General features: G+C 42.4%; 4 protein-coding genes and 2 long non-coding RNA genes across 19 annotated transcripts; 3 read left to right on the forward strand and 3 right to left on the reverse strand.

Annotated features, from left to right (window-relative positions):
* Positions 1–279: 279 nt before the first annotated feature.
* On the forward strand, positions 280–22,571 carry SUV39H2 (suppressor of variegation 3-9 homolog 2). Of its 4 annotated transcripts, none has more exons than XM_030321309.2 (5): positions 280–418; positions 15,679–16,344; positions 18,712–18,858; positions 20,163–20,292; positions 21,290–22,571. In XM_030321309.2, the coding sequence occupies exons 2-5, from the start codon at positions 15,682–15,684 to the stop codon at positions 21,394–21,396; spliced, it is 1,047 nt and encodes a 348-aa protein (XP_030177169.1). In that variant the 5' UTR covers positions 280–418; positions 15,679–15,681; the 3' UTR covers positions 21,397–22,571. The 4 variants fall into 4 exon arrangements, with proteins under 4 accessions (XP_030177169.1, XP_032449720.1, XP_032449719.1 ...); XM_032593829.1 differs by having other exon boundaries at positions 285–418; positions 15,679–15,810; XM_032593828.1 differs by lacking the exon at positions 280–418 and adding an exon at positions 3,109–3,249.
* A 2,982-nt stretch (positions 22,572–25,553) lies between these two features.
* Positions 25,554–69,676, reverse strand: DCLRE1C (DNA cross-link repair 1C). 11 transcript variants are annotated; one of them, XM_030321204.1, is made up of 14 exons: positions 69,450–69,618; positions 65,498–65,549; positions 59,945–59,951; positions 55,826–55,885; positions 52,996–53,051; positions 52,343–52,444; positions 51,873–51,945; positions 51,550–51,690; positions 47,817–47,918; positions 44,335–44,471; positions 43,755–43,809; positions 39,159–39,247; positions 38,372–38,466; positions 25,554–27,383 (listed from the first exon to the last, which is right to left on the reverse strand). In XM_030321204.1, exons 1-14 carry the CDS (start codon positions 69,556–69,558, stop codon positions 26,467–26,469), a joined length of 1,995 nt encoding a protein of 664 aa, XP_030177064.1. In that variant the 5' UTR covers positions 69,559–69,618; the 3' UTR covers positions 25,554–26,466. The 11 variants fall into 11 exon arrangements, with proteins under 11 accessions (XP_030177064.1, XP_030177062.1, XP_030177063.1 ...); XM_030321202.1 differs by having other exon boundaries at positions 59,867–59,951; XM_030321203.1 differs by lacking the exon at positions 65,498–65,549 and having other exon boundaries at positions 69,450–69,676.
* On the forward strand, positions 32,258–50,327 carry LOC115518006. The gene is made up of 3 exons (XR_003970142.1): positions 32,258–32,270; positions 45,502–45,511; positions 50,233–50,327. It is a non-coding gene; the product is annotated as an uncharacterized LOC115518006 (long non-coding RNA).
* Positions 45,748–46,372, reverse strand: LOC115518007. Its single transcript, XR_003970143.1, has 2 exons — positions 46,257–46,372; positions 45,748–46,006 (listed from the first exon to the last, which is right to left on the reverse strand). It is a non-coding gene; the product is annotated as an uncharacterized LOC115518007 (long non-coding RNA).
* Positions 69,677–80,609: 10,933 nt separating the features above from the next.
* On the forward strand, positions 80,610–84,816 carry MEIG1 (meiosis/spermiogenesis associated 1). The gene is made up of 3 exons (XM_032593714.1): positions 80,610–80,808; positions 81,173–81,339; positions 84,517–84,816. The coding sequence occupies exons 2-3, from the start codon at positions 81,202–81,204 to the stop codon at positions 84,643–84,645; spliced, it is 267 nt and encodes an 88-aa protein (XP_032449605.1). The 5' UTR covers positions 80,610–80,808; positions 81,173–81,201; the 3' UTR covers positions 84,646–84,816.
* A 40,613-nt stretch (positions 84,817–125,429) lies between these two features.
* Positions 125,430–134,971, reverse strand: ACBD7 (acyl-CoA binding domain containing 7). Its single transcript, XM_030321642.1, has 4 exons — positions 134,924–134,971; positions 126,440–126,557; positions 126,235–126,297; positions 125,430–126,154 (listed from the first exon to the last, which is right to left on the reverse strand). Exons 1-4 carry the CDS (start codon positions 134,933–134,935, stop codon positions 126,081–126,083), a joined length of 267 nt encoding a protein of 88 aa, XP_030177502.1. The 5' UTR covers positions 134,936–134,971; the 3' UTR covers positions 125,430–126,080.
* Positions 134,972–144,179: the final 9,208 nt, after the last annotated feature.

Genomic DNA, 144,179 nt, shown 5'->3' on the forward strand with positions numbered 1-144,179 from the left:
ATACAAGCAGTGGTCATGTGAAAGCACGAAAAACCGTGGGAAGGCCTGACGTTGCGCACTCCTCAATTAGGAGTTACCCCGCGCGGTCGAAGGAGGCTGGCAGCTTAACCAGGAGGAGCGCCCGAACCCGAACCCGAACCCGAACCGCGTACGCGCCCCGCCCACCTCCCCCAGCGACTCCCGCAACCTCCTGCGCGTCGGGATGCGACGTGGGGCGCATGCGCGCTCGCCGTGGCTGGGGTCGATCTTCGGTGACGTCAGGACGCCTCGCGGGCACCAGCCCCCAGCCCGGGCCCCCGACTCCCGCGCCGGCCGGGCGGGGGCGGGGCGTCGGGCCAGCTGAGCTATCCCGTCAGACCGCGCCAGTTTGAATGAAAGCTCCCTAAGATGGCGGCGGCCGGGGCCGAGGCGCGAGGAGGTGAGGGCTGGAGAGCGGCGTCCCTCACTATCCCCCGTTCTCCAGGCAAACTCCCGAGGCCCGGGAAGCGGGGCCGGGACCCGCGGACCCGCCAGAGCGCGACGCGGCGAGACGCCGCCTCCCGCCCTGCTGACACCTTGGCCCCCAAAGGCGCGCCGCGGGCTTCACCTATCCCCCGGCCCCTGACCCTTCTCGCGGCACGGCCCGCTCGCTCCCCGCAGTCTTCTGCGCCCCGCTTCCGCGGGGCCCGGCCCGCACGCCCTGCTCCGAGGTCGGCTGTCTCTCGCTCCGCGGACGTCCCGCGGACTCCGTGGCCCGACCCCCGCTGCCCGTTGGGCCCGAGGCCCCTCCCCGCCTGGTCGCCGTGTGGAGGCATTCGGGCGGCCGCCGCGGCTCCTGGTAATCCCTGGGGGAGGAGGGGGGCTCGAGGGCCTGTGGGCACGCGTGTGGTTTACTCCTTTGTGGTGGTTTGGGCGGGACGTTGTGTGTTCCGGCTGGCCTTTTAACTGGGAAGCGGGAAGTACCCGGTGGTGTAAACGTGACCTCGATAGCGGAGGAAAGAAAGAAATTGGGGCTGGAGTATAAACGCTAAGGAAATGAGGGAGCGTGCACCCCAGTTTGGACGCACTGGTAGGGTAAATTTCCTGTCGGAGAATAATATCCCAGTAAGTGGGTATTTGAAGACGTAGCCTCTGGCTTACGGTGATTGTTCTACCCACCGGGAACTTGCGTGTTATTTACGTGGACGCCAGAGAACTAGGTGCTGAGCCGCGCGCGCGCGTGTGTGTGTATGTGTGTGTGTCTGTGTGTGCGTGTGAGTGTGCGCGCGCGCGTGTCTGAAAGACGGGAATTTTCAAGACATTCTAGAATGTAGAGGTGTTTTCCAGCACTCCTCTCCACCTAGATTATCATGTCTTTATCCCCCAACTTTTCTTCCACTAGGGATTAGTGTGAACCTAGTGTGAGGTTTTTGTAGTGGTAATGAAATGTTAAATCTTGCAAATGAATTATTTTCTACATTATTGTAGATAATAGAATTGTTACCAGGGATTTGCGGTTTTTTAGGTTCCAGGGTGTTGTTTGTTTGTTTCTCAAAAATAGCATTTCCGTCGAGAGTTGTCTTGAATCCTCAAGTTACTTAAACTAGATAAAAATGGTAGGAACAACAGACATACACACCTTGGGTCGATATCCAACAGGAACCTCCTTTGCACGTGATCAGCATAGTGAGATTAACTTTACACAAAACACCCCGAAGTTTTTTAAGTGGAAGACTTGTAAGTGGTCATTTGTGTTAAACCACTCTTGTACCCTCAAACCGCCACTCCGCAGCAAGCAATCTCTCCGCCAATCTTGGGGGGTTGGGGGGGAGAAATACCTTTCATTTTCTCGGTCTCGAATTACGAACCTTTTGTAGGAAGCGGGGTGGTGGAAATCCTGCTTCAAGGTTTCTGACAATGAAGCCCCTGTGTGAGTTGGGGAGGGTGAGGGAAGGCTGTGGTGAGAGCAGCTGTGTTCTCTCTTCCTTGGAAATTACCTCAAAACAAAAGGTTATCACAACTACCTTGGAGAGCTACCAAAGAAAGCTTGAGTTTATTGATAGATTTTGTTTGGTTAATTCCGATTTACTCCAACCCTCACATTTTTCCAGTGAGTCTGAAATCCAGAAAGATGGGACTCTCGTGTGGCAGGGGCAGAGCACCCTTGATTGTTTCTAGTGCTTACCGTAACACTAGTCGTAAAACCAAGTTTATTATATATTTCTAAACATCCACTTGTGTTAACGTATTTTACATGCCGTATGGTAGCACACTGTTTACAGAAATTTCGGAGTAAAATCTTCTGCAGCACATTTAGTTACTGGCTTCTGTAAGGTTAATTATGAGTGTGTCTGATTTTCTTTAAGCTTGGTATATGGATTATGTAAATTGAATACACTGTTTTGTAAACCTTGGCTTTAAAAACAACACAGGAAATGAGTATTATGAAAATATATTCCCCATTATTTATTATAACTCTAGGGCTTATTTACCTTGATAATAATACACTACAGCAGAGGCAAAGTAATAAATGGAGTTAAAATTTCATGCAGGTTTCCAGAATGGGGAAAGTAGGACATGTGATGTATGAGTATGTTACTATGGAACTATATTTCAATTAGATTTCAGTTCTTATTGTCCAGCTAAGGTAAAGGGGACTAGTTCTTTTTAACAACTTATAAGGCTGCTTTAAAATCTATTTAAGATATTTTTACTAACAATAAGTTTGTCTTAGGTATCTACATTTTGTTAAACCAGCAATTCTATGTAGAATATAATGGAAAAGTCAAAAACATTATCTCTGTTGTCCTTTGTATCTATATGTAATTTTAGGAAAGCTTACAGACTTGAAACTGTTCGTTCAGGTGGCTTAGTAGAAATGAATTGACATTAGTTAAGCATAGTAGAATAGAGATCCATGAGAAAATCCAAGAAGACCAATTTATCAAAAACAGTTCTTTAATGCTTAACTTTTCTGGAAGACACATAAATGGTTTCTTGTCATATGAATTTTTAGTCCTGTAAAATTGCCAGTTGAAGGGTGGGGATATGGAGGTCTTAAGTTTTTCCTTTTTTTTTTTTTTTTTTTTTTGGTTTTAATTGAGTAGCTATTTCATTAGTAAAGAATTCTATTTTCTTATTGTAGCTTGGTGTGTGCCTTGCCTAGTTTCACTTGATACTCTTCAGGAATTATGTAGAAAAGAAAAACTCACATGTAAATCGATTGGAATCACCAAAAGGAATCTAAACAATTATGAGGTGGAATACTTGTGTGACTACAAGGTAGTAAAGGTAAGGCAAATATCTAGCCCCTTAAAAGAGACCTAATCAGACTTCAATTCAGTATTTCATATTTCTGTAACATAAAAAGACCTTAAAAGTAAGCAAAAGCTCTTCTTAATGTTAAAAATTCTAAGCCATAATAAATTTATATGTCCTATCATCTATATTGCCAAATAACATTGAGAGGATTTTGAAGCATTAAATGTTCTTGCATTAGAATATTTTAAGGTGCTTATATCATTCTACATCCAACTCTTGATTATCTCCGTGTGGATTACCAGAGCAAATGTTTTATCTCATATTGGCTTTTCCTGTCATTCATTTTGTTCCTGAATCATATTTCCCCACTATCACCTGAAATAAACAGAGAAATTCAAACCCAATTTTAGTGCTGTTGAATCTCCTCATGAAGCATCACCATCGTATATGTCCTGTATTGTGTCAAACTCCAGATATTAGTGAGGCTCTGTGGTCTAATAGAATGGCCTGGAGTTCAAAGTCATTTCTAGTCTTCGATTGGTACCTTGTGGCTTCATCAAAGTCATTTCGCTTCTCTGGGCCTCACTTGATTCCTGTTTCTCTCAAATGACAGGGTTGTTTTCTTAAGAACCTTCTTCAATCTAAACCTTACGATATATTTTTGAGTAATTCATTTTTCTCCAGAGTAGCCTGCTCCCTGTGTGGAACTCTTTTTTGGTCGTTTGTCAGTTCTTCCAGACAAATGAATTAGGACTCCTCCTCCTCCATCTTCCATACCCATTCAGTCATTAAATCTAGTTCTTCCTTTGCAACATCCGCCATCTTTTCATGTAACTGCCTTTCCCGCTCAGTGGGATTTTATGATCAAGCATTTCACCTATACTCTTGGCAACCTTCAACCCAAAAACAGCCCAGTCATCTTCCATCTCAGTGTTTAAATGGTGGTCTGAACAATCTCCCCAAGAGTATCCTATAGTCACACATATTGGTGCCAGTAATGTCTGTTTCTAGTCTCACTCCGCTCCGTTCTACTAAAGCCTTTTGTCTGTTGCTTTCTTTTCGTTTTCTTGTCAGCAGTTTTTCCAACTTTTATTACTTTTCTGGACTTCTTACTCTATCCTTCACCTTCATATTCAGCCACAGACCTCTTCTACCTCAGTTAATCTTTCACTTCAGTGAAAAATAGGATCCTGCAAGTATGAATTCTCAACTTAGTTTCACACAAGTTCTCTGTAACTTTGCTGTTACTGTTTTTCCTTTTTTAGTCCTTTCCATCCCCTTTAAAGGACTTTGCTTAATCTGTGATGTTTTTGTTTGTGTGTGTGTGTTTTTCTGCCCCCCTTCCCCCTTATTAAGCTCTTTTTCCACTGACCTCTCTCAATCAGTAAAACCTATTCAGGTCTTCCCCAACCTCTCTTTGACCTCGTGTCCCTACTCACGCATTTCCTGTCTTTGCTTCTACCTCATTTTCCATTAACTTTTAAAAACAGCTTTGTTGAGATGTAATTCACAAAGCATACAATTCATTAATTTGAAGTATACAATTCATAGCTTTTAGCACGCTCTCAGAGTTCTTCTGAAGTTGACTGTGGTGATGGTTACACATTCTCATTATCCTGAAAAGGAACTCCTCTCTGCTCACTCATCATTCCCTAATCCTTCCCAGTCTCCTTACCCCACTAGCCCTAGCCCTAGGCAACCCCTCATCTATTTTCTGTCTCTATAGATTCCCTGTTTGGGCAATTCATGTAAATAGAACATTACAATCTGTATGTGTTTCTTTGTAATTGGTTTCTTTAACTTAGCGTGGTGTTTTCAAGGTGGTGTTTTCAAGGTTCGTCTATGTTGTAGTATGTATCAATACATCATTCCTTTTTATTGCCAAATATTCCACTATAGGACTATCACTTTTAATTTACCTATTGATCACTTAGACATTTTGGTTGTTTTTGTTTGGGGGTTATTATAAATAATGCTGTTATGAACATGCATGTACAGGTTTTTGCGTGGATGTGTTTTCACTTCTCTTGATACATACCTAGGAGTTGAATTGTTGAGTCATATAGTTTCTCTGTGATTAACCATTTGAGGAACTGCCAACCTTTTCCAGAGGGACAGCACCATTTTACATCGAACTAGCAGTGTTACAAGTATTTGAATTTCTCTACCCCTCACCTGCATGTTTTATTATCTGACGCTTTTGATTATTGCTATCCTAGTGGGAATGGAGTAGTACCTCCTTATGGTTTTGATTTGCATTTCTCTGATGGCTAATGATGCTGAACATCTTTTCATCTGGTTTTTAGTCATTTGTATATCTTTGGAGAACTGTCTATTCAGAGCCTTTGCCCATTTTTAAAAATTGGGTTGGCTTTTTTTTTTTTTTTATTATTGAGTCATAATAGTTCTTTATATATGCTAGATAGTCCCTCATGAGATACACAGTTTGTAAATATTTTCTCCTGGGAATTGTCTCTTCACTTCTCATTAACTAATTGCCAATATGAGCACCTCAAATCTTACTCTCCTTCATAGCAACATCTAACACTGTTGACCTTCCTTTCCTTCTTTGAAATTTTCTTGTCCATGGAGAGACTGCCTAGGTTCACACTCTGGCTCTACCATTTATTAGTTGAGTGACTTTTAGCAAATTACTTAGCCTCCCTGTCTTTACATTTCTTCACCTGTAAAATGAGGATAGTTATGGTACCCAACTCATAATGGCGGGGACCACCATAGGGTTAAATGAGTGGATGTAAGTATATCCTTACAACAGAGACTGACCTATGATGTTCATATTGAAGAAACATTTTCTGTCATTGTTGTTCACCTCTGTCTCCACCTATTTTTCTTACTACTCTTCCGGAATCTCCTTGTTGTCTCTTGTCTGTCCTTTCTCGGAAATGTAGATAATCTCCATAGCTGTGTCCTTGGCCCTCTTCTCACCTTGAAGTGGCTCTGTAGATGCCCTCTTTCCCAGTGCTTTCTACTTCTATCTGTTTGATTCATGACTCCCAAATCTTTGTGAGGCATTGACCTCTTTATGGACTTCATTTCAAAGTAGACACTATACAGGTACCCAAATTCAGCATATTTAAACTGTACCAATTTTCCTCCCTCAAATCTGTACCCTGAGCTAGGATTCCCTATCTAGATTAACAAAACCAGAATACTTCCAGTTACCTAACCTTGTAATTTTATACATTTTTAATTCCTCCCTCCTCCCTACCCGCTCGTAGGTCATCAAATTATATCGTCTCTATTTGTCTTTTCTTGTTCATTCTTTTCCTGTTCAACTGTACTTTCACAAAGCTAGTTTCCTAGGGGTCTGTATTGAGATTGAAGGAACTACCGTTATTCTTATACAGGATTCTGAGTGTTGTTAGATTTTGGATAGTTTTTGCGCTTTGGTTTCTCCTTTGTCCTTCTCATCAATTCTTTTGGTTTTTTGTTTAGGAATAAGCAACCTTACTTGCACACTTAGGTCCTCACTATGCCACTTACATCCCTCATTTCTTCTCCTTTCTAGCACAAATTGTTTAATCTATAGGACAGTATTATTTCATCATACCTCTACTTTTTTTTTCTCTGTCTCCCCACTCCTGTTCAGGGCGAGTGAAAGATCTCATGACACTGTCCTTTTATTGTGTGTAACCCTCCATTTAGCTCATCAGAGACACTATTTCACTGCCATATTCCTCAAAGCCATTAACAGTTTTTCTAAAACACAGTTCTGGTTGCTTTAGGTAGGGCCTTGCTTTAGACCTTTTAATGACTTGTCTACCAATCTAAGACGAGACCCTTTGAACTAAGGTCCTTTATTATCTGGCCACCAACTACCTTTCCAGCCTCATCGCTTGTCACATATCATGCTTTCTATCCACACTGCAATACTCCTAAGCTCTTTGATTTAGCTAAGGTTTACTGAGCACCTACTATGAGCTGGGCACTCTTCTAAGCATTGGGAACATAGCTTATATTCCAATTCGTTGAACACATTATGTACCCGTGTGCCCTTTTGCTGTTCTTGTCTTGTTCCCTCTTTAGAATACTATTGTTTCCCTCCTTGACAAAATTCTCTTTGGCCTACAAGGTTCAGCTGAAAGGTTACCACCTATTACTGAGCCTTCCCCCATATCCCTAAAATTAATTGCTTTATATTCAGGACCTAGAAAGCACTGTTCTTGTTATTAGTCTAGAACTTGACATATTTTATAGCTTGGTTTCATACCTTCTGTGCTAAATTGTCAACTATTTAGGGCCAGGACTATGTCTTACTGTAGTCTCTAGTACAAAGTGGGTATTAAGTTAGTGGCTAATGAATTTAACTGGCTTCTGCATTAGTGATTTCTCCACTCTTCACAGTCACCAATAGACTAGACCCTTTTAGCTTCATGCTCAGATTATAGCAGCAGTCTGTTGATTAATAGCTCCTATATCATCTTTCTGTAGTCTCAGTAAATATTTGAGTTTCTTCTGTGTGTGGATACTATATTAGGCACTGGGAAAAATAAAAGATTAATCAGAAACTGTCTCTCATCTTGAACTCACAGCCTACTGGAAAGATTGAGAAGTAAACCATGGCAATATAGCATAATAAGTGCAGGGGGAGGTGCACCTGGGCTAGGCCACAGAAGGCTTCCCAGAAGGGATATCCCACTGAGGCCTGAAAAGACAGGTACGGTAACTCACAGTTTTCGTACACAGAATGGAGTGCTAGAATGTGGGATTGGGAAAGAATGAGATGAGTGAAGAACTTTCAGCATTCTACAGCAATGGGGAGTCATATGAAAGGTTTTAAAAAGAGGGATACAATCAGATACGTAATTCAGAGAACTTTCTGCAGTGAGGAATGTAGGAGGGGAATGACACACACACTTAAACATTCTGAAAAGCTGTTACAGTAGTCTAGGCAAGAAATAGTGGTGCTTAAAGTAGTAATAATGGAGGTGAAGAGAAATAAGTAATTTTTTTTATTCTCATGGTTACAAAATGTACAAGTGTGGTTGAGTGGTCAGAGAGAGGATTGGGTAGGGATCCAGCAGTGTGGGATCACACATATTTCACATATATGAAAACATGGGTTTCTGACTTGTGCTGGTGTAGATAATACTCCTCACCAAGACCCAGGAATATAGGAGGATTAGGATAGGAAGACTAGATTAGGTTGAGAACATTTAAGTGTAAGATGATCAATAGATAGTTGGAAATGTGGCCCCAAGTCAGGAGTGAGAACTGGAAACATAGATCTTGAAGTAATTGGCAAAAAGATGGCATTTGAGGCTCCGGGAATGGGTATGGTTACCCACTAATTAACAGATATTTCTTGTCATCTCTCATGTTGTATGCTTGACACTAGGGATCTCAGCAATGAGTGACACAGAGGTATGATCCCTGGCACATGGAGTTTATCTTTTGGTGAGGGTAGAAAACCCTTAAATAAAATTGTACAGCATGCTTATAGTTGAGGTGAGTCCTAATGTAACGGAAGGGTCTAACTTATAGACAAACTAGGCAGCTGTCCCTGAGGAATGGTGTTTAAACTCAGTGCTAAAGGATGAAAAGATAAATAGGGGAGTCTTGAAGGAGAAGAGAGCCTGACTTCTTTAAGGAACAGAAAGTGTGAGTGGAATGTAGTCAGCAAGAGGGATCAAAAGAAGGCTAGAAGGATGGATAGGACCCAGAAAGCACAGATCCGTGCAGCCCAAGAAAAGAATTTGGACTCTAGGGCCTTAGGGAAACATTGAGTAGTTTTGAGCATGGGAGTGACTTGATGCAGTGGGTGTGTTGAAGATAGCATTCCGGCTGTTGTGCCATGAATGGTTTGAAAGTGGTTCGAGGGTATTACAGTAATTCACACAAAGAAAATGTGTGAAGAGAACAAGGATGGAGGAGTAGTTGGGGCGGGGGGGGTGGGGGGGGTGGGGGGGGAGGGTCTCATGGGAAGAGCTATCAAAGAAACTGATACAAACTGGCAAGAAAGGTAGGAGGAAAACCGGAAGAATGAATCTTGAAGCCTAAGGGAGAGATAATGTCAGCAAAATAGAGAAGAGGCCAGTGGGTCAAAGAAGAACCGAGAAGTACCCACTGGACCGAGCAATGGAAGGGTCATTGATGCCTACAGAGCAGTGTCTGTGCGTGGATAGAAGCCTAAATAGAATGAATTAAAGAATAAATTGGAGATGAGAAAGAGTCAAGCAGTATGGACAACTCTTTAAAGAATTCTAGCTTTGAAGAAAGGGATAAAGTGCTATGTAGGTTTTAAGGGTGTTTATAATTTTGTTTTTTATTAAATCTCAATAGGTAATATATGCATGTGATTTTCAAAACTGAATGTTATAAAAGTTGGATGTTCTTATACTGAAAAGAAATCTTCCACTCTTGTCACCTTAGTCTCCCGTCCCTCAACTAGTAATTTATCACATCTTTTTTGAGATTCCTTACATATTCTAGCATTTGTATCTGAAAGGAGGTTTGGTTTCATTTTGCTTTTTCAAATGCAAAGGGAAGTTTAAAAAAATAAAAACTGCAGGAGGTTTAAATGCTGGTGAGAACAAGTAGAGAGGGAGAGACTGGAGAGGCGAGAGGTAGGGTAACTGATGGAGGAAGTGCATCTCCTCGTATCTGCATCTGCCTTTTCTCTAATGATGTGTCCAGGGGAGGGTGCAAATGAGAGAGTTTCTGTTTTCTCTCTGCATTAGGAACAGGGAGGTGTGTTGCTACTGAAAATAATGGGGGAGGTAGTGGGATAGTGACCTTGAACAAGGTGGAGGAGTTCTGAAGTAGGCAGTTTGGGGAAACGCAATGAATGCTCACTGGAGGAACAACACAACAGATCTGTTACCGTTACGAGTTCATGTCAGGGTCCCATTCAGCAAATAGTAATAATGCCATTTGCTGCCGCATGTTCTTACCACATTATCCTTTCATACAGAAAAAAATATGACAAAACTGAATACTCTTTGTTAACATCCTTAGCTCATCAGTGAAGAATTCACCACCCCCATGCACATTGGTAAGACTTCTCTCTCAGCAAGCATAGGTTAAGAAGGAAATATTACCAAAGCTTTGACTTCATAAAATATCCAGGTAGTTCTATGTCTAACGAACCATCACTACACTGCATGGCACATACTGACAGAATTTTCCACATTGAGCATTAAATTAATATTCCTAAAGGACTGATTCACTTAGAGTGGTGTGTTAAGAGCGGGAATAACATAGAAATCATTTGACTAAAACCCATATTTTGGAGATCAGGAAAACAAAGCTCCAGGAAAGGACTTTTCCAGGGTTGTGTTGCTCAGTTGTGTCCGTCTTCGACCACTAACCCAGGTCTGAGAATTGCTACTTGGTCAGTTACTGGCATGAAAAGCCACTGAGTTTCCATGGAACACTAGTGTTTTCATAATTAGACTCAGGCTATTCTACCACTAACATTGAATATGATGATTTCAAAACTTGCAGAAGAAAGTAGCTAATGGGAGAATAGCTTTTGTTTTTTGTCCTCCAATATATACATTTGAAAAACAACCCAGATTAAATTTAGCAGCTTTTATTCCTTTTAAAGATTCATATGTAGTTACTGTTGTGATTTTTTTTAATTGCATACATGTTGATAGTCCTACTTTTTGTTATACATTCAGAAACATTTAATAGAGCTTAAGATACAGCAAGCAATTGTGCTTGGTTCTGTGGCTACGAAGAAGATTTCATCCCTCATGGTTTCTGGTTAAGATTAGAAATGGAAACACAAGGAGATTGGCAGTGATCAGTTCTTCTTGGGCAAGAGAGGAAGGAAAGACTTCATGGGCAGGGACAGGGGGACATTTGAGCTGACTTCTAAAGATGAGTAGATTTTTCTACACATAAAAAATGAAACCAAAATACGCTCATTATGGAAATGGAAGAGGTCATTGTAATCAGAACTTTGTGAACAAAGCAGAAAGGGGTGAAGAGGACTGGCATGTTCAAGTACTAGCTGCAGTTAGTATGGCTAGAGGGTGGTATGTAAATGGGGTTATAATGGAAGACTGTCAGAGAGATATCAGGGACTCAGTCAAGAATGATCTTCTTTGCTGTAATAGGAAGTGTGAACTTCATTCTTTAGGCAGTGGAGGAGCAATTAAAATTTTTAAGGAAGAAAGTAACAGAATGACTGGTACTGTGGATTTCTTATTTTTGTAAGAAAACTTCAGTAATGATAAATTGGGATGTTGTCAGTCTGGAGGCAGAGAAACCAGTTAGGAGATTAATGTAATAATCCCAGCAAGAATTGAAGACCTTAAGTAACTAGAGCTATGGTAAAGAGATGGACAGGAACAAGTATCTGAAGAAACTTGATGATGGATTGAGAACAATCTAGATTGAGCTCCTAGTTTGCAACTCGTGTGACTGGGTAGATGATAAGATTACCCTTGATGAGGAAAAGAAAAAAATCCATTTTGAAAGAACAGTGGTGGGTTCCATGAAATAGATGGATTTAAGAAGCTGTTGGGCATCCAGTAGGCTATTGGATATATGGAGGTGCAGGAAAAATTTTGGGAGTTATTAGCATGTAATTAAAACTGTCGGAGTGATGAGGTTGCCCAGAGAGCATTTAGAGCAAGGATTCTTAACCTTCAATCTGGAATCCACATATCCTCAATTATCCAAAATATTGCATATGTGACTTTGTTAGGGGAAGGTCCATCGCTTTCTTCAGATTTTCAAAAGGGACAAACGCTTACTTGGTGTGAAAAGGGGCCAAGGACAGAGCCTCAAGTATCTGCACTAAGTGATGGGCGGGGACAATAGTCTCAGCAGAGAAGGCAGAAAAGGAACAATAGTGAAGAGAGAAATGTGGTATCAAAGCCTAAGTCAAGTAACATGAGGGCTTGTAGAGTCTTTGGCTTGGCAATGAGAAGACTGATAAATTGTTCCTAATAAACACGATGGAAACCAAATGTATTTGTATGTAATGAAACTCCCCACAGAAACACCATGTTTTCTAAGAATTGTAAAAACTATTGGCCTACAAAAAAAGTTCAAATGCCTCCATCAAATATTCAAGGCTAAGATTTGTTCTCACCTTGCCATTACAGTTTAATCTCTCACTTCAATATTCTGAACTTTAAAGCTAGCCAAATCCATCTCTTCACTGCTTTCTGAATACTTCATACAGATCTTAGCTCCTAGTTTTTGCTGGTGGTTTTCATCCTGCCTGCCCTGTTCCCTACCCAACAAATCCTATCAGTCTTTCACAGTTTAGTTCTGTTTGCTCTGTGCTCTTTTCTGACTATATTGATTTCCCTCTCTACATTCTAGTGGTAATTATTGTCTTGTTTTGGCATTTAAAATTGTACTGCCTTGCATTGCTACTTACTTGACATATTACTGCCTTCTTTTCCCAGTGAGCTTTTACTCCTAAAGGCTAGCACTACCTTACGTCTCATCATACCCCCTGGTGGCTGAACTTGCACATACTTATTTTAAATACTAAAATACTCGAATGAATTTAACCTAAGCCAAACATAGTGGGGGAAAATGTCTTTAAGAAAAAATTCATATGATGCATTCTAAATTATACAGGAGCGATTTATGTATCATTTTTACAACTGTACTCCATTTCTATGGGTAATCAAGAGTTGATTGCGTGTCAGAATAAGATACTGATACAATATATGAGGCTTAATGAACTTTTGGGCTTTTATTTGGAACTTTAGCATATTGAATTAAATTTGTTAAGCCATACATACTAATTTTTCTGTGTAAAATTTATCAGTTCTTCAAAACAAATATCTTTTTTGGATTGCAAAGTAAAATATACTTACTAAAATAAGTATGAAGTAGAAATAAAATATCACTAATATTTCTCTACTATTTTGCCAAAGGCACTTTTGTTTTATAAACATCTTTACCATCTATAAATTAAGTAAGTATCAATGTGATTAACATGCAAAACTTAATCACTAACAATGCATCTGGCTCATTATTAAACAATACAATATGTTAATTTGGAGCCCACTTCAGTGGCATGGTGTTACTAGTTTTGCTGAATGATAATTGAGCTTAATCATCTGATTTGAAGCCAGTGTTTCTGTTTCTTTCATCATTTGCTGACAACTTCCAGGGTTATCGTAGGAAAAAGTGTAGTAGAAAAAAAAGAGGACCAGAGTTGCATTGCTTTATTCTGGAGTCAGAAAAATTAAAAGCTTTCCTAATTAATAAGGAAAATAGATATACGTTAGCTACTGCCACGTGGATCCCATCATTGTCGAGAGGATATCTGCCAATGTAAATCCTAAATTGTAAAAGTTACCTGGCAGGAGGGAGAAATCTGTGTTACACTTTGCCAGTTCGACTAACACTTAAATATGTGTCTAAGCTTTTCTTTTTTCCCTGAAATCACAATATGTATTTCCATGAAAGTACAGTTTTTGTGCATATCCTCACACTTTAACCACATTTTTTAAACAGGTAAAGCATATTTTGACCATTTTCATAAGAAGGAAAGTTCTTTTAATTCACCAGCATTATTGCTTACCGAGTAGAATGTAATAAAACATTGAAACGACTCAATAGGGAGAAAATTTGCTTACTCACTGGCTAAGCAACTTGCTCCTGCAAAGCTGCCTCAGTGGTCCTCACCCCAGTTTGTGCCTCTGCAACATTTCCTAGGCCATCCAGGTTATTTGGCATTAATAAATTATGGATAGTAAAACAAGGTGGCATATGCACCCTTTTATAGTAAAAACTTTGTTAAAAATTTCAAGGAAGGGGTGCCTGGGTGGCGCAGTCGGTTAAGCGTCCGACTTCAGCCAGGTCACGATCTCGCGGTCCGTGGGTTCGAGCCCCGCGTCAGGCTCTGGGCTGATGGCTCAGAGCCTGGAGCCTGTTTCCAATTCTGTGTCTCCCTCTCTCTCTGCCCCTCCCCCGTTCATGCTCTGTCTCTCTCTGTCCCAAAAATAAATAAACGTTGAAAAAAAAATTTTTTTCAAGGAAAAGCAAATTTAATCCATATCGATGATTTAAAATAACTAAAAACTGGAGAATACAATTTAATCACTTTCATATTTTAGAGTGTGGACATATTCCAGAGGACAAAGAAAAAATTGAAGGACTTTAGAATTTTTTGTTTTATTTTTGAGAGAGAGTGTGAAAGAGCACAGGTGGGGGAAGGGCAGAGGGAGAGAGAATCTTCAGCAGGCTCTGCTTTCAGCTTGTAGCCAGACACGGGGCTCAGTCTCACAACCCTGGGATCATGACCTGAGCCGAAATCAAGAGTCGGATGTTTAACCCACTGAGACACCCAGGTGCCCATCGAAGTTTTTTTTATTATGCACATTTGACTACCTTTTTTAAGAGAAACTTAACATGGCATTCCCCAATTTTAAGGAAAGAAAACAGAGTCAAGTCACTGGGGTAAGAAGGCAAAATTCTAGGTACCATGGTGGCCACAACAGCAGTCTGAGGGATAAATCAAAATATTTGATCTTTGGTGGCTTCAGTGCCTGCTTCCTAATCCATTCATGGGTGAGTCTAAATAAGGTGAGAATTCTCTGGAATCGTGATGTCTAATAAAAACAATGTAAGCTACATATATGTCATTTTAAATTTTTTAGTAACCATATTAAACAAGTAAAATGAAACAAGTGAGATTGCACACCTGGCTGGCTCAGGCAGTAGAGCATGGGACTCTGGATATCAAGATTGTGAGTTTGAGCCCCACATTGGGCATAGATTACTATAAATAAATGAGCAAATAAATAAATCTTTAAAAAATAATATATTTAGTAAAACCAAAATATTTCAATATGTAATCAATATGTGTCATATGTGAAGAAATATTTTACTTTTTTGTGTATGTGTTTGATATTTGTAATTCAGTATGTACTACACACTTAAAGCACATCTCAGTTTGGGCCCACCACATTTCAGGTGCTCGATAGCTACATGCATCTAGGAATAACTATATTGGACGTTATGTCCCTAGAACATCAAAGGGATGTGTGCCCATGATACTGAGAAATAGTGTTTGCCTTCTGTCAGTGTAAAATACTAAAATTACCTACCTCAGGGGATGCTTACATCAGTGCTGGCCAAGTAAAGCGCTAACCTACGTCATAAATTGTTAGTTTGAAGACTCCCTGTTTCTATGGTTAAGATAAAATACTTTTTTTTTTGTTTAACAGTCACTGTTTGGTAAAATATGAGTTTCAGTACTTTTGTCTTCAGGTGCAATTCTTTTACCTGTGCTCAAACATACTGTGCTACAACTAAATTCTGTATATATTTTATGTAATGCAAAGAAAAAATGGTTTTATATTTTTTTATGTTTTGTAGTTCATCTAGAAACCTCTGGCTCTTAATATATTCTGAACTTTATTTAGAATGATAACAGCTGCCTTAACTCTTTAAGATAGTGAATTATTTTAATGGGGACTGTCATCTAATTTCAATTTTCTTTTATATTTTAAGGATATGGAATATTATCTTGTAAAATGGAAAGGATGGCCAGATTCTACAAATACTTGGGAACCTTTGCAAAATCTCAAGTGCCCATTACTCCTCCAGCAGTTTTCTAATGACAAGCATAATTATTTATCTCAGGTAAAGAAAGGCAAAGCAATAAAAGACAATAACAAAGCTTTGAAACCTGCCATTGCCGAGTACATTGTAAAGAAGGCTAAACAGAGGCTAGCTCTGCAGAGATGGCAAGACGAACTCAACAGAAGAAAGAATCATAAAGGAATGATATTTGTTGAAAATACTGTTGACTTAGAGGGCCCACCTTCAGACTTCTACTACATTAATGAATACAAACCAGCTCCTGGAATCAGCTTAGTCAATGAAGCTACCTTTGGTTGTTCGTGTACAGATTGCTTCTTTGAGAAATGTTGTCCTGCTGAAGCTGGAGTTCTTTTGGCTTATAATAAAAACCAACAAATTAAAATCCCACCTGGTACCCCCATTTATGAATGCAACTCGAGGTGTCAGTGTGGACCCGATTGTCCCAATAGGATTGTACAAAAAGGCACCCAGTATTCACTTTGCATCTTTCGAACTAGCAATGGCTGTGGCTGGGGTGTAAAAACCCTTGTGAAGATTAAAAGAATGAGTTTTGTCATGGAATATGTTGGGGAGGTATGTTCAACATATAACAAATAATGTGTGTGGGAGGTTTATGCTTTTTGAAAAGTTAACATTGTACAGCAGTAACAGATATTGGTACATATTTATATTATCGTTTGCAAGTATGTAGAAATTTCTGGCTTGGGAAAAAGGTTTCACGGGCATAGTTAGAAATATAAACTTGTATATGAACAAAAAAATACATATAATTATAAATGAAATAGTCCTGTTTTCAACAAACAGCCATTTATAGTCATTGAAACTGGCATTTGTAAAATATGGCAGCTATTATGACGTAAACGTTCTTTTTTGTTAATTTTTATTTAATGTGTTTTTTTTACCTTACATTCAGGTTAGTTAGCATATAGTGCAACAGTGATTTCAGGAGTAGATTCCTTAATGCCCCTTACCCCTTTAGTCCATCCACCCTCTCGACACCCCTCCAGTAACCCTCTGTTTGTTCTCCATATTTAAGAGTCTCATGTTTTTGTCCCCTGCCCTGTTTGTATATTATTTTTGCTTCCCTTCCTCATGTGAGTGAAGAATGACATAAAAGTTCTAAGAAGAAAATCAGATCTAAACGCATGCTGACTTTGGAACCTTTAGATTGTAATTCATCCATTTGATTAAATATGGTTAACTGTAGTTGGCAGAACTCAATTACTGTATCAACATGAGAAGTACTATAGAGTAGGCATGCTTTCTGAGCAAGTGTTAGAAAATACAATACATAAAACCATTTATTGCATCCATGAAAAAATCCAAATTCTTGGTAGCTCAGCTGGAGACTGTCTCTAAATTACCATTGACTGTGCAAGTTTATGTATTTATTTATTTTTTAACTTTTATTTTTTAGAGAGTGCAAGCGAGGGAGGGAGGGAGAGAGAGAGAGAGAGAGAGAGAGAGAGAGAGAGAGAGAAACCAAACAGGCTCCACGCTCAGAGCAGAGTCCGACGTGGGGCTCGATCCCACAACCCTGAGATTATGACTCCAGCTGAAATCAGGATGCTCAACTGAATGAGCGACACATTCGCCCCCGAGCAAATTTATTTTTATACATATAACGTATATATACAAAAAATAGTATTTACCATGTACCACATACTATTCTAAGCACCTCATGTGCTAACTCATTAATCCTTGAGTAACTCCATTCTTTATCATTGAGGAAACAGGCACAGAAAAATTCATCAAGGTCCCATTGTAGTGAAGAGGAGCCAGGATTCAAAACCAAGGCTCCAAAATGAGTGCACTTTGCTGCTGTACTACACTTCCTCCAACTGAGTGGTATATTAATCTGTGACTAGAAAAATACAAGTGTGACCGCATATCTTGGGCTGTCAAATCTAACATTTTAGAAGTTATGTGGAGGGCGCCTGGGTGGCTCAGTCGGTTAAGCATCTATCTCACTTGGGCTCAGGTCGTAATCTTGCCGTTCGTGGGTTCAAGCCCCTTGTTGGGCTCTGTGCTGATAGCCTGGATCCTGCTTCAGATTCTTTGTCTCCCTCTCTCTGTCTCTCCCTTTCCCCTGCTTGTGCTCTGTCTCTCTCTCAAAAAATGAATAAACATTTTGAAAAATGCAAAAGTGCTATGGAATTAGGCCACATATAATTATCTATTCATCTGGAATTCTGAGATTAAATTGGAGCCCTGTTTTGATCCTTAAATTTTTAGACAATAGCAGATTATTATAAATCACTGTTCAGGATACTAGATCTTGTATGATCAAACTCTTCTCTGTTTTGACTTACTGAATGCAGTAGTTATTTATATCTGGTTGACACCATGAATTGCTTTAGACATTTTTGGTTTCTTAAGCTGAGCATCTGGTAAAGCTGTGTTCTTAGAACTGCAGAGGATGGTTTTGATCCACAGAATTTCATGAAAACAACCTGGTCTGCAAAACTAAACTTTGCATACAATTGACTGCAAATTTAAAGTACCTTCTTTCCTGTATTTGTAACAAATTTCCACCTTGTAACTAACTGCATAGATGAGTTACAGGAAAAATAAGTTTTTAGAGCATTTTTACTGTAAATTTCTTCCTTTACATTCCAGGTAGGTCCTATAGAAAGCTATATCTGGGTAGCTTTTTGAACATGTGAATAAATGAGAATAAACGTAGTGCTGTCTCCCCTTGTTGATTGTGGGCTGTCCTGATTCCTAAGCAGCCATGATTGTCCTGCACTCGTATCTCCCCTTAGCTTCCCATGTCTTTGCTTCTGTGTGTAGAGTAGTTTGTGTGAATGTTTTGATGACACATTGACTTGTTACTTTTTAAACCTCTGGAGGCACTAAAACAATAATAATAGTTTTATGGATGAGTGTTTCTTTAGTTCAACAATAGCTATATAATATACTATAGTTTTTTCTTTTTAGGTAATCACCAGTGAAGAAGCTGAAAGACGGGGGCAGTTATATGACAACAAAGGAATCACATATCTCTTTGATCTGGATTATGAATCTGATGAATTCACAGTGGATGCAGCCCGATATGGAAATGTCTCTCATTTTGTGAATCACAGTGTAAGTGTGATTACACTGTTTTTAATGATTTTCCATAGTTGAGGAATAATTATCTTTAAATGACTTAGCCTTTTAATATTTCCAAAGTATTGTAATACAGAGACCTCTTTGGTTAGATTATTGTATTATTGCCTTATTAGGAAAATCCATTGAGGTGCCTACCAAATACCATGCATTTTGCAAGAGTTTTTACATACGTTCATTTAATCTTTCCAGAACTCTTTAGGTATTATCTTCTTGTAGAAGAGGAATTAAGAGGTAGCAAGGTTAAGAATTACATACAACTGTAGAGGTTTCTTACAGAAGTTAACAGCTGAATTTTAGGATATGCAGCTAAACATAGCTATATTTTCTTAAAATGTAAATATGTTAACATATTTACAGAATTTAAGAATTCATAGAGTATTGAAGTATTGAGGGCCATTTTCCTAAATTACAATTGTAAATTAAAATTCTAAAATACAATTCTAAATTATACTCTAAATACAATAGTATTAGGCTTGTGAGATTGATGTTTCCTCCATCTTATAGATTACAAGGAAAATGTGTCTCCAGAGAGTATTATATACCTGACCATATAAGGAAGTGTAGACTATGCTAAGCTTTTGATGGGTTTTATTCCAAGAAACTAGTTTATGTTGAGTAGTGAAATGTCAGAGACCTTCTGACACCTTGTTAGTTTTCTGATTTAAACTTTTACTTTAATTTTTTTCTTAGTGATAAATTTGAAATACTCTCAAAATAGATGTATTCTATTCAAGGGCACTTAAAACAATGATTTTGGTTTCTTAGCTCTTTCTTCTTGCATAGTCCAGAACTTAATGTAGAAATCTCAAAATATTAAAACCAATCAGAAGTTACAGCAATGAAACCTCCATGCAGTATGAAATTTGAGTTGTATAATGCTAATTTGATTTTTTAAATACAGTTTTTCTCTTTCTTCATGCCTTACTGAACTATGTACAGGTGAAATGATAATGTTATATAAAACTTGCATTATAATTCTCCAGAAAAATTAAAAAGTTGAGATAGATGAAATGGGATTGGTGAAAATGTTAATTGTTGAGCTGCAGGGTAAATGTGGATTTATTATTTTTTCTAGTGTTAATGTATGTCTGAGATTTTCTGTAAATGAAAATAGTATTTTTAAATTTGAATGCCTCAGAGACCTCTAAACAGTAAACAACTTAATTTCCAATGAAACTTAAAAAATAATAGTTTGGGGAATTAAATATTTCATATGGCATGTAGAAGAGCCTGTCCATTACATTTTTACTTAAATGGGTTCTAATGTTCCTTTTTAGTGCGACCCAAATCTTCAGGTGTTTAATGTTTTCATTGATAATCTCGACACCCGTCTTCCCCGAATAGCATTGTTTTCCACAAGAACCATAAATGCTGGAGAAGAGCTCACTTTTGATTATCAAATGAAAGGTACGGTTTTCAAGTAAGGTTTGATTGATTTCAGTTATTTGCATATGAAGACTGTAATCAGAGTAGGAAGAGACCTTAGATCATCTGAACCAAACAATATTAAAGAAGAAAAAAAATGAGGCTATAAGAGTTGGTCTTTTTACTCAAGGTCACAAAGCTACTCTGCCAGAGGTAAAACTAAAATCTGCCTGACCTTGAGCTGAGTAATGCTCTTTTCTCAGCATCATGCTGTCACCTGCTTTTTTTCATAATTTCCATTATCAAAGTTTGTTCTACATCTTTTCTCAATCCTACTTTTATTTTAAAATTGTAAGGCATACATTCCTGAAAATTTACCAAGAGATGTATATTCAGGGCGCCTGGGTGGCTCTTTTAAGTGTCCAGCTTGCTTAGGTCATGATCTCACGGTTTGTGGGTTCAAGCCCCGCTTCGGGCTCTGTGCTGACTGCTCAGAGCCTGGAGCCTGCTTCAGATTCTGTGTCTTCCTCTCTCTCTGCCCTTCCCCCGCTCACACTCTGTCTCTCTCTAAAAAATAAATAAACATTAAAAAATTTAAAGAGATGTATATTCAGAGGATTGAAAATATTTAAATCACATCTGAACTTATTATTCCATTCCTACTTGGATTTGGTTTTTTTTAAAAAACACATCAATTTTATTTGCTTTGTTGGGACCATATGTTTTTTTCTTTACTTTGTTTTTCTAAGTGTTAATTATAGTTTGTTACTATTTGGCCTGACTTTATGGCCCTTAAATAATGTATGAAATTGAATGTGTATCTGATTTTCCCACTAAGTTTCATCATTTCGCAAAGCTGTTCTTGGAAGTATGGCTAATAGCATATGCTTTTGTCTCTTACCAGCTCCACACCATCCTTTCACGATAATTCATAATTTGTCTCTGAACATTCACATTGATTTAAAACTAATAAGAGATTTGAACTTCATTCTGAATGGTCTTAACTTTTTCTTGTGTATTTCTTTTTCTGTGTACTCAGGTTCTGGAGATGTATCTTCAGATTCTGTTGACCACAGCCCAGCCAAAAAGAGGGTCAGAACTGTGTGCAAGTGTGGAGCTGTGACTTGCAGAGGTTACCTCAACTGAATTTTCAGGAAACAGCTGATGATTGTAGTTTGTTTTTTTCTAATGTTAACCTTTAAAAAAAGTATTTGGGACTCTTTTCATATTATCAGGATTATATACTATGTTAATTTACAATTCATGTTTCAAACAATTGGCCAAATGCATTACTGATGCTTCTGAAGAGAACACAGGGTCACAGAGACTAATTTAAAATACACGTATTTAGCGATTAGACACCAAACATGAAAGGAAAACTGACAGATCAGCATATACATACATAAGAAGTCTGTGTGAATAGAGAAATGCCTCCTTCAGTGTTTAAGCGTTAAACTGATAACGTAACCATCACTAAGATCAGATATTCAACCTGCCATACACCTTGAATTTAGAGAAAGAGTTAATTTGGGCAAATACATACAAGTGCTATTTTTGTTATGTTGTCATTCCCGTTAATTACTCACTGTACTTGTATTTAAGAAAAATAGGTGATACGGAATTATACTCTATTTTCTACTTTCATTAAAATACTGGGATCTTAATGATACAGAAATTTAAGGTCTAAAATTCAGTGTAAATAGGTTTAATTACAGCTTGATTTCATATTTTGAAGCAATCCGGACTGTTATGAGGCATGTATGTCTGAATCAGTAATTCTTAAAAGATTTTTAACCTTGTAAAAGAATAATTTCCAAAAAGCTCTAAAATTCTGGAACGGATGGCCATTATGCTGCTTTGAAAGGGTGGGGCACTCGGACCGGGAGGGTTTCTTGGAAGTGGGGAAATGGAGCACTTTCAGGGCCCCTCTTAATAACACAAATTAAGAGATCCATGTTGCATACCTGGTCTAAACAGAAACAGCAAAACAAGATACTCCTGAGTGCATCTGCACCTAACAGTGTTTCATACAATACACGAATATTACATCTTCTGAATTTCGGGCGGTTTTAACATTTCCACCAAATTTAATTATTTTTATATTCCCCGCAAGCTCTTCTTGAAATAATCTATATTTTGAACTGATACTTATTTTTTATACATGAATTTTTTAAATGTGATAAAGTTAAACTTGGCTTGGCCAAAGTGTGTATCTGAATTATGAGAACATTTTTACTTGAACCATGAACACTGAAATGGAATACAGTTGTTTGGTTTTTGTTTCTGTTTTTCTGCATAGTAAAACCTCAGTTGGGAACAACTATGTTTTCATCTCTGTGATTTTGGGATTTGTAATCATGGTGTCCAACATGAAGGTAAATGCAGCAAGTAAATCTAGCTTTCAGTATTCCTAATTAAATTTTACCTAAGCTGATTGCCCCATTGCTTTACTGACCTAAAATAAGTTTGAGTAAAATTGCACTGATGGCAAGAATCCAGCACTTCAAATACCTTCTTAATCCTTAACCTCTTTTTTGGGAGAAGCTACACTTTATTATGCATTATATTGCTACCACATGATTTGCTCTTTCATAATATGGGATAAATTCTTTACATGTTTGGAGTCTCACAGCGTATTAACCAAAATCTGCAGAAGGTGTCACGGAAAAATACATTTCTTAGTGCCGTTTCTTATGTTTTCTTTATGAGGAAATAGTCACATGGTGTCAGTGGTGAGAAAGCATCACAGATTTACAGGTGCTCCCAATGGCCAAGCTTACTTTGAATTCTGATTCTCACAGGTTTAAAAAATGTAACTAATATTCTTCTTAAAAAGTTAATGTTTTACTGTCCAGTTTTTTGATCTTGTCTTTTTGTGGTAAAAAAATGTAAAACAGGACAGCAAAGGGAAGAATGGCTATTTTCACAAAACTTGTTTTGTACTGTCCTTAGTAATAGACATTTAATGGGTCTTTGAGATTTTAGTTACCTGTGTTACCCTTGTTTGATTACAAAGCTGAACTTAAATCAGTAAAATAGAAGCTCTCTACATGAGGCTGTTAGGAGCTTTTAACCATTTTAAGTCAACATTTAGCTTCTTTGGTTTCTCAAGCTGTCAGAATTTGTTCTCTCAATATGAAGCCTATGTTCAATGGCCATGTTTACATGAAGTTTAAACCGTAAGTTAATCTACTCTGCAAGTTGTATTAATACCATTGTTTTCAAGATCTACTTGAGGATCGTGATACAGTTGTAATCTCAGGGTTTTTTCCCCCATATGTGCAAAATCTAGACTGCACTTTTTTTTTTTTTTTACAGTTCAATTTTCTTTAGCAAAATAAATTTAGTTTGGCATTTGATTTTCTATTTATGGTGGTTTAGCTTTGTTATTGAATATTTTATTTTCCTTACCAGTAAGCTACAAAAGGGGCAAAAAGATAACCAATGTATTCCTGACTACTTGCTTTTGAGATTAACCAAAGGTTGTTATACCATCACTTTAAATGTTATTTGCCTTTTAAGAAAGTTTATCATTGTCATGGTTGGTCCATTTGAATATTAAAGAATTTTACATAGCATAATGTGGATGGATACTTCTAAAATATTTTGAGCATTATGAGTCACCAGGTTACTTAAACACATTATGCTAAATAAGTAAACACTGCCTGGAACCACAGGGGAATGTTAGACTTAAAGCTCCTATTCTTGGAGCAAGTCTCAGGCCCTTTATCTGCGTTCCTGTGCGTCTCATAAACCCATGAGGCCGGTGCTGCCAGCCCTACAGCGCAGCAAAGGGAAGGGGTCAGGACTGGTTAGGTAACATGAACATACCCAAGATCACGTGGCTCGGGGGCAGTAAACCACCTATTTATACTGGACTCTATTTCGTACTGCTAGTTTAAACAAACTGTAAGTCTTGGATTCCTCTCTCAGGCAAATGTGGCTAGCCACTGCATTTCTTCTGTCATGTATCTTGGCATTTTGAAACTTGTTTTCACTTTTTCCTTTATACTTTACAGTTCTTAGAGTAAAAATCGAGTAGCCACTATAATTAATCCTACCCCTACCTGTGCTCTTTTTGAGAGGCATTATTGCATAGTGGCTAAGAGCATGGATTCTCGAGCTTGAATTGCCTGTATTTTCAGTCCTGACTTCACTCCTTCTCAGCTATGTGAACTAACCTCTCTGTGCCTCAGCCTCCTCATTTGTGAGTGGGAAGAATAAACTTAACCTGCCTCAAAAGGTGGTGATGAGCATTGAAGGAGTTAATATCCAGTGTGTAAAAGAACTATCATCACAGAGTAAGCACCACATGTAAGTATCTGCTGTAATTCTGTACTGTAAACCTGTACTTTTGTAGTCTTTGGTGATCCCTGCAAGTTTTTTTTTTTTTAATCAAAAGTCTGTTCTAGTGCTCTTAGCCCTTAAATTCATTCACCTGGCATTTATTGTGCCAGGTTCTCATAACACAAAATATGGCAGTATGTAATATTAAATGGATGATGTGATTATACAGTGCTAATATATTCAGAAGGATGTTTACAGGCATGTATTGAGTCCCCACCTTGGATTATAAGCTATACTATTAAGATGAGGTCTTTAGTGTCAGTGAAATCAGTTATATTTGATTACATGACTTATTAATGAAGTGTAACTAATTTTTAGAACTACAGATTAAAAATGAAGTCTCTGGGCTTGTGTATTAGGCCTGTTGTAGTTACGACTGGAAACTCAGTGATCTGTAATCTCTACTGGTCTCTTTAGTGATTTTATATTCACTTTGCTTTCAGGCTGTAGAACTCGTAGGAGAGGGCCGCCTGGGTGGCGCAGTCGGTTAAGCGTCCGACTTCAGCCAGGTCACGATCTCGCGGTCCGTGAGTTCGAGCCCCGCGTCAGGCTCTGGGCTGATGGCTCGGAGCCTGGAGCCTGTTTCCGATTCTGTGTCTCCCTCTCTCTCTGCCCCTCCCCCGTTCATGCTCTGTCTCTCTCTGTCCCAAAAATAAATAAAAAACGTAAAAAAAAAAAAATTAAAAAAAAAAAAAAAAAGAACTCGTAGGAGAGATGGGTAAAATGGGATAACTGTATTTCTACCCCAGTCTCACACAGTCTGGAGAATACTTAATCAAAAACTGGGAGTATCTGTGGCGTTAGAAATAAGGGGTCAGTGCAGCAGGGTGATAATGCATATCATTGTTGGTTTAATTGACCTGCAAATTGATTTAGAGACTCCAACTTAAATTTGTTTTAAGGAAAATCTGTGCCTTTGCTTCCTTAATCTATAAAATGTCAGCATACCCAAAGTGTTGATGAATATTTGTTAATAGAACTTTATTAAACCACATATATAGCTGTATAAAAACATAATCCATTGACAGACTTTAAGGAAATCCAACAACTAGAACACACACTTTTGCCATTTCATTCTTTTGGGTCCTAATTTCTCTCCTTTTCATTTTACCTTTGTGTTCAAACCAGCATTCAGAAGTGACCTTTTGAGATAAATAAGGGGCTGATTGTTTTTAAGAGTTTTTATGACCCAGGATGCAGCCATCTATCAGGGTGAATGTGCCATGGCGCTTGAGAACATTCTCTGTTGGGTGGAATGTTCTGTGTCAGTTGCAGTTGATTAATGGTGCCATGGAGTTCTTCCATAGCCTTGCTCACTTCCTGTGTGCTAATTCTATTACCGATAGAGGAACAGGTAGAGTTCCCAGCTCGACTGTGCATTAGTGTTTCTCCTTTGGTTTTGCTTTCTCTCTTTTGAAGCTGTTGCAGCAACATACACATGTAGGATTGTGTCTTCTTAGTGAACTGGACCTTTTGTGAGAAATTTGTCTGATGGTAATATAGTCGTTCCAGCTTTAAGTAGTGGAAGTATTTAGATATATCTTTCCAGGCTTTACTTTTAACCTGCCTGCATCATTTGAATTGAGTTTCTTAGAGACAGCATATAAAAACGTTCTGTTTCTTTCCCTGGGTTTTTTCTGGTGTGTGTTGACCACTTTCACTTAATGTAATTATTGATGTTTGGATTTAGTTCTACCTTATTTTCTGCTTTTTACCTCTATTTTTTGTTCTTTTTCCCCTTTACTGCCTTGTTTTAGGTTACATGAACATTTTTAAATATTCCATTCTGACGTGTCCATTATGATTCTGACCATTACCTCTTTGTGTAGGTTTTCTACTGGTTGCTCTAGAATGCAAGGTTTTTCATTTTTAAGTATCTGAGAATGAGCTTTTTCTTTTTTCAGTGACTATATTCTCCCCTGTTGCCAGCTTCTCATATAAATACTGTAAATGCTCTCCTTTAGGTAGCTCAGCTTCTGGTGTGGAGGGAATTTCAAAATCAGAGGAGCTCTGGGAATCTGCATTGGTGCTAAAATTTAGTAGCCTTTTTTCCTGAGGTATGTGTTTCCCACTGCTTAGAGTGGTTATTTCTCCAACACTAGGAGCCATATTTGCATCTTGATTTCTGCTTTTCAAGTCAGAATAAGTATCCTTTGGGCAAAGTACATTTTGTTCCATCTGAGAGGCAGGAATATTCTCTTTGATTCTTGGTCTATAGCTACCTTTGTTCAAGAAGGTAATGTCCCCACTGTTTCTGTCTTGGGATGATAACAAAACAGTGTCCGATTGGCTGTCCCAGCCTTGACTCCCTTGTTCGGATATGTGTGTTGACTGAGAAGAATTCTGGGAAGAGATGTGAGTTGACTCTCCATCAGAGTCACTAAAAATCTTTGGCGACTGAGAGCCCCCTGCCTCTGTGGAAGAAGGGAGGTTTTCCAAACTGTCATCTGTGATTTCATCATTCCTTTTAAAGAACACTTCCCACTGTGGTACTTCTACATCAGCCTTTTGCTGGTGATGTGTGAGAGCACCCAGGTCTTCTTGAGATGAAGCTGGGGTTTGTACTTCTTCTTCACCTTCGCTGTTGGATTCTTCACATTCTATAAAGTTTGCCAAAGGAAAGGTGTGCATACTCTCTTTGTACCCTGTGCTTTGTCTCTCTTGTTCAGGCTGGCTTGGGGAAGCTGCAGTCATCAGATACACGTCAGGGTGAAGAGTTAGCTGGTATGGAACCTTGTGCCTTAGCGGTAACGGCACAGGATCATCAAAGAGGTCGTCATCCTCCTCTGTGGGAAAAAACACAACAGATGTATGGGAAACACAGAATGCAAAGGGAATCAATTTGTGCTTTTAATTTAAAATCCAATTTGTAGCATGTAGCTGTAGTTTCAATTGGTGGAGCTGCAAATAACGTGTCCCTCTTCTAAGAAAAAGGCCCCTTATTCTTAGCGTAATCTGAACAATTTACCACCCTTCAACTAATGCCGGACTTTAAGGTTGAGAATATTGATCTGTGTTCCCCAAATAAGGCCACAATGCCTGTAACAGTGTTTCTTAAACTTGGCTGAACATTAGCATTATCTGGAAAGCTTTTTTTAAAAAAAAAAATACAGCTTTCTATCCCATTCCAGATCTACTGAATCCCTAAAGGTGGGACCCAGTAATTTAATTTTCACTTTAAGTTCTGTATGTGATTCTGTTCATCAGCCAGGTTTGCAAACTGTATGCTCTGCAAAAAGTAGATCATGAGTTGGCTGATTTAATAAAAAGTCATTTTCTAGTTTTTACTGATATCTACTTGGTACATGTCATGGGCTGTGTCCTCCAAAGTTCCTAATTTGAAGCGCTGGCCCCAATGTCATGGTATTTGGAGATGGGATATAAGATGGGATTAGTATCTTTGTAAGAAGAGGAAGACCAACTTCTCACTTTCCTTCTTCATGCATGGACAGCCTGTGGAAAGGCTCCTGAGTGTGTACTGAGGAGGAGAGACTGTCTGCAACCCTGGAAGTGGGCCCTTTCCAAGAACCAAATCTGCTGGCACGCTGACCTTGGACATCCCAGTCTCCAGAACTGTGCGAAATGTCTTGCTAAGTCACCCAGCCTCTAGTATTTGTCATAGCAGCCTGAGTCGGCTAAGTGCACACTGCTGGGTGACAGATACTTGAGGGGAATGCGGATTAGATCAACTTCAACTAAATGTGCCAAATGGGGTTTACTTTGAATAAGGCACATTTAGTGTCATGAACAAAGTCAACAAATGTACTTTTTTTTTTAAAGCATGTTACATTAGCAATATAATGAGCCCAATTCACTTACTTTCTTTACTTATTTTTATTTTTTAGTGAGCAAGGAGGGAGAGGGGCCAAAGGAGAGAAAGGGAATCAGGCTCCCTGCTCAGCCCAGAGCCCCACATGGAGCTCAGTCCCACAGTGTGAGATCACGTCCTGAGCCAAAATCAGGAGTCGGATGCCCAATCGAGTGAGGCACCAAAGGTACCCCTCCACTTAAAATCTTAAAGTCAGGAAACCTTACTTGGAGAGTGAAATTACCATAAATTGAGAAGGCTTGTAACGGGGGGAAAACAAGTATTTTCTTGGTCTTTAATGGCACCTGAGAAGGAGATTAAATGCTCATCAGACAGTCTATGGCAACTTAATTGTTCTAGTATTGTCTTATAACTACCCACCTAAAAAGATAAGTGTTCCCAGTGATACAAGGATGTAGCTAAACACTACATTTTTAAGAGCTGGTTTTTAAAAAATGGACCACAGAGTAGTCCTGCTCCCATGGATCATCTTGCTCCCATGTTCCGAAGGAGACAGGTCTGGAGAAGACGGGTCAACATACACTAGGTCAAAACCAGATCAGTATGGTTCCTGGCTCTGTGTAATTCTTAAGCAACTATTGCTCTCCTTTTCTGAAAGACTTAAAGTGACTAAGATGTCTAGTACTGTATTTGGAATCAGCCTGATCTCTAAGATAGGGGGCTTCATTTCAACATACAGATTATAGATCTGTTTTAGCCAAAGTTAACTTTTTAGGAAATATTTTTGTATCCTAAGTTTAACAGTCTCACGGTGTGTTTCAGCTGTAAGGTAATCTGTACATTTTTACCATCAATCCACCTGTATGTATTGAAAAACAAGTTTCTATACTATACTATCAAGTTAATTCTGACACAATGATTTCTCTGTGAAATCGGAAAGGTATAGAACACTAAGAAGTGTTAAAATCCTTAGTAGTATTTATACAACCTGAAAAACACACTTAAACCCAATGTTAAAAAGGACAAATGTTATAATTCACAGATAGTATCTATCTGTGTCTGTATAACTTGGTATAACCATATTGGAGAACTGGACATCATCTCGCAAGCACCTTAATTTCTACCATTTAACCCAATGAGAAGTGTGAAACAGATTTATGTACAATGTTGTTCATCACAATATTTGTAAAAGTTAAAAATAGGTTGTTAACCTAAGCGTACAAAGATCCGATACATCATTATATAGCCATAATGCAAAGTATGCAGCTGTTAAATTGTTTTTGAACAATAACAAAAATTTCCCAATGGAAAGTTTTTCAGGGGCGCCTGGGTGGCTCAGTCGGTTGGGCGTCCAACTTCGGCTCAGGTCACATTCTCACGGTTCGTGATTCGAGCCCCTCGTCGGGCTCTGTGCTGACAGCTCAGAGCCTGGAGCCTGCTTCAGATTCTGTGTCTCCCTCTCTCTGGCCCTCCCCCACTCAAGCTCTGTTTCACTCTCTCTCTCTAAATAAACATTAAAAAAATTTTAAAAAAAAAGTTTATTTCAGCCTATGTGCATCTATCTGCTCTTACAGAAGGTGGTAGACAGCCCTTGCGTAAGCTGCCCTGGTCCCGACTTCAGGACTGCTGTCCACCTCTTTTTAAACACATAAAAAAAATTTTTTTTGAGAGTGCAAACAGGGGAGGGAAAGAGAGGTGGGGGTGGGGGGGCAGGGGGGTGAGACAGAGACTCCCAAGCAGGCTCCATGCTGACAGAGAGCCCGATGCAGGGCTCAAACTCAAACCCTGAGATCATGACCTGAGCCAAAGTCAGGTGCTTAACAGATTGAGCCCCCCAGGTGCCCCATTTTTAAGCATTTTTAATGTCCCTCTGAGTTCTGTAGATATTTATATATATGAAGGAGGGGGAGGAAATACATTAAAACACTATTCAAAGTAACTTAGAGTTGTGAGGTTCTATATAACTATTTTCTCAATTAGCTGCCATGGGTAGCTGCTAATTTATAAGAACAAAAACTGATTTTATAAAACTGGTCTAGGGGAATAATTGTAATAGCTGATAACTACTAAATTATGTAAAGATTTAAAAAATAGCACGAAGCGCTTTATTGAAATGCTTTTCAAAGAGGCTGACAAGGACTCCTGGGTTTGCCCCAAGATTTGAAAGTAAAGAAACTGGAAAAACTGGTCAGCACACTAGAAAGCACCGCAGACCTTAAAGCACTCAGGATGGAATTCCAAAGTCAGTGACACATGTGGACTGAAGTGAACATGGCCCCAGTGGCTTACAAAATACATCTGCAAACACCTACTAGAGGGACTGATGCCAAAGAGTTGCCCAGAGACCTAGACCTGTAGAAATAAAAGCTATAAAAATTACTATATTAACAAGGAATAAAAACACTAAGGAAGCAACAAGGAACAAAAGGAAAAAAGCTAAAACAGTAAAATGGAAAAACAAACATCAATTTGAAAACTCAAACTAGTGGCCCAATCAAAAAAAAAAAATACATACTCAACAAAAATGTGTCATCTGGGTAGGTGCATAAAGGGACAAAATGTTAAGCTAAAAATGATTTTGTTTTCAGCCAAGAAAGAATAGCAGGAACTACATTTTACCTCCCCCCTGAAACAACTAAAAAACCAGACAAAATATAGCAAAGGCTCTCAAGAAAGTAGACCTCAGGCAGTGAAGGACAATGACACCTGAGCATGGGAAACAAATGACGTGAGTTCTAAGACTGCCCCGGTTCACTTGGTGACTGTTTCCAGGCAGGAAGGGTACACCCAGATAGAGCCCATGGGCACTTTAGTCGAGGAGGTGACTGGGAGTCAGGAAGCCAAGGTGGTTGGAGTCTACAGAGCAGAGGCCCGGAGAGGCCCTCTAGCATTCGGCAGACTGATCGGTGCATCCTACTGAGGTAACTACTTGAGGCCAGGGTGCCTGTTCCCAACAGCCAGAGTGGAACCCCTCGATTCACAGGGTGTCTGTAAGGGTACTAAAAGGGCCTTGCCTTAGGAGTGGGGAGAGTTCATTCCAGACTAAATGCTGCCCTGCTCCTACCTAACAAAGATAAAAAGCAAGACAAAAGGATCAAACTGTTCCAAGCTTCCAAGCCAGTTAACTACATGCCAGAACAAAGTGCATGAATATTCTTAGAAATCCAAAATTATGCAGAACCTAACAAGGTAAACTTCAGAAAATATGGCATCCAACAAAATATTACCAGACAAGCAGAAAGGGGAGAAAATACAGTCAATAAGAAAAAAGCCAAAATCCTGAAATGATCAAGAAAACATGGGAATAAATCTTCATGATCTTGGATTGAGCAGTAGTTTCTTAGGACAGCAAAAGTTCATGCAGCAAGACAAAAATGAAATAAATTGGACTTAATCAAAACTTAAATTTTCACACTTCAACAGACGCCATCAAGAAAGTGAAGACAAGGTGTAGACTGGAAAAGAATATGTGCAAATCCTATCTGACAAAGGGGATATACCCAGAGGATATAAAGAAATCTTACAATGTAATAAGACCAATAATCCAATTTAAAAATGGACAAAAGATGTGAAATGGACATTTCAGCCAAGAGCATCAAAGCACATGACTTAAGCTGAAATCAGGAGTGAAATGCAAATCAAAACTACAAGGAGATGCAACTTTATATCCACTAGAATGGCTATAATTGAAAAGTACGAGCTACAATGCAGAGAAATTGGAATCCTTATAGATGGTGGGAGCAAAAAGTGTGTTCAGTTTGGAAAATAATTTCTCCTTGTTAAAAAAATGCTAAAACAGATTTATTGTGTGTATGTTACAGAATAAATGTGCCTGCCCCCAAATTCCTGTGTTGAAACCCTAACTCCCAGTGTGGTTGTATTTGGAAATGGGGACTCTAAGGAAGTAATTAAAGTAAGTTCATAGGGATGGGTCCCTGATCCAATAGGATTAGTGTCCTTATAAGCGACATCAGAGAGCCCTCTCCCCCTACCGCCCTCTGCCTCCAGCACATGCCTTTCCCCAGGAAACGGCATGTCAGCACACAGCACCAGGACAGTGGCCAATAAGCCAAGCAAGAGAAGAGGCCTCAGAATGAAACCCACTTTGCCAGCACGTTGATCTTGGACTTCTAGCCTCCTGAATTATGAGAAATGTCTGTTATTTAAGACACCCAGTTTGAGGTATCTGTGATGGCAGCTCAGGCAGACTGAGACCACCCTCCCCACACTCACCATAACCTAGAAATTCTACTCCCATGTTATTTACCCCAAATAAAATAAATCATATGTCCACACAAAGACGTGTCTGCAAATATTCAAAGCAGCATCATTTATAACTAAAAAAGCAGAAACAACCCAAATGTCCATCAACTGGTGGATGGATAAATAAAATGTGACCAAAAAAAAAAAAAGTAATGATACATACTATAAGACAGATGGGCTCTGGAAACATGCTAAGAAGCCAGGCAGAGAAGACCAAATGTTGTATGGTTCCATTTACCTGAAATGTCCAGAAGAGACAAATCTATAGATTTAGTGGTTGCCTAAAGCGGGAGGTAGTAATGCGGAGTAACTTGAAATGGGCAGTTTCTTTTTCGAGTAATGGAAATGCTCTGAAATTAGTGGCAAATGGCTGCACAAGTCTGCTAGTAATAATCATGGAAGTGTTCACCAAAAAAGAGTGAAATTTATGGTATATAAATTATACTGCAATAAAGCTTTAAAAAACTGGCAGGTTAAAGAAAAAATAAGTATTGTGGGGTTTTTAGCAATAAGATGTATGGCAATAATGGCACAGACTGTGAGGAGGAAGTGGGACCAGTGTCTTAAGTTTCTTATACTGTATGATACTAGAATAATACTTGTCCTAACTTTTCACTCTGGTAAGTTAAAGATGTATACTATACACTACTAAAATAGTTACTGCCAGTAACCAACAAGAAATAAAATATAATCTATCGTTACTCCATCCAAAGGAAGGCAGAAAGAAAGAAGAAATGTAGAGGGAACAAACAGCAAGATGGTATATTTAAAGCTGCCCATATTAGTAATCTCATTAAGCATAAATGGTCCGACCGAGCACTCCAATAAAAAGACAGAAGTTACCCGATTGGCTATAGAAAACAAGACCCAAAATGCTGCCTATAAGAAACCCATCTTTAAATATAAAGACAAATTAAAAATACAGAGATGGAAAAACATATACTAACTAATCAGAAGAAAGTTTAGTAGCTATATTAACATCTGGTGAAGTATATTTCAAAGGTAGGAATATTACCAGGATTAAGAGTCATTTCCTAAATATAAGAGGACTTAACAATCTTAAACATGTGTGTCCCTGATAGCAGTGCTTCAAACTGATGAAGCGAAAAGTGATCGAATTACAAGGAATAACAAACCCACAACTGTAACGGGAGATTTCAACAACTTTCCCTCAATAATTTGCAGGGCAAAGTAGACCAGGGAAATCAGCAAGGATATGGAAGATTTGAACATTATCAGCTAACTTGACCTAACCGATATTTGTACACCACTCCACCCAACGGCAGTATATATAGTTCTTTCAAGTACAGTGAAACATTTACCAAGACAGACCATTATTCCAGACCACAAATCTCAGTAAAAATCATAACAGCATTTTCTCTAACCCCAAAATTAAATCGGACAACAAAATTATCTCAGGAAAATCCTCCAAAATTCAGAAACTCAGTAACCCATTTATTCTAAATAATCCATGCAAAGAAGAAATCAAAAGAAAAATCAAAATATTTTGAATTGAATGAAAACACAAGTCAAATCTGTGAGATAACAACTAAAGAGAGAAACTTATAGCACTAAGTGCCTGTGTTAAGGGACAAAAAAAGTCTCAAAGCAATAACCTCAGCTTCCACATTAAGAAATTTAGAAATAAAGAGCAAAATAAACCAAAAGCAAGTAGATGAAAGAAACAAAGATCAGAGTGGAAATCAGTGAAACTGAAAACAACACAACAAAGAAAAAATCAATGAAACAAAAAGCTAGGTTTTTGAGCTCAGTAAAACTGGCAAACCTCTGACTGATCGAGAAAAACTAAGATACAAATAATGTCAGGAGTGAGACAGTTGGTATCATCAGATTCTACAGATATTAAAAGGATAACAAGGGAGTATTGTGAACAAGTTTGTGCCAAAAAATTCAACTTAGGTGACATGGACAAATTCCTTGAAAGATATAAATTACCAAAGCTTACTCAAGAAAAAATAACCTGAATAGCCCTCGACTTGTTAAACAAATTGAATTTGTAGTTAAAAACCTTCCTGCAGAGAAAACTCCTGGCCCAGATGGCTTCATTGGTAAATTCTACCTATCATTTAAGAAAGATATACTGCTAATTCTTTATAAACTGTTGCAGAAAATAAAGTATGAAGAAACAATTCACAACAAGAAGGCCAACAGTATCCAGATACCAAAAGATACCAAAACCACAAAAGATATTGCATGAAAAAGACAAAACAACTTTAGACCAATATCACTCCTGAACACAGAAGAAAAAAATTCTTAACACAAGTTTAGGAAATCAAGTTGAGCAATAGCTAAAAAGGATAATACATCACAACCAAATGGGGTTTGTTCCAGAAATGCTAGGTTGGTTTAATACTTAAAAATCAATCATTGTAATTCACCATATTAACAGACTAAAACAGAAAAACTGTATGATCATCTCAATAAATGCAGGAAAAATATTTGACAAAATCCAATATCCGTTCCTGATTAAATAAAGTCTCTGAATACTACTGATAGAATGGACTTCCTCCATGTGATGAGAAACATCAATGAAAAGTTCACAACATCATACTTAAGGGTGAAAAAATGAATGCTTCCCTCTCCCCCAGTCCCCACAAGATTGGGAACTAGGCAATGACATCAACCTTTGCCACTTCTATTAAATATTATAGTTGAAGTCTAGCTAGTTCAATCAGAATAAGAAATAAAAGCATCCAGACTGTAAAATTATCTATATTCAGACACACTATGATAATCTATGTAGAAATGAAGTAGAATCTACCCAAAAAATCACTAGAACTAATAAGTGAGGTTAGCAAGGTTGGAAGATACAAGATCAAAATACAAATATCAATTGTATTTCTATATACCAGTAACAAATTGAAATGTGAAAAGGAATATAATGTACAATAATATCCAAAAAATGAAATATCTGGGGATTAATCTAACAAAAGACATATAAGACCTATACACTGAAAACCAGAAAATAATGCTGAGCAAAATCAAAGACTTACATAAATGGAGAGAGATACCATCTTCATGGATCTGAAGACTCAATGTTGTTGTCAGTTCTTCCCAAATTTAATACAATCCCAAACTCTGTCTAGTGGACATTTTTATACAAATAGCAAGCGGACTCTAAAATTCATATGGAAATGTGAAGGACATGGAATAGCCAAAACAACTTTGAAAACTAACAAAATAGTTCAACCACTTGTATCCCTTAACTTCAGAATTTATAAAGGTACAATAATCAAGACAGGGCAGTACTGATGTCAAGATAGAAATCATGGAACGAAACAAAAAGTCCAGAAGTAAACCCTCAATATATTGTCAATTGGGGCACCTGGGTGGATCAGTCAGTTGAGTGTCCGACTTCAGCTCAAGTCATGATCTCACGGTCAGTGAGTTTGAGCCCAGCGTCAGGCTTTGTGCTGACAGCTCAGAGGCTGGAGCCTGCTTGGGATTCTGTGTCTCTCTCTCTCTCTGCCCCTTCCCCACTCACACTCTGTCTCTCTTTCTCTCTTTCAAAAATAAAAACATTTAAAAAAATTAAAAATATATTGTCAATTGACTTTCAAGAAAAGGTCAAAGACAATTCAGTAAAGATTAAGTCTTTTCAACAAGTGGTTCTAGAATGTCTGGAATGTCTGTAGGAAAAAAACAAATACCGAAAAACCTTGAATATGTAGTTAGCACCGTATACATAAAAATAACTAGAAAATGGACCACAGACCTAAATGTAAAACCTAAAACTACAAAAACCTCTACCAGATAATAGAGGAGAAAATCATCTTTGTGACCATGAGTCAGGCAAAGAGTTCTTAGTTAGCTACAATACAAAAAAAAAAGGTAAACATTAGTAAATTGAACACCATTTAAAATTTCTGCTCTTCAAAAAGACTCTGCTAAGAGTCTGATAAAGCATTTACATCCAGAAACTCTCAAAACCCAACCATAAAAAAGCAACAAATTAAAAAAAAAATGGATAAAGATTTAAACAGATGCTTCACCAGTGAAAATACACGGATGGCAGATAAGAACATTAAAGATGTTCAACCTCACTAGACATTAGAAAAATACAAATTAAAACCATGAGATATCACTGCACACACATTAGGATATCTAAAATTAGAAAGTCTACCCACACCAAATACTGGCAACAAAGTAGAACAAGAGAACTGGCAAGAATGGAAAATGGTCCAACCACTATGGAAAACAATTTGGCAGTTTCTTAAGGATACAACTACCGTATGACCCACTCCTAGGTATGAAAGCATACATCCATACAAAGATTTGTACTTGAATGTTCATAGTTTTATTTGTAATGACCAGAAACTGCGAACAACCCGAATGTACAAGAGGTGAATGGATCAGCAAACTGGTATATCCACACAGTGGAATACTACCCATCAGTAAAAAAGAAACTACTGATACATCCAACAATATCAATAAATTTCAAAATGTGCTAAGTGAAATGAGCCAGACATATTGTATGATTCTATTTAGTATAAAATTCTAGAAAATGCTAACTAATGTACAGTGATAGATAGCAGATCGGTGGTTGCCTTGGCACGGAAGAGGACAGCAGGGGGTGGGGGACAGCTGGGAGGAATTACCAAGTGCCATAAGGAAACCTGGGGGTAATGGCTATTTTCCTGATCTTAATTATGGTGATGGCTTCTCATATATGCATATGTAAAAGTATCAAATTGGACACCTTAAACATGCAATTTATAGTATATCAATTATACTTTGGTAAAGCTTTAAAAAAAAACCCTACAATTAAGTTTACATATGAGAAGGATTATACGATGCCATACATGATAGATACAACATCTAAAAATACAACTGGTTTTCTAGAATCAGTACTGGAATTTGCATCTAAATGTTTTTGATTTGATTCTAAATGAGAGGAAATGCTGAAATGGAGATGGGAAAGACAGGACTGGATTCGAATCCCAGCCCCATCACTTACTTCTGGCTAGGCCTTGGGGGTACTTCCTTCACCTCTAAACTTTAGTTTCCTTGTTAGTAAAAAGTGGGATGATACCCCTTGGGTGGGCTGAAGTTTAGCTGTAGTGTATGTAAAGGACCTAGCACAATACCTGCCATAGACAGTAGTTGTTTAATAAATACAATCCTGTTACCTAATCTGTTTGGTCATGTATTAGCTACATGGTACAGTAAGTGACTTTCCGCCAAAGCAATGCAAATTCAGAATCCTAACCACAAAATCTGGCTGCTGTAAAGCAGCAGATCTTTATTTGGAATCTCAAGTTCTAAATTCCTCAGAGGGTACCTCTGCTCTTCCCTGGAAAATGAAAGTAGCAATGGAAGAAGGTGACAAAGTACAGAAAATCTGTTCGTATAAGCTCTGCTGGTCAATCTGGTTGGAAATGGCAAAAGTTTCCACTGTCAGCATTTACTAGTATCTTGAAGGAAATCTCCAAGATTAACAGCCCAGCCTGTCTTTATGGCCTATACAAACCACAAGGCCTACTTTCAGAAAGCTGAGAACACCATTCAGTACAGGCACAGTTCTCTCTGTCACCCGTTTTAAACCTGTGAAGGAGATTGGACTCCTGATTTCACAGGCTGGAGAAAGACAAAGCACTTCCTGAGACCATGGGAACAAGTCTGAGTGACAGCAGTCCCAGGCCCACCCCTGCCCAATGCTGCTTTCACCAGGCCAGAGTAGCCTTGAAACCCACACCTCTGAATCCAGGGTCATTTTCTTACCTGAGTCTAGGTGAGTTTTTCTAGCTCTCTTCAATTTTCCAAGTGGTTTATACTTTGGCTCAGTACTTTGGGAAGATCGGCATAAAGGCTTTAAGCTGAAACGAATAGGAACATTATATTTTTCCTGTTGGGAAAGCTACAGGAATGTAAGCATACTTTATAGAGATTATAAAAACTTGGCCATGGGAAAAATCATATAACTACTTTTAAAAACCAAAGAGCCATGTTTAATAATTAAAAAACCACTTCACTATAATTAAGTGGTAAATATGAGCACTTAAATACAACCTGGTACATAGCTATCTAATTGTAGGATTAAGGGAAAGCAAAACCCATGTATTTGCTCTTGCTTTACAGAAAAGCAGTTCCCTATTCTGCAAGACTATTAAGTACTACAGTGACACCTGGCATTCAGGGAATACAGTATGGCTAGCTGATTACTCTCACCTGTTTAATGGGGTTGACTTATCTCTTACAAAATCTCATAAATTTGATCTCTTCACTCTAGAGTTTGGAAGCTAAGGCACAGTGATGATAAAATACAAGAGTGTGTAAATACAGCCTGCCCTTTCTCTTGAGGGCCTCAATGCCAACTGTGCCCTTATGCCAGACTCCCAGCAGCCTTTAGGATTATCTATAACATACCCACTGGAAGAAAGCCATCATGCTCCCAACCAGACACGTATTTACAGCCATCTTATGTCCTGGCCCCTGTTCTCAGACCCGAAACTATCCTCTGCATCCATCGTGTTCAACGACACAAGTTCCACAAGTAGCAATTACTCACATTTCTACAACTTTATCCATAGTTGTGCCTATTGGAATGACATTGGGATACACATTCACAGGACAGATGTAGCTCAAGAAATCTTTAACCTAGAAGAAGGAAAATAAAATGGATCGGTTATCTCTGCGGTGAAAAATGTGGGTATTATAGACGGAAACAAAAGGGAGGCCAGGCGAAAGAGCAGAACTTTCTCATGGTGTGGTTCTCACTACTAGCTGCACATGGGGATCACCTGGGGGCCTCTATTAGAGGAGAAAGAAATCTCCAACTCTGAGACCCCATGCCCAAAAGTCCTTTTGATACTCAGCTACAGTGGGGCCTGGGATTCAGGATATTGAAATGTTCTTCAGGTGATTCTGTTCCACAGAAAGGACTAAGAATCACTGACTAATGGAACTCAAAGATTCTCTATTTTTTTAAAGTGCATTAGTTTCCTTGTCTAAGAAAGTCACCCATAATTAACAAATTCCCTTCAAGTAAATTAGAATTAAGTGGAGTATTTAGTACACACAAAAAAGCAAGCTCGTCGAATTACATTTCTTTTCTCCAACAAATAAAATAAGAAAATTACATCTTCCAGCATGCTTGATTTGTTGTAATGTTTTTCTCTAGAGGACAACTACATGCAGAAATTTCATGAATACCTTGATTTTCTGCAAAGCTCAGAATGCTCGACAGAGAAACTCTGCCGCTATTCCTCATAACCCAGACAAGTTTCAGCTTTGTCATTTATTAGATCTTGGTGACCTTGTGATCTTGGTTAAGTTACCGAAAGTCTCTAAGTGTTAGGGTCTTCATCTAGAAGTATAAATGAGATAACGCATGTCAAGTGCTTGGCCTGTTACCAAGCTGGCATATATTTAACATTCAATGAAATTATCCATTACAGGGGCGCTTGGGTGGGTCAGTCAGTTGAGTGTCCGACTTCAGCTCAGGTCGTGATCTCGCAGTCTGTGGGTTTGAACCCCGCGTCAGGCTCTGTGCTGACAGCTCAGAGCCTGGAGCCTGCTTCCTATTCTGTGTCTCCTTCTGCCTCTGCCCCTCCCCAGCTTGTGCTCTGTCTCTGTCTCTCTCTCAAAAACATATGAACATTAAAAAAAAAAAACAAAAACAAAACTCTGAAAGCACATTAAAAAAAATTATCCATTAAAAAAATTATAATGACAACACAAAGGTTTTTTTATTCCCTTCTGCAAATGGGGAGACTGAGTTCTAAGTAATCATTAGAACCCAACTTTTTTTTTTATTTAAAAAATGTTAATGTTTATTTTTTAGAGAGAGAGAGAAAGAGAGAGCTGGGGCGGGGCAGAGAGAGAGGGAGACACAGAATCCAAAGCAGGCTCCAGGCTCTGAGCTGTCAGCACATACCCATAACCGTGAGATCGTGACCTAAGCTGAAGTCAGACACTTAGCTGACTGAGCCACTCAGGCACCCCAGAACAACTTTTTCAAATAAAGAACCAAATCAAAAGAGGTAGGAATCTAGGAATTATCAATAACTCCGTATTAAAATAAAGTGGCTACCTTACTGAAAACAGGAGAGGAAAACAAGACCCATTCATTCTTCAGATAGATTTCATAAGCAAATTCTCCTGCACTTTCAGAGCAGGCATGCAAACAGAAACTATTATTTACCGGCCCACAACTTTTACGATTTGTATAATTAATTCAAAGCTGAGGCTAGCAGAAATCTGAGGCTTGTCAAGGCAACAGGGATAAAGTAATGTCAACCTATACCAGAAATGATTCGCTTCTACTTAGAAATGAAGTGGCCACAGGAGACGAGACACCCACTAGAGAGCCACCGTTTGTCACCTGTACAAGCTGATGTCGTCACATCAGATGCCTGCCTTAAGACCATTCACAAACACAGTCCATTCTCATTACCTGCAGGGGTTATGTTCTCGAGGTCTAGAATTAGCAAACACTAGGGGCACCTGGGTGGCTCAATTGGTTAAGCATCCAACTTCCGCTCAGGTCACGATCTCCCAGTTCATGGGTTTGAGCCCCACATTGGGCTCTGTGCTGACAGTGCAGAGCCTGCTTGGGATTCTCACCCTGTCTCTCTGCCTCTCTCTCTCTCTCTCCCTCCCCCCTTTCTCTCTCAAAATAAATAAACTTAAAAAACATTAGAATTAGCAAACACTGAACCACGCTCCTGAGGAAAAGACAAGGTTCCAGTGGACCTCTGGTCACAGTGTCTCTGTGAGCCCATCAGTGCATCACCTTGTTTTCTGTGGGTTTCTGTTTAAAGACACCTACTTAATTCGTACTGTTGATTCATTACTATTGAACTCATACCCAACAGCACCATAACTCCTGTCTGTAAAAGCTTATCAAACACACGTATTTTCTCCATAAGGCCCACCCTTGCCTCTATGCATGCTTTGGAACGCTACACAGCACCCCAGCCTCGCACTTAGGGGCTGTTCTAAACAGGAAGTCCCCAGCAGAAAGCACAGAAGTGTGTTCAACACAGCGCTAAACCGACTGCAAAAGGACACCTGTTAGCCCTGAGCTGAGCGGAGAGGGTAAGTGCCACCCAATTCCGAAATTGGGAATATGCATGTCGTTAACCCCTTTCCCACCATTCTGCTAGGCATGTCTGCAAACAGCCATGCAGTACTGTGACTATTATTTTGGGGTCACAAATTTTAGTGAACAGGTGAACCTGGAAATAATCCACAAATAAGGAGAATCAGCTGTATTTAGACAACAAAACTGACAGGAAATGATCCTTAAATCTATTTATGTTTATAAATCTAATTCAGCATGATCTATACTTAGGATATAGGCTTATGAATAGAGTTTTCAGGAAAGCAGGTCTCCCCACCGCAGAGCTCAAAGCGACCCTCTGCTGTGTGTGATCACTGGTGCTGACCCAGGGGGAGTGGGGAGGGGCGAGGGCGTTCAGCCACTTCGTGTCTGCTTACACACCAGGGAAATATCTCCTTATTGGAACGTAATTGCATCAAATCCCAGGAAAGCTTATGCTTCCCAACTTGGGTGCTAACTACACCGAAGGAGTGAAAGGGGCCAGATGTAGCCCTGAGTGAGAAGTAAGGCCTACACTCTTCACCAACGAGACACCTGCCCCGTGGCTGAGACAGCAAGGATACCAGCCATTGAAGGATGGACAGGAAGGGACCCCGATGCTGAGCCCGATGCCAACCAAAGACAGATCCCCAGGAGGGGACTCTGACAACAACATGAGATTTCAGGATAAAATGGGGGAAGAACACATTAACTAAAATCTATCATCACAGTGAATTCCTTCCAAGCTGCTCTTGGATAACCTATTTGCACCTGAAAGGTAAGGTCAGATATTTCATAGACGCCCCTGTGATGTTTTGATAATATGCTAGTCATTTACAGTACTATGGCTGACTTGATAAGAATGCCACTACCTGGAGCTCTGGAAGAATCCACCTGTTCAAATCATTAACACATCCACGGCTCAGTGCTGCAGTGCTGTAACCACATATCCCAAATACAAAAATAATAGTTACCAGGGAAATCAATTTTTTTTTAATTTCTTTTTTACATTTATTTATTTTTTGAGAGACAGAGAGAGACAGAGCACAAGTTGGGGAGGGGCAGAGAGAGAAGGAGACACAGAATCCGAAGCAGGCTCCAGGCTCTGAGCTGTCAGCACAGAGCCTGACGCAGGGCTCAAACCCACAAACCGTGAAATCATGACTCGAGCCAAAGTCGGAGCTTAACCAACTGAGCCACCGAGGAGCCCCCAGGGAAATCAATTTTTAAGTGCTGCAATGGTCAAACTAAAATCATGTGTGACTTAAAGTGTCATTCAAAGTCTGCTTTTATATACCTTTTTTTTCCTGACACATACACAAAATTACTAAAACTCAGCACTTAGAAGACGCTAGCATTTACTTTGGAAGTGTGTGAGGAGTTTGCAAATAAATCACACGTATCAACTTCCACTGTAGTAGGTCAATTTCCTATATAAAGAGGATCCTAACAAAACCATTTAATAGGCCTTCTTCAACTGAGTCATTCTAATACAATATACATCCTTCTTAAGGACAAGGTTTTTATCTCAGTCACTTTGATTCTTCCCCAATTGCTGAATGTTCAGGACTATTTTTTAAATAGCTTTCCAGCGCAAATTTTAGAAGAGACCAAAACTCTGGACAGCACCTTAAGGCCACCCATAATGGTTTTATCTATAGTGCTCCTTCGGATAAGCTTTATAGATCCTCTTAAAAAAATAACAATAAAATTTTAAAATTAAAAAGGATTTATGATCCTCTCATGACGACTGAAAACAACAATTGAAGTGGGGAAGTTAAAATACATGCAGGAAGCAAGACAGGAAGAAAACCTTAATCATACGAATTCTTCTGTGTTTAGGCTGAAAACAGGTGCTAATAGCAATTTCCTTTGTGCTTGGTAAACACAGCTCATCTACTGAGATATCTTCCCTAAATTTCCTTCAGAAAAGCCACAACAAATCTTAAGCAACAGAAAAAGAGATCCCTCTGGCAGCCAAGGGGTTAGACTGCTGCCATCCAACATGAATGCCACCGAAGTAGTTGGCAATGGGGTTCTGAGGATGTGGGATCCTCTTACCTCACTGTAGGAAGAGTGAAAAGAAAAACAAGCTCTGTATGAACTCTCTCCGGTCCTAAAAGGAAAGGAAAACACAAAATTTAGAGGTCTTTTATCAAAACTAAGCTACGTTTTAAATTTCATGCCTTCCCATCTTCCGCTATTCCGGTATTAAATCACCCTATAATCAAGGGTTTCTCCCTGGGACAAGAGGGACCTCTTTCCAGAAACATAAAGATTTGTGGACATTGTGAATACCCAATATTAAGGAAGTGTTGCTACAATATGCTGATCATTATGCCCCTCAGCTCCACCAAGGGCTTCTAGTTCCCCACAATGTCAACTCACTCCCAAGTGAGGCCAAACAAGATGCCTTCACTCTCGAGCCACCCAACTGGAGCAGACCTCAGGAAATTTAGACAGGAGACAGGTTTTGGAAGCAGAACCTCTTTAGCGTTTAAATTTCAGAAGTTATTTTCCACAATTATAATACATCCCCCTCTTTGGGTTAGGCTAGATTTGCGTTTAAACTAAAATAAAGCACATAATTTGCCTCAAAAGGAAGGTTTCTCTCAAAAGACCTATGATATTGCTTTCTTACCTCACAATTACATTTGTTTTTCTGGTCCTTTCTCCAAACCACATAGTGGATGGCTTAATGCTGATTGTGTGGAGTGGAATTGTATTTTTGGAAATATTTCCACAGGGTAATTTATTCCAATGAAAATATTCTTCTGCCTAAAAAGATTTCAAAAACCGAAAAACAGTTCCACGTTTTCAACAAATCTGTTTGTGGGCAGGGTCTCAAAAACAAATGCTGTGATAAGTTTACAGACATGAAATAAAAAAGCAGACATGAGGAGATAATCAGATAATTCCAAATTTAGAAACATTCTGCGGAACTGGCCTGGACTCTTCAAAAATGTCAATGTCCTGAAAGAAAAACAAAATGTGGGAGATTTGATCTACACTTGAGACTAATGAGGCCACAGTAACCACAACGCACATTGTGACCTTCACCAGGGGTGCCCGGCTCCCCCTCCATACACTAAAAACAGGACACTACTATACAACTGGGGGAACTGTGAATACAGGCTACCGATCATCCAATTTTTTCAAAATACAGTTAGAGAATAAAGCAAAAAAAAAAAAAAAAGCTGAAAGACAATGGGACTATTTTCCCAAAGACATCACGTTTAGACAGGGGTCCTGCAAAACCATTAGCACTCAGTGCAGACCAAATGTCATCAAGGGCCTTTGGTGCGTGTGCTGAGGAGGAGGAGGGCTGCAGGGGTGCACCAGGGCTCTGCGAGCCGTGAGCAGTACTCCTGAGCCGTGAGCAGTACTCCCGAGCCGTGAGCAGTACTCCCGAGCCGTGAGCAGTACTCCCGAGGCCACGTGACCTAAGAACGAAGCCGCTAGAAGGAGTGTTTCAAGGCAGGTAGCCATGCGGGAAGTGGCAGGAGTGACCATTGCCAATTTAGCTACTTCATGGGATGCAAGAAAACTCAGAGCAAAGAGAAATACGCCAATTTACAGGGCTTGTAAGGACCAGAGGCTACAAGTCCAACAGAAAAGGGACAAATAAGGGGCATCTGGGTGGCTCAGGCAGTCAAGTGCCTGATTGCTGATTTCCGCTCAAGTCATGATCTCATGGTTCGTGAGTCTGAGCCCCACATCGGGCTCTGCTCTGACAATGTGGAGTCTCTCTCAATCTCGCTCCCCTGTGAACTCTCAAAAAATAAATAAACTTAAAAAAAAAAAAAAGGGACAAAATAGTTGCTATTCTGTATGTACATGACTTTGATCCATCCGTAAATTCAATGAGTATGTGTGTGTGTGTGTAGACACACAAACAAAAGAATGAAACTGATGACTCGAGTTATAATATGCAGCTTACCAATTATCAAAATAATCTCTTACCTTGTAGCTATCCTACAGTGGTCTGAAGTAGAATATTCCATGCTGTAGATCAGAATTCTTTCTTTTTTTTTTACATTATGCTTTACTTTAGGGCCGATCAAGTTTACATTAGGTTTTCGGGTGATGGAGCCAATGTTACTACCACAATGAGTATGTAAGTATATAAATGCAGTGTTTACTAAAATAAAAATTATTCAGCATCTGAATGCTCAGATATTTGAAATCTTAGGGGAAAATTATGATGATGCAAACCCCAGCTTCTGAAGATCATGATTTAATATTTGCGATGCTGAATGACTATATAAAATGAAATGAAACAAAATGTTGAGGGCAAATCCGAAATTTAATACCTGACATTTATTTTTTTTTTTTTAATTTTTTTTTTTCAACGTTTATTTATTTTTTTGGGGGGACAGAGAGAGACAGAGCATGAACGGGGGAGGGGCAGAGAGAGAGGGAGACACAGAATCCGGAACAGGCTCCAGGCTCTGAGCCATCAGCCCAGAGCCCGACGCGGGGCTCGAACTCACGGACCGTGAGATCGTGACCTGGCTGAAGTCGGACGCTTAACCGACTGCGCCACCCAGGCGCCCCTAATACCTGACATTTAATAATAGAAGGGCTTTTAATAAATGAAGGGAGTTCTAGGGCGGCATTCAAAAATAAATAACAAAAATGGAAATGCAAGCTGGTGCAGCCACTCTGGAAAACAGTTTGGAGGTTCCTCAAAAAACTAAAAATAGAACTACCCTATGACCCAGCAATTGCACTACTAGGCATTTATCCATGGATACAGGTGTGCTGTTTCACAGGGACATATGCACCCCCTTGTTTATAGCAGCACTATCGACAATAGCCAAAGTATGGAAACAGCCCAAATGTCCATCCAGGGATGAATGGATAAAGAAGATGTAGTATATACATATATATATGTATATATATATATATATATATATATGTGTTTGTGTGTGTATACACACACACACACACACACACACACACACACACACACAATGGAGTATTACTCGGCAATCAAAAAGAATGAAATCTTGCCATTTGCAACTACGTGGAACTGGAGGGTATTATGCTAAGTGAAATTAGTCAGAGACAGATAAAAATCATATGACTTCACTCATATGAGGACTTTATGAGACAAAACAGATGAACATAAGGGAAGGGAAAGAAAAATAATATAAAAACATGGAGGGGGATAAAACAGAAGAGACTCATAAATATGGAGAACAAACTGAGGGTTACGGGAGGGATTGTAGGAGGGGGGATGGGCTAAATGGTTAAGGAGCACTAAGGAATCTACTCCTGAAATCATTGTTGCACTATATGCTAATTTGGATGTAAATTTTAAAAAATAAAAAAATTTAAAAAATAACAAAAATAAATAACAAATGAGTTGCAAAGACCTAGAAATGCTAATTTGAAATTGGACTAGTAAGAGATAAAACTATTTCAAAATCTGAAGCAAAGTTATATCTAGCTATTTATCTCAAATGAGTAGAAGAAAAGTAGTTTACAAATGTGCACATAGGTCATGAGTCTCAAACATATATCGTAATGGATTATAAATGTTTTCTTAAATCATAAGCACTAACATATTAATTTCATGATAAATACATTAGTCACTACATAACTCATTACAAATAAATATGTATCAAATGTATATGGATATATTTCATTAAGAACCCTGGGGGTCTGGGGGCGCCCAGGTGGCTTAGTTGGTTAAGCGTCCGACTTCAGCTCAGGTCATGATCTCACAGTTTGTGAGTTCGAGCCCTGCATCAGGCTCTGTGCTGACAGCTCAGAGCCTGGAGCCTGCTTCAGATTCTGTGTCTCCCTCTCTGTCTGCCCCTCTCTTGCTCCCACTCGGTCTCTCTCTCTCTCTCAAAAATAAATAAACATTATTAAAAAAAAAAAAAAAAAAAAGAACCCTGGGGGTCTGTGTCTATTTGCTAACGTGGTTCACGGCAAGGAGCACTGGAATGTCTCAGTGCACGGCCTCAGGCTAACGCCGTCAGATCTCTGCCTCAGTTTTCACATGTGTAAACTGAAGGGCCTAGAAAATGGGATTTCAGGGGTGCGTTCTGGACCTAAAATTCTGCTTTTCATGCATCACACCAACAATAAGAAACAGTTTATACTCTGTACCTTTGGATGGCGACAGGCATGGATCTGAGTATTCCGGTCTGTTGTGAGGTGATGAAGAATGTCGGGCATGTTCCTAAACATGTCTAATTTGTCCACATGAACCTGAGGAAAATAACACAGATGAGCATGTTGTTTGAGTTGTAGTTTCTATAAAGAAGTTGTTCAGGGCTAATTACGGCAAATTATCCACTTAGCGAACTCTCTCTTCTTTCTTGAAACCTAGTTTTTGGCTATTTCAGTGCACCCTGGTATCCTGTCAGGACGTCAACAAAGTACAAACATCATATTCGCACCAGTCAGCCTTAGCGCCTATTGGTGGTGGTAATAAAAAATTCTGGACACCCAATTGGTGGACTTCATTGACTCACGCTGATGCAACTGACCCCGAACAACACAGGGGTCGGGGCGCCAGCCCCCACAGTCAAAAATCCACATACCTTTCTACTCCCCAAATGTTAACTACTAACAGCTGATGTTGAGCAGAAGCCTTACCAGTAACATAAACTGTCCATTAGCACATATTTCATATAAGTATCACATACCATACTCTTACAATAAAGCAAGCTAGAGAAAAGAAAACGTTATTCAGAAAATTGTAAGAAAGAGAAAATACACTTAGAGTACCGTGCTGTATTTTTCTATCGAAGTATAGTTGACACACAACGTTACATTAGTTTCTGGCGTACAATGTAAGTGCTTAGACAACTCTGTGAGTCTATACATTATACTATGTTCACAAGTATAGCTACCATCTGTCACCATACATTACTGTTTGGGATACAATACTGTATTTACCAAAGAAAACCCACGCATCAATGGACCTGTGCAGTGCAAACTTGTGCTGTTCAAGGTCAACTCTACTGTCCTTCAATCCATCAAGAGTCATTCAAATAATATTTATTGTACGCCTACTATGTGTCAAGCTTAATTCTAAATATCAGGTAGATAGCATGAACACAGCAGATGAAAACAAGAATCACTGACTTGTGAAGACATATCCCCCGCATGCCATGGTGAGTAAGGGCAGTTGGTGGGGGGAACACAGCTGGAGTGGGAAGCAGAGACCCAGAAGCCCCTTACGACACGCCCCTTTACTGGATTAACAGGGGGAGGGGCAGATGCAGAAAAACAAAAAAAACTTGAGCCATCTGTAGAATTTTAAGGTAGTCTTTATTGTTTTAAATTGTTAAACCAGTGTGTCTGTTTTTCGTGAAAGACTCTTCTACACGTGAGCCTGGGTGGCTCAGTCGGTTAAGCCGACTCTGGATTTCGGCTCAGGTCATAATCTCAGTTTACGAGTTCGAGCCCTGCCTCAGGTTCTGAATGCCGAAAGCGCAGAGCCTGCTTGGGATTCTCTCTCTCCCTCTCTTTTCTTCCCCCACACTCTCTCAAAATAAACATTAAAAAAATTCTCTTCTTCAAAGTAAGTAACATGTACCTCAGTTGATATTAGGACTACAAAATGGCAAAAAAAGTACTCTCATTTTGAAGTCTGATTAACAACAGATTAGGATAATGTCAAATCACTGTGGGTAATTTATACCAAGACAAGTATAAAAAGAATCCAAGCACAATTGCTTACTTATCCTGTGGCCTATTCTGCTCCCTCCCTGTTTACTAATGACTAACAAGAAGTAACAACAAATTTGCTTTTCTGGACTCACTAAGTAGGAGACTAAAAGGGGTAAATTTTGAGATGTATAGACAGAGATACAGAAACTTCGATCCTCAACAAAAATAAAGGGGCCTGAAAAGTTGCCACAGATCATCTCTGAAACCTCCCTGTTGCCCCTTTTTAAATTCCTGGTATGAAACTGTTTCCTTCCCCTACAGAGGGATTAAGGAGCCTAAGAGAGGGCTCACTCCAGGTGACTCTGAGGTCACCAGGTCACCACCAGAGGCTGCTCTCCCCCCTCCCTGGCCACTCCTCAGCCTCCTGACCAGGAGCTTCCTGCCTTCTCTATTTCACATGCAGGAAAATGTACGAGACAAATTAGGGACTGAGAAGCAGCTGCCATCTCTGTATTTGGCCGAGACAGGACACGAGGAGACATATACGGCAGATAATATAGATAAGTGCGTGCATATACACACAACCTGTTATCGCTGTGATTTTAATTTAAAAAGCCGGGAAGCCTGGGTGGCTTGCTCAGTTAAGGGTCAGACTTCAGCTCAGGTCATGATCTCACAGTTTGTGAGTTTGAGCCCTGCGTCGGGCTCTGTGCTGACAGCTTGGAATCTGGAGCCTGCTTCGGATTCTGTGTTTCCCTCTCTCTGCCCCTCCCCCACCTCAAAAATAAACATTAATCTGAAAGGACACTTTAACACCAAAACAACAGGAAGGACAATCTCAGAATGAAAGCAAATCCTTCCCAAAATGGAGAATTGGCAACTTTACACCAATGTATTTGGACAGAAGGACCTAAGGAAGGACTAAGGGAGTCAAGACTTATACAGGAAGTGAGGGAGGAATGTTTTAAATCTCAAATGCAGAAAAGCTAGATCTTTTTTATTTTACTGAATTACTCTGTGTATAATTAAGTTCCGGGCATACGTTTGTCAGCTGGGGGATCCATGTTACGAGGCCCAAACCAAAGTGGAACTTCAGTGTCCAACTAGCCAGGGCGCCTGGGTGGCTCAGTCCGTTAAGCAAATGACTTCGGCTCAGGTCACGATCTCACGGTTTGTGAGTTCGAGCCCCGCACTGGGCTCTGAGCTGACAGTGTGGAGCCTGCTTGGGATCCTCTGTCCCCCTCTGCACCCCCCCCACCCCCGCTTGTGCTCTCTCTTTCTCTCTTCTCTTTCAAAATAAATAAATAAACAACAAAAAAAAAAGTCCAACTAGCTCCAGCACTTTGTTTTACTCAGAGTCTTTCCCAAACCTCCATCTTCTCTGAGGGGACGAGAGCACCAGCCGCGTGCTTAGCAGCCACATTCCCACGCCGGGCTCTGTTGCTCGGTTCCAGAGCCCGGCACACAGAACCACGGGCAAGGGGACAGGTGAAAACTCCCCGCCAGCCTCATCTGACACGGATCCACCCACAGGATTCGGGGCTCTAGGACAGTGGTTTTCACATACCTTGACCATGACCTTCAGTAAGAAATAGATTTCCCAGTACACACAACAGACATGCATGTAAATGCATGTGTCTGATTCCCTACATAAACTGTCACAAAACGATAATCACTCTGACTGCAAGCAATACACTCAGATAATTTCTAGTTCGAGATTCTTTCTTTTTTTTTTTTTTAATGTCTATTTATTTTTGAGAGAGAGAGACAGAGTGAGAGCAGGGGAGGGGCAGAGAAAGAGGGGGACAGAATTGGAAGCAGGCTCCAGGCTCTGAGCTGTCAGCACAGAGCCTGATGCGGAGCTCAAACCCACGAACTACAATCACGACCTAAGCCAAAGTTGGACACTTAAGCGACTGAGCCACCCAGGTGCTCCCCAAGTTATTTTCAATGCTCGTCACAATCACGAAATTTATTGTGTGACCCACAGTTTTGAAAAAAAATACTTCCTCTGTGGGCTCCTCTCTGCCACCAGGGCTGCCGTAGGCTCCTCCCCTGAGGAGGTGGACAAACAGAGGTGACATCCTACTTCACAGGGGCTTCCAACTTGCGCCACACATGCCCTGTGACGGGCTGCTTCCCTCTGCTACTGGGCTTGGTCTCTGGGGGAGGAGAGGAGAGGCTGGAAGGAACAACAGAAAAGAAAGAGCTGTCACCATACCTGGATTCCAAATTCCTCGCTCAGATGGGTGAACAGATACTCATACCCGTAAGCTGCTTTGCAGTTCAGCCACACGACATGGTACGGACTCCGAGTGATCCAGCTGCGAACCAGCTCTAATATTCCACTCAGACACTCCTCCTGGGCGGGATTTTAAAAGGCATTGGACACTTTTAAGAGCATCGTCACCCCTTCCATTCCCAACAGTCACAGATATTAAGGCCAACGGGGACAATTATGATCTGACTTGTTATTCTACAAACTTCCTACTAAAAATAATGGCCACGGTCCAGTCACCACCCTACTTCTCCAAGGAGACTTACTCGACTAGGAATCTGGTAAAATTTCGGATCGCAGAAAGTAGTATCTAGGTATACACTTTGGATGTCTTTCACTCTGGAAAAACAGCAACAGCAACAATTCGTATTAACGATCCACTGTGAAATAAAATATACGTAAACTTTAAACTCTCAGTTATTTTATAGGGTGTCCCATTCCACTTGGAATTTTTCTGTTAAATCAACTGTGTTGGGAAATGATTGCCACACAATAAAATACACAGATTTTATACATAAGGTTCAATGAATGTTGACAAGTTCACATAAGTACTACCCCAATCAACACACAGAATGTTGCCATCATCCCACCCGAAGAAGAAAAACTTGCTTTACTGTGACACATAATAAACTGTGATTTCTAATGGAAACAAAGGCTTGCATTTGGGGGGTGGGGGGAGGAGGAATATGACTTTGCAGACGGTTTGGTCATTCAAGGATTACGTGAAGCCCAGTACCTGCCCCCAGAATGCAGGAGCTCCATTCTGGCAGCTTCCCCCTGTGCCAATCGGAAGTCTCCCGTGTACAAGACCGTTCCGTTATTGCCCTGAAATAAAAACCTGAGAAAGAAATACATCCTGGTGACTTCTAAGTCTCATACAGAATCCTAATAAAGCATATAAACACTAAATCCATAGCAAATGTTTCCTGCCACACATAGCCACCTCCGATACAGGGTTAATGGGATGTCAGTAGCTCTAAACCACACCAGGCACTCAGCGGCCACCTTTCCCCTGGGGTAGGAAAAAAGCACATACTCGAATACTACTGCAGTGGCAATAGAAATCCCCTGAAATATGTAAGCCCTCTCAACTACAGGAGATCTTTCCTGCACACAGAGAGAAAAATCCATGTGGTAGGAAAATGCAAAGTCAACGGAGAAATGGCCATTGAAGACTTCCATTATAAGAAGCCACATTTCAAACTCGATCTTTGCTTCAGTCCCCCAAGTTCAATTTAGAAACGAAGACTAAAGAAATTGCCATCTACATTTTAAAGAAGTCAAGAAATCCCCCTGCACATACTATTTTCTGGACCCTAAAGATTCATTTACATAAATACAACACACATCTACGTAAAATAAAATGGTGAAGTAGATGAGCCCCCTTACATAACTGATCCTGGACAATGACCAGCTGGTAAGAGAGTCACAACAATCTCTTCCTTCTAAAAAGAAAATAAAGAAAAAATAATAGTAACAGAAGTTAGTGTTAGGACCCAGCCTAAAAAAGCCCTCCTTAACAGAATATATTCAAGTAGTTCTCAAGAACGTGGTATGCCTTTTCTGATTTCCTCGTGCACCAAATCCTGGACACAAGGGGAATCGTTGCCCACAAAGTGACAGTTAAACATACAGTGACTGGATGACCCAGCAATTCCACTCTCAAGTACACACACAAAAGAAATGAAAACTTATACCCACATGAAAACCCACGCACAAATGTTCACAGCAGTACTATCCACACTGGCCAAAGACTAGTAAGAGCCTGAATATTGATCAACCGATGAGTAAATAAACCAAATGTGGCCTATCCACACAGTGGAGTCTTATCTGACCACAAAAAGAGACAAAATACTGATATATACCACAACATGGGTCAACCCTGAAACCATCATGCAAAGTGAAAGGCGTGAGTCACACGAGACCACAAGACCACACATTGTACGATTCCACTCATATGAAATGTTCAGGTTAGGCAAATCCAACAGATGGAGAGTAGGGGTTGCCATGGGCTGGGGGAGGGAGAAATGGGGAATGACTGCTAATGGGGACAGGGATTCCTTTCTAAAATTGATTGGGGTGATGAATACACAACTCTGTGAATACACTGAAAGCCAGTGACAGGGGCGCCTGGGTGGCTCAATCGGTTAGGGGTCTGACTCTTGATTTTGGCTTCGATCATGATCTCATGGTTTGTGGGATCAAGCCCGGCATCCGGCTCTGTGCTGACAGTGTGGTGCCCGCTTGGGATTCTCTCTCTGCCTCCCTCTCTGCCCCTCCCCCACTCGCTCTCTATCTCTCTCAAAATAAATAAACTTAAAAAAAAAAAAGTAATGAACTTCTATCTTCTTTTAAAAAAAGCCAGTGAGGGGCACCTGGGTGGCTCAGTCAGTTAAGCAGCTGACTTCAGCTCAGGTCTTGATCTCGCAGTCCGTGGGTTCGAGCCCCACCGTCGGGCTCTGTGCTGACAGCTCGGAGCCTGGGGCCTGTTTCGGATTCTGTGTCTCCCTCTCTCTGACCCTCCCCCGTTCATGCTCTGTCTCTCTCTGTCTCAAAAATAAATAAACGTTAAAAAAAAAAAAAAAGCCAGTGAATCGGATGGTATATGATATCTCAATAAATTGTATGGTATATTACATCTCAATAAAGCTATTACTAAACTAAAAAAAAAAAAAGGAAATAGAAAACACCTGATGTAGCCTGGCCCCCGGTCACCACTGTCCAGTGTACTGTCCTATTTGGGCAGAGCTCTGGACACACCGGCTCGCTATCAGAAGTCTACCATCATTCACTCTGGTGGCCCCTTTAAAGCACGGTCCTGTGCTGAGTGCTGGAGACACAATACGCAAAGCCACAGCACACAAGAAGACCAGGGTGGGACGGCGAGACTCTGGTCAACAAGAGCTGTCCCGTGCCGTTTTGAGAAAGCCTCTCACCCACAGGAGTGGCGAGGCAGTGAGGCAATTAGAGGAGTCTCGGAAAAGTGTCAGTCAACCGAGTTGTTAGGAACCTTCAGGCTTTCCTTCTTCCCTCCTTTCAGCCCGAGAAAGGAAACAAATCTTGGTGACTTCTAAGTCTCACAGAGTCGTCCCTCAGGCAACAATTCAATGAGTACTACTTTCCAGGCCCCATCTCCTCCAGAGAGGAAATATGAAAAGTCAGCCCCTGCCTGGTGGTAGTCACACAACAGACACCCTATAGAGTTCCCCGTGTGAAGAAAGCAGTTATACCCAGACCATGGAATGGAATATTAATTAGAGTTGTCACAAAAGAGGAAAATACCTCCAGGCCCCAGGAATAATTTGAAGTAAAAAATAAATAAATAAAAGGGTGGTGTCTTGGTGGCCCAGTCAGTTAAGTGCTGACTCTTTTTTTTTTAATAGTTTTAATGTTTATTTATTTTTTGAGAGAGAGACAGAGAGCAAGTGGGGCAGGGTAGAAAGAGAGAGGCAGAGAGAGAATCCCAAGCAGGCTCCGCATTTTCAGCACAGAGCCCGATGCAGGGCTTGAACCCATGAATCTAGAGACCATGACCTGAGCTGAAACCAAGAGTCAAACGCTTAACCAACTGAGCCACCCAGGCGCCCCAAAGCGTTGATTCTTGATTTCAGCTCAGGTCATGATCTTGTAGTTTGTGGGACTGAGTACCGCGTTGGGCTCGGTGACAGAGTGGGTGCCTGCTTGGGATTCTGTCTCTCTCTCTGCCTCCCCCACATGCATGTCAATAAACAAATAAACAGTACATCTGCAGTCGTGCTTATTATTAAAACAATACATTCACAACACAAAAGTACCTGCTTCTAAATTTAAGGACAAAAAAATACATTAGATCCACCTGGACAGGGTCTCTTTCTTAAATAACAAAATGAGTCAAAAAAAAAATCAAACTATACATAAATTTGCTACAAAAGCATTAAGCACCATTTTATATCCTGAATATTATGATCAACTTAATAAACATGACCATGACATCACGTAGAAATATCAACAGCTGGAGTCTTCACCATTAGCAGGTACTACTAGAAAGGAGCGAATCAGACACAAGTCGTGTCCAAAGCTTTGGATGGAGAAGATAAAAAGATCACAAATTTTTCCCCCTACAAACTCATTCAATTGCTGTAATTTTTACTTATAGTTAAATGAACATTCAAAATCACAGAAGAAGATAATCATTTTAGCACTCAATAATTTTTTTAAATTGTATTTAATATATACTTACCTCGCCTGATGCTTCATCGACTAATGATATCTGGGTAGGAGTTTCAATTTCAATTGATATCTATTAAAATAAGAGATCATACAGACATCATACTAAGTATTTTCACAGTTTTTCACGGCTTTTTGACATCTCAAACACAAAAACGGGACAAAGAGAAGTTCCTAAGCCTCTCTGCATAACAATTTCTGATTTATTTCACTATGCGAAACATTTTAACAGCTTGGAAATGACAGAGCTAATGCACTGCCTTTCTCATGGCTCACAGGGCAACATGGATTAAATGCCTTATAAAGTTAAATATCCTTTGATGCAGCAATTCTATTTCCATGAATTCAACTCTTCTCACTGTGCTGACAGCTCAGAGCCTGGAGCCTGCGTTCTCTGTCTCCCTCTCTCTCTGCCTCTTCTCCACTCTCTCTCTCTCAAAAATAAGTAAACATTGAAAATAAAAATTTTTAGAGAATACAACTCTTCTCCCTGCACCTCCCCATCCCTAAACTCCTGTTCCCCACTCCTTATGAACTTGAATCTTTGTAAAACATGTGGTCATGTGCTCTACATGTTTAGGTTTTGTGCTGCCGAACTCAGCCTGGGGCCAGCCCCAAGTCAGTCCATGAGGTACTGGCCTAATCCACAGGGCAGAGGGCTCCACGGTGCCCTTGCACAGTTTACTAGAACAGCAACTAGCACAAGAGGGATTCAGTAAGAAGCTGACAAATGAATTAACATAATTTTTCATAAAACTTACAGTGATGGGAGATTTGGATGTTAAGAATATACTTGCATTCTGGAATAAACACGCTGCATCCACAATGCACTGTTGTCTACTACTGTTAGGTTCAGGTAGCTATTACCTTAGTTAGGATGCTCACATGGTCATATATCAAATGGCCTTTCTCCCCCATGCACTATCATTATCAGTTTTGCCGGCAAGGTGAGCAGCTTCTCTATTATATCCTATAAAAACTCATCTAGTATGGGGACTGTCTGTCCTTTGAACATTTGGCAAAATGCACCTATAAAACCATCTGGACCTGGGGCTTTTTTGAAGAAGTGATCTTTGTAAGTTGTTTTAATTTCTTCGATGTTTATTCAAGTTCTCCACTTTTCTTGCCTCAATTTGGTATTTTCCTGCTCATCTAGATTTTTATCCACTTTGTCTAAACTATCATACTGTCATTAATTTTCAAAAACTGCATTACTGCTATTAATAGTTATTTTCCTTTTTATCATATTTGTATATGCATCTTCTTTTTTTAAATCAATCTTGGCGGAAATATCTCTCTATTCCTCTAAGGATGAGCGTTTACTTTTGTTAATCTTCCCTTTTATTTTCTGTGGTGGTTGTCAGTCTCTGTATCACTAACTTGTCCTTTTATCTTTACTATTTCCTTCTTCCACATATCCCTACATTTGCTTTGTTGCTCCTTTTCCTTCTTATTGAGTTGAAGTCCTATTCCATTTAATTCTAGTCTTTGTTTTCTCGGAAATGTACTGGACGCTATCAATTTCCCTTCAAGCACTAATTCAGCAGTGTTCCACACACTTTGATGTGTCGTGTTCTCGCTGTCCATCAGTTCGAAGTATTGGATGTTTTTCTTTACAATTTCCTCTTGAACCTAATGGTTGTTTATTGTATGCATTTAGTTCTCATGTGTGTGGGATGATTTCAGCTCTCCTTTTTATCTGTGACTCCCAGCATCACTGCATTGTGGTCAGAGCACAGATCGCTAGGACTTCTTACTTCTTTTGGGACACAGGATGTGGTCAGTTGTTGTAAATGTTCCACGTACACCAAAGATCTTGTTTTCCCTTTGGGTGTAAAGCTATGGATTGCTATTAGTTCCCATTCATCATGTCCTTCGAATCTTGTGTCTTCCTGTCTCCTTCATCTCCAGTCTCTCGGAGCCGCGTGGGAAGTGCTCCAGCTACAACAGTGGGGCCGCCTGGTCTTCCCCAGATTGGGAGGCGGCCCTTGTACCACATCAACTCAGCTGAGTGGGAACTGTCCTAGAAGTCCCTTCCATGTGCGCCTCCAGCTTGGGGCTGGCCCCAAGAAACTTCCGCGTGAGATCTGGAAGGCCAAAGAGAAGCAGCAACCATTTCTTCGTGCTCTGAAGCTGCCAGAAGTTCTACTCAGCTCATGCACGCTGAGGATCTGACGGCTCAACCCGCAGACGCAGGGCAGGACCGCGGCAACCCCCGCCTTCGGCTGCATATCCTCCGCTTCTTGGGGGGCCCGGGTCAGGAGTGTGCAACACGGCGGCAATAGGGGCGGCTACACTACAGGGCTGGGAGGAGTGGAAGACAGACGGGGGTTCCAGTTTGTCTTTGTAGGTTCCAGCGTCTCTCCGCTCTTCATTGCTTGCTCAGCTCCCCTTCCCCACAGCTGGCAGGGGTGAACCACAACAACCCCAGGCTTAATACTCAGGCCAAGGTTACAGCCTTGCTGTTGTGTCCCCCTGCGGAGTGGGGACGGACCCCACCCTAGCTACCGTCAGAGGTGGAGGCTGAAGATGCCACGCCTGCACCAAGAGTGTGTGGACACACTTTTTGGGGAGAGGACGGCAGTGCCCCCAGCTGGGAGGAAGTGGCTCTTGAGGCTGAGAGGGGATAGGAGTGAGTGGCCCTGCTTTTACTGGGGTTAGCGGGTGTGCCGGGGCTTGCGTGGTTTCAACTTCAGGTCAGCGCGGAGGGAGGGGCAGGCTTTCATCAGCCTGCGTGGGGCAGACGTGGAAAGAGGATGTGAGAGTTGAGAGCTGTCAACAGACAAACATCAAACACACTCGCTGACATCTGTTCAGACTTCTCTGCGAGCTCCCACAATTATTTAAGGCTTAATCCATACAGTGAACCCTGGATGCACTCCCCCTCTGCGGTTCTCTCTCTCAGATCGAGCCCCGGGTGATCAGTTATGACTTTATCCACTTTGAGGCTATTTTGTCAATTGCATGTAAGCTCACGTCTTCCTGGTCCATTGTTCCTTGTGACAGCAAATAACATCCCCCTTGAAACTTAAGGTCTTTTTTTGCCTTCGATTCTATTTGGTATGATAGACAAATTGCCACCCTGGCATTTTTAGTTTCTAATTGTTTAGCACATCTTTTCTTTTCTTTTCTTCCATTTCAACCTGCATTTATCTTTTTGGTTTATCTAAGTCTCTTGTAGACTAACACTGACGGATCTTGCTTATTTTTGTTAAACCAAACTGAGAAAACTGTATTTTGAGCAAGAATTGAAGACATATTTACAGTAATTACTGTTATAACAGAACTTTTCCTGTCATCTTCACATTTTCCACGTACCATTGTTTTGCTTCCCCCTTTACTATCGACCTTCCATTGGACAGATCCAATTTACCCTGTCAGATTCAAAGTTGCCCGTCCTATTTTCACTCCAGTCATCGTCCCTTATGATAACCCACAAACTATGTTCATTTTTCCTAAACCATGCCATGACCTGCATAAAAGGATTTATCAATTGCGTCAGTAAACATTTTATACTTTGAAGTATTAAAATACAACTCAGCAAGGGGCACCTGGTTGGTTCAGTCAGTTAGGCATCTGACTTCAACTCACATCATGATCTAATGTCTTGTGAGTTCCAGCCCTGCGTCAGGCTCTATGCTGACAGCTCAGAGCCTGGAACCTGCTTCGGATTCTGTGTCTCCTTCTCTCTCTGATCTTACCCCACTCGCACTCTGTCTCTCTCCCTCTCAAGAATAAATAAACATTAAAAAAATTTTTTTTAATAAATAAATAAAATACAACTTAGCAAGAGTTAATGAGACTAAACCAATAAAACTAAGACCCCAGATCAAACCGTTCAGAGATAAGAAAAACAAATCTGCAACAATAAAATGTCGACCTTTTCTAAACTGATGAATTACTAAGACTAAACATCAATATTGTAATAAATGCGGATAAATGTAGTGTAGGAGGAACTGCACTGTGAATAATCCCAACATGTTGTTCAATCTACCTTGAAAAATATTTCCCACTTGAGAAAAGGAATTAGTGCCATTTGAAAAATGAAACTTACAATTCGTTTCTCCCAAAATCTGTACCTCGGGTTAGTTAACAACAACTCTTTAGTAACAGGTGAACAGTATAAACAAACCTTCAAGCTGAAAGGAAGAAATTTAGAAAAGCTGTTTCAGTACAATCCAAAAGGAACCATCTGGGTAACCAGAAAATACATTTCATCATATTATCAGTTATCTCCAATCATTCAGAAACTAAGCTGGCTTAAAAAGCATCAGAGCAGGGGCACCTGGGGGGTTTAGTTGGCTAAGCGTCCAACTCTTGATTTCGGCTCAGGTCATGATCCCACAGTTCCAAGAGTTCAAGCCCCACAATGGACTCTGTGCTGACAGCACAGACCCTGCTTGGGATTCTGTCTCCCTCTCTCTTTGTCCCTCCGCTGCTTTCTCTCTCTCTCAAAAATAAACAAATAAACTTAAAAAAAAAAAAGCATCAGAGAAATTCCCAACATCCCACCAACTGTGACTATCTCAGTCCCATCACAGCTGCAAAAGGGGCACCTGGCCAACTCAGTGGGCACAGCATGTGACTCAATCTTAGGGTTATAAGTTAGAGACCCATGTCTGGTGCAGAGAATATTTAAAAATAAAAATCTTAGGGGCACTTGGGTGGCTCAGTCGGTTAAGCATCCGACTTCGGCTCAGATCATGATCTCACGGTCTGTGGGTTTGAGTCCCACGTCGGGCTCTGTGCTGACAGTTTTTTGTTTTGTTTTGTTTTTTCAATATACGAAGTTTATTGTCAAATTGGTTTCCATACAACACCCAGTGCTTATCCCAAAAAGTGCCCTCCTCAATACCCATCACCCACCCCCCATCAACCTTCAGTTTGTTCTCAGTTTTTAAGAGTCTCTTATGCTTTGGCTCTCTTCCACTCTAACCTCTTTTTTTTTTCCTTCCCTTCCCCCATGGGTTTCTGTTAAGTTTCTCAGGATCCACATAAGAGTGAAACCATATGGTATCTGTCTTTCTCTGTATGGCTTATTTCACTTAGCATAACGCTCTCCAGTTCTATCCACGTTGCTACAAAGGGCCATATTTCATTCTTTCTCATTGCCAGGTAGTACTCCATTGTGTATATAAACCACAATTTCTTTATCCATTCATCAGTTGATGGACATTTAGGCTCTTTCCATAATTTGGCTATTGTTGAGAGTGCTGCTATAAACATTGGGGTACAGGTGCCCCTATGCATCAGTACTCCTATATCCCTTGGGTAAATTCCTAGCAGCGCTATTGCTGGGTCATAGGGTAGGTCTATTTTTAATTTTTTGAGGAACCTCCACACTGTTTTCCAGAGTGGCTGCACCAATTTGCATTCCCACCAACAGTGCAAGAGGGTTCCCGTTTCTCCACATCCTCGCCAGCATCTATAGTCTCCCGATTTGTTCATTTTGGCCACTCTCACTGGCATGAGGTGATATCTGAGTGTGGTTTTGATTTGTATTTCCCTGATGAGGAGCGACGTTGAGCATCTTTTCATGTGCCTGTTGGCCATCCAGATGTCTTCTTTAGAGAAGTGTCTATTCATGTGTTCTGCCCATTTCTTCACTGGGTTATTTGTTTTTCGGGTGTGGAGTTTGGTGAGCTCTTTATAGATTTTGGATACTAGCCCTTTGTCCGATATGTGTGCTGACAGTTCTGAGCCTGCTTCAGATTCTGAGTCTTGCTCTCTCTCTGCCCCTCCCCCACTCGTGCTCTGTCTCTCTCCCTCCCTCTCTCAAAAATAAACAAACATTAAAAACAATTTTTTTTTAAAAACAAAATAAGGGGGACCTGGGTGGCTCAGTCTGTTAAGCATCCGACTTCAGCTTATATCATGATCTCACAGTCTGTGAGTTCGAGCCTCATGTCGGGCTCTGTACTGACAGCTCAGAGCCTGGAGCCTGCTTTGGATTCTGCATCTCCCTCTCTCTCTGCTCTTCCCCCACTTACATGCTGTCTCTATCTCTAAAATAAACATTAATAAATAGAATAAGAATAAAATAAAATAAAATAAAATAAAATAAAATAAAATAAAATAAAAAGCTTTAAAAGAAAAAGTGCACAGACTTCAAGCTGTATTACAAAGCTGTAATCATCAAGACAGTATGGTACTGGCACAAGAACAGACACTCAGATCAATGGAACAGAATAGAGAACCCAGACATGGACCCACATACATATGGCCAACTAATCTTTGACAAAGCAGGAAAGAATATCCAGTGGAATAAAGACAGTCTCTTCAGCAAATGGTGCTGGGGAAACTGGACAGCGACTTGCAGAATAATGAATCTGGACCACTTTCTTACACCATACACAAAAATACACTCAAAATTGGAAGAAAGACCTCAATGTAAGACAAGAAGCCATCAAAATCCTCAAGAAGAAAGCAGGCAAAAACCTCTTTGACCTTGGCCACAGCAACTTCTGACTCAACACATCTCCAGAGGCAAGGAAAACAAAAGTAAAAATGAACTATTGGGACCTCATCAAAATGAAAATCTTCTGCACAGCAAAGGAAACAATCAGCAAAACTAAAAGGCAACCGACAGAATGGGAGAAGATATTTGCAAATGGATTATCAGATAAAGGATTAGTATCCAAAATCTATAAAGAACTTATCAAACTCAACACCCCAAAAACAAATAATCCAGTGAAGAAATGGGCAAAAGACACGAATAGACATTTCTCCAAAGAAGACATCCAGATGGCCAACCGACGCATGAAAAAATGCTCCACAGCACTCATCATCAGGGAAATACAAATCAAAACCACAACGAGATACCACCTCACACCCGTCAGAATGGCTAACATTCACAACTCAGGCAACAACAGAGGTTGGCGAGGATGCGGAGAAAGAGGATCTCTTTTGCACTGCTGGTGGGAACACAAGCTGGTGCAGTCACTCTGGAAAACAGTATGGAGGTTCCTCAAAAAATTAAAAATAGAACTACCCTACAACCCAGCAATTGCACTACTAGGTATTTATCCAAGGGATACAGGGATGCTGTTTCGAAGGGGCACACACACCCCCATGTTTATAGCAGCACTATTAACAATAGCCAAAGTATGGAAAGAGCCCAAATGTCCATCCAGGGATGAATGGATAAAGAAAATGTGGTATATATATACAATGGAGTATTACTCGGCAATCAAAAAGAATGAAATCTTGCCATTTGCACCTACATGGATGGAACCGGAGGGTATTATGCTAAGCGAAATTAGTCAGTCAGAGAAAGACAAATATCATATGACTTCACTCATATGAGGACTTTAAGACACAGAACAGATGAACACAAGTGAAAGGAAGCAAAAATAACATAAAAACAGGGAGGGGGACAAAACATAATAGACTCTTAAATATGGAGAACAAACAGGGTTACTGGAGGGGTTGTTGCAGGGGGGATGGGCTAAATGAGTAGGGGCATTAAGGAATCTACTCCTGAAATCATTGTTGCACTATATGCTAACTAACTTGGATGTAAGTTAAAAAAATAAAGTAAAAATAATAAAATAAAGTAAAATAAAATAAAACGAATGTGCATGGCCAAAGAATAAATCAAAAGACTATTCTTTTAAATTTTAATAAACATGAAACATTTTAATGAACACAAATTCATGAGAACTAAGATCCTTAACCCAGCATGCAAACACAAAGTAAATTAATTATGCATGCATTATGTACTTACTAAGTGAAATTCCTCCCAATTACCAAATGTACCAGTAGTCATCCCTAAATTAAACTATTTCAGAAGTTTAAAAAAAAAAAGTGCAAAGGAACAACAGGGAAGCAGCAAATGAGAAACTATGGTGCCCTCCGACCTCTTCAAAAGCCGTTCCCCATCACTCTTCGGTGAAAGGTACATGATCAGAAATGTCCGGCAACATCCCATCAAATGAAGCTACCTCTCAAGAATGGAAACGGCTGTGGGGAACAGAAGGCTTCCGTGTTTAACTTCATATAAGCCTGTTTCTTAGTGAGCAAAAATCAATTTCATGATAAACTTTAAAAATTCGAAAGCAAAACTCAGAGGTGAAAACTATAGTCTGCGGTAGACCATATTTTCCAAAGATGGCCACACTAATACATATCTCAACCGTACATGGTCTTTTTTCCAAAATGGAAATCCCTCCACTGACAGGAGGGGTCTGTTTTAACCTCCCCTTCAACCTGCCTTTGTAACCTACAGAACGTGATGAAGGAAGGTTGTACGGACGTTGGAGGCTATGTCTTCTGGGCAACATGGCTACCTGCTAACTTTCCCTGGGCGCATACACTTTTTAAGCCCTGAGTCTCTCTTTAAGAAGTTCAGCTATCTTGAAACCACCATGCTGAAGATCTTTGCTAGTGACAGAGATGCCCCAAAGCCCCAGCTGCCTGGTTCTTCTCAGCCTGGGTGTCAGACATTGAATGAACAAGCCTCTGGATAATGGCAGCCCCCATAGGACACCCTGCCAGGCAGAAACCAGCAACCCCCACTGCGCTCCATCAGAGTTCCTGACCCACAGAATATATGATTAGTTGTTTGGGGTAATTCATTACGCAGCAATAGATAGTTAAAACACGGGCCATAAAATCAGGCAGATCTGGTTGAAATCCGGGTCCTGCCACTTACTGGCTGCGTGACCTTGGGCAACTAATTTAATAATTTAATAGTCGTCACTATTATATCCGCAGCACCCAGTACAGTGCCTGACTCATCACAGGCACTCAAAGAAACTGCTGGACTAATAAATTCCCCGTGCCTGGAATCAACACATATTAGCTATCATTCTCAAGAAGGCAGACTACAGATACCAGTTCACAGAGAAGACTGACACCCACCGGTTCCGAAGTTAACAAGTCAACGAGGCCTTTTCCAATACCTATCTTGAGATTTGTTATTGACATTTAGGCAATGCCTACAGGAAAATGTGGTAGTTTAGCTTTAAAATCCAAAAACAAGTGATTCTCTTCACAAGAGAACAACTAGTTATACACACAAGTGTACACACAGTCGGAGAAATAAAAATGAACACACTATTGCTGCACACCCAATAGCATGATGAATCCCACAAGTGTCATGTTAAGTGAAAGAAAACAAATAGAGGAGGAAATGATTCCATTTCCGCAAAGGTCAAAAACAGCCAAAGCTAAGCCCTGATGACAAAAAGTCAGACTACAGGTTGTCTCTGGGAAAGGAGGACTGACTGGGAGGAGGGACGGAGCTCTGTTCTGGGACACTGGTCCTGTTCTATTTCTTGACCCGAGTGGAAGCTTCACAAGTGTGTTCACCGGTAAAAGTTCATCAGATTGTACACTTATGGTGTAAGTACTTTTCTGCGTGGGAAGCTATAGCTCAATTAAGATGTTTACTTTAAAAAACATATACGGGGCACCTGGGTAGCTCAGTCAGTTAAGTGTCCAACTCTTGGCTTTAGCTCAGGTCAATAACTCTCGGTTTGTAAGTTCGAGCCCCACATCGGGCTGTACTGCTGCCAGCACGGAGCCTGCTTGGGATCCTCTCTCCCCCTCTCTGTCTCTGCCCCTCCCCTGCACACCCATGCTCTCTCTCTCTCCCTCAAAATAAGGAAATAAATTTTAAAACACACACACACACACACACACACACACACACACACACACACAAAGTAGCAAAATAAATTACCTGCACTCCAACCTTCTTTTCAAGGTAGGGGCTCTTAATCCTTTCATGTGATCTAAAAACAAAAAAATCAAAAATCATAAGCACATTTTTTTGAGAGGATTCCTTAGACCAAGCAAACAGTTGGCTGCTCTTTTTAAGTTCCTTTTACGAGAAGATACACGAGAGGTCCACTTTTATAAGAGAACGGATTCAGATTCATGTGGGCCATTGGCTCTTTCTTCCGCAGCTGAAGAGGGCATCTGAAAACAGGCCAGGAACCACTAAAAGCTGAGCATCTCTGGCCACCATGTAAATGGAGAACGATCTCCTGCATCTTAGGACTAAGTCTAAATCACTCCGAGTAGCCACAGAAGAATGAGTGACCAGCCCCTCACTTCAGAACTGCTTCCAAACTTGACATTCTTCTTTCATTTCAATCCAGTCATCCTTCAGGCCACATTATCTGTGAGCCATTCCATTCTGGTCACTTAAGTTAGTCTGTCTGGAAATTCGAACTTGCTTCCACAGATTCCTCCAGGAACTCTTTCAGGCTTAGGCCAGCATCAGAAGAGTTCCACTCCCTTCTCAGGGGTGTCTGGGTGGCTCAGTCAGTTAAGCGTCTGACTCTTGATTTCCCACAGTCATGACATCGAGCCCCACGTCGGGCTCTGCGCTGAGCGTGGAGTCTGCTTGGGATTCTCTCTCTCGCCCTCTCTCTCTACCCGCCTCAACTCACCCTCTCGTTCTTCTCAAAATAAATAAATAAACTTTTAAAAAAGGGAGAAAAAAAGAAGAATTTCATTCTCTTCTTAGCCTGCTGTGACTACTGGGCCGAAAGGTGGTGTATTTCCATTCACACAGGCCTGCTCCACAGCTGTCCAAATGAACAGATAGACGGCCTTTAAAGAAAGATAACATTTAAACCAAAGTACATTAAACATACAGTGCATTCTAATGCATTCTGAATCTTCAGCATGGGAAGGACTGCTAGATAGCAATGATCACACCTTCTCAATTTACTTAATCAAACCAATCCCAATTATTCTAATTACCACCACGCGCACACACACACCCTCATCAAATTACATGAACTCCAGAGAAAACAAGGCAGTCACCACACCCCACGTGGCAGACCTTGACAGGACATGTGCCTGCACAGGACGGTTCACCTGCCCCCTCGGAAGGTGAATGTCCTCAGATCACTCCTGGCCCCAGGCCTTTAGGGCCTATGGGGGCGTCTCAGGGCAGGACTTGCCGTTGGGATTTCCCAAGAATTTGTGCCATGGCAAAAAGAGGCTGAATCGGGACTCAGCTCCTCACTCCTCAACTAAATCAGCAGGCAGCACTCTATAGCTGTGCTCTATAGAAGGGGTTTTGTGTGACCTGTCATGCATTTCTGCCCAGAACCACACACACACAATCGTGGGGGGCTTAGTTGGCTTGTGCTCTGCATCTGGCCTAGGGATCAGAACTGGCCTTTCTGTTCCTGATGCCAAGATGGATTAACTTGCCTCACCTCCTTGAGGCAGACCAGATCTATCTGGAATAGGTCTGGGAGGACGGAGAAATATGCAGACGCCCAGGCTCCTGAGGTTGCGAGATACAATAAGAGAAACAGAAAAACCAGCTCACTCAGGACTGCACTAGGCAAACCTCAGGACTAAGCGGAGATCACACACGGGTGGCGTATGTACTGCCCTGGCGGGAGAGCTAGTTGGAAGCCTCACCAGAGTGGAGAACGCTCCACCCAGGAACCTCAACTGGGACTCCAACGAGGCTGTTCACCGAGGGCCTTCCCCAGCCAGAAGGTTGGATTTTGTGAGTACCGGATTTGATGTCTTAACTCTCCTCTGTTCTTCTCTATCCTTCTCTCCCTTTTATGTTTACTATAAGTGTTTAATTCCATAGATTCCTTTTGCTTATAAAAAGCTTTGCTCCAAGAACCAGAAAGTGCGGCTATCGTGAATGACTATTATTCAAAACAAGCTGTTTTAATCAAGACGGCCGAGGACCACTCCAGCCCCCTTCCTAACTGGCAGCCTAGAGCACTGGGCCAGTTTACTTTGTGCTAGGCCTGCACCCAGGGTCTCCTCTCCCCTTTTCCTGGACCAGATTAAGTCATCGCAAATTGTTCCCTAGAGGGGTCTTCTCCCACCCTGGCCCACTATTTCAGGCCGTGGGTCCCCTCTTGTCCTCCGCACCTTCCTGGGGCTTAGTAAAGCCCACCCTCAGCACAGCACTGGATGCCTGGTGGTCCACAAACAGGCATCGAGTGGTCCATGGGATCTGATGTTGTATCAAAATGGGATGTTAATGTATCTATGTGATTTTTTTCTTCCAAAATCCATAGCGTTTGTCAGATATTCTGTATTAGTCTGCTCAGATTGACAACAAAATACCATAGACAAGGCGGCTTAAAGCACAGAAACTTCCTACAGCTCTGGAGGCTCAATTCCAAGGTTGGTTTCTGGGGAGACACTCCTCCTGGCTTGCCACCTTCTTGCTGTGTGCTCACACAACCTTTCCTCAGTGTGAGTGTGTGTGTGTGTGTGTGTGTGTGTGTGTGTGTAGAAAGAGAGAAACCTCTCTTCCTCTTTTTATAAGGCCATCAATCTTAACAAATTAGGACCCCGCCCTTACAACCTCATTTCAGTTGCATTGTCCCCTAAAAGCCCCATCGCCAAATATAGTCACATGGGGGTTTAGGGCTTCAACATATGAAACCGGGGGGGGGGGGGGGGATGCACAATTCAGTCCACAGCACATCCAAACAAATCTATGTCTCAGAAAGGTTAGAAGACCACCAGTAAGCAACATGGGAAATTTCTGAAAGCAGTTCTTGCCCTTGATGAGTTTAACGTTCTGACTGAGTAAAAAGACACACATATGATTAGAGAACAGGAAAAGTTATTATAAACTGCTCAATAATAGAAAGTCAGTTTCTTGTTTAACGTACAAACGAATGATCGTGACTTCAGATTCCTTTAGATGGATTCTTTCTTCAAACTCACTATTCGTAACATAAAGGGCAAGCCCCTAAGCCACACTTCAATCATGGTTATCAGGGTAAAACAGAGGTACCCCCACCCAGCAGTCGATTCACAATGAGAAACAAACCAAAAACAAAAGCATTACTCTGGAGAATAAGCAGAAAGACCCTCAAAGAGGCTCACAGTGCTATTTTGCAAAGGGAGAGAGCAAGTCCAGATTCTCCTCATTAATGTGATAATTGGTAGGTTCAAGCAAGAAAGCTGAGGCATTTCCCCACAACACTAACTTCAGCACACGAGATGTTAAAAATGGACAATGGTTGTGAAATTAGTGCTACTCCAGCTCTGGAGATTGGCCCGGATGTTTTAGAGACACCCCGCCTCTCCTGAAGCATCTAATCTCCAGGCTGTATCATTAGGGGTGACACTGAGGCTTAATCCCTAACCGTGTGCAACTGTGCAATCTTAGTATTCTGGTTGCCTCGCCTTACACGAATCCTTTATACTGGATGTGGCAAGAACATCTAAAAGGAGGGGCCGCTTGCACTTTGTAGAGCTCGCAGACAGGATGTTTGTGAGTGAATGCACCTGCCTGATGGTAAGTGTTTGCGGGGTAAGGCGGAATTTCATCTGAAACTTGTCTTCTTTATAACACGGTAGCGAAGATGTGGAGGAAGAAGTGAGTAATCCTCGCTGACCTCTGACTATGAGCTGCTAGGAGAACTACCACGAGAACCTAAGAGTTATGCCTGGTCAAACTGGCCCGGGTCAAGGCGCAACCCGTTGTACAGATGAGGAAATAAAGCCTCAGAGAAGTTGAAGAGCCAGGCTGGGACAAGGTGCACTTGCTAGTCTCGGCCCTGGCCTCCCGAAACCTGCACTCCCTGGCTGGAGCCCCCACCCGCTCCGGGCGGCTTCCCCGCGGGGCCCCGACCCTGGCAGCCCGCGTCCCCGGGGACGGGCGGCGAGCCACGCTCTCTCACCCTTGTGGCAGTGAGACAGGAAGTAGGCGCGGGCCTTCAGGTTCTCCCTGTCGAAGCGGTCTATGGAGATGGTTGGGTACTCGGCCATCTGTCCCTGGAAGCAACTCATAGCGCCCGCGAAGCCAGCGGAACCGGCCCCGACTCAGCCTGCGGAAACTGAGGTCTTCCCGGGCCGCGCCGCCACTTCCGGGAACCTGCCGCCGCCAAGCCATTGGCCGGCCGGGCGCAGCCACGTCCAATCAGAGGAGCCGTGCGGTGGTAGGGGCGGTGCCGAAGAGCCTCAGGGGAGAGTCTGCGGCCAGCGACCCGTGGAGTTAAATATCGGAGCTGCCCGACGCTGGGCTGGGACAACTGCAGTGCCTAGGGCTGGGGCGGCCGGCTAGGATCTAGGGTGCGGCGCGAAGAGGGTGGCGCTGCCGGGAACTCTGACTCAACACGGGTGACCTTCTGGTGCAGAGTGCCCGTTGTCTGTGCAGGAACGATAGCGCGAACGGAAAGTGAACACCCGTAGCAGGTGCTCCATCCAAGGAGGCAAAGACACGAAGGGGGGTGTAAAGCTTCTCTTTGAAATCCGGCTGCGTTCCACCCCCTGCTTGTCTGAGAGCCTGAAAGCCGAGCTCAGTTCCTTCTTTCCGTCATCTTCCCAGTTTCTACCTTGGGGGATAACATGAGAATTGTATGAGGAAAAAATTCTATGTGACTCATGGTAGATTCAATAACTGTTAGTTCCCGCTTCCATTTATAATCTACAAACTGAGTGAGTGAACAATCCCTGATGATCACAACTCAGATGCGTGATCTTAGGGTAGGTAAGTAAAGATCCCAAGGATAGCTTATGGGTTGGCCTTCTGCTCTCCTTCCCCCCCAAGCCCCGCACCCCCGCCACCAGCCCACCACCCTTTTGAGCTACATTTTTAGAAGTTCGAAGGATACATAAACGAAAAAGAAGTGGTGGGTGAAAAAGGATAGGTCTTACGGGGGGAAAGTTCTGGGATTTTTTAACCACCAAAACAACTTTATGGAAAGGTTTGTTAAAGCATTAAGAATCACCGAATGGTGAATGGGCCATTTATCGGGCCCCTTCCTAGCAAATCTGCTTTAAACACCTTGATATTAATACAAACAAACACCTTGAACACTGTTGAGGTCTTGCTTTGTTCATACCATCGTTATAAGCGTTGCAGTGTTTACATCGACGACTAAGACGTGCCTTCAGGTACGTTTTCAACCCATTTGGAGACAACACCTTTGCAAAATATGGTAAACAAATGCTTCCACAGACACACAAAGTAATATGGGGAAAAATCCAAGAACAATGAATTTTAAGCAGTGGAATCAGGAATCAGAATGCCAACCTCAGAGAATATCAGCATTTCCCTGCACCCTGGTCCTCAAAGTTCTATTCCAATTCTCATAAGAGGAAGAAAAAGAAGGGTGAGTGGGAATGGTATGACATCAGAATCACTCATTTGAGTAAAGCATTCCGCTAGTAAGCTGTTGCCAACACCTTTGATTTGGTATAAGATGATTTGTCTTCGAATAAAGGAGGACTGAGCTGTCTACACCTAACACCAAGTTCTGCAGTGAGACTGGTACCTGGAGAATCTGGCGTGTCTACCTCGGCCAGAATTTGGAACTCCTGGCAAGGCAGGCCAAGATAATATTCATATTCTTCTCTATCCACTTATGTATCCTCCCTTCTTTCCATGATGGATACAGTATGGAAGCACAAAGGGAAATAGAGTCAGGATGAAGGGAGAAGACAGGTTCGGAAATAATGAAGATGGGTAAGCACAGCCCACAGACGTGCACACGTGTACTCTTGGGAGAAGTCAGCCAATCATTCGGCTCTTCCAGAGGGAGCCACAGTCACTTACTAGGCTATAATATCCTCAGGTCAAAATAAACAAATTTTCAGGAGAAGCCAAACTTGCTGGATACTGCATCCCAAGAGAAATGCCTCCTGTAGCTGCTAGTAGAGAAAACTGAAATGCAGTCAACAGCATCAGCTACTGCCGTGTGTCCTCACTCCCCACTTGGGAATCTTTCTGCAATCCCAAGCTCTTCGGACTTCTAAGCCCTGGTTTGTCTCATCTCAAAAGGACTGAAGACAGCTACCAACTGTATATTAAATACCAAAAAGGGAGTTCTTGAGGTAAGTGTAAGTCTTTGCTGGGAAATCACTAGCAGATATATTTTTCTTATTTTATAAGCTGTTGTCAATATAAATAAACTGGGTTATAAACTCACTATATTCTGTACTATTATTTTGATTTTTTTTTTCAACGTTTATTTATTTTTGGGACAGAGAGAGACAGAGCATGAACGGGCGAGGGGCAGAGATAGAGGGAGACACAGAATCGGAAACAGGCTCCAGGCTCTGAGCCATCAGCCCAGAGCCCGACGCGGGGCTCAAACTCACGGACCGCGAGATCGTGACCTGGCTGAAGTCGGACGCTTAACCGACTGCGCCACCCAGGCGCCCCTGTACTATTATTTTGGAAGAAATAGTGTCACACTAGGAAGTATGCCATGAGATATGTTTTTTAAAGAAGTGTATTTATGTGTTAGGGCTGCTGTAACAAATTCCACAGACTGGGTGACTTAAGCAATGGAAATTTAATTGTCTCATAGTTCTGGAAGCTGGAAGTCTGAGATCATATTGTACTATGCCATTTATGTAAAATTATGGAAAATGTGAAGTGATCGAAAGTGACAGAAAGCAACTCAGCAGTTGGTTGGGGGCACAGGAAACAACAGGTGTATGCATATGTCAAAACTTACCAAATTATATGCTGGTTAATATGTGCTATTTATTGCATTTCAATCATAGCTCAATGGACTTGTTTTAAAAATGTTTGGAGAATGTATGGGAGAATGTGGACAAAGTGAACAAGATTAGCAAGGGTATCCCTTCTCTGGAGGAGTTAGGAAGATACTACATGGCTAACTCACATAGCAAGAAGGTGGCTTTGAAAAATCACAATGTATGTGTATTCTGCATTAGTTGCATATATCTCTCTACCACCAGTAGCTCTTCGTCATTCCTCCTACTCTCAACCCTCTGATCGATTAAAAAGTGTTATTATGCAACTAAGAAAAAAGAAGGAAGGAGAGAAAGAAAGAAAGAAAGAAAGAAAGAAAGAAAGAAAGAAAGAAAGAAAGAGGAAAGGAAAGAAAAGAAAGGGAGAGAGAGAGGGGGAGGGAAGAAGGAAGGAAGGAAGGAAGGAAGGAAGGAAGGAAGGAAGGAAGGAAGGAAGGAAGGAAGGAAGTCCACTGAAAAGTCCTGGAAAACGGTAGGTACTCAATAAATATTAGCTTTAATTATTATCTACTGAGCATCCACTAAGTGCCAGGCATTGTGCTGGAACCGGATGTACATAAAGGAATGAGCCATGGAACAAGAGCTTTCAGTCTGGGAGAAGTAGAAACTCATGGAAATAAATGCAAGAGGTTTCACAAGCGCTTTAATGGAAGTGTGCTCAGAATGTGGTGTGGACATCAAGCAGAAGAGCTCAATTATGGAAAGGAATTTGCTACGGAAAAACTTATCAAACAAGGTGACCCAGAGTTCAGCTTCCAGGCCCAAGAACAGCTGAAGTCTGTTCTTCAGCAATGAGCTTTTTATTCAGTCTGGGAATTGCAAATAGTTCCTTTTAACCAAAGCACTAGGGGCAAAAGGGATAAAATAATAGGGACTTAACACGGGAAGTCAAGGCTAAACTGGGTAAGAAGGGACCAGACCAAACCAAAGAGTGTAATTTGAGTGGCAGTGAGAAGCCTGGGTGGTTTGAAACAAGAGAGTGACAGGTGAGATCAGAACAAGTATGGACCCTGGAAGAGCATCACCAACAGTATTTGGGAACCTGTTAGAAATGTAAAATCGTGGGGCGCCTGGATGGCTCAGTTGATCTCAGGGTTGTGAATTCAAGTCCCAGGCTGGGGGTGGAGCCTACTTAAAGTTGTTTTTAAAAATGCAAAATCTCAGGGCACGTGGGTGGCTCAGTCGGTTGGGCGTCCGACTTCGGCTCAGGTCATGATCTCCCGGTCCGTGGGTTTGAGCCCCACATCAGGCTCTGTGCTGACAGCTCGGAGCCTGGAGACTGCTTCGGATTCTGTGTCTCCCTCTCTCTCTGCTGCCCCTCTCCCGCTCAAGTTCTGTCTCTGTCTCTCTCAAAAATAAACATTAAAGAAACTTTAAAAAAATGCAAAATCTCTACTGTAGCCCAGATATGCTGAATTAGAACTCTCCAGCAATCTATTTTAACACACCCTCCAGGGGATTCTGAGTGTGAAAGCAATTTGAGTTAGAAAGAGCACTCAGGCAGTCTGGGGCAGGGCATCTCCATAGGAAGCTGCCACAATACGCCAATGGTGTGGAATCATTTATTCACTCAACAGTCCCCGACCAGCTACTGTGTGCCGGTGACTATTCCGAACATTAAAGAGACCGCAGTGAGCAAAGCAGAGACAAACCTATGTAGCAATGCAGTATACGTTCGAGTGGAAATCATTATCTATCATCTATATAGTCCCAGGTGCTGTCCTAAATGGTTTATATTTCTTGTGTCATCCTCAAAACTACCCTATCAGACAGGTAGTTTTGTCTTCACTTTACAGTTAAGGAACCTGAAGTTCAGTCAATTCGGTTAACAAGATCTCTGTCTTTCTGGAAATCACATTCTTGCAGAAGATAAACAATAAAATTAAGAAATAAAGCAATTTAAACAGTATATGAGGTGGTGATAAGTGCTGTGGACAAAAGAAACACTAGAGCATAATAAGGGGTATAGAGAGCATGATGGGAGGAGGGAGCTAGAGAGATGGGGCTTGGAAAACTTCAAGAAGAGGAAGTCAGCCAAGGGGATAATTGGAGCAAGACCATTCCAGGCAGAGGCAAAAACCACAACTAAGACCTCAGTGTGGAAGCTAGGCTAGGAACTGCCAGGTCAGCATGGCTGGAGTGGAGTGCTCCAGGGCTCCAGAGCAAGGGAAGAGAGAATCTTGTAAGGTTTTGCTGGGTTTTACTTTGCAAGATGGGGAGCCATCGCAGGACACAATCTAAATGATGTTTTAAACGGACTGCACTGATTGTTGCTTTGGGCATAGACGAGGGGAGACAAGAGAGACCTATTGGGGGCTATGGCAATAACCAGAGTAGGGGGAAAACGGTGGTGGCTTGGGCTCGCTGGGAACAGAAAAGCCAACAATGGCGGATAAAAAAGGCAAGGCAAAGAGTGGACTCTAGGACCCATTTACTGAAGGAGGAAGACTGTGGAAGGGGCAGGTTGCGGATGGGGTGCTTAGAGGCGGAGGCGGGGGCGGGGAGGGGGGTCTTGGATAACCAAGTGCATGTTGAATATAGGCTGGGTATACAGGTCTGGAATTCAAAAAGAGATCTGGGCTGAGGAAATAAATTTGGGAGTTATAGGCAAATCGACAGTATTTTAAATAAACGAATAAAGGTAATGATACGGAAAAATCGTGTTGTTTTTTGTAGGTTTACTAATTGTCAGGCACCATGCTCTACCCTGTGAATTGGTTAGTTCATTTAATTTCAACAAAACGAAAAGAAGCATGAGACAGGACATATCTACTATCAGGAACCAAAATCGCCAACGGAATTCCGTCTGGGGCTGCAGAGGCAAAGAACACATTCGGCTCCTTACCTCTGCCTGGGATTCAGTCCTTGCAAGCCTCGCACCCTGGGGTCAACCGTGACTCTCCGAACTGGGTCCGCAGCCCAGCCCAGCCCAACCCTCGCACCTGCGCCCAAGGGCCCGCTCGCAGGGGGCGGGGCCGCAGCTCGGCGCTCCGCGTTGCTAGGAGACGCGAGGGTCGCCGAGGCCCCGACAGTTGACCTCTCGCTGACCAGCCCGCGGATCCTGAGCGCCTCGGCGCTCTCCTGCGAGCTCCCGGGAGGGGTGCCTCGGCCTCTCCAGGTCGGTAAGCGAGGGTAACCACGGAGAGACTTACCCAGCGCGGGGGGGTGGGGGTGGTGGGGGGGTGGGGGGGTGGGGGTGGACCCGTCCCGAGGGGCCCGAAGGGCCCGCCCCCTCCGCTGCTCCCGTCCCGGCCCCGCCCCGGAAGCCTCGGCTCCGCCCCTTCCGCTCTGGCATGCCCTGTGGTGGCTGAGATTTGTGCTGCTGTCGTTTGTATTCTCCCTTATAGCAGTGGTCTTTATTTGATATTTCTTGAGTTTCAGAATCTTATTTTCCAGTAGCTTCCAAGCCGACCCGCGTTTTCTGGGGCTTGAGGGGCTGCTATTCTAGGGTCTCCTTTCAGAGTTCTGCGGACCAGCCATTTGACCTCCTGTTTCCAGAATTCTTTCTCCGTCCCAGCCTTATGTAGCACATTTACCTTACATACAAAATTGGTGATTTCTGGCAGAAGAAAGGTTTGAGAGGCTGGAGAAGGCAGGTCAGCGGGGGGGGGGGGGGGACCCAAAAGGAGTGGCTTTATGCTGAACAAATGCAGATTAGCCCGCCTAGACCATAGACTGCAAAGGCATTTTTGGGAAACCATTTTTTTTCAGCTGACCACCCCCCCAAAAGTGGAGGGAAGGGAGGCATAACTGACGTCAGAAACCTTCTAAATTCTTTTTATTTTTTTTTAATTTTTTTCAACGTTTTTTATTTATTTTTGGGACAGAGAGAGACAGAGCATGAACGGGGGAGAGGCAGAGAGAGAGGGAGACACAGAATCGGAAACAGGTTCCAGGCTCCGAGCCATCAGCCCAGAGCCTGACGCGGGGCTCGAAGTCACGGACCGCGAGATCGTGACCTGGCTGAAGTCGGACGCTTAACTGACTGCGCCACCCAGGCGACCCCCTTCTAAATTCTTTTTAACGTTTATTTTTGAGAGAGAGACAGTGTGAACAGGGGAGAGGCAGAGAGAGAAGGAGACAGAATCCCAAGCAGGCTCCACGCTCTGAGTGGTCAGCACAGAGCCTGAGGTAGGGCTCGAACTCACCGACAGCAAGATCATGACCTGAGCTAGGGTCAGACACTTAACTGACTGAGCCACCCAGGCACCCCGTCAGAGATCTTCTAATGAGACCTTTTTAAGGTTCCAAAAACAAGCCTAGGGGTGTTTATTGATTGGCTCCTTTGCCCTATGACGGTGCGTCTAAGAGCAGAAAAAATTAAAGTAGGGAAAGAAATGGAAGATTTGGGATGCTAATGCTCTTGGGGTTTTAATACCACTAAACGGAAAAAGCAGTGAAAAGGACTTTTGCTTGGAAGAGAGCTTAAGCCTAAATGTCCATCAACTGATGAATGAATAAAGAAATTGTGGTTTATATACACAATGGAATACTACGTGGCAATGAGAAAGAATGAAATCTGGCCCTTTGTAGCAACATGGATGGAACTGGAGAGTGTTACGCTAAGTGAAATAAGTCATACAGAGAAAGACAGATACCATATGTTTTCACTCTTATGTGGATCCTGAGAAACTTAACAGGAACCCATGGGGGAGGGGATGGAAAAAAAAGAGAGAGAGGTTAGAGTGGGAGAGAGCTAAAGCATAAGACTCTTAAAAACTGAGAACAAACTGAGGGTTGATGGGGGGTGGGAGGGAGGGGAGGGTGGGTGAGGGGCATTGAGGAGGGCACCTTTTGGAATGAGCACTGAGTGTTGTATGGAAACCAATTTGACAATAAATTTCATATATTTAAAAAAAAAATAGAAGAGAGCTTAAGATGGTTGGTACACCAAAGGCTTCTACTATTAGATTAGAACCTTAGATCATCCAGGATTTGATATAGCTGATTTTTTTTAAATACATGTATAAACCTTAATAGTGTCTAATAAAATTCAATTTTTACAAAACTAGAAAGTCAGGCATTGCCATTTCCTGTTTCTGTAACTACAACTTAGTATTATGAAGATCAAATCTATTTTATAGTATTTTTTTTTGCCACAATTCTCAGCGAAGTAAACCTCTAAATTTCAGTGTTGAATGTTGCTAGCGGAATTAATATTACCACTGAACTTCCAAGGATTACTGAAATATTTAATCGAAAAATTGTAAGTTGATCTTTCCCAATTTTAGTTTCATTCTGTTTTTTTAATAAGTAGAAAGTAGTAAGAGAGACAAAAAGGTAGAGGAGGGATTTGCACCACCACTAGACAGTATAGTTTCAGGAGCCACTGGGGTTTCTATTATGCTGAAAATGCATTTATGTTCCCTTTGGCTACTGTGGGAAAACAAAGTTTTGAAATGCCTAATATGTCTAGAAGATGCATATTTCTACTGGGGTGGGGGGTGGGGGAAGGTTACTTCTCCAGTACAACCAAATGCAGCATATTTTCCCCTCTTCTATTGAAAGCATTTTTCTGTTTACAGTTGACATGATTGCTTTGTTTGAAGTGACAAAAGATTACATAGGTGACATTCAAGAAACTATTTTTTGAATGAATACGAGTAAATAAAAGTGTTTTGTAATGTATCAAAAAGCCAAGCGTAAAGCCAAAATGCCTTGGGGTAAAACAAAGTATGATTGTGCCACAACTTTTAGAAAATGTGCTTCATCTGTAAAAGCAGTATAATACAGCCACTAAATTCATGTAACAAACATGGCTAATTGTGAAAGTATTTTTATACAGTGAATTTGTACCTTTCTCCTTTTGTTTCTTCGTGTCATTTTGGTATGAAGAAAAGATTATACATAGTCATATATATTAATGGATTATCAGGCTGTATCACATCTGTCCAACTCACTGTTGGTCATATCTAGTGTATTGTGCAGCAAAAAACAGTGAGCCTCCCATTACAATGAATGGAAACAAAGGGCAAATGTTTCCTTGAAATATGTCACACTTACTGTTTTGTGGGGTATTCCAAATTTTACATAAATTCATACAATAACATAACGAAGTATTGACTTAAAATACATCGTGAACCTAAACCTAATGAATAAAGAAGGGCTAAGTTTTTTAAAAGTCCAGTATTAACAATCCCTTAATTTTCTCTGGTCTGGGCATGTTGGTAATGCACGCTGGGAGAAAACCAAACAAGACTCCTGATATATCCATTTGGGTGGGTGCTACTTTCATCAGAGTGAACTGTGTAACTCAAAGGACTTCATTTTAATTCCTTTAAATCTGGAACTAAGCCCAAACAACTGTGAGAATTATGGTCTCGGGACAGAATGTAAATGCCATAACTTTTAGAATATTAAGTAAGAATGCAACAAGAATCTGCAGGAGGGAGGAAGAAGCATTGGACAAACTTGCTTATTTTTCATAGAAGAATCAGTTGGTACTTGTGTATGATTGATCTACAGAGTTCAAACGAATGACTCTTAGCCTCCTAACAGTCTCCATTAATCTATTTTTATTAAGTAGGAGGAAATTTTTAGGCCACATCTTTCACATTGAGGAAATACTTATCTGAAATTCAGTGATTCCATCAAGTTTACTTCCATTTCCTACTTTCCGCTCCCTGTTGAATCCAGGCCGAGCCAGATTTGTTACACTTGTAAGAACATTGACCACAAGACTCTTTTTCATAAAACTTTTAAAGTCTGTTCTTCTAACTCATGCTTAGGATGATACTCACCGATGTTAAGGATGGACACTTCTAATTGATGTGATGATTATTTTGACTTTTCTTTTTTTGGACTTTAATGTATTTCTTGACTTCGTCAACACACAGTAGTTCCCCACCCCCTTATTCATGTATCTGGGAGATACATTCCCAGACGCCCCAGTGGATGCTGGAAACCAAAGATAATACCAAACCTTGGATATTCTGTTATTTTCCTGTACATACACATCTGTGATACAGTTTAATTTGTAAACTAGGCACGGTAAGAGATTAATAACAATAATAAAGTCGAACAATTATTACAATATATTTTAAAAAGTTATGTGAGGGACGCCTGGGTGGCTCAGTCGGTTAAGTATCCGACTTCAGCTCAGGTCATGATCTCGCAGTTTGCGAGTTCTAGCCTCACGTCGGGCTCTGTGCTGACAGCTCAGAGCCTCAGCCTGCTTCAGATTCTGTGTCTCCCTCTCTCTCTGCCCCTGCCCCACTCACACTCTGTCTCCCTGTCTCTCTCAAAATACACATTAAAAAATACTTTTAAAAAAGCATGTGAATGTGGCCTGTCAAAATATATTTTCCTGTACTCTTTTTTGTGATAATGTAAGATAAACTGCCTACATAATGAGATGAAGCAAGGTGAACGACACAGGCATTGGGATGTAGCGCTAGGCTACCATTGATCTGACATTGCGTCAGAATGAGGACCCTCTGCTTCCAGACCGTTTGACTGCAGAGAGCGAAGCCACAGGTAAGGGGGAACTACTGCAGTGAGTATTTGTCATTGCAATTGAAAAAGTTCAAAAAATAAGAATGGCACCTACTTTATGAGGTCCAATCTGAATGTATTTCAGCCAATGGAAACATATTTTAATAGAAGAATGAATTCAAGGAATCCTGGTGGAAATTCTGGGCACTTTATTTCAGTTAACTGATGCATTTTGGTAATAAGATGACACTGGGAAAACAAATGCAAGATTATGTCTTTGAAAGGGCCGCCTGGGTGGCTCAGTCGGTTAAGCGTCTGACTTCAGCTCAGGTCATGATCTCATGGTCCGTGAGTTCAAGACCCACCTGAGGCTTTGTGCCAACAGCTCGGAACCTGGAGCCTGCTTCAGATTCTGTGTGTCCCTCATTCTCTCTGCCCCTCCCCCTCTCATGCTCTGTCTCTCTCTCAAAAATAAATAAACATTTTTAAAAAATTTTAAAGAAGATTATGTCTTGGGGCGCCTGGGTGGCTCAGTTGGTTAAGCGTCCGACTTCAGTTCAGGTCATGATCTCACAGTTCTTGAGTTCAAGCCCCACAGTTCTTGAGTTCAAGCCTGCTTCAGATTCTGTGTCCCCCTCTCTCTCTGCCCCTCCCTGCTCACTCTCTCTCTCAAAAATAAATAAACTTAAAAAAAATAAAAAGAAAAGATTATGTCTTTGAAAAACTGACTATAGAAGTTTGGTGAATAGACAATTACATGCACTAGAGTTGAATGTTTGAACTTCAAAAGCTATTGGTGACTGCTTATTTTGTTGTAAAATCAATGATCTCAGTATCCTAGTCATACAGCTTTCACGGACTTTGTATTCGTCTGTCTTTTCACATCAGGCTGTCGCAGGAGCAGGGGCCCAGTGACCACCTGAACGAATGGACTAGAGTGACTGGGATGTCTCCAAGTAGTGAAGACATGCAAAAAAGAGGAAACCACTGCTTCCCAGCAAGAAGAATAAGAAGACAGTAAGAAGATTGATCTTACCTTCCCTTTTCAGGAGAAAGAAAAAGTGGGAGATTCAGTTTCGAATATAATCAAATGGAACAGTGGTGAGATATTTTGACAACCTACTGAGTAGTTAAAAATGAGAGTGTGACTTCAGAAATGTTGTAAACTATTGCCTAGAACACCTGAATTAGTATAGAGCCTTTAGCACATCACACTCTGAATGCGGTTTTATTTGATGAAGAAATAAAAGCAGTTCTCTATGTATCTTTCAGGATTTATTTTATTTCCAAAGTGGAGCATGAATCCTTCTCAGTCTTAGAATGGAATGCTTAGAATTTGATATACCTAGTGGGATTCTCCACTTTCCAATTTTTTTTAAAAAAATTCTACTTTTGTTCATTCTTAAAGGGACTTTCAAAGTTGTCATGGTTATGCTCTGTTAATGTTGTTTTAAACATCTTTCAGAAATAATTGCTAATAAGACTTCTGTAGCCATGGCTAGTTCTGACGCGAAACCAAAATCAGTAAGTCGTGCCAAAAAATGGTCAGAAGAGATAGAAAATCTGTACAGGTTTCAACAAGCAGGATATCGGGATGAAACGGAATATAAACAAGTGAAACAAGTTTCTATGGTAAGATTTCTAGCTAAACCTGAATTCTAAATATTTAGTGAAAAGTATTAAAATCAAACAAAGAACCAGACAATAACTAAAAGGGAGGCCTACTCCAATTCTCTCATTTTACTGACGAGGAGATTGAGGCCCAGAGGAGTGATTTTCAGGCAGACTGGAGGCAGAGGTGGTCCCTCAGCATGGGAACATTAAGAACTTTCTATCTCTTATTGAGCAACCGTGCTCCGCTAAATGAATCATTCCTGTAATCCACAAAACTAGCATCTTTTCCCCTTACTCAGGTAATTCTATTACCAGATATTCAGTTTGTTGTGTAATTATTATTTGTTTCAGGGTTTTTGTTTTGTTTTGTTTTGTTTTTACCACGAGTTATGAAGAGGCTAGATTCTGTTTATTATGGAGATTATAGGTGACAAAAAAACTATTTGACTCCTGACTTTGGTTGTGCATCACATTCCCACCTCAATAATGTTGTGATTGAGATAAAATCAGATTTAAGAGAACACGAAGAACATCCTTGAAGGGGAAGTCCCACAAAGTGAGAGGGGGATGTGTGATGTAGGGAAGAACACACCTATTCACTGTATTACTTGCCAATTTTGAAGAGGTCTTGCATTTCACTTTAGTATATATTTATTGCATACAAACTGTCGGGAAGGAGAACATTTCACCCAGATCCTCTTTGTTCTTTTCGCTGGTCTAATCATTAAATTGACACAAGACAGATTAACAGGAGAAAAAATAAATTTCATCTAATTTCATACATATGAGGGCCCCAAAGATACAAGACCCCAAAAGTGACCAAAGCAGGCTGTTTATATACCCTTTAAGACAAAGAATTGATAAATGCGTGGAGAACTAACAAGACAAAGTAACGGGCTTGAGTACTGATTAGTGGGGAAACTAAGCCGAATTTGTTTACATTGCCCTGTTGGCCCTGAATTCTCTGTCTGTGGGGATAAGGAGGCCTGTCTACCTCCGGGTGCAGGGAGGGTAGCTTTCACACGGGAGATTTATTCCTGCTTTCAGAGGGACAGAGAGGAGACTCAGAGTGTCCTTCGTGCACCGGTTGTGACTTTAACTCAAAACAATCAGATGCCAAAGTGGCACGTTCTGGCGCGGCATGTCACTACCATGTGCACATTTCTGTGCCAGCTGCTTTAGGAAATACAATAGAAGTGAGTACCCGACCTTAAGAAATGGAGTCGGCTAGTAGGAAGAGAACCAGATTTGGAATCTATCTGTCCAGGGTCTGCATCCGGGCTCTAGGTCTCATAAGCCGGGTAATCCTGAACAAGGTTCTTAACTTGTCTGAGCTCAACAGTAGAATGGTGACGGCAGTGCCCTCTTTAGAAAACAGTCGCAGGTATTAAATGAAATCACGTGTTTGAAGTGCCTGACATTGTAGGGCTTAATAATTTGTTGAGCGAATGAATGCTAAGTGTTTAATGAATTATGGCTTTTATTATTCTTATAATCTTGGAGTCGAAGATTAAAAATGACAAGAACAGTCAAACTTTACGCAAGTCAAAATATGCATACCTTTAAAAAGGAAGCACAAGAATTTCGAGGAAGACAAAATCGCTTCCTTTGGGGGACAATCCTCCAAAATGGTTCCATGTCCCTAGAGACATCTGCAGAAGACCTTGAAGGTCGGACAGGATGGTAACTGAAGGCTTGCCTCGATTGGCATGTCTCTACCAGCATACGGAGGTCTGAAGAATTTGAGCAGAGTTCTCTTTCCTCACCTGAAGCACATGTCCTTTTGGGACACATACGCTATTAGAGCGTATTGACCTCCCTAGCTAGTCCTGAGGACCATGGCACTCTGTTCTAGTCACAAAAGTGAAGCTTTCCTAGGCTGAATGGGAATCATCAAGGCCAAGAAGAAAAAATTATAAAATACCAAAGGAGTATTTAAAATGACTAGAGGTTGATGAGCACAGAACCGGCACAGCTGTTTGGAGGCTCATCCCATATACAGTGGCTATTTCTTAACTGAATGAGATGGTTTTGGGGAACCTAGTAAGTGAAACATAACCTGCTCCTGGCCCCAAGAGGAAGAGAGTTATAATGACGTCTTGAGAACACCCTCCTTTCTCTGCTGGGGACAATGGAGGCTATGAAAAACAAGCTTTACCTAGTAATAGGAAGCATTGATTTTTTTCCTATACTGTATGCCAGAAAGTCCGCCAAGGTTTATCAGCTATGCTGCTACCTATTTTTGCTAATTCTTAAATAAATGAGACAACAGAAGAAAATGAAAATGCACAACTAGAAAATAAAGGCAGGCATTCCTTTGTATTCATGATGTTTTCCTATTCCAATGGAAACATGTGACTTATGGGTGGGGCCAATGAGAAGTGATGAGCTGCCTGTAGGGATGGCGATGAAGAAGAGGGTTTGACCATCTAAACCACAACGCCTGAATAATCAGGTTTTGACAATGATAGAGTAGATCTTACAGAATCCGGAAGAAACATACAAGCAATGACCGCAATGCACTGACCCGATCGAGAAAGCAGAACACGAATTTGGAGAGGAAGCGGAGAGAGATGTCCCAATTAGGTCAAGCCAAATGATAAAGTAAGCAAGCCAGTATGGCATCTGAGAAAGAATAGGGGGGAGGGGCGGTAAGAAAGGTGAAAATCAAAATCATGACCTCAAATTTCTATTAACAAATGGGTTTCAAGCTGAACTTGTGAGGTGGATGTGAGGAATGCATATGCACCTTGCGGTACCAAGAATCTGGCTGCTTCCATTCGACATTGCTGTGCTGTCAATGTCCAGCACCAGAGTGGAGCCTGAGCCTAATCTCCTCCTCAGGCATTACTTTTAGAAGTCAGGACGTAGTACTGTCCGAGATAACTTGTAAACCTAAGAAAAATAAAGTTTAGAGTATTTTGAATGTTTCTTCTTGGCCACTGAGTAGAAATTTAAATCTAGAAATTGGGATCTAGAGAGCAGCACCCGATTAGTTGTTTTGCAGTAAAGGGATGCAACTTATGATGTGTCTGAGGTGTGTATAATACTGTCTTGAGAAATCAAGTATTTTTAGATTTAACTTTATGCCTTAACTCTTGGAGGTGAAGTATACTGCTAACTATTTGACAGTAAAATACTGTATCAAAATAAAACCAACGTCACAGTGTTTGTCTTCTGGTTTCTGTTGTGCAGGTAGATCGCTGGCCAGAGACCGGATACGTGAAGAAACTTCAGAGAAGGGACAATACTTTCTATTACTACAACAAACAGAGGGAATGCGATGACAAGGAAGTCCACAAAGTGAAAATTTATGCTTACTAGCCTTTGTTCTCTGTGTTACTCGTCCCTACTTTTTAAGAATTCATTGTTCCGTTCTCCATCATGTAAATGTCATTTCACAAAATAATTCAAAATGCAGACTTCAGTCGAATGTTTTGAAACACAAAAGCCATGAAACCTGGTATCAGTCATCCTGTTCTATTCCAAAATATAATGGCAGGAACATTAAAATTGTGCCTGTCTTGGTCCTGTTCTTCCAACTATCTTAACTGAGGAAGAGTCACCATTATGCACAGAAAAAGCCAGCCCCGTTCGAAACCACTCCAGTGCCTCCGCTAATATGTTAAAGTACTCCACACCCCCCACCCCCACCCCCAGCCTCACCACTTGCCAAGACCACTCCTTTGAATTGTCGGATCTGCCTCTTGTGGCCTGAGGGCTTTCTCTCGTCTCTGGAGTCCTTTGTATCTTGCCGAGTAGACTGGAAATGCCCTGGGAGCAGCCCTCAACCAATGACTGATGGGAACGCGGTGTATAAGAGCCCCAGCCACCTGGTACCTCAGAGGAACCCATCTGAGGGGTGTGTTTTACACCAGCACCCAGCCTCCCAGCAGGACAGAGCTTCGGTCACAGGCAGCAATGTCTGACTGTCTCACATAGTCTATTGGCGGTTTCCCTTCCTTCCTGCTCCCCACACTGCCTGCCAGGGGTTCCTTTCCTCCTGAATCAGCTCCTTGTACCTGGAGCCTCGTCCTAGGGTCGGCTTCTGGGTTCCCAATCTAGACATCTTCTGTTTGTTTGGGTTTTTTTAATTTTTAGTTTAAATTCTAATTAGTTAACGTACGGTGCAATATTGGTTTCAGAAGTAGAATGCAGTGATTCATCGCTGACAGACAACAGTCAGTGCTCATCGTAACAAGTGTCCTCCTTAATGACCATCATCTAGCCCAGTCCCCATCTCCCTCCCTCCATCAGTCCTCAGTTTGCTCTCTATTGTGAAGAGTCTCTTATGGTTTGTTTCCCTCTTTTTTCCTTTTTCCCAAATGTTCATCTGTTTTGTTTCTTAAGTTCCACATGTAAGTGAAATCATATGGTATGTGTCTTTCTCTACTTACTTCACATAGCATAATACACACTAGCTCCATCCACATCACTGCAAATGGCAAGATTTCATTTTTTTTAGAAAGCGAGAGAGGGCGTAAGCAGAGGAGAGAGGCAGAGTGGGGAGAGGGAGGGAGGGAGGGGGAGAGAGAGAGAGAGAGAGAGAGAGAGAGAGAGAGAGAGAGAGAGAATCTTAAGCAGGCTCCGTGCTCAGTGAAGAATCCAATGTGGGGCTCGATCTCATGACTGTGAGATCATGACCCAAGCCAAAATCGAGAGTCAAACACTTAACCACTTAACTGACTGAGCCACCCAGGCGCCCCTTGATTTCTTTTTGGTGGCTGAGTAATATTCCATTGTGTGTGTGTGTGTGTGTGTGTGTGTGTGTGTGCATATACATATATATGTATATAATATATATACATTATATATATATATATTATATATATATAATTTTTTTAAGATACAGAAGCCCAGAGGGGCCATGTGATTTGCTCCAGTGTGCTTAATTTTATTTTGTTTTTTGATGTTTATTTATTTTTGAAAGACAGATGATGAGCATGGGAGGGGCAGAGAGAGAGAGGGAGACACAGAATCCAAAGCAGGCTCCAGGCTCTAAGCTGTCTGCACAGAGCCCAACTTGGGGCTTGAACTCATGAACCACGAGATCATGACCTGAGCCGAAGTGGGACACTTAACCAGCTGAGCCCCCCAGGCACCCCTCACCCTCTGAAGGGTGAGCTCTCTGAGAGTAAGGCTTTGCTTTCTCCCCTGCTGGATTCCAGAGTACAGAATACGGGGTCTGACAGGCTCCATACAGACTATTCTCAAATGAGGGAACTGACTGCCGGCTCCACACACTTCCTTCTCCCTGCTTCGGGCCCCCACTTCTCTGTCTGGCACCCCCTGACCGTCCCCATCAGCTTGCAGAAGAGGGGCTGGGACCCCTCCATGACTTGGCCCCCTAAACAGACTCTCAGCAAGAAGAGCGGTCGTCAGGAGCCACCTGCCACGTCCTGCAGCACTTCAGATGCCCATTGGTGCCTCCTCCCCGCAAGTCCTGGGGACCCTCAGGCCCCCTTGTCACGGGGAAGAGTTTAGAGCCAGCAGGAGAAGTGTCTCCTACCCTTCCCAGATCAGGGGATTTCTCCTGCCTCCAGCTACTACGTTTTGCTTTGAATTGCCTCCCTCTGGTCTGGGTTTTGTCCTACTGTCTTGACCCCAGATCCTTTCCTCTCTGCAGGGATGACTCTTTTGGGTGGTGTGTCGGGCTCTTTAATTCAGAGCGTCTTTTCCCCCAGAGATACTGTTCCTCCCATTGCCCCATGGCCCGTGCACAGCCTGCAGACTGAGGTTGCCCTAATTCCCAAGCGTTGGCAGCTTCCAGGAGACCATGACCGAGCGCAGGCTTGCTCCTTGAGGGCGAGACTGGATACCAAGCCCACGGCGCGTAACGTGGGGGTGCTGCTAAAGAGATGGGAAACACTGGTAGACGCTTGTGATGGCTAATTTTATGTGTCAACTTGCCTGGGCCACGAGATGCCCACATATTTGGTCAAACATTATTTGGGGCATGTCTGGGAGGGTGTTTTTGGATGAGACTAACATTTGAAATGGTAGAATGAGTCAAGTAGATCACTCTCCCTAATGTGGGTGGGCCTCATCCAATCAGTTGAAGGTCTAAAAAGAACAAAAAGGCACTCCGTCCCCTTTCTCTGTGAGTAAGGGGGAACTCTTGTTTCACTAGGCACATGGGTCTTTGTCTTTGAGTTGGAACCACACCATTGTCTCTCCTGGGTGTTCAGATTGCCAACTGCCAATCTTGGCACCTGCCAGCCACCATAAACACCCAACCAATTCCTTATAGGAAATTCCTTATATCTCCCATAGATTGTATCTCTGGAGAACCCTGCCTAATACGACCTTCCCGCCCAGAACCCACAATCCAGTTCAGAAGGTAACAAATACACGATGAAGTGAGTCACAGCCCAGCAGCACATTATTTGATACCAAAACATGGATAGAAAAAAGATGAATTCCATAGACTGGTGACATTAGGGGAAGCTTTTGGGAAGTTTGGGCATGACTCTTGAAGGACAAATCTGAACAGAACAGAGCCTAGTCACAGGTACAGAGTTTCCCGGGCCTCACCAAGAAAGCCTCACAATGGGTTGGGTGGCACCTTGGAGGGAAGCATAATGGCTTTTTGATGTTTGTGTCCAGTGCCCAGCACAATGCCTGACACAGGGTAAGTGCTCACTAAATGTTTGCTGAATGAATCAAGGAACAAAGATATTGGGACAGCTGCCATATTGAGAGCTGCCACGGATAAATTTAGACTGACAAAAGACTGTAAAGGGACGTCGAAGAGGGTACTTATCTACAGGAAAACATGCAATCAGACTGCACAGCAGTGGTAGCAGTGGTAATATATATAAAAAAAGTAGTATCTAAGACAGACAGACCCAGCTTTCTGGGTCAAAGGCTGCTCTAGCAGGCATTCAGCCGTTGATGGTAACAGCTGAGGATCAGAGGGTCACCAACGAATTTCTAAAAGTGTCATTGCCTCCTTCTGTCTCCAACCTGATTCTTCTGGAGCATTTCTGCACGTAGCTTTTAGGTAGTGCTGGAAACCCTCTCTCCTGGGCCACATGTCCATCGTCCATCCCGGGGTCTCGCACATCCACACAACCTCAGCCCTGCCCAAGGTCATTACTGAATTCGGTGCAGAGACCAAGCTCCCTTCCTTCTATGGCATCTTTTGGTGTTGAGCTAACGAGCACCCAGGATTTCACCTGCAGTATGAAATCACCCCATAGCTTTATCAAGGGCACAAGAACAATTTTAAAGACAAACAGAAAGGATCTTGGAGCAGCCCAGTCTTCCTATGGTTTAGTTATAGAAAAGCCTCCTCATGATAATCTTACTTGAAGAGGAATCAAGAACAAGGCTGCGTTCTTTTGCTTTGGGATGAGTGGCTCTTCAGAGACGTGCCAATACGTCATCTGAATGTTACCTCAAGTGTGTTTCCTCTTCCCTGTGGGGGACGCACATCTGAGTGCCTGAGGGGCAATTTGGATTCTGTTATCTTCCTTGCTCCCTCCAGTCCTACTGACTGTCCCTGAAGAGGACATCTCCCCAAGCTTTCCACAGCCTCCGTCCTCCCTGCCGCCACGCTCGGCCTGGCTGCGTCTCCTCCCTTCCAGAGGACTACAAGAGTGTCTACTCTGGTTGGCCAACCTCCACTCCACTCAGCCAGAGTGCAAAACTGAAACGTGACTCGTTTACAAGACTCTTCAGAAGTTCCCTATCATTCTCAAGATGAGGCTCAATGGCCACCGGATGTCTCCCATGGCTCTTCATGACCTTGTCACTGTTTATTCCCTGGGCCCCTTCTCGGAGAAGCTCCCACCTTCACACCTGACTAACCTTTTTGCACATTCTTATGGCACCCAACTTTCTCTCACCAACCAGCTTTCTCCCCGCCTGCCTGCCACTTCCCCCACCAGCCACTCCAAAGCTTGTCCTGTCTGGCTCTCTCTCTCTCCTTGCTTTGCTGACTGTAGCCTCCCTTCAGGAGAAGCCCGTCCTTGCTTTCTTCACTCCCCTGAATCCGAGTTAGGCGCCCTTCCCTGACATGTTCTTACAGCATTTTTATTTAGGCACTCATCATGCTCTATCGTACAAGTCTGTTTTCTTATCCAGCCTGCCCCACCCCCTTCCTGGGCAAGACTGTGAACTCATGGAGGCAGAAACCTACAAGGGTCTGTCTTGGCATCTCTTAGCACTGTAGTTCTAGAATGAATGGATGGATGGACAAATGGATGAATAATACCTTCTACTAATGACTAACAAAATAGAATTCTATTATTAGAACTTTAACAGAGCCCTATGATATAAAGGTAGGAATCATTTATTACCAGAATAAACTGGGAAATACTGGGTACATGTCTTTTTCTTTTTTTCATTTGGAAGCAATACATGTTTACTGAAGAACATTTAGGAAATTACCTTGAGTAGGGAAATCAAAAGTCACCTGTGGCTCTACGTTTACACACAAAATATAACTTTGGTGTTTCTCTATCAATATTTTAGGCTCAGAAATTCTCACAGTAACTCAAGATGGCCCAGAGAGATGTAGGTCACAGGACTAAATCTTAGAGCCAGGATAAGGACCCAGACATCTTGCTTCAAAGCCTTCCCTTACACCATTTCTGTCCCTCTTAAGCTATAGCTACCTAGACTCATGGCTTTGAAAGAAAACATACTTTAATTGTGCTATATTTATTTTGCTATGTTATGTCTTGCACAGAACAATTTTTAGTGGTTTACCTAAGCTCCTCTCACTTTTGCACATTATCTGTAACAATGATGAAAACTGTTTACACTAATGAAAACCACCAAGAAGGCCATCTGGTTACCTATTTCTGGCTACCGCCCAGCATGTTCAGGCTACGGCCTCATTGCCCTGAAGGTGATGGGCAGTTTGCAAATGTCCTCACAGGAGACCTGAACACGGCAATCCATTCAAGACGAAAATCACCTCACAGAGAATTCTGTAACTTGATGCATTAGATTTGTCACTAGTGTCATTTCTGGCACAAGAAGTGACTTCTGAAGTGGTTTTCAGATGTGAAAGTCAACATGTTCTTAAATTCAGAGAAGTGAATTCAGAGAAGTAAATCTAGCCCTAGATTTCTCTTTCTCATGAAAAACAACTTCCTTCATTCCGATACCCAACAAGGAAGGAATGTATTGAACTCACTTAGCAATTTCACTGCCTGTGGATTTTATGTTGAGCAGGAATAATGGTTAGAAATCACTGTTTCTCCCATTTTTATGTTTTATGAATTAGGATTTCTAGACATATGTCATCAAGAGAATGGGTGACAGTAAAGGTCAAATCCTTTTATGACTTAAAATCTAGGCACGTGAGCATGATGGACTCCTTTCTTTACCATTATTAGTATGCATATAATAAGAGATAGGGTTGGAGAAGAGGAGGAAGAAGAAAAGGTGGGGGAGGAGGGAGGAGGGGGAGGAAAAGGGAGGGGGAGGGGAAGATAGGAAAGGAGACAGAGACACAGGTGGGATGGGACTCTAGAAAAAGCTGCTGGGGATGGGAGTCTGCTGGCTGTCGAAGCGCATGAATGGCTTCTCCCTCTTAGGTAGTTGATCGGAGGCAGATAGACACTTTGGTCCTGGTGAGTATAGACCTTTTATAACCCAAAGAAGGATGCCTCTCCTAATAATCCTTAGCATGTAAAACTGCTAGTAGACAAAGAAGTAGAGAAAGTTCTGTAGGATCCAAGGCACCTCCTAGGAAGAAAGGGAAGACTCTAACCTTTTTGAAGTTCAACATGATTAGAACTTCTCTGGTGGGTAAGAATGGACACCAAGGAACCTGAAAAGGGAATACAGTGATGGGGGACGGGGGAATCTAATGGTACTGGAGTCTAATGGTGGCGAAGCAAGACTAGCCCATGGTGGAATGTGCCGAGGCAGGACGGAGCTCGTGGCCCTGCCATCTCGGTCCGGCTGGTGTGCTCCATGAAGGACTAATAAGTTACCACCTTGGGAGCCCACACTGGGCACCACTGCGGCCTTTGCTGAAATCACGGGGTGTCTCAGACCACAGGGTCAGTTTTCCAAAGTGAAGCACTGAGAGTTGAAAAGTAGGGGTCGTTCATTGAACTTGCTAGAAGGAGGCATCAGGTAGAAGCTAGGAGAGAATGTAGTGCGGGACGGCTCTTCTGGGAACATGGAGAAGAAAAATGAGGAAAGAAAGCCACAGAGCAAGGACAGTATAGTCTGCTGCGATGGTAGAGCTCCAAATCCCGGGAATGGCGCCAACACCGCCACCTTCCGTGTCCCAGTTCTTCCCGGTCAAAAGCATCTCGTGCTTTCTTTTTGCCATACTGCGTTGGGACCCCAGGAGGGAGTAGAGAGGCAGAACATGGTGGGGAAGGGGGCACAGGTTCGGAGCACACCATCTTCCGACTCGGAAAGCCATGAAATCAAAGGGTATTTAAACTAAAACAAGCCTCAGAGGACCTGTAGCCCCACAGCCGAAGAAATCCAGGCCCACAGAGAGAGGCGCGCCCGAGGCCTCACCGTGGCCGAGGTGCTAGACTTAGCCCAGACCCTTCTGCGCACCACTACACTGCCTGTAACAAGTCGGCTGAGAAAGACGTGCAGAGGAAGCTCTCAACAGGCCTGGTCCAGAGGCTGAGAACTGTACGTTCAAGTCGTGCTACTGTCTTTATGCTTAATTATGGTGCCGGCTATTTCCTGGGCTGTCAAACCCCCAAAGAATAACTGACAGCAAGAGCTATACATGACGAGCCGTCAGTGTAACAGTTTGGGCAGGGCATATACACCAGCTGAACTGATACCCTGAAGGCCTCTTAGACAGTACTCAACCCATTTCCCCTGAGCCGTCTACAGGCCAGGGTGCATCTCAGCAGGGCAGAGGGATGGTATGGGAAATCCTACACCCTATCCTCTCCTTGGCCCGGATTCTCTACATCGGGGTGGGAGGGGGGCATTAAACTTCAACCTTGTTGTAAGCACTGTTCTCTGCTCTGCGGGAGCAACTCCGGCCAAGCGCGAGACTTCCAAGTGCTGTCTTCTATACCAACAAGGCAACGAGCTAATGTCCAGGAACACGGCCAGGATGGACCAGGAGAGGCTTTGCCCAACCCTTGGGAGTGGGAGACATGGGGAACTTGAGTGGTGCTGGGGGAGATGTCAGGAGAGAGGGTGGGATGTGAGAGAAGTCTCTGGAAGGGTAGACAGAGGGAGTGATGGACCCAATCATTCCCGGCGTCTGTAGCGTTACCGCTCAAGTCTTGCAAAAACCGTCAGCCTCTTGATTGAGGAATAACAGCTCGCAGAAAAGCCAGAGTTTTAAAATCGCCCTAGAAAGGTGCACTTGGAGGTGACTTTTGCGACACCCATCTGATGCCCTCCTATTGTACTTATGTTTGCATCTGGTGTCCAGTGAAGGGGTTCAGGACAGCCCCTCCCACAAACGTGCCACTTTGGCATGTGGATTACTTTGAGCCGAAGGCGCTTGAGATGCTATGGACTCATGAGTAACTTCTGTCCCTCCCTTAACCACACACAGGAACCTAAATTGGGGGTCTTTCCCAGAATCAGGGTTAGTAACAGAGACAAATCTTATCTGAGTGACCCATCTGTATGGCAGGGCAAACATCGAATTAGCAAACATGTGCTCTTGTCGCCCTGGGAAGTGCATTTGTTTCCTCTGAGGTCCAGACCCCTGCCCCCTTCTCCTGAGCTCAGAGGGACACAGACACCTCATTTTCCCCGTCTTTGCAATTTCTGTTGTCTGTGCGGATTCCCTGTATGTACACCTATTAAATTTGATTTTCTCCTGTTAATGTGTCACAGGTCAATTTGATTCTTAGTCCTGTTGGAAGGACCTTTGAGGAGACAGAAATCCTTTCTCCCCGACACTGGCACGTGGGACACAGGCTGACCGTCCTACTGTCCTGGCCTCCGCATCCAAGTCCCCTTTGCAGCTTCTCTTTCCCTGCCTGCCACTTAAATACTAGTGATCCCTGCGCTCTGTCCTAGTCTGCTTTCTGCTCCCCTTGAACCTGAAACCCACTGACTCTCGGTAAGCCCGTGGGTAGGCTTAGGGGAGATGGTCTACAACCCCGTTAAAACAGCACCGGGTCCCCCTCTCGTGTTTTCTGTTTCAGGGAAGGCCACCACCATGCACCCAGCTGCCCGAGCTGGAAAGCTGGGGGTCATCCTGATTCCTCCCCCCACACTCCCCACATCCGGTAAACGGCCAACCTTAGCCCGTGACACAGTGGAGGCACGCACGGGGGCCTGAGAGCACGGCTTCTGGAGCCACAACGCGTGGGTCCACTCCCTACCCGTGTGCATCTTTTTTGTCACATTTAATTTCTCTGTACCTCATATCTTCAGCTCCAAAATGCAGATAATAATGGCAATATTTTCCTCACTTTTGTGAATAGGGCCCACATAACTGAAAATGTGAAGACCTGATACATATTTGGGTCAAAGCCTGGCCCTCAGTCAGGGCTCTGTGTCTGCTGATGTCACCATCCTTCCTCTCCTGGATCAGCCTCCTAGCTGTCTCTCTCGTCCCCTGGGCCACCATTCTGAAAGGCAGTTCTGGTCCTCACACCTCTCAATGGATTCTCGTCATTCTGAAGATCAAGTCCAAAGTGCTTCCAATCACTTGCTGACAAGGTCGCTTTCGCCCTGTCCTCTACTCATTTCTTTGCTCTTCCCCCCCCCCCCCCCCCCGCACCTGCTGGCCATGCTCTGCCCTCCAGCCAAATACATCCTTCTCGTTTCCTCTCTGACCACACGCTGCCTCTCCGCTGGGCTGTGGCGCTCGCTGTTCTCTCTGCCTATTCTCCGGCCACTGCTTTCTCCATGCCCTTCTTTGTTGTCGCCCTCCCCGGGGCTGAGACAGACAAACTGAAGGGACCCGGGGGCGGTGGCGGGAGGGGAGGGGGGATGGGTTATTGTGCTCCTTTTCCTGCTTCCGTTCTTGCCCGGACCTGACCCCGACTTTATTTGCCTTATAGCGCAAATAGCGTATGTCCTCCTGACAATGGAATACAAGGAATGAATGATTTCTCTCCATGACTCTAGAACAGGTAACAGCGAAGGACGGACCAGGTGAGAATGTCCAGAGAAAGCCATCATATGCATCTCCTGCACTAGACATCTCAACGCCAAGACCCCCTGGCTCCAAGGAAGAACGCCTGGACCCTGGTCTTTGTTCTAACCGGTTCCTGGATGCCCGAGGGGACACATGCACCAGACCAGCAGCCTCAGTAAAAACTCCAGGCCCTGAGCAAAGAGGAGACTCCCTCCTTTCCTGTGTCTCCCAGACACCCTGTCCGCACCTGCACTCTCCCTATGCCTTCAGTGAACTCTGCTTTCACCTCCTGCTGGCTCGTGTTTGATTTCTACCCCCCCCTCCAGGCCGGTGCTGCGGGAACCTCACGCCCACCCCCCCCACCCCGAGTCCTCGGACCCCACCTGCCAGCAACATTTGTATTTTTTTGCTGCGTGACTGGTCATTCTTCTCTTCCAACGTGTTTGACTTATGGGGTGTTTCTATTCTTTTAAGGACGTGCCTTACAAATTAAAACATGCATACTTATTAAGTCTAAATGTAATGAAACCTCAAAGATAAATAATAAAAGGACCTTCCTTTACTTGCTGCTGACTTACACATTATGTTTATCTGGCATTTTACTTCCATATATATTTTAAGGCCCACTAGACATCACAATTCCTAAGTCTTGCGGTCGCTGTTCATTTACATTTGCCAACATATTTGCCACTGTCTTCATCAGCCTTTCTTGTATCTCAAATCTTCCACCTGGGATCATTTACCTTCTGCCCAAAGGATTTCCTTTACAATTTCCTCTGGGGGCGCCTGGTGGCTCAGTTGGTTAAGTGTCAGACTTCGGCTCCGGTCACGATCTCACAGTGTGCGAGTTTAAGCCCGTGTCAGGCTCTGTGCTGACAGCTCAGCGCCTGGAGGCTTCTCCCGATTCTGTCTCCCTCTCTCTCTGCCCCTCCCCCGCTCGCATTCTGTCTCTGTCTCTCTCAAAAATAAATAAACATTAACAAAAAATTTTTTTTAATTTCATCTAATGAGGGGTGCCCGGGTGGCTTCATCAGTTAAGCATCCAACTTCAGCTCAGGTCATGGTACCACGGTTTGTGGGTTTGAGCCCCGCATTGGGCTCTGTGCTGACAGCTCAGGGCCTGGAACCTGCTTTGGACTCTGTCTCCCTTTCTCTGTGCCCTTCCCCTCTCCCCGCCCCTGCTCACACTGTCTCTCTTTCAAAACTAAATAAACATTTAAAAAAAATTTTTTAATTGCATCTAATGAGTGTCTTCCTGGTGATAAACTTACTTTTAACGTATCTGAAAATGTCTTTATTTTTTACCCTGTTTCTTAAAAGCTGCCTTGAGGGGTGCCTGGCTGGCTCAGTGAGCATGTGACTCTTGATCTTGGGGCTGTGAGTTCGAGCCCCACGTTGGGCCTAAAGCTTACTCAAAAACTAAAACTAAAACTAAAAAAAAAGAAAAAGAAAAAACAGTTGCCTTGTGAATTTTAACGTGGTACTTTTTCTTTTGGCGCTTTAGGAGATCCTTACGCCCCCTCCAGCTTTCTGTGAGTCTGACTGCTGTTTCTTCCAAGACAAGCCGACCTCCTCACCCTGCTGACTGCTCTATTTGTCCCTCATCTTTACTGCTTTGCAATTTCATTATAATGCATCTATATGCAGATTTCTTTTTAATTTATTCTGCTTGGAATTTGCACTCATGTCATTCATCAGTTCTGAAAAAATCCAAACCATTACCTCTTGAATATTGCCTCTACCAGATTCCCTCTCTTTTCCCCTCTGGGACTCCAATCAAGTAGATGCTTCTGGTAGCTTTCTCTTGGGGTCAGAGTCACTACCATTCTTACCCGGAGATAATGTCGAGAAATGCCCCCAGGACCTCGATCATGGGCCTCAGGAAATGTCTGTTGAGCACACTCGAACACTGGGTAAATGTTTAATCTTTCCAAGTATCACGAATCACAAGCTGTGTGGGGTCAAAAGAAATGTCATCAGAAAGAAGGGTCTTACCCACTTTAATGAGAGAGAGCTGAAGGAATTTAGCCTAATTTTACTGAGGCTTTGTAACGTTCCCCGACTGCCGATTTCCCTCACTAGAAGGAGCCACCTTGGCCTGCGTTTCCTATCATTACCTAAGATGGAAGTATTTGCACACACAGTCAGTGAAATCCTAGTGAGTCATCCAGGAGGTTTCTCTGAGGGTAGTTTCTACGACAGCTCTGGACCATTTGACTGAGACTCAGAGAGACAGATGGCTTCCCCACCCCTCGGTGAACTTCCTTCCTCGGTTCAAGCTTTTTGTCCCTTTGGTGGCACCACACTCTGGCTCCCAAAGACATTTCTTCTTCTCGTTCTTTTGTTTTCTTAATCATTATTTGAGAGAGAGAGAGAGAGAGAGCAAGCACTCACAAGCAGGGGAGAGGAGCAAAGGGGGGGGGGAGAGAGAGAGAGAGAGAGACAGAGAGAGAGAGAGAGAGAGAAAATCTCAAGCAGGCTCCAGGCTCAGCAAGGAGCCCTGATCATAGCACACGCGGGGCTGGATCCCACAACCCCAGGATCACGACCTGAGGTGAAATCAAGAGTTGGACACTCAATGGACTGAGCCACCCACACGCCCCTCCCAGGGACATTTCTGAGATTTACAGCTGAGTAAACCGTGGCCCTGACACGATTACTTCTTGGGATTCGAGGAGCTCCTGGAAGATAACTGGATAAAAGCCTTTACAAATGACAGATCTTTTGGTGTCTGGGAGGTATTATTTCCTCTCTTTTCGGAACATTTGCAACTTACAAAATTGGAAAGTTGGCACTGTAGTGAGGCCTTTCTTAGACTTCCTACTTCTTCCTTAAGATTTAAGAGAGAACAACTCTATAAATACTTAGAAAACCAAGATATTTCTGTTTTAAAAACAAATACCCATTTTTACCCCAATTCTCTAGTGGGTATTGAGTGTTCTCTGCTTGGTTTGCCAGCAGGGTTGTTTAGTTGCTAGAATTTAGATATGTTGCATCTTTGTCTTTCTGTAAATTAGCTGGAGGTCTGGTTAATGCAAGGACTTAGTGGTTATCAAATATGAACTGCGGCATATTTGAATAAGAATCCTTATTCTTGGATTACCTCAGTTCTGTTGCTTTAATCCTTTTTCTTTCTCCTCTTCCACTTATTTTTCTTTTAAACAGGGTGTGGAGGAGTAAATACAGTCAACAGATTTAAAAAGAAATCTGGTCACCCTTGGGGCACAAAGCTGACCCCCATGGAGGTACTAATTCGGCTTTGGCCAACAGGTGGCTGAGACAAGCAATTCTGTAGCATCTCTTCACAGCACGGAGAGGAGAGATAAAACTGGGATGGTCAGGTACACCACTCCATGTACGACCTGGTTCTTCCTCCAACCCAGGTGCTCCAACACTCTGCCTTTGTAAGGTCGTCTTGTTAGGCTGAAAGGGACTTCTCACACAAGTCCCATTTGGTAGCCATTGCCCCAAGTTCAAGGTATTACAAATGGCACTGACTACTCACTATGTAAAATGATATTGACCTTGGTGGTGACTTAAACATAAAAGTCTAAATCCAGGATTTGGCTAAAGCATTTGTGTGGATTAGGAGAGGTGGAAGCAAGGTTCAGGTTATGCACCAAAGTCAGGAGGAGGTTCTGTCCCAGACTCTCTGACCCAAAGCTTCCCTCTTCCTGCCGCTTCATTGTCCATTTGTTTGTTGATGCTGAGAATACGGGAAAAGCAGCAAGTGGAGAAGTAGCTTTTAGGATTAATAAAATTTGTGCTCTTTTTTTTTTTTTAATTTTTTTTTCAACGTTTTTATTTATTTTTGGGACAGAGAGAGACAGAGCATGAACGGGGGAGGGGCAGAGAGAGAGGGAGACACAGAATCGGAAACAGGCTCCAGGCTCCGAGCCATCAGCCCAGAGCCCGACGCGGGGCTCGAACTCACGGACCGCGAGATCGTGACCTGGCTGAAGTCGGACGCTTAACCGACTGCGCCACCCAGGCGCCCCTAAAATTTGTGCTCTTAATGTCTGATTTGTCCCTAACTGTTGGGTGATCTTGGGCAAGTGACTTAACATCCGAGAGTCTCAGTTTCCTCAACTGTCAAATAATAACATTTTGTTTAGTGTGTGCCTAAAACCATTCTCAGCATTTTTGATACATTTAACACAAGTGTAGGGAAGACATTTTTAAAAAATTTTTTATTTACTTATTTTGAGAGAGATAGAAATAGCATGAGCAGGGGAGGGGCAGAGAGGGAGAGAGAGAATCCCAAGCAGGCTTCACGCTGTCGGCACAGAGCCCAACCTGGGGCACTCGATCCCACAAACTGTGAGATGATGACTTGAGCCGAAACCGAGAGTCAGAGGCTTAACTGACTGAGCCACCCAGGCACCTGGGGAAGACATTCTTACTATCCTTGTTTAACAGGTGAAGACACCCAGACTTTAAGGCACTCATTTATGGTAATATCACATCGACAGCGTGTAGCCAGGACTTAAACTCAGGTCTCTTTGTTGCTACAGCCTTAGTCACTAGGTTGCTAGAGTGGATTAAGTGATTTCTCTGATCAGTCTCAATTTTGAAGTTTTAGAATTCTATAATTTAACCCAAAAATGAAGAGGGAGAAGATAAAGAGAAAGCAAGTTCAGGTAGAAGGGTTCTACCTAGAGGATTGGCCACCCTAGGCAAAGTCAGTCTTTATTGGCCTTTGATTCTGTCTCTAGGTAGAGAGAAGACGTTGGATGAATGGATGGTAGGCAGTCAGTCAAGAACTCAAGAGAGAGCAGTTCTACTAACTGTCCAGGCTCAGCAGCCACAGGAACCACCTCCCAACCTCAAGCTTCTTACAAGATCTTGGCCATGGGTTTGCTGTGCACTCCAGGTATCCCATCAGCAGGCTCTGAGGACACACTGAGACTGACATCACTCTAAGTGAAAGGCAGCTCCCACCCCCATTCCCAACCCAAAGTAAGATGGTTTTTACCTTGAAACTAATTATCAAAGGTTCTGCATTTAATTTTGTATTCACAAATTTGTATTCTTTTTCTTAAAGAATTCCCCCACATCTGCAAATTACGGAGGCTTCAGGTACTGCAAAACCTATACCCACTCTTGTCCTAACATATTTGTTAGGATGAAAATACTTTAAATAGATTGAAGTAGGGCTCCTGGACTTGAAAAATATGGAATTTTTTTTTTACGTTTATTTATGTATTTTTGAAAGAAAGAGAGAGAGTGCACTCGAGCAAGTTGGGGAGGGGCAGAGAGAAGGAGAATGCCAAACAGGCTCAAAGCTTTCACCATGGAACCCAATGCAAGGCTCGAACTCAGGAACTATGAGATCGTGACCTGAGCTGAAATCCAGAGTCAGGTGCTTCACTGACTGAGCCACCCAGGCGCCCCTGGAATTATTTTTAAAGAAATGCTGAATTCAATGGATTTTTCTAGACTCTTCAATGGCCAAAAAAAAAAAGATATTCAGAAAAGTAACTCATTTGCTGTGTAGTTTTTACCAAACTGTGGTATGCTCTACTAAGGTTCTTCACTGCTTAAAAGATGACTCCAGTGTTTTCCTACCAAGAAAATGGTAGATACCTATGAAACTCTCATTTAATGCTGATCTATTGTCAATGAGTTTGTTGACAATGGGGTTGGTTAGTGGGAAGGTGGCTTTAAGTACAAATATTCCTCAAAAGAAAAATTTTAATTAGTCCCTTTGTTTTTAATCTTTAAATTAGCAACTATTAAGAGAAGCACCCAAATAGAAGGCAAGGAGTTTTTCTTCAAAAATTATCTTTCCCCCATGGGGCACCTGGGTGGCTCAGTCGGTTGAGCATCTGACTTCAGCTCAGGTCATGATCTCGCAGTTTGTGAGTTCAAGCCCTGCGTCAGGCTCTGTGCTGACAGCTCGGAGCCTGGAGCCTGCTTCAGATTGTGTGTCTCCTTCTCTCTCTGCCCCTCCCCCACATGTGCTCTGTCTCTGTCTCTCAAAAATAAATAAATGTAAAAAAAAATTTTTTTTAATTATCTTTCCCCCAAAAAGATTTTAACTTGTGCTTACATTCCTATGAAGTCTCTCATATTATTAGTATTCTCTCAATTATTTTATCATGAAAAACAAAGTCCTCTTTAGAAAACACATGTTACCCTAAAAGGCTCTCAATCGGTGTTAGTTTTGGTTGCTTAAAGAGATCAACTGACAAAGCTAATACCAAAAAATGCAAAAAGAAGCAAAACAGTCATTACTCTAGGGTTGATGACCTCACATTTGCAAAGACTATATATATTTGTAAATAATTCATGATCAATTTGAAAGCCTCATAGCAAGTGTTAAAATTGTGGAGAATACAAATCTATACATATAAGCTGAATTTTTAAAATAGAAATGATCCTAATACTAGCTGAATGGATGTTAGAAGTCAGGGATGAACTAAATATCCCCCGAACTGAGAAGGCACTTTGAGACCAAAAAGCAATTTACACAAAATTTTATTCAGGGTAAACTACTGACAGGGCATCAGGTGGGCAATGATCTACAGCAGGTGCACAGCTATTCTTTGCAAAATCCAGACCTTAGTCCAGAGATTATGTAGAGCAAGAGGACATGTAGAAGGGCACTGTCATGAGATCAAAGGGTTCACATGCACCTCAAAGGGCTTGCATGCATCTAACTGACAGCAAACCTTTAATTAGATCTTGGTCACCACTGCTCATCAGGAAGGAGAAGAATGTTATCTTTAACAAATTCATGTAAGGCCAAAACAAGCTTCCCCTAATTTCAGCCTTCATGGGCATTTCTAAGGTATGTATTAATCTCCAAGGGGCCTCTAAGAGGGGTCACTGAGCAAACATGAACAAAATGGCGGGCCAAAGATGGAGTCAGTATTGTCTGCATTCCTACAATGGATACTTGGATGTTGGGAAAAGTTTTCCAATGCCAACATTATATGTATATGAAGAAGCTGCATTTATCTAATACTCAGAAGGAGTAAAAACTGTGTGCTCAGGAAAATCTGAAGATGATGTGCATAGTGTCTCTAGTGATCATGAAGACACTGAGATTGAAGCTGCTGTGAACTATTTAGATAAAAATATTCCCTGAAAGGTGATTTTTTTTTTTTTTTAATTTTTGAGAGACAGAGAGATAGAGCATGAGTCGGGGAGAAGCAGAGAGCGAAGGAGATGCAGAATCTGAAGCATTCTCCAGACCCTGAGCTGTCAGCACAGAGCCTGACACGGGCCTTAAACTCAGACACGGGACTTGAACTCACGAACTGTAAGATCGTGACCTGAACCAAAGTTGGATGCTTAACTAACTAAGCCACCCAGGTGCCCCCTAAAGGTGATTTCTAAATTAACATTCATATCACTTTAAATGTGCATATGAAATGTACTTACTAAATGTTATAGATTCTTAACTATTTCATCTACATCCCTAAAAGTTTATATATTCAAATTGTCAAAATCAAGCCCATAAAAACTTTTTTAGCCTTTCTTTTTGGAAAAACTAGCAATCACTTTATACTTGAACACATTTTCCACATAATAAAGATTTCCATTAAAACGTACCCAATGGAGTTCAGACAGGTTACTTGATGTGGGTAATGTAACATACATTTGCATTTTCTCCCTAATAATGAAAAAGTTATGAACTACGTATACCAAAACAGTGATGCAGTTTTTAAGCTGATTTGCTTTTCCTGGGCAGGAGGTAAACTCCCTTTATTTTGCCAAATGGAGCCAAAAGATTCATGATTCACTGGAAGGTATGTTAATTTGTATTACCATCTAAGTGATTTATATGATCAAATGACACACATGTATAGGAATCTGATACATGTAAAGAAATTTCCTTCTTGATAGCAAATAATAGGCATTCAAGATTGCTCTTCAATAAGTGATTTTTATATTTCTAAAGTACTAAATTCTGTCACTTTATTCTGTTATTATCACTTGAGCTAGAAGGGCTTTTCAGGAGATGGCATTCTAACCCTGCACTTGTTTTTAATTTAATGGTTGATGTGGTTAAATTGAATCTACAATTATTTTCACTTTGCCCCTTCTGTGATTTGTTCCATTTTGCCTGTTTTCTCCTTTAATTTTGAATTAATAGACTATTTTAGCCAACTGAGCCACCCAGGTTCCCTGAATTCAAAGACTATTTTTAAAAATATTCTGTGCATCTCCACTATTGCCATATGTTTTTGTTTTATTGTTTTAGTGGTTGCTTTAGAATTTACAATATGCATTTTTTTAACTTATCACAGTCTATCTTCAAATTGTATTCTTGGTTAAATTTATTCCTAAGCACTTTATTGTTTTTTATTCTGTAAGTGGGATTGTTTTTTTAATTTCTTTTTTGGATAGTATGTTGCCAGGGTATAGAAACACAACTGGTTTTTACATGTCCTGCAGCTTTTCTGAGTTCCAAGAGTTTTTTTGGTAGAGTCTTTAGGGTTTTCTGTATGTAAGATCATGTTATTTGAAAACAGACAATTTTACTTCTTCCTTTCCAATTTCAATGTCTTTTATCTCTTTTTTTCTGCCTAGCTGCTCTGGCTAGGACGCCAGAACTATTTTGAATAGAATGACAAGAGTGGGCATCCTTGTCTTGTTCCTGATCTAAGAGGAAAAGCTTTTAGCTTTTCACTGTTAAGTCTGATATTAGCTGTGGGCCTGTCATACATGGCCTTTATCACGTTGAGGTACGATCCTTCTATACCTAATGTGTTCAGAATCTTTATAATGAAAGGATGTCAAATGCTTTTTGTGCATCGATTGAGATGATCACTTGATTTATTCTTCATTCTGTTGATGTGGTGTATCACACTGACTTATTTCCATATATTGAATCATCACTGCATCCTGGGGATAAATCCCCTTTGATCATAGTGTATGATCCTTTTAATGTGCTGTTCAGTTTTAGGTAAAATTTAAGAACCTTACAACAGCATACTTCCATTTCCTTCTTCTGACTTTTGCTATTGTCTCTTGTACCTAGCACAGAGTTTGATTTTGCTTTGCATGGCAGTCTAAAGATCTTTTTCTTTGAATAGGTGGTTTGAGCCCATTTACGTTTATTGTTACAACAGCACGTTTGGTCTCTGATCAATCATATTATTCTGTCATCTTTATCATGTGTTTTCACTATGTGGTAGAACTGTTTTTCTCTCTCTCTTTTTTTTTTTTTTTTTTGAATCTTTTGTTATTTAGGAATGTTTATAGCTTTGTCCTAGCAGTTACCTTCACACTTGATATAATTTCCTCAGCCTTCTAATTCCTTAATTAGGCTTCTACTCTTTGCTTGGTCAGGTTTAATATGCTTAGACACACATCTATTATCTATGTGAAATCAGTAAACTTATTCTATTTTCCCTTTACTTCCTTCTTGCATTTAAAAACAAGATGTTTTGGGGTGCCTGGGTGGCTCAGTCACTTGACTGTCCAGCTCTTAGTTTCGGCTCAGGTCATGATCTCACGGTTTGTGGGTTTAAGCCTCAAGTCAGGCTCTGCCTTGGCAGTATGGAGCCTGCTTGGGCTTCTCTCTCTCTCCTTCTATCTCTGCCCCTCCACTGCTCATTCTATGTTTCTGTCTCTCACTCTCAAAATAAACTCTAAAAAAACCAAGTTGTTTTATTTCTACTTTATCAGAACATTCACTTATATATTGATCTTCCACCCTAATCCCCCCCCCCTTTCTGTAATCTTAGAACTGCAATTAAAAACATTCTAAGCTCCCTACCAGTCCTTTTGTCAAATTTCCCCAATCATCCCTTGGTTGGATGAAGTTCAGCTTCTAGTATAGTAAATGGCAAATTTCTGTGAAGGGCCAGAAAGTAAATGTCTGTAGTTCCGTGGGCCATACAGTCCCTATTGTAACAATTCAACATTGCTGGTGTTGCACACAACAGTCACACATAATACATACAAACGGAGGATGGCTGTGTTCCAATAAAACTTTATTTACAAAAACAGATGGCAGCTGTTTGACCAGACTGGTAGGCTATAGTTTGCTGACTCTTGATTAATAGATTACTCGGGCAAGGTACACTATTACAGTATTTTGTAAGTTCTTGCATCTGTAGGACTGCTTTGATACAGGAGATAAATTATTGTTGTATCTGCATTCCCTAAGTTCCTTGAAAATTTTGCTTTACTGTTTTCTTGCTTCGTATTTTGTTATCAAAAAGTTCCAACACCATTCTGACTTACTTTCCTATATAAATGACTTGTTACCTTGTCTGCAGGTCCAGAGGGTTTTAATTTTTTTTAACCTTTAAATTCTAATATTCTGGGTCCTATGATAGATTATTTTGGTACACTGTTTCATATTTTATTTCAGTGAAATTTGCATAGGTAATAATTTCAAATGGTAGTTATTAGCTCTTTTATTCCTGTCATTTGTATCCATTTAAATACTTTGCATCTATTATCTCACAATTTACTTGTAGTCACTTTTGAAATAATTGTCTTTTTACTCAATTTCTTTCCAGTATTCTGCCAGCTCTTTTTGCAACTATTTCTATTCAGAATTTTACATTTGTGAGTTACAGTGTTCTTGCATTTCTATAATTTGTTGGATTAAACTTAATTCATGTTGCAGTGCTGTATTAAGTTAGCTTCTGCCTTGTGAGTTTAAATAGCATTTTCATGGGGCGCCTGGGTGGCTCAGTCAGTTACGTATCCGACTTCGGCTCAGGTCATGATCTCATGTTCGTGGGTTCAAGCCCCGCGTCAGGCTCTGTGCGGACAGCTTGGAGCCTCGGGCCTGCTTCAGATTCTGTGTTTCTCTAGAGAGAGAGAGGGAAACATCCCCTGCTCATGCTCTGTCTACCCTTTCTCTCAAAAATAAGTAAACATTGAAAAAAAATTAAAAGAAAAAAAATAGCATTTTCATAAGCTGAAAAAGCATGATTTATACTTTCTGTACTCTGTGTATTACCTTTATTCTTGCTTATGATAAAGTGTGTTGACTTCCTGACCAGCAATAACAGATCATTCTACTGGGACCAAGGTGTTTGGTTGCTTACTCTATTTCTTGGATCAAGAGTGCCCTCTTCTGTGCAGTTTTTTAAAAAAATAAATGGCATTTTGTTTGTATGGTTGGAGACTGTGTATTTGGATTCTCTATTATAACCATGTTGCTTATCTTCAGCCCCTTCTTTATTTTTGCCATTAGACACTTCCGCTTGCCAAGGTGGTTTTCCCTCCCCTGGAAATGCTGCCTTCCCAACCCCACACCTCTGCGGTCCCTCATTTACCAAGGTCGTCTCTTTCTACTTGCCAGCCATGACTCTGATACTAGAAAAAAAAAAATCCATTCACTGGAAGAGAGAGCCCAGTTATTAATGTATAAATATTTTTTAATGATTAAAAACATTTTCATATGAGGTTGTTCAGCAGCAGCTGATGGTTCAGTATAGACAACTAAAAGCTGCTCCTTTAAATACGTTTTTAAATAGTTAACATAAAAATGTATAAAGAATAATGCCACAAACTTAACCATATCCACTGCTCCCCTTAAAGAATAAGACATTACAAGTGAGGTCTTCAGGTACTTACTCCCTCTCCAATTGCGTCTCCTCTTTCCCTGCTTTTGTCCTCCTCAAATACCCACCGAAGCCAGATACAGTATCATCTCACACATTTCTAACTTTATTTATGTGTATCATACATAAAGTTGTTTTTCTCAATTTACTTTTTTGAGATTCATCATGCGGATATATGTATCTCTACTTCGTTGATTTTTAACTACTGTATTCTATCATGTGACTATAATACAATTTATGTGTAGTATAACTCCCTGTATTCTTTACAGGGATTAAGGTCATTTTCATTGTTTTGCTGTTAGTAACAATGCTTCTATGAACAGTCATACATGTCTTCTTACATATATGTGTTAAAAAGTCTACATCAAGGAGTGGAATTTGTGGAGGGTAGGGTATGAATGTCTTCAACTCTATAAAATATTGCCAAATTGTTCTCCAAAGGAGTGGCAAAGATTTACACTGCCAAAACAGTATATGAAAATCATTACTGCTCTATATCCTTGACAATATTGTTATTGTCCAATTTTGAGGGATTTTTTTTTTTGCCCATCTGTGCATGTAATTATTCTGATTTTATTTTTTTCTAGTTTTATTGAGACGTAATTGACATGTAACATTGTGTAAGTTTAAGGTGAACAACATAATGGTTTATGTTGCAAAATGATTACTAAGTTTAGTTAACATCTATCACCTCACACAGTTCTAATTTTTTTCTATAACAATTTTTAAGATCTACTCTCTTAGCAACTTTCAAATAAAGTATTCTTAACTACAGTCACCCTGCTGTACATTATATCCCCAGAAATTATTTATAGTAATCAAAACAGTATGGTATTGGCATAAAAACAAACACATAAACCAACGGAATATAATCAAGAGCCCAGAAATAAGCTCATGCATATGTGGTCAACTAGTATTTGAAATATTTGACAAGGAGGCCAAGAACACTTAATGGAGAAAAGACAGACTCTTCAATAAAGGGTGCTGGCAAATTGGATATCCATGTGCATAAGAATCAAAGTAGACCCATCACTCACCAAAATTAACTGAAAATAGATTAAAGACTTAAATATAGGACCTGCAATCATAAATATCCTAGAAGAAGAGAGAAAGCCCCTAGACCTTGGTGTTGGTGATGATTTTTTTTTTTATATGTGACACTCAAAGAATAACAGAAACATCAAACAAAAAAACTTCTGCACAACAAAGGAAACAATCAACAAAATGAGAAGGCAACCTACTGAATGGGATAAAATATTTGCAAACCAGACATCCAATAGGGGTTAATATCCAAACTATATAAGGAATTCATACAACTGAATAGTAAAAAACAAAACAAAGAACATTTAAAAAATCCAATTTCAAAAAAATAGGCAAAAGCAAAAAAAAAATAATCAAATTTAAAAATGGGCAGAGAACCTGAAGAGACATCTTTCCAAAGAAGACATCCAGATGGCAAACAGACACATGAAAAGATACTCAACATCACTCATCAAGGGAATGCAAATCAGAACCAAAATAAGATATCATTTCACACCTGTCGGAGCAGTTATTATCAAAAGACAAGAAATAACAAGTGTTGGTGAGGATGTGGAGAAAAGGAGACCCTTTTTATCCCATTTCTTTCCAGTATCCTGTCAGCTTTTTGCAACTGTTTATATATTTCTGTTCAGAATTTTAAATTTATGAGTTATGGCATTCTCACATTTCTACAATTTGTTTGATTAAACCTAATTCATGTTGGAGTGTTTGTATTAAGTTTTCTTCTGCTTTGTAGGTGGGTTTTTTTTTTTACATTTTATTTTATTCCTAAACACATGACACCTTTTTTCTTTCCAAGTTTTAATTTCAATTCCAGTTAAACATACAGTGTAATATTGGTTTTAGGTATAGAACTTAGTGATTCAACACCTTCCATACAACACCTAGTGCTCATTACAACAAGCACCTTCCTTAATCCCCATCACCTATTTCACCCATCCCCGTACCCCCCTCCCCTCTGGTAACCATCAGTTTGTTCTCTATAGCTAACTGTCTCTTTCTTGGTTTGCCTCTCTTTCTCTTCACCCTACGTACATTTGTTTTGTTTCTTAAATTCCACATATGAGTGAAATCATATGGTATTTGTCTTTCTCTGACTGACTTATTTCACTTAGCATTATACTCTCTAGCTCCATCCACATCACTGCAAATGTCAAGATTTCATTCTTTTTTATGGCCGAGTAATATTCCATTGTGTGTGTGTGTACCACATCTCCTTTACCCACCCAATGTCAATGGACATTTGGGTTCTTTCCATAATTTGGCTATTGTTGATGATGCTTCTATAAACATTGGAGTGAATGTTTTTGTATCCTTTGGATAAATACCAAGTGGTACAATTGCTGGGTAATAGGGTAGTTCTATTTTTAACTTTCTGAGGAACCTCCACAGTGTTTTCCAGAGTGGATGTACCAGTTTGCATTACCAGCAACAGTGTAAGAGGGTTTCCCTTTCTCCAGATCCTCACCAACACCTGTTGTTTCTTGTTGTCAATTTTAGCCATTTTGACTGGTGCAAGGTGATACCCTATTGTAGTTTTGATTTGTATTTCCCTGCTGAATGATGTTGAGCAACTTTTCATGTGGTTAGCCATCTGTATGTCTTCTTTGGAAAAATGTCTATCCATGTCTTCTGCCAATTTTTTAACTAGATTATTTGTTTTTTGAGTGTTGAATTTTATAAACTCTATGTATTTTGGATACTAACCCTTTATCAGATATGTCATTTGCAAATATTTTCTCCCATTCTGAAGGTTGCCTTTTAGTTTGGCTGATTGTTTTCTTCACTGTGCAGAGGCTTTTTATTTTGATGAAATCCCAGTAGTTTATTTCTGCTTTTGCTTCCCTTGCATCAGGAGAGGCATCTAGAAGAATGTTGGTAGGGGGAGGAGCCAAGATGGCAGAGTAGCATGGAAGTTTTCTGCTTCTCTTGTCCCTGAAATGCAGCTAGACCAATATGAAACTATCTTGTATACCTAGAAAACCGATCAGAGGATTAACACAACAATTTGAATAACTTGAGCCACAGAACTCAGCAGGTATGTGGCACAGACAGGTGACCTGGGGAAGAGAGAAGCTGTGGAGGGTAGGGAGCAGTTTTTGCTTATGGAGAGAGGATGGAGACAGCAGGGAGAGTACAGGAAAACTACTACCCTTGAAAGCAGCTGGAGAGAAAGAATGAGATGCAAACACCCACAAGGGATGAATAAGGAAGAAAGAAAGGAGAAAGGAGAAGGTTTAAATACCATTAGGACTCTGTCAACAAGAGAGTGCAGAGTCTGAAACTCTGCAGGTCTATACCTGGCAGAGCTCTGGTGGGAAGGGTAAATCCCCATGAGCAGACAGCAAGGTTCGAGGGGTCCTCAGGCCAAACAGGGAGAGGCAGTTCCCCTGTTGAGAGGACATTTGGTAGAGGCTGTGTGACCTCCCCACAGGCAAAGGTCCAAGCAGACCCTGGGGAACAGGGTTAAGAGAACAGAATGTTAAGGGGCAGTGAAGCCTGGCCCCAGATGTGTGTTGGGATTTACCATAATCTCCGAAATGCTGCTGCTACAAGATCACACGAACTTTTTCTGGAGCAGGCTGGCACCCAGCTGAAGTCTCTGGACATCTGCAGCCCCATTTGAGATAAAATTCAGGAGGGAGGTGCCACCTGCAGGCTGATGGCTTGATTGAGGACAGTGTAGAAGTGGGGAGTGGATGAAAGCCGGAGACAAAGGAGGGGTGCTTGATTGCCAGTGGCCAAGAGCACAAAGATCTGATGCTAGAGACTGGGTATCTTGGTGAGCCATTTTCACCTCTCCTGAGCATGTGCATACTTGTGTACACGGGCCACAACGATCCACCCCAGTAAATTAAGCAGCACAATACGCCCCACCCAATTATGTCAATTGCGCTCTAGAGGAACACCACAAGTCTCTCCGCCTGCTTGGTTTACGGACTATAAAGTACTTCATAATCTGACTTCAAAGGGAAACTGGATGTAATTTCAGTCATATTTCATTCTGTTCATTGGTCCATCTATTCAATTTTTTTTCCTTTTATTTTTTTATTCTTGGATACAGAAAAGGAAAAGATTATTTTTATTTTCCGTTTTTATAAAAAAGATTTTTCTTTAATTTTTTCTACTACATTTTTTATTTTTTGCTAAGTCTTTTTATTCTATTTTATTTTCATCATTTCACTTTATTCTTTTTTATTGTATTTTTTAAAATTTTACAACGTTTTCCTACTTCTTTCCCCCTATTTTTCTTTTCTTTTCCTTTTTTCTCTATTCTACCAAGCTTCTTTCAACAACCAGACCAAAACACACCTAGGGTCTAGCATCCTTTATTTGATTTTTTGTGTGTTGTTTTTAATTTTTTAATTAAAAAATTTTTATTTTATTCTTTTTTTCCTCCAAAATGATGAAATGAAGGAATTCACCCCAAAAGAAAGAACAGGAAGAAGTGACAGCCAGGGACTTAACACAGATACAAGCAAGATGTCTGAACCAGAATTTAGAATCACGATAATAAGAATACTAGCTGGGGCTGAAAATAGATTAGAATCCCTTTCTGCAGAGATAAAAGAAGTAAAAGCTAGTCAGGACGAAATTAAAAATACTATAACTGAGATGCAATCTCGAATAGATGCCATAGTGGCAGGAGCGATGCAGCAAATCAGCGAAATAGAGGACAAACTTATGGAGGATAACGAAGCAGAAAAAAAAGAGGGAAACTAAGGCAAAAGAGCAAATACAAGAATTGGAGAACTCGGCCACTCATGAAAAAAGAATAACATCTGAATCATAGGGGTCCCAGAAGATGAAGAGAGAGAAAAAGGGATAGAAGATTTATGTGAGTGAATCATAACTGAAAACTTTCCTAACCTGGGGAAAGACACAGACATCAAAATCCAGGAAACACAAAAACTCCCATTAGATTCAACAGAAACTGACCATCAACAAGGCATATCATAGTCAAATTCACAAAATACACAGACAAGGAAAGAATCATGAAAGCAGCAACAGAAAAAAAGTCCTTCACCTACAAGGGAAGACAGATCAGGTTCGCAGCAGACCTGTCCACAGAAACTTGGCAGGCCAGAAAGGAGTGGCAGGTTAATTCAATATGCTGAGTTGGAAAAATATGCAGCCAAGAATTCTTTATCCAGCAAGGATGTCATTCAAAACAGAAGGAGAGATCAAGAGTTTCCCAGACAAATAAAAACTAAAGGAGTTCATGACCACTAAACCGGCCCTGCAAGAAATTTTAAGGGGGACTCTCTGAGGGGAGAAAAGATGAAACAAAACAAAAAAGACCAAAAGCAACAAAGGCTAGAAAGGACCAGAGAACATCACCAGAAACTCCAACTCTACAGGCAACATAAGGCAATAAATTAATATCTTTAATATTAATGGACTGTCAATGGACTAAATGCTCTAATCGAAAGACATAGGGTAACAGAATGGATAAGAAAACAAGATCCAGCTATATGCTGTTTACAAGATATCCATTTTAGACCTAAAGACACCTTCAGATTGAAAGTAAGGGGATGGAGAACCATCTATCATGCTAATGGCCACCAAAAGAAAACCACAGTAGCCATACTTATATCAGACAATCTAGGTTTTAAAATAAAGACTGTAACAAGAGACAACGAAGGGCATTATATCATAATTAAGGGGTCTATTCACCAAAAAGACCTAACAATTGTAAACATTTATGTCCCCAACGTGAAAGAACGCAAATATATAAATCAATTAATCACAAATGGAAAGAAACTCATTGAGACTAATACCAAAATAGTAGGGGACTTCAACAGCCCCTTACAACAATGAACTGATCATCTAAGCAGAAAGTCAACAAGGAAACAATGGCTTTGAATGGCACACTGGACCAGATGGACTTAACAGATATACTCAGAACATTCCATCCTAAAGCAGCAGAATATACATTCTTCTCCAGTGCACATGGAACATTCTCCAGAATAAATCACGTACTGGGACACAAATCAGCCCTCAACAAGTACAAAAAGATCAAGATCATATGCATATTTTCAGACCACAATGCTATGAAACTCGAAATCCACCACAAGAAAAAATTTGGAAAGACAACAAATACATGGAGACTAAAGATCATCCTACTAAAGAATGAATGGGCTAATCAAGAAGTTAAAGAGGAAATTGAAAAGTACATGGAAGCCAATGAAAATGATAACAACACAACCCAAAACCTCTGGGACACAGCAAAGGTGGTCATAAGAAGGAAATAGACACCAATCCAGGCCTACCTAAAGAAGGAAGAAAGAAAGGTCTCAGAAACACAACCTAACCTTACACCTTAAAGAGCTGGAAAAAGAAGAGAAAATAAAACCCAAAACCAGCAGAAGAAGGTAAATAATAAAGATTAGGGCAGAAATCAATGCTATTGCAATTTAAAACAAACAACAACAACAGTAGAACAGTTCAATGAAACCAGGAGCTGGCTCTTTGAAAGAATTAACAAAATTATTAACCCCCTAGCCAGTTTGATCAAAAAGAAAAAGGAAAGAACACAAATAAATAAAATCAAGAACAGGAGAGATCACAACCCAACACTGCAGAAATACAAATGATAATAAGAGAATATTATCAGCAATTATATGCCAATAAATTAGGCAATCTGTAAAATATGGACAAATTCCTAGAAACATATAAACTGCCAAAACTGAAACAAGAAGAAATAGAAAATTTGAACAGACCCTTAACCAGTAAAGAAATCAAATTATTAAGCAAAAATCTCCCCAAAAAGTCCAAGATTGGATGGCTTTCCGGGGGAATTCTACCAAATACTTAATTTTTTTTCCTTAGTATTTATTTATTTCTTGAGAGACAGAGTGCAAGCAGGGGAGGTGCAGAGAGAGAGGGAGACACAGAATCTGAAGCGGGCTCCAGGCTCTGAGCTGTCAGCACAGAGCCTGACACGGGGCTTGAACCCACAAAGTGTGGGATCATGACCTGGGCGGAAGTCAGATGCCTAACAGACTGAGCCACCCAGGCGCCCAGAAGTCTACCAAACATTTACAGAAGTTAACACCGATTCTTTTGAAGCTGTTCCAAAAAATAGAAATGGAAGGAAAACTTCCAAACTCATTCTATGAAGCCATCATTACCTTGATTCGAAAACCAAACAAAGAAGCTACTAAAAAGGAGAACTACAGACCAATTTCCCTGGTGAAGACAAATGCAAAAATCCTCAACAAGATAGTAGCCAACCAGATCCAGCAATACATTAAAAAAAAAAAATTATTCACCACAACCAAGTAAGATTTATACCTGAATGCAGGGCTGATTCAAGATCAAAACAATCAATGTGATACATCACATCAATAAAGGAAAGGACAAGAACCATATGATCCTCTCCATAGATGCAGAGAAAACATTTGACAAAACACAGCATCCTTTCTTGATAAAAACCCTCAAGAAAGTAGGGAGAAAAGGATCATGCCTCGAGATCATAAAAGCCATATACAAAAGACCCAACGCTAATATTATCCTCAATGGGGAAAAACTGAGAACTTTCCCCCTAAGGTCAGGAAGATGACAGCGATGTCTACTCTCACCACTGTTATTCAACACAGTATCGGAAGACTTGGCCTCAGCAATCAGACAACACAAAGAAATAAAAGGCATCCAGATAGGCCAGGAGGAGGTGAAACTTTCACTCTTAGCAGATGACTTGATACTCTATATGGAAAATCCAAAAGATTCCACCAAAAAACTGCTAGAACTGATCCACGAATTCAGCAAAGTCGTAGGATCTAAAATCTATGCACAGAACTCAGCTGCATTCCTATATGCCAATAATGAAGCAACAGAAAGAGAAATCAAGGAATCGATCCCATTGACAATCGCAAATTGCAAAAGGTAGTTAGTCTGCTGCATTTTATGCAATTGCCTTTTTAAATGTTTAATAATTTTTAAGTTTGTATGTATTTTAAGAGAGAGAGAGAGAGAGAGAGAGATCAGGGGAGGGGCAAAGAGACAGGGAGAGAGGGAGAGAGGGAGAGAGGGTGAGGGAGAGAGAGAGAGAGGGAGAGAGGGAGAGAGGGAGAGAGGGAGAGGGAGAGAGAGAGAGAGAGAGAGAGAGAGAGAGAGAGAATTCCAAGCAGTCTCCACACTGTTCAGCAGAGAGCCTGATGCAGGGCTCACATTCATGAACGGTAAGATCATGACCAGAGAGGAAATCAAAAGCTGAACACTCAACCGACTGACCCACGCGGGTTCCCCAATAGGCACGGTCAAGTAAAAGATGACAAATGAAAAGTATCCATTATCCCAGATAATATCTGAAAAATTTGATTCCGTATTATTTCTTACATGATGAAGTCCTTTTTACATCTTTTCCTGGGTGTTTTTTGGTTTTGGGTTTTTTTTTGTTTTTTGTTTTTTTTTGTCACTTCCTATTGCCGCGGACATCTTTTACTGCTGTAAGAATACACCGCTTCGTGACTTGTTTTATCAATTTCCTTTTGTGGACATAAGAGTGACTCCTATCTTTTTCTGGTGTACGAACACCTCAATGAACATTTTGTAGAAAATGTAGCATATATCAGTCCTAGGTTTTTCAGGATAAATTTCCAGAATTTCGGCTTAACACATTGTTAAAGTTCTTGATACATATTTCCAAATTACCTGCAACTTACATCCCATTAGCAATGAATATGGCACTGGGTTTCCGTCCCCCCACCAGGAATTTTCAAAACATAACCTATCTCCTACAAAATGTAGCTAGACAATGCCTCCAACAGGTCACCAACGTTGTGGTCATGGAAGTGCTTTAATGCTTTTGAAAAGCATCAAGGACCTCAGAGAGCTTTTGTTTACATGGGACCTATTTGTCAATATAGAAATTAAAACTCAGACATGTTAAAGACATTTAATTTATGGTAACATTAATACACCATTATATATAAATATCTTTTTATGTCAAAGACTATATTTTATGCCCAAAAATGTCGTGAGAAGAGTGGCACTGCTTTACTGTTTTGCAAATCTGTTCAATGTATTACTAGAAGGCAGCTAGATTCTCATTTCTGCTTCTACATTCAAATGGTGACAAAATCCCAGGTCACACAGCCTCTGGAAAGCTCAACTATGTGCCCATAAGAGAATCAGGATAAAATCGGCAAATAATATTTTAGTATTTTCCTGAAAATAGCTTTAACCACCTGACAAGGTCTCAGGAATCCCCAGGGGTTCCCCCGACCATACCGCAAGAACTGCTGATACATACACTGTCAAAGACATAGTGATATTTCTAGCTTTAAGGGAGAAAACAAAAATTAATTTCCAGACGTTGTAGAAGTCAGTACCAAATTTTCATCTGAATTATTTAGGAGGTCTTTTTTTTTTTTTTTAAGAGAGAGAACGTGTGTGCATGGGAGAGAGGGGGAAGTGGAGAGGGAGAGAGAGGGGAGAGGGAGAGGGAGAGAGGGGGAGAGGAGAGGGAGAGAGGGGAAGAGGGAGAGAGGAGAGAGAGAGGGAGAGGGAAGAGGGAGAGAGGGGGTCGGTGGGGATCTGAGAGGGGGAGAGAGAAAGAGGGAAGAGGGGGAGAAGACGAGGGGGAGAGAGGGGGAGAGAGAGGGGGGAGGGGGAGAGGGGAGGAGGGGAGGGGAGAGCGGTCTTGTTCGGGATGAGAGGGAGGGAGAGGGAGGGGGGCGGGGAGAGGGAGTCGAGCTAGGCGGAGGCGGGAAGGAGAGAGAGAGAGAGAGAGAGAGAGAGAGAGAGAGAGAGAGAGAGAGAATATTAAGCAGGCTCCACGCCTGCTCAAGTTGACTTGAGGTTCGATCCCACAACTCTGGGATCATGACCTGAGCCAAAATCAAGAGTTGGACCATCAACCAAGTGAACCACCCATTTCAGGCTGTCTTAAAAGACTTTGTATGCTGATATAAACCGCAAATAAATTAGTTATTATTCAACTGATTTATACTTTTCTTTTGACTTTGTGATCATCACCCTGTGCGTGATACTTGTTCTCATCCACTTTCAGTGGCTCATCCTGAGTTTTGCTAATAGTTGTAACCGGGTTTTTCTTCCCCAAAGGTAGTATGGATCCTACATCGCTTTTCTGACTGACCTAAGAGGAAAAAGAGAAGCTAGAATCAATGCATTTCTTTGAGTCAAGGCCAACTCCTCATGCAAGTACTTTCCTTTCCCTTGGATGAGGACAGTGGTGAGGAGAGAAATGGAACTAAAAATCAGGTCCTTATTTTCCTACCCAGTGATTTTTGGTCCAGTGTGGGGATAATGACATGGATACTACTGGCTAATGAAAAGACCTTCAAATCTCCGTCAGTATAATCTCTCCTTTTCTCTGAAATGTTTCCTGGTCAGCGCCTGCCATGTCCCTGGTGTCTCTGAGCTGATACTGACCCTGAGTGCGTTTTCTTTCATCCTGAGTTAGCTGGGAACTTGATCAACTTTCAGCAAAGTAACTGGATGGGAGCCAGGCTAGAATTCTGGCTCGCAAGGAGATGGTGACATCCACATTTCAGAAGTCTCGTGGCATTTAAAGTGGGCTCCACTGTTCCCGCTGCCCATCCTCCTCCCCTTTGCTCTCCCTTCCCCACCAGGAGAGAGGCCCACACTGCCCCCAGATCTGAGGCCCGGAGGGCCATTTTGGTGGCACGATGACACTGGAATTACTAGTCAACGTTTTGTTCCCTGCTTTTGCAAAGACCTAGTTCTCCCTGAAACTTGTAGATAAAGAAATCCACTTTCAAACCGTAATGATTTAATGACTCTTCCCTTCCAGCAGTTTTCAGTTTCCGAACAAGCATGTTATGGGAAATATCAGGGCTTCGCCGTTAATGTTTCAAGCCAAAGGCCCAGCCTCAGATTCCTCAGATAAAGAATTGTCAGAGGAACAAGACTGTCTCCTCATGGATCTTGGAGGCACTCTCAAGGATTTTACTGATGACGACTTCTGTAGCCGTGGTTTCCCAAACCGATGGCAGATAAGCCTGCTGTTAGTAATTGCACGTACGTAACTGAGACAAATGTTTTTTTAAACATATGTAATTATCTACAAAAAAAAAAAAAAATAGATTGGCAGTTCTTTGAGGCAGCTGATACAGGAAGAGAACATTCTAAGAGTTTCATTTCATCTCCCGTGGGGCCACCTGTCACATTTTTATTGGCTTGCAATGGAGCCCAGGCACAGAAATTCTACCTAGAAAATATTTTTAAGTAAAATATGCTCTATTCATGCTTTGTACATACAATTCCTGTGCCTAGGTTTCACTGAAAGCCAATCAATCAGTGGTTGAGCAATTATGTTTCATCACTTAACAAATATTGTTGAATAAATTAACGCCAGAGCATTCTCCTCTTCCGCAGAGAGGTCAACAGAACAGAAGCGGGTCCCTACATATCAAGCGTGGAGGTTGAACCAGGAGAGAGAAGTGGTTTGCCTTTCTGTGAGTTTTGTTCCAGAGCTCACCTAGCTTCTTCCTAGAGAGTGGAGTTGGAACATTCCCCAATAACCCAGGCCTACAAATGGCTTTCCTGTTCTAACTTCCCCATGGCAGATACTGAGGGGCCAGCATGTGGCTCTTAGTCACCATTACACATGGTCAGACTTTTCTGTTTTGCCTGGGGGTCGTCCCTTCCGTGTAAGTTCCTAGAAGGCACATGTTTGGCAGACGCTTCTTTTATTTTCTCCACAAAGCCTGGAACTGGGTGTAGGGCCGCGGCGGCCAGTGCTTGGGACTAGAAGTTTAAACAAGCAGCTGAGAAACGAGGCAGGGACTTGCCGCACCTCGAGAACGGACACCATCCCTCCCGTCCCTCCGTTCACCGCCCACCCCCACCTCGCATCTATCGCAGGGCCCACCACCCGCCTCCTGGGGGCTCCCAGGTGTATCCATCTCTCCGTTTCCGCCGGGCCGGCTCCTCCCCGCTGTGATCCCCATGGGGGGAGGCTGTGTGTTGCTGCTTAGCACAGAGTCAGAATCAAAGAAACCCCAGTGTGAGATCAACCCCCCAAAATGGAAAAGTGATCCTAATCACTGTGCACATTCAAAGAAATAACGTAAGCAGCCGCTGGGTGTTTACAATTAAGCCTTGCATAAATGCAAATCACGCCATCTGTATGTAGACTCCACTTACCGGGATCAAACCCTCCGCCTGCGGCTTTGGGAGCCTGGAGACTCAGACTGGGGAGCTGTGTCTCACCTGTCGGGGAAGGGAGAAGAGTAATCCAGGTGTCGTGGTGGGGATTAAAGGAGGTCGCGCTTCGCTGACAGTTTGGCACGAAACCACAAGCAATTTTTAAAAACACAACACCACAAAGAGAGTCACTACCGAAGGCTCTTGGGAGTTTGTTAGATTAACATTTCCCAAGGAGGGCCCCAGCTGCGGGGTGGCGAGCCTCGGTTCAACAACAGACCACCAGAGAAATTAAAACGGAGGAGTTTACTACCGAGGGCCCCGGAGGAGCCCCACAGCCCGCCTAGGGGCGCCACGCTGGGGTCAAGGCCAGGTGCAGGCAGAGGGAGCGGCGGGACCGGACGCACAGCGCACGCCTCTGTTGGGCTGTGCGGGTGCAGTGCTTCCGCTAAGGCCTGAGCGGTCAACTCAAACAAAAAAGCGGGGTTTGGGTCAGCTTCACCCGGATCTCGCCTGAGGGGTGCACGAGGGAAGGTTCGGGGAGGCAGGAGGGACGCAAGGGCTGGTGGGGGAGTGCTATGGGATCTTACCTTCGCCCGCGACGGCCAGCGCATGCGCTCAGGCGCTCACCGGAGGGCTGGCGTCTGTCCAAGGACTGTGGACGCCACAGGGTGGATGCCGTCGCAACAACGTTGTAGAGAAGCTTAGCTAAACTCTCCACAGCTCTCCAACCTCCCAAAGCCAAAAACAAAAGATAAATCACTCTCTGGGATAGTTCACCCAGGAAGTATAAAAATCCTCCTTTAACGTTCTCACCGGCTCCCCAGTGAATCAAATCACAATAGCTGTGCACAAGTGTCGGCTACCTCCCTGCACATCACAGTCATGCCCCAGGCCCGCTCCTGCTCCTTCCCACTTCTCAGTCTCCCCTGCCCGCTCTCAGCCTTTTCCAAAGTGCACACAATCAGGCTGATAAGGCGCCTCCCAGGCCTCCCCCTCCCCCTCCCCTACAAACAAGGCGTCAGCTTGGTGGCCAAATGGAAATCTGGCACAGCGGGAAAAGATGGCCATCTGCCCCCACTCCCCGGAGCTGCCCCCATCCTTCGCTTGGACTAGTGTGCTGTTCCCTCCTCTCTGCCACCCTCATTATGCATACATCAGGCCAGGTGATAGTGCCCCTTGGCTCTCGGATGTTCTTTTTCATTCTTTTTTATCTACGTTTCAGTTTGGATCATTTTCCTCCTCCTCCCCCTCCTTCTACTCCATGTTTTGAGAGAGAGTGCATGAGGGGGAGAGAGATGGGGGGAGAAAGAAAGAGAGGGAGAAGGGAAGAGACAGAGAGAGAGAGAGTGAGAGAGAGAGAATCCCAAGCAGGCTCCACACTCAGTGCAGAGCCAGACACAGCACTCCATTTCATAAACCCTGAGATCATGACCTGAGCAGAAACGCTAAACTGCCTCAGCTATCCAGGTGCCCCTGGATCATTTCTATTGACCACCTTCAGGGTCACAGAATACTTCCTCAGCTGTGCCCAGTGTACTGATGAGCCTGTTAAGAGGATTCCTCATTGTCGCTGCTGCTTATTTCTAGAATTTCCGTTTGACTCTCATCGTCTTGACTCTAGTGACCTTCCCCACTTCTTCACGTGTTGTCCACCTTTTCCATTAAATCCTTTGACACCTCAATCATAGGTTTAAAGTCACTCTCTGATAGCTCCAACACTGGGTCTCATCTGAGTCTGATGGTTGTTATCGCTTTGCCTCTTGACAATGCTTTTTTCTAGGTCTGATAATATTTTTATCAATTACATTATCAAAGTTTTTTTTTTTAATGTTTATTTTTGAGAGAGAGAGAGAGAGAGAAACATGCAGGGAGAGGGCACAGAGAGAGCAGGCCGAGGGTCTGAAGCAGGCTCTGTGCTGACAGCAGTGAGCCTGAAGCGGGGCTCGAACTCACAAAATGCTGAATGATGACCTGAGGGAAGTTGGACACGTAACTGACGGAGCCACCCAGGTGCCCTGGTCTGATCGTTTGTTGCTGAAAGCCAGGTATCATGCATAAAACAGAAGTAGAAGGAAATAGTTTTATACCTGGATCTGTGCACATGTCTTCTATCGGGCGCTGTGGAGAGCTGAGTCCGTCTAGACTGGAGACGGCTGTTACTATGGGCACTGCAGGACAACACCAGCCTCCAAATTCCCTGGTGTTGTGTGGGCCGAGTGTGGAGCCCAGGTTGCTGGAGAATTTTCTCAATATTTTAGTCTTGCCAGGGCCTCGTAGAACAGGCCTCAGGTGCCCCCATGGGCAGGCGGCTGTTGCTGGTTACCCGATGTGCTGTGTTAGCCTCTGGGGCAACATGGGGGGTTCTTGGATGTCCCAGACAGGCGTGAACTTTGATCTGAGGCAGGTCCTCTGTGCCCGGTCCTTGTGGGTGGGCCTTTCTCAGCACACCTGCCCCTTCTCCTTGTGTCTGTGGTTGGTCTTGGGAGGAAGTTCCGGGCCCCTTCCCAGAAGGAGTGTTGGTATCCATGTAGGCCCAAGCCCTTCCTCCCCTCCTTCCTCGAGGGTAGAGGGTTTATGCTTCTGCCCCTGCAGCCGTGCGTCCGTGCCTGTGCCCAGGGCCAAAGCTTTGGCTGCCTCTCCTCCAGCAGTTTGAGGCTTTGGCTCCTGGGAGAGAAGGGCCTGGGCAGAGGCAGCGCCCATCTCAAGGCCACAGCCAATTCCCTGCTGCCGGCCTGCCCCACAGGTGGGGCTTCTTCTGGCCCCCTGCCTTGCTCCCATCTCTCTCCTGAACCCCTACTGGAGGCCTGTGGAAAAGAGCCCACAAGTCAGTGTGAGTCCCATCTGACACATGGTCCCTCACCGGATGGCCAGCGCTTTGTTAACATTTTAGCTGATTTCTTCTGGAATGCACGGCACACACCCCTTCCTCCTGTGCTGTGCCCACGTGAGCCACACGTCCCACCTCTCCCTAGAGGGGCCTGCCTCTCCTCGGAATTTGCTTTCTACTTTGCCTTGCAGAACTCAGCTAAGTTCAAGAAAAGTTACGATTTTGTAGTTTACAAACGACATTTTTCCTCATTGTTAGGGACCCAGTGGCGTTCCTCATTTCCTCCATCCCAGGCGGAAGCGGAAAGTAAGAGCTGGCTGCGCTGGCCCCGTCTTAGATGCTCTGTCCCCCTCCAACCCACTCCTCACACTCCCCAGAGGGATAAAAGACAAGTCTGCTGGTGACACATCTTGCCTTCAATCCTTTTGGTGACTTCCTGTCACTTTTAGGACGACCAAAATCACTTAGGAGGCCTAGACTTGGCCCCTGCCTACCCCCTCTCCCTTAATCTGTCCCCATCCCCGCTTTGCTCTCTGAATGACGGCCGACAGTCTGTGCTCATTCTATTCCCTCTACCCCTGCTGCCTCTCTCCCTCGGCCAACCCTTTCCCTACCCATCCAGACCTCAGAACCAGCTCCATTTCCCCAGGGAGCCCTCGCCTGGCGCTTTCCCAACCCCAGCTGTCATGCTCACAGATCACCCTGAACCCGGCAGCACTTAACGCCTCTCTCTAGTCGCCTCCCAGCCAGTGTCTAAGCCGCTGAAGTAATCAGACTGTTTATGGTGAACACAGCACCCAGCACCCAGCTTCATAAATGCTGCTGTTGTGCCAGCTGAGAACAGGTGGAGACCACTTGGGAGCCCTGCTTTCCTGAACCTGCTTTTGCTCTGTACGTGGCAACCGTCTGGAGAGCTGGGAAATAGGTTGATGTTTCTGGGGATGACAGTTAAAGATACTGGTTGGTACTGGCCTCCTTGGACTGGGTGCCTGCCTGTCTTCATGCTGCCTGCCACCTGCATTGTTCTAGAAGTCAGACGACCTTGGAAAATGGCCGGGCCCAAGTGAGTCTCAGGCAGGTACTGACAGGTGCAAGTGTAGGTAGCACTGGGAAACATGCTTGTATTGCTGGAAAGCGAAGACGCACCGCATTTCATGACATTAACAGGGAAAGGTTCCAAGACGTCGATGATGAAAAGTTACTAACCAGCTCTTAAGATTTGCTGCTTTGATCCACCATCCGAAGCTGTTCCTGTGATTTAACACGTTTTATTGGATCTGAAGATATAGCCAAGGATATAGAAGGTGAAATTGTTTTGATAGTTTGCTGTATTTCCAGGGATTTGTTTGGTGATTTTCAACTAATATCAACCAGCAGTTCCTGCGGTAAGTAGAAGATTGGCCGAGGCTTTATTTAGTGTAAACGGAGAGAATGCTGATAATAGCACTGTATACTGATAGGTCTTAGAGAAATTAAAAACGCAGGACTTACAGAACATGAGACCTTAGACGTAACTCTATCGTCGGTGTCAACTTTAGAAAGGCAGTATCTGGAAGCAAATCTTTTGTTGGCGGTGGTAGGCATCGCTTGTTGTTAAACGTAATTTTGTTCATTTTTGGCCTGGGAAGATGTAACTGATGCCAGTGTTGATAGTCATGTCCTTCCAGGAAATCACTGTCATCTTTATGGAAACTTCCAAGGAGAAGAACTCCCTCAAGAACTACATAACCAAGTGTCTACAGCTACTGATACTTGCCTATTTTTAGATATTTTCCCTTTCAGTCTGAAGGTAGCCCCAAGTGATTGTATGATACTCTTCAATTTTTCAGAAGTAGTTTGTTAGGGTTTTTTTTATGTTTATTTTTGAGAGCACGCTAGTGGGAGAGGGGCAGAGAGAGGGGTAGCCTGCGGATTGGAGGCAGGCTCTGGGCTGCCAGCAGTGAGCCAGACGCGAGCCTCGAACTCCTGAACCACCGCCTTATCACGACCTGAGCTGAAGTCGGAGGCTGGACCGACTGAGCCGCTCAGGTGCCCCGCGGAGAAGTAGTTGGTTAGCTTTATTCAGAGGTTGGAAAATTACGCATTTGCTACTATCAGGGGTGATGTGTTATACAGAAATGTATTTCTTCACAGAGCAAGTTTCTGCATCTGGAGACAAAAGACGAATGGGTAGAGAATATTTCTGGCAGGGTCCTTTATCTTCACATCAGAATCTCAGCTGAGACTCATCTGTGGGAGGCGTCTCATCTGTCAGCAAAATTTCTGCTTGGTGAATCATCCATTTTTTCCCTTCAATTATTTTAACAGTGGAAATGATAGGGGGGGAAATGCTAGAAAATACATGGTTTCATCAACGCGCTTGGTTCAAAGCTTGATCCATAATTTGAAATGTGGGGTCCTCCCTTTCAATGAGAACATGTAACCTCTTGCTGTTTTTTAAAGTAAGAGAGCCCCGAGTGATCACCGCCGCCTCCACGGGCCAGTCCTCAGAAAGCCCCCAAGCCCGGCCGCTCCCAGCGGGCCCCTCCTACACCCGGCACCTGCTGGCTCCGTGGGCCCCGGTGGCGCCCTGCAACGACTGACTCGGGCCTGCAGGAGTCCTCCCCAGGACGGCCAGTCTGGTATCCCGCCTCCGGTGTGCGGAGCGGCCACGCGCGAATGCCGTGCCCGACACGAGGCCTCAGGCTCGCCCTGGGACAATGCCGTGCGGACACGGGGAGGAAGCAGAACAGTTGGGGGACACAGGAGCTCAAAGGGGAGAATGCAGAAGTACAGGGAAAACCAGCCGAGTCCGCGGAAGGCACAACACCGCACGTGGGATCACAGCCTCCTGCTGACGGGCCAAGAGGCACCGAACGCTTGGGGCTGGCAAGTCCAAGTCTGTGTTTGTCTCCGGAACCCCGTCGGTGCAGAGACCCGATTTCCCATGTCCTGTGGGTCTTCGCGATAAACCCCGCTAAGTGGTGCCGCTGATGTGTCTTCCCGAAGGCTTCCGGTGCCTAACACAGCGAACCGTATTAAAATGTTCCATTTTAAAGCATCGGTTTGGTAATGATCACATAATAGGGGTTCACGTCTGTGTTAGTGAATGAGGTAGAGCAAAATGCCTGCAGGACGTAGTTTTCATAGTTGATCATTCCTAACAGAAGAGCAAATAATATAAAAAATTCATTGTGGGGTGGGGCACCCGGCTGGCTCAGTCGTGGCACGTGTGGCCCTTGATCTCATGGTTGTAGGTGTGAGCCTCCCACTGGGTGAAGAAATTACTTATAAATAAAATCTTTAAAAAATATATTAAAAATTCATTGCGGGAGGAGTTAGAATTCATGTAATCAACTTGAGCTAAAAATAGCCTCAAGCCAATCATAATACGTGCTTAGTACCTGCTGTGCTTTTTACCCTTTGGTGTGACACCATCTCCAGGGCTCCCTATGGAAGGAGCGACACAAAAGTCATTTGATTTGTGATCATTCATTTGAACAACTGTTAGTTAATATGGTCCACAGTGGGAATTGCATGATGTAGCCGATGTCAGGCTGTTGAGGTGACCCTTCTCGGCCGCCTCTCCTCCCGGTGAAGGCGAAGTCACATGGGAATAGCTCTGGGAGCTTCCAGGCCCTCGATTAGAAGGAGCGGCCCCGTTGTTGCTGACGTCTTCATTTTCTTGGATTTGGACGCTGACGTCATCATCGAAGACTCCTGACTATCTTTAGGGAAGATTTAGTAGAGATGAGAATCATCTCTACTTTCCAAAATTTTCCGGAATAGGAATCGACTAGATTTTTTTTTTCATTAAACTTGTTATTTTGAGATAACTGTATATTCACATGTTATTGTGAGAAATAATACAGATCTACCCCGTTGCCCCCAGTGGTAACATGTGCAAAACTCAGTGTAATGTTACAGCTAGATGTTCACTGTGAGTTGAGGGACAGAACATTCCATCCCCACAGGATCCCTTCTGCTGTTCTTTAAAGCCACACCTACCTCCCTATTCCATCCTCTGTGGCAATCACTATTCCGTCCTCTATGTCTGCCATTTCAAGAACGTTACATAAATGGAATCATACACAGCGTAATCTTTTGAGACTGGCTTTTTCACTTCCCTGGAAATTCATCTAGTCAACCTAGGTTGTTTGTTTGCTTGTTTTTTTTTTTTAAAGTCACATGAAATGAACTGTCCCTCACTGGTCATAGCATACCAAATGCACACCCTTATCCAGGGAATAGAGTTACACTGGTTTTGATGATGTTTATCCTATGCAATCTCAGACAGATTCGAGAACTGCTAAAAGAAGGCCACCTTCCTCCAGGGAAGCTGTGTGCCCACAAGAAAGACTGAGGATTAGGCCAATATGATATTCCAGACTCTGCATTTTCACTACGATACAAATTGAGCTTAAGAGGCGGAGTAGTTGTAGGTTTATTATCACTAGATACTACATTTGATTTTTTGGTTTGTCTTAAATGTAGAAATTTAGAGAAAAAATAGTTGGTAGTTTTTTTCTTTCTTTGAATAGTCATCGACTCATAAGTTTCTTTTTAAAATTTTTAGCTTATTTGTTGTTAGGCTTTTCAGAACGTGTGCTTTAAACTAAAATATGATGATTACAGTTTCCTCATTCAGTTCTTACAACCCTGTGAGACTGATTTTCCCCCTACTCTATAGAGGAGGCTGATTAGCGAGGTTACATAATTTGCCTCAGTCACCTAGTAAAGAATTACAGAGTAAGGACAAGAACCACAGATGTCTATGGTTGACGAAGGCCCCAGGTCAGTGAGAATCCCAAAGCTACACGGTGCAACAAAGGAAAAACCTTGTTACTCGTTCTTAATAAACTGTTTTGATTATACACCAATAATGTTAACTCTCTGTAGAAAAACTGGTAAGCCAAAAAAAAAAATTGTTAATGTTTTTGTGCACATACTACTGGAGCAAAAAAATTTTTTTAAAAGAACTTTTACAATCACCTGGTTTAGGCAAGTAAAATTTCATTACATAACACAGTTTCAGTGTACCACTAATTAAGGATTACAATTCATGTTAATGGCAAAAATATTCACGACATGTAGAGTTAACCGTGCATTTCTTATCCAGATGTTAGGTCATGATAGCGTTATGAAGGTTTCAAAAGAAAAACTTTCTCATAGCCGAATTTTAAATTCCGTATTTTTCTATCAGCTCTTTTGCTTTAGCAATGTACGCACTCATGGCATCTTCCTTCGATAACCCTAGAAAGACAAGACAGATTATCTCACTGATGTATCGGGCAGTTAAGAAAGTTTATTTCACTTATTAAAGAATTAACAACCTTTTTGGAGGTTCCATGCTTCCCATTTAGCCTTGCCTTTTAAATCTAATATTCCTGGACACTCTGCCAAAAGAAGGACAGATACATTTTCAAGGTTATTTTTCACTCTATACTTCTAACAAACATTGTTCAAATGAAACTTATCATTATTTTTAAATATATTATTTTAAAAATATTAACATACATATACATATATATGAAATACCAATATTAATGTCGCCAACTACAGATTGTTTGTAGAGCCCATAGAGTTCTTTCAGTTCTCCGTCATTTGGCCTTGTTTTCATCTTCTTCACATCTTCGGCGATTCTATCAAAATCAGCCTAGAACAAAAGGAAAAAAAGGTGCATGGTGCATTCACTAACTTTCGGCAGGCCCATCTATCTTGGGGGCATCTACCACCAAACACCGGGAACTCAAAAAGAAAGAGGAAGCTTTCAAACAGAATTGGAACCATTACAGTCTGGCTCCACCAGAACTATCGTTTACAGATACCTCTCCTGGTACCTGATAAACAGATAAGATAGGGACAACTATATAAAATTCTTAATTATGAGCATTCTTTTTTTTAATGTTTATTTATTTATTTTTGAGAGAGAGAGAGAGAGCGAGAGAGAGTGCATGCATAATCAGGGAACAGACAGAGAGAGACACAGAATCTGAAGCAGGCTCCAGCCTCCAAGTTGTCAGCTCAGAGCCCGATGTGGAGCTCGAACTCACAAACCCTGAGGTCATGACCTGTGCCAAAGTTGGATGCCTAACTGACTGAGCCACCCAGGTGCCCCAATACTAAAAATTCTTAATACTGAAAATTCTAAAAACTGAAGAAGACACAAATAAATGGAAAGCTATTCTATGCTCATGAATTGGAAGAAATAATTTTGTTTAAATGTCCCTACCACCTAAAGCAATCTACAGATTTGTCGAAGCCAATCCCTATCAACATTCTAATGGCACAGTTTACATAGAAAAAAAAACAACCTTAAAGTTTGTATAGAACAGTCAAAGCAACCTTGAGAAAGAAAAACAAAGCTGGAGTCATCACACTTCCTGACTTGCAACTACTGTATATTACAAAGCTACAGTAATCAAAACAGTATGGTACTGGCCTAAAAACAAACAGATCAATGAAACAGAACAGAGAGCCCAGAAATAAAAGCATGTGTATACGGTCAATTAATTTTTGACAAAGAGCCAAGAATGTAGAATGGGGGAAAGGTCACTCTCCTCACCAAATGGTGCTGGGACCACTTGACTGCCACATACAGAAGAATGAAACTGGACCACTATCTGACACTATGCACGACCCAAAGTGGATTTAAAGTAAGGTCAAGTAAGACCTTTGGTTTAGACCATAAAACTCCTAGAGAGAAAATATAGGGGGCAGACACTGGTCTCGGCAATGATCGGATCTGACACCAGAAGCAAGGGCAACTAAAACAAAAATAAAGACGTGAGACTCCATCACACTGAAAAGTTTCTACAAGGTAAAGAAAAGCATCAACAAAATGAAAAGGCAACCTATGGAATGGGAAAAAATATTTGCAAATCATGTATCTTTAAAAAGTGCTTAATACTGTTGGTGGGAATGCAAATTGGTACAGCCACTCTGGAAAACAGTGTGGAGGTTCCTCAGAAAATTTAAAATAGACCTACCCTATGACCCAGCAGTAGCACTGCTAGGAATTTACCCAAGGATACAGGAGTACTGATGCATAGGGACACTTGTACCCCAATGTTCATAGCAGCACTCTCAACAATAGCCAAATTATGGAAAGAGCCTAAATGCCCATCAACTGATGAATGGATAAAGAAATTGTGGTTTATGTACACAATGGAGTACTACGTGGCAATGAGAAAGAACGAAATATGGCCCTTTGTAGTAACGTGGATGGAACTGGAGAGTGTGATGCTAAGTGAACTAAGCCATACAGAGAAAGACAGATACCATATGGTTTCACTCTTATGTGGATCCTGAGAAACTTAACAGAAACCCATGGGGGAGGGGAAGGAAAAAAAAAAAAAGAGGTTAGAGTGGGAGACAGCCAAAGCATAAGAGACTGTTAAAAACTGAGAACAAACTGAGGGTTGATGGGGGGTTGGGAGGGAGGGGAGGGTGGGTGATGGGTATTGAGGAGGGCACCTTTTGGGATGAGCACTGGGTGTTGTATGGAAACCAATCTGACAATAAATTTCATATATTGAAAAAAAATTAAAAAATAAACAATGCAAAAATGAAATAAAATAAAAAATGCTTAACATTTAAAAAATATAAAGAACTCATACCACTCGATAGCTTTAAAAAAATCAATTAAACAAAATGGGAAAGGAAGGCAAATGGAGAGGGTCCGACGCTGCACAGATCCTCTCGCACCTCGTCACTAGTGATGTGGGTGGAGCGCCAGCCCGCCCAGCGTAGGAGGTGGAGCACAGAGCACCCTCTGGGGGAGGACCAAGAAGCAGGGCATCACCTGGGGGTGGGGGTGGGATGGTAGGGGAAGCGGAGCACCCCCTGGGGGAGGAGAAGGAGGCGCAGCCCAGCAGCAGGGTAGCAAGTGGAGCTCCCTTTTGGGGAAGGCTGAGAAGAGGAGCGGTGGTTGGGCTTCAGGTGGGGCGTCAGGGGTGCGCACTGATAAAGGGCTTCAGAAGAAGGCAAAAAGAAAAAGAAAAAGAAAACCCCTCCCAGATAACATTCCAGACAAGTTAACTACAGCTGGCCAGACAACATAAAGAAGTCATCAGGAAAGTTGAAAGAAGCTCATTTGCAGAAGAAAAATGAAAAATACAAAAAAAGAAACGATTCCCAGAAAGCTGAAGAGAAAGCCTAAAAAGTACAGTCTAGAATGAAAGCGACTTGCTCTAAGGCTGGAAGATCAGGATCTGAGAGATTCAAGACAACAAGCAGGGAAAGCCTTTAGACAGAATTCTTGGTATGGTCCCAGAACCGACAGAACCGTTGTAAATAAGTGCCTGTCTCTTGAAAAGAAGAGGTTACCGGTGAGAACGGCTGCAGCCCAGTTGCTGAATAATGCTTGGGGAACGCAGAAAAAACAAAATGCCAAATGGTTTAAAAGACAGTGGATGAAAAAAATTATGTTAATTAACTTGAATTTAAATAAATAAGTTAAAAATAAATAAATAAAATGGAGACAATAACAAAAAAAAAAGATGGCAGATGATCAGAAACATGAAAACTAAGAAAATCAAGGCTAAATGAAGAATGAGAGCTTGTCTGTGTAGAACTTAGTTATGTAGTTTAGAGAATTTTTCTGAAAAAAATCCAATACATCCTTTATAAATTAAGAAAAAATAAATAAGACATAGAGATGGCCAACAGACACATGGAAAGGTGCTCAACATCACTCATCACCAGGAAATGCACATCAAAGCCACTATGAGATATGACCTCACTCTTATTAGGACGGTTAAAATCAAAAGACAAGAAATAGTGTTGGTGAGACCTTGGAGAAAAGGGAACCCTCCCTCGCTATGGGTGGGAAAAGAAACTGGTGCAGCCACAGTGGAAAACAACAAATTAAAAATCCAGCTCCCACATGATCCAGCAATTCTACCTCTGGGTGGAAGCAAAACCCGTCTCACAGCGATGCTGGCACCCCCACGGTCACGCCCAGTGGTTTTGGTTTTTGCTCTTCACAAGAGTCAAGACATGGAAAGTACAAGTTGGGTGTCCTATCAATGAGGTTTTGGGGTGATGGAGGGGGTTCAGAACCGATGGCCGAGAAGGAATTCTTGAAGAGGCGCAAAAGGGTGATTATTATTAAAGCACGGAGACAGGACCTGTGGGCAGAAAGAGCAGCACTGGGGTTGTGAACAGTGACTGGTTATACACTATGGAGATGGGGGAGGTAAAGTCAAGAGGAAGTGTTTTTTTTTTTTTAATGTTTATTTTTTTTCGAGAGGCAGACAAGTGCGAACAGGGGAGGGGCAGAGAAAGAGGGAGACACAGAATCCAGAAGCAGGCTCCGGGCTCTGAGCTGTCAGCAAAGGGATTTCCAGATGCTAAAGAAGACTCATAGATCACTGGAGGCCTAGCTATTGTCAAGCTAAGGTTGTGTTTCCCTCTAGCAAAGCATTAACATTAGGAAAGTAGGCAGTCCCTGGACTTTAGGCTACTGATAAGATTGCCTTTTTCTTGTGATATTACTACTAAAATATTTGTAAATTGAGGGAGACTCTATCAGTCTAACCATTTATCTTCTGTCCTTTCCTTTGTTCTTGGGCAGCCAGGAGTGTCTGAGGAATGTCACACATATCCCACCTGGGGTGGCAAGGGGGGTGCGTTGTGCTAGCTTGTGCTTGACCCTCAGCTTGCCTTATGGTCCCTCATCACAATGATGGATGAACGGATAAGGAAAATATTATACAGACACTTACACACACATCCTGGAATATCATTCAGCCATAAAAGGGAAGGAGATCCTGCCATGAGCAGCAACAAGGATGGGCCCTGAGGGCATTATGTGAGGTGAAGTCAGACAGAGGCCAACAAATACTAAAGGACCTCACTTGTATGTGGAATCTAAGGTCACTAAACTTAGGGAAAAGGAGGACAGATTGGCAGTTACCACAGGTGGGGATGAAGGGTGGGGGAAATGGATGAATGTGGTCAAAAGGTGGCAAAAAAAATCGATCAAGAGAAATTTCAACCCACATTTCTTTTAAGTTTAAAGCATACAAATATAACTTTTTAAAAACAACATTACACTTAGTGCAGCTTTGTTGATCCCCCTCATGGACGCTTCCCCCTCTCCTTCCTCAATCCACCCTTTGCCATTTGCAATAGCTTTGCTACCAACCAGTCTTTGTCTAGAGCTTTCACCACCTGGTTCCTCTTTGCCCAACTCCCAAAGATCGTCAGGCTGGCCGGCAGCTCCCCGTTGACATATTCTGCACAGAGGAATGTCTATGGGCTCCCAGAATTTTTAAAAAGATTTTGTTTTATATTTTACTTAAGTAATCTCTGCCCCCAGTGTGGGACTTGAACCCATGACCCTGAGATCAAGAGCTGCCCGCACCACAGACTGAGCCAGCCAGGAGGCCCCTATGTGCTCTTAGCTTTATCCCTTGTCTTATAACCTCTTTGTTTCTCTAAAAAGGGCTCTGGTAACTATTTTCCTTAATAGAATTTTTCTATTCTTTAAAAAAAATAAATAAACGTTATTTTACCTTGTGTTATTTAAATCAGGGATAAGCAGGGGCGCCTGGGTGGCTCAGTCAGTTGAACGGCCGACTTCGGCTCAGGTCATGATCTCACAGTCCGTGAGTTCGAGCCCCGCGTCGGGCTCTGGGCTGACAGCTCAGAGCCTGGAGCCTGTTTCAGATTCTGTGTCTCCCTCTCTCTGACCCTCCCCTGTTCATGCTCTGTCTCTCCCTGTCTCAAAAATAAATAAACGTTAAAAAAATAAATCAGGGATAAGCAGGAAATGTCACCGGCCTGGGTATCAAACAAGAAAAGCTCAAGAAGGCATTCCACCCCCACCCCCATTTTCTTTCTCCAATGCAGAGCTGCCTTTGATCCAAATATCCAAAGTCCCAGTACAGAAAGTGGATAGCCCCAATGTAATGTCAGAACCTCAGTGATCTCAGCAGAGGTGCTGGATAAAGTTTCCTCCAGCGCCAAAGACAGAACAGTAGCACAACTAGGACAGTTGTTTCGTCGTAAACAAAAATCACTTGTAAATCAGAGAGACTGGGTTCTCCAACCTAAATAACCTGGAAAATGGCCCAGCCTCCTAATTAATCCCTACAAGGGTCTAAGAAGCATGGGTGCATGTGACAAGGGTCATACACCCTGCCTTCTCTTTCCAAGTTTCTTTCTAGGAAGTTGCCAACTGCTTTCAACAATGTCATGGTTAAGAACACAGGCTTTAGGGGTGCCTGGATGACTCAGTCAGTTGAGTATCTGACTCTTGATTTTGGCTCAGGTCATGATCTCAGGGTCGTAAGATCAGGCCCCACATCGGGCTCCGTGCTGAACACAGGGCCTGCTTAGGATTCTCTCTCCCTCTACTGCTCACATGCACTCTCTCTCCCAAAAAACAAAAACAAAAACAAAAACAAAAACAAAAACAAAAACAAAAACAAAAACAAAACACTGGCTCCAGAGCCAGACTGCCCCAATTAGAATCTCAGCTTCATCTCTTAAGAGCTATGTGTCCTTGGAAGTTATTTAACCTGTGTCTGTTTTCTCAGCCAGAATATGGGACAATAATACTACCTATCCACAAGGTTGTTGGCAAGATTAATCAGGTTAACACATGTAAAACAGTTACTTAAGTTTATTTATTTATTTGGGGGGGGGTGTGGAGAGGAGAGAGAGAATCCCAAGTAGGCCACACACTGTCAGTGCAGAGCCGACGTGGGGCTCAAAGTCACGAACCATGAGACATGACCTGAGAGAAAGTCAACAGTTGGACGCTTAATCAACTGAGTCACTTAGGCGTCCCAACACATATAAAATATTTTAAATAGTGCCTGGGACATGGTGAGTGTTTAACAAAGGCTACCATTATTATTTTAAGTCTCTTTGTGGGGAAAAAAAAACACCTAATGCTAGAGAAAACTTATTCACAATGAAAAATATGTTGATTTAACAAATAATACCAAATTGTCTTTATACACTCAGCTTTATAAGCCATGTAGAAAAAATAAAGACCAGCAAGAAGTATACTAAAATATGCAAACAGTAATTGCCTCTGATTATTGGTAAGTTTTCTGGTGTTTTACCACTTTCTATACTCTCCAAATGTTCTATAGTGTGCCCCTCTTGTGTCTATAATCAGGACAAAATGAAAATGCTCCATAAGTGCCCACGGCTTCCTAAGGGCCAGGCAGGGCTATTCAGAGGCATAGGGATCTTTGCCTCCAGATTTGCTTGCTGTAAGGTCTTATGCCCTTTCCCAGTGACAGAAACCCAATTCCCCTTGGCAAGCCAAGCCTTGAGGAGAATTCTAAGGATTCTCAACAACCATGCTAGGTCCCTGCCTTCCAGGAAGGAACTTCTGGAAAAGCATTCCTCATAATGTGGGGGAACATGGAACCATTTGATAACCTAATGAAACGCTTGGCCCTCTTTACAAGAGGTCAGCCCCTGACACAGTTTCACACACATCTTCAAGGATCCCCCTTTCTTCTCCCTTCCAGGGTAGAGAAGCCCATTCCAGAGCAGGGACCAAGATCATTCTTTCCATCCAGCGTGCCATTTTGTGGGGCCACAACTTGATACATTCCTGCTCCATGGTGTGGCTCCCATGTACCCTCTCTATGGGGCCCTTCCCAGTGCAACCATGAGGAGCTCAAGTGGGAAGAGCACTGGCCTCACATCAGGATCTTGGGTTTGAATTCTAGCTTTGAGAGACAATGCCATGGGACTCTATGTTAGCAACAAAGTTCTTGTGATTCAGACTCCGCCCTCCCCCCACCTTAACCTCAGGGGGAAGGTGTTAAGATTAAATGCCATTAAGAAAGCACATATTCTTGATTTCATTCTGTTGACTCTGCCCAGCCAGAGCTCATCACTTGGATCATACTACTTAATGCCTGTACTGAACACCTATGATGCGCCAGGCCTTTGCCAGGCACATGGGGACGAAACAGGGCAGCCGGCGCCCAAGGAGCTCGGGCTCCAGTGGGAGATGAGCAAGTCAACAGTGATCACGTGATACTTGCTATAGTGGAGGAGCTGCAGGCACTCTGGGGACACAGAGGACAGAGTGTCAGCGGGCGTGGAAGAAGCCTTCCCAGAGGACATGGCGCTTAGCCCAAGCCCGAGGGGTCAGCACCTGAAGGACGGACAGGGGCTTGGAAGGGGGCTCATAATACAGTGATAGGTACAGGAACAAAACTGTATACACATAAGAGTATAATCGAATCAGTGTGTGTATATACACACTTATACCATGCACATGTATCTATGTATACATGCACCTGTATGTGCAAGCACGTACAGGCATATATATATACACGTACACATTTTTCACACATACTAGAAACGAATCCATCGTGTTAGCAGTGGTTGTCATTTGGGTGAAGGAATTCCTGATGGCCTTTATTTACATTAGTTCTCTTTCCCCAAAGTTCCCACCTTGAACATTTACTTTTTTCGCATATCAGCAAAACAGTATTTTTTATTGTAGTTTTACAGCTCTCTGCTGCCCAAAACAACTTTTGCCTGAGAGAGGCCCCTGGCTGTACCAAGGAGCGAGGCGGTGCGGGTGGGACCCCAGCCGCCCTCGCCTCCATTTCTTAGATGGGAAGAACTGGAGGGGCAGGGCCGCCTGGTCCTCCCGGAGCAACTCGGTGTCTGCCCTCCTGGGAACGTGAGCCTACTTGGCGTTTAACCAATCCCCGGGGTTCACAAGCGTTGCCATAGGGAGCCCCGGCTCGCCATCCATAGATGGCACCGGTGCGGTCCCCACTGTCCTAAGTGGACGCTCGCGAAGCAGGTGGGAGTGTCCTCGGGGTGACAACGGACAATTCGGGGCGGGCGGGAGCGGGGATGAGGGAAGGGGAGGAAACGGGGGCAAGAGCACTGCAGGCAGCAACTGTGCCAAGTTCCAGGTCCGAGCGGCCCGCCGGCCAGGAGCGTCACGCTTGCCACACGCCCCACCGTAGCGATTCCCTCGGGGGGGCGGGGGGGGCAAACCCTCCCTCACGGCCTTCGACTTACCTGCAGAGACATGGTCACAAAACCCAACCGCAGCCACACTCCCGACGCACACTCACCCAGACCCCGCCCCGCGGCTCCTTAAATGGCGGCGCGCCTCCGCCCGCCAGCTCCCATTGGTCGCGCTCTGGGGCCGGATGGTTCCCATTGGCCATTGGTTCTGGGGGCGGGGCTGAGCTGTGAGCCGCACCTGCCGTGTAGGAGGCAGCCGTCCGGCTCTCCAGCCTCTCCACCCTCAGTTGCGAGCGAGGGTGCAGCGTGGAACTGGAAAGGGAAGGAGCTGGGAATTTAAATGAGTTCCTCTCCGCTCTTGGCTCGCTCCCCAATTCTTTCTCAAGAGACCATTTTCAGGAAATCCAGAGAGGTCTCTGCAGGGCACGGAAATCAGTGGGGATTCCTTTTTGTGTATATATGTAAACCGAGAAACCTGGACTGTAGGCAGTATATTGAGACCTCTCACGTCTCCTCTCCCATCTCTAGGTACAGTTCATCGGCAATGAAAAAGGCGTCTTCTCTTTAAAAAGCAAAAATACGTTCTGAACACGTGCTGCAACCACCCTAACTAGTTCTCAGTTAGGGCAAAGGCACAAAACTACGTGCGTATTCAATTTGAGCCCTTTCGCCAGGGGAACAAATCCAATGTCACCGCAGCTCTACAGATACACAGAATGAGGTTGTGATTCACATTGGATTAATTGTTCAAAGAACTGGAACAGCATTTTCTGGTGATATGAGGAGTTAATTTTCCACTCTTCATTTATGTTTTTATATATTTTTAAATGTTTATTTTTGAGACAGAGCACAAGTGGGGAAGGGACAGAGGGGGAGAGAAAGAATCCCAACCTGATTCCACGCTCCAAGCGGGGCGGGAGGCGCTCTGTCCCACAAACCGTGAGATAATGACCTGAGCTGAAATTAAGAGTCAGAGGCTTAACCCACCGAGCCCCAGGTACCCCACCTCCCCCGCCCACCACTACCTCCAACTCTTCATTTAAAAGAAACTTTCGTGGATGACTCAGTTGGTTGGGTGTCCAACTTCAGATCAGGTCATGATCTCACTGTTTGTGAGTTCAAGCCCCCGGATCCGGCTCTGTGCTGAAGCTTGGACCCTGGAGCCTGCTTTGGATTCTGTGTCTCCCTCTCTCTGCCACTTCCCTGCTAGCACTCTATCTCTCTCAAAAATAAACAGTATTGGGCGCCTGGGTGGCTCAGTCGGTTAAGCGTCCGACTTCAGCTCAGGTCACGATCTCGCGGTACGTGAGTTCGAGCCCCGCGTCGGGCTCTGGGCTGATGGCTCAGAGCCTGGAGCCTGTTTCTGATTCTGTGTCTCCCTCTCTCTCTGCCCCTCCCCCGTTCATGCTCTGTCTCTCTCTGTCTCAAATAAACATTAAAAAAAAAAAAGAAACAATATTAAAAAAAAAAAAAAACTTTCATGGAGCCAGGTGCCCGGAAGAACTGACAAATTCAGGATTTAGAAAGTTACTGACTTGAAACGTCTAACAATACAACATATAACCATTCAAGAGATGGGAAAGATAGGCCCTAAAACATTTTAGCTTTTTTTTTTATTTTAGCTTGTTTTTGCATAAAACTACATTTAAAAAATATTTGCTTGCCTTTTTCGTGTAAATCCCTTGGTTTTTAAATTTTCTCCTTGAAAATTTTTTCATGGTGTAATCAATGAATTTCCAAGTAAAAGACAAAAAGCTGATGTTAACAAAATGCACTGGCCCGGCTTTTTTTTGGTTTTTAGTTTTTAAATTTCCAGGTGATGGGAAATGCACTGTGGGGTACAAAGGCAAAAGGCAGCTTCAGGACAGTGAGTGCTTTCTCGGCTGGGGAAGCCCTCAAGTGTTCCAGTAGGGAAATATGGGGTGAGGGCCAGTATCCGTGTGAACCTGTAGCTGAGACATTTGGGCATTATAGTCATTATGAGAAATCAGGAAAAGAAGGGCCTCTGACTCCTCTGGGTCATGATCTTGAGGTGCGTGGGTTCGAGCCCTGCGTGGGGCTCTGTGCTGACAGCTCCCAGGCTGAGCCTGCTTGGGATTCTGTGTCTCCTTCTCCCTCTGCCCCTCCCCCACTTGCGCTCTATCTCTGTCTCTGTCTCTCTCTCAAAAATAAACATTTTTTAAAAATCAGGAAAAGGGGAAAGGGAAGGTACGCTGTGCTGTTTTATTATCTAATGTTAAGAACTCTTTTCAAAGCATGTTCTCTTGAGTTGCCCTCCTCTGACCAGAGGCTAGAGCCATGGTGCCTTGTTCCAAGGAACAAAAAGAAAGAAAAGAGAATGGATATATTGATGTCTCTGTCCAGTGATAATAATATACTAGGTACAGTGAAAACCCAGCTTTCTGGAGCCCTTAGGAAGTGAATCAATTTGGACAATCAAGTTCTTTTTTTTTTTTTTTTTACTATATTGTTAAATATTGATTACAGATCAATATACATACATACACTCATATATATGTAAAATTTTAAAAATAAAGGGCACATTTATGAAACTACCACCAGTTTAAGAAATAGAACATTACCAGGGTGCCTGGGTGGCTCAGTTGGTTAAATTGACTTCGGCTCAGGCATGATCTCACAGCTCATGAGTTAGAGCCCTACTCCAGGCTCTTCGCTGGCAGTGCAGAGCCTGTGTGGGATTCTCTCTCTCTCCCTCTCTCTCTCTGCCCCTCCCCACTCATGCCCTCTCTCTCTCTCAAAATAAATAAGTGGACATTAAAGATTTTTTTTAAATAAATAGAACATTATCCTTACCTTTGTGACTCCCTTGATTCCATTATATCCTATCTTCCCCATTCATTCATTCAAATAGTTACTGAGTGCCCACTATGAGCAAGGCACTGTTTTAGGTTCTTGAAAGACATTAGTCAACAGAACAAACAAGAATCCCCATCCTTGCATTACATTCTGGTAGGGCACTGCAGACAATACCATATATAATAAGTGAATTCTATAGTCTATTAAAAGATTTTAGATTATAAGTGCAATTAAAAAAATTTTTTTAAGTTTATTTATTTTTGAGAGTGAGAGAGCGAGAGCATGAGAGGGAGAGACAAAATCCCAAGCAGGCTCAGTGCTCTCAGCACAGATCCTGACATGGGGCTCGATCTCAGGAACCAGGAGATCATGACCTGAGCTGAAATAAAGAGTCGAACGTTCAACCAACTCAGCCACCCAGATGCCCTGATAAGTGCAATTTTTAAAAAGAGCAAAAGAGATGGTAAGTCTTTTTTTTTTTTAATTTGAATCCAAGTTAATTAACATATAATGTAATAATGATGTCAGGAGTAGAATTTAGTGATTTATCACTTACATATAACACCCAGTGCTCATCCCAACAAATGCCCTCCTTGATGCCCATCCCCCATGTAGCCCAACCCCCCACAAACCCCTCCAGCAACCCTCAGTTTGTTCTCTGTATTTAAGAGTCCTTTATGCTTTGCCTCCCTCTCTGTGTTTATCTTATTTTTCCTTCCCTTCCCCTATGTTCATCTGTTTTGCTTCTCAAATTCCACATATGAGTGAAATCATATGATACTTCTCTTCCTCTGACTGCCTTACTTCACTCAGCATCCGTCTTGTTGCAAATGGCAAGGTTTCATTCTTTCTGATTGCTGAGATGGGCAGTCGTGGGTATGTGGGGTAGAAGAGGTAACCTGCAATGGTAAGTAGGGAACACAGGGCAGGTCTCTTTGAGAAGATGGCATTTGAGTAAAAGCTTGAAGGAGGTGAAAGAGCTGATCAGGAAGACCCCCTAAGAGCTGCATCCAATACAGAGACCCTCAAGAGTGAGCTTCCCTGGCAGGTGTGAAGAACACCAAGGAGCCAGTGTGGCCAGAGCAGAGGAGCAGAAGAGGCCACGGAATAGAAGATGGAAACCGGACAAGACCTTGCACAAAGGCATTTGGGGTTAAATGGGGGTGAAATAGAACCATTGAAGAGTTTTGAGTGCGATCTGCCAAGATACCACTACTTTTTAAAGGGATCACTCTTGTTGCTGTGTTGAAAATAGATTGCAGGGAAACAAGGTTGGAAGCAGAATCTTTACCATAATTATAATCCAGGGAAGAACTTACGGGGTGTCTCAAACTCAGGTGGTAGTAGTGAGAAGTAACTCAGATTCTGGATATATTTTGAAGGTAAAGTCAACAGTAGTCCCTCCAAGATTCTACATGGGATGTGAAGGAAAGAGAGGAGTCGGGATAATTCCAAGAGTGTTGGCCTGAGTCACTGGGAGGCCCACTGGTGGAGTAGGTTTGGCGGGGAGCAAAGATCAGAAGTTTAGTTCTGGACATGTGAGTTTTGAGATATCAGACATCCAAGTGAGATGTCAAATAGGCACTTGGATATCAAGTCTAGTTTGGGCGGGGTACATTAATGTGGTACTCGTGAACAGAGAGATAGTATTTAGAACCCTCGGACTGGGTGACTCTAGAAACTGAGTGTATATAGATGAAGAAAGAGGATTGAAGACTAAGCCATGGGAAATCGCAACATTAAGAGCTTGGAAAGGAGAGGAAGAATGAGCGTAGGAGACAGAGAAGAAGTGGTCATTGAGTAAGAGAAAAACCAAGAGAATGTGGTGTCGAGAAAGCACATCAAGTGAGAAAGCATGTCAGGGCGGAGGAGGACTGAGAGTTATCGATTGGATCTTGGTCATTGTCAAGATCACTGACAACTTGGAGAGAGAAGTTTCAGTACAGTGGTGGGGGACAAAGGCTGATTAGAGTGTGTTTAAGAAAACACCAGGTGTGGCGCACCTGGGTGGCTCAGTCGGTTAAGCATCCAAATTTGACTCAGGTCATGATCAGATTTGACTCAGGTTTGTGAGTTTGAATCCGGCATTGGGCTCTGTGCTGACAGCTCAGAGCCTGGAGCCTGCTTCCAATTCTGTGTCTCCCCCGCTCACACTCTGTCTCTCTCTCTCTCAAAAATAAATAAAAACATTAAAAAAATTTTTAAATAAAATAAAAAAAGAAAACACAAGGTGCAATTATATAATCGTTTTTTTGGACTCTCCCTTTGTTTATCCCTCCACTCATGTCACACTGTCTTAATCATTAAATCCTACCTATTTTGTTCATCTTCACAAAGCGTTGTTCTGACACTTTGCTCTTCCCTCTAAACTCTAACATCCATGCGTCATGTTCCACAAAAGAAAATTCTTGAATTTTTCTTAGAATTGCATTGAAAAGCTACATCAGTTGGGTGGGGGAGGAGAAGCAGATATTTTTGTGACAGAGTTTCACTATTCATGACTCATATCTTTTTCAATTAGTTTTCTTTAATGTTTTCAGAGAGTTGTCCAATTTTCTCCATTAAAGGTCTACACATCTTATGTGTATTTTTTTTTTTTTTTTAAGTAGGCTTCATGCCCAGCACAGAGCCCAACTCGGGGCTTGAACACACCATCCTGAGATCAACACCTGTGCTGAGATCAAGAGTCCGATGCCTAACTGACTGAGACACCCAGGAGCCCCTTAAGGGGATTTATTTCTAAGTATCTTTATAATTTTTTTATTATGTTATAGATGAAGTCTTTAAAAAATTTGCATTGTTCATCCTTTTGTAACTGGTACAGAGAAAGGGAGTTGATTGTTGTCTATTGACTCTTTATCCAGCAGCCTTGATAGATCTCTTAAGTTTTAATTACTTTTCAGTAAACGATTTGGGGTTTTCTATTTATCAAACAATAGTCTATGAATGATGATAGTTTTACTTAGTCCTTTGCATTCCGCAAATCTTTCTTTTCCTTGCCTTTCTGCACTAGCCAGGACCTGAGTATAATAATGGCTAGGAATAGTATATGGTTCCTTAAAGGTAATGTGTTCAGTGTTTCACCATCAAATGTGATATGTTCACTGCAGCTGGCTTATTTTGATGGATATACATGTTTTAGTGGGTTAAGGAGGTTTCTTCCTATTTGTAGTTTGGCAAAACTTGTTTTCATAAATGGATGTAGAATTTCATCAAAAGCTTTTTTTAATGTCTCTGTTGGGATTGGGATGATCATATGTTTCCCCTTTAATCTTTTCAAGAGAGCTTACATGAATTGATTTTCGATTGTTAAACCAACCTTGCATTCCTTATTAATTTTGACTTGAACTTGATGAAATGTTTCTCTTTTTTTAAATACATGACTGGACTGTGAGTTATATTTTGAGGGATTTTTCATCCATCTTTATTTTGTAACTTCCCTTCCTCATACTGTCTTGTTTTGTTTTGTTTTGTTTTTTCCTGTATCAGCATTATGCCGGCACATAAAACGAGCTGGGAAAGCATCCTCCTGTCTCTGCGTTCTGGAATAAATTGTGTAGAATGAAGAAAATTACAAATGAGAGAAGGTCGCACAGCAGCCAATGACACAAAGGCTGATTTTCTGCTTGCTGCCTCCTTCACTTCCAGTCCCTGAGGTTAAAGCCACTGTCCAAGCACAAGGGAGTCTAATGCTTACCCCACCCATCCCCCAACTCGCGGCCAGAAGGAGCATCCGAAAACACAAGCGGCATTAAGCGTGCATATATCAGGGGCAGCCGAGTTTTCTTATGATAAACTCCAAAGTATTTTTGGCAGCAGACTTTGCGCTAATGCTAGTGAGGCCGTCGGTGAAAGTCACCCGGGAGATTTTTCCCAGAAGAACCCATTAAGGGTTCTGACGCCCTGCCAAACTGCCCTGTGGAAACACCAACTGGCCTCCCCCATGAGCACACGAGAACCGCGGGCCAAGCGCTGCAGAGCTTTGGCGGCTCCGGCACAAAGAAGTCCACAGGGCCTCCGAGGTCTTGCCCAGGTAGGGGTGCCGGTGCCCGCCCCTCCCCTTGTCTCCCTGGAGGCTCCTGGCAGCCTTTTAAAGGTTAAGCTGCGTGGTTTTGGAAGCGATGCTTTTGAATGCCGCAGAGGTGCTGCTGTCCACTTAAGTGGAACTCCGCTGAGAGATGGCTGTGAGCGCGTGGACCCTTCTATCCACCGTGCAAAATCCCCTCGGCCGGAGTACGCTGCACACACAGCGGGGCAAATTTCTTCCTCGGCTCCTACTGGCCACTCTCTGTGTGCAGCCCCTGGCCGGTCTCCTGCACCTTCTCACTGGGCTGCATGAAGTTCACGTTCTTTCTACCCCGTGTCAAGTGTAATGAGCACGGCTTGGCCTCCCCACAGTTCTCCTTTATCACCGTTTCTGCTCTCGGTCTGTGAGGTCTGAGTGTCTCCTATCAGTGTTTGCTTTCAGGTTCCTTCTGGCAAACCTGAAACACAGATGTCTCAGTATAAACTTGAACCTGAACCGGCTGAAGAAGTTCTCAGTGGTCCCCTGCCGCCCCCTGCCTCGGGAATGGCTCATCTGTGGGAAGTTGCCAAGGTAGATCGGGTTTCCTCCGGCCACACCCCGGAGGAAATTGGTTCCCTCTGTGGCTTTGCCACTGCTTCTGATGTGTGGACGGAAGAAGTGGCCAAAGGGACACAATTGGGAGTCTGTGCTGGGCTGGGGCACCTGAGAGGTCTGGGGGGCACAGCCCTGAGGCCTGACTGGGCCGTGGCACTTGGGTCCCTGTGGGTGCGGCCTTGTTGGGAGACTAGGGTGCAGAGGGGGAGTGTGGAGGGGAGCACAGGCTGTGGAGGCCCCAGACTCTGGCAGGGTGAGGCTGTCTCTGCCCTTGTGCACAGAGGCCGGGCCGAGGCCAGCCTCCTCCCAAAGCAGGGAATTCAGAAGTTGATTTGTGCTGGTGGAGGGGCCACTGTTTCTGAAGGTGAGGGTGGTCTCTTCCTCTCCAGGCAGGGTGGGGGACTGGTGGAACTTCCACCCTGACACCTGACCGTTGTCAGGTGGCCCGTGTTCTGTGTTGCTCCTCTGAGTGCTCTTAGAGCAGGAATCAGAGGTGAGAACAGCCAGCTCACGGCTACCTCGCTCCGTGTCGCAGACTCCACGCTGTGCCTGGTGAGATGACAAAAGCATGCTGCTGTCGGTTAGCTCAGCCGAAGCCTGGGGTCTCTGGGCCACGACATGGCCCTCCAGCTCGACTCCCTCGTAACCCAGCAGCAAACAGGAGGTCATTGCTTCCCTGTGCTTACGGCCCATCAGCGAGTCTTGATCTCTTCTTTGTGTGACTCCCGGGCACGATCAACTCACCCAGGCTTCGTTGTAGTCAGGGAGTGGCTCCGCCTAAGGGTTTTCTAGTTCATCTCCATGACCTGTATTCATCCATAGATCTTGGGCTCTAAAGTGCTCTCTTGCTGAGACTGACAATGAGAGATTTCTTGAGCAGTTTTTCACATTTCCTGCATGTGTAAAAGGGGATATGGTCTATTCCACTGAGTACTCCTTGGAGGCAGGGGTCCGCTGACCAGTGTCTACAGAACACCCTCAGATTCCACACACCCACCACGGTTCCATCTTATCTGGCCCTGGAGGGGTTCCGGGGCAGCACGGAGAGGGGGCTGCCAAAGGAGGCACCCAGCTGGTTGCCAAAGGTGAATTGTGACTGAAGCCAAAGTCTTCAAACTTGCCATGTCAGCATCCAAGAACATGCCTTTAAATCTACGGACAACACACTCCTGGTGACCATACCCCACAGACATTATCTGATGGAATTTGCCTGTGGCCTTCTTTTCTTGCAGACTGCCGTGAGCCAGTAGGAACTCAAGTTCCTCTCTTTCACTAGAGTATTCCAGGACAAGGCAGAGTCTGGATCACTTCAAATAATTGTTTTGGGATGGTTCACGGCCTTCCTGATTCTTATTCACAGGATAGTCTCTTGAGTTTGGAGGAGTTCTGCTAAGTCTTGTCAATGATTTTAATGACCACCTCTTTCCTAAGGCAGGATGCGTCGAGCCAACTTCAGCTTGGCCAAGTTAACCTTTGATGATGGTCTTGAGAGCTGGTGGCTGGCCATATGGATCCTCATGAGCAGAGACAGCAGAGAGGCCCGGGGGCATGTTGGACTTACTGTTGACTTTGGAGTCAAGGTATCCCAAGGCCAACTTAAAATTGGGAGAAGTTGGTGAGAAGCTTGGCCCATGTCACCTCAAAAGAAAATTCTAGAGTCCACCTGATCAGCTGATCTTGTAATGGAATCAAAACACAATGCTAGATGAGCATACAAATAAACAAAACTGAACACTAACAAACTAAATAAAAGGAGAAGATGAGAAAAAAATTAAAAGGAAGAAATGAGAAAAAAGTAAAGAAAAAAATGAAAATGAGATAAAAAAAGGAATAGTAAAGAAAAATGAGTGAAAAAATAGTATTTAGAGT

This window comes from Lynx canadensis, chromosome B4 (assembly GCF_007474595.2).
Source record: "Lynx canadensis isolate LIC74 chromosome B4, mLynCan4.pri.v2, whole genome shotgun sequence".
Lineage (NCBI taxonomy): Eukaryota > Metazoa > Chordata > Mammalia > Carnivora > Felidae > Lynx > Lynx canadensis.

What these genes read in the sequence shown, in the direction of transcription:
- SUV39H2 (XM_030321309.2), top strand. Translation starts at nt 15,682, where the DNA reads ATGGAATATTATCTTGTAAAATGGAAAGGATGGCCAGATTCTACAAAT. An exon ending in TCATGGAATATGTTGGGGAG is followed by an intron (nt 16,345 to 18,711) that starts GTATGTTCAACA and finishes TTTTCTTTTTAG; the next exon opens with GTAATCACCAGTGAAGAAGC. An exon ending in TTTTGATTATCAAATGAAAG is followed by an intron (nt 20,293 to 21,289) that starts GTACGGTTTTCA and finishes CTGTGTACTCAG; the next exon opens with GTTCTGGAGATGTATCTTCA.
- MEIG1 (XM_032593714.1), top strand. Translation starts at nt 81,202, where the DNA reads ATGGCTAGTTCTGACGCGAAACCAAAATCAGTAAGTCGTGCCAAAAAA. An exon ending in AAGTGAAACAAGTTTCTATG is followed by an intron (nt 81,340 to 84,516) that starts GTAAGATTTCTA and finishes TCTGTTGTGCAG; the next exon opens with GTAGATCGCTGGCCAGAGAC.
- ACBD7 (XM_030321642.1), bottom strand. An exon ending in AGTTGGCGACATTAATATTG is followed by an intron (nt 126,298 to 126,439) that starts GTATTTCATATA and finishes TTCTTTTGGCAG; the next exon opens with AGTGTCCAGGAATATTAGAT. An exon ending in AGCATGGAACCTCCAAAAAG is followed by an intron (nt 126,155 to 126,234) that starts GTTGTTAATTCT and finishes TTGTCTTTCTAG; the next exon opens with GGTTATCGAAGGAAGATGCC.
- DCLRE1C (XM_030321200.1), bottom strand. Translation starts at nt 69,661, where the DNA reads ATGGCTTGGCGGCGGCAGGTTCCCGGAAGTGGCGGCGCGGCCCGGGAA. An exon ending in AAAACAAATGTAATTGTGAG is followed by an intron (nt 43,810 to 44,334) that starts GTAAGAAAGCAA and finishes CTTTCCTTTTAG; the next exon opens with GACCGGAGAGAGTTCATACA. An exon ending in ATGGATAAAGTTGTAGAAAT is followed by an intron (nt 38,467 to 39,158) that starts GTGAGTAATTGC and finishes TATTCGTTTCAG; the next exon opens with CTTAAAGCCTTTATGCCGAT.